General features: G+C 42.3%; 1 protein-coding gene across 1 annotated transcript; it reads right to left on the reverse strand.

Annotated features, from left to right (window-relative positions):
* Positions 1 to 58,728: 58,728 nt before the first annotated feature.
* LOC148027488 (uncharacterized) lies at positions 58,729 to 121,202 on the reverse strand. Its single transcript, XM_087689208.1, has 5 exons — positions 120,660 to 121,202; positions 72,411 to 72,522; positions 72,129 to 72,303; positions 71,843 to 72,048; positions 58,729 to 59,172 (listed from the first exon to the last, which is right to left on the reverse strand). Exons 1-5 carry the CDS (start codon positions 120,992 to 120,994, stop codon positions 59,053 to 59,055), a joined length of 948 nt encoding a protein of 315 aa, XP_087545334.1. The 5' UTR covers positions 120,995 to 121,202; the 3' UTR covers positions 58,729 to 59,052.
* Between the last annotated feature and the right edge of the window lie 16,088 nt (positions 121,203 to 137,290).

Consider the following 137,290-nt stretch of genomic DNA (forward strand, 5'->3'; position numbering starts at 1 on the left):
TGAGCAACAGTGAGTAGAGCCCCTCTAGGATACTCAAAGCCCTCTGGTGTAGTTGCATAACTAGCCCTAAGTGTCAGTAAAATTTCAAGGCAACATACCAGTACTAGAAACTGATCAAGTACAATGACATCCATACTACATCATAGAGAACAAAAATATAGAACCATGAATGAATCAATAAATCACTACTCCAATGGCAAAGAGTAGAAAATTTGATCAAGAAATATGTCGATGACGCTTCAGCATCTGCATCATAAGAATTATATGGCAATATACCACATAGCTTGAATCTTGAACGAGAAACTACATCTCCAAAGAAATATGCAAGATAATCCAAGAAAACTTGTAAAAGAAAACAATAAAGAACTGCATCTGCATCTGCATCATACTCATCCATAGCTTCAATCTATACCATATCACCCCAAAAATATTGCTTTGCATCAATCCAAACTGATATAACATATATCTCCTGACATTCACGTACATGAAAATCCTGATCTTCAAGTTGCTGCTCTACTTGCTGTTTTCCATGCTGTAGCTGCACTTTTTGGTCTGATTCCTACATTTTAAGCTGTTGCCACACTTTTTCTTGCATCAGGAACTCAAATTGTTGTTGTAGGAATTCGGGTTGCAGAAATTTGGATTTCAAGAATTTTGGTATCTGCTGTCCATGCTGTGATTCTGACATTACCAGCAGACCTAAACACTTATGAATTACTGAAATCTGCTGAAAACTTGAAAATTCTAGCAAACCTGAAAAATTATCTTGTGGGTAAAGAACTTGAGCACTTCCTGATAGAGAAAACTGCAATATATTTTTGGAAATATCATCTAACTTATCCAATATCCTCATTGCCATGCTCAAAAACTGATTATCCTGAACAATATCGACCATTTCTGCCAAAACATCAACTGCAAAGATATCCACTACGGCAGATACTTGCACAATACTATTGGCTTCAACTTCATTTCCAAACTGATTAGAATACTTAAAAACTTTAGAAATATGAGGATGGACTAAAACATTAACAACCTAATCATTATATTGATCATTCACATCTGCATTGTCCACTACAGGCTCAAATTCTTTAGTATCCTGATTTTGGGAATTTTCCTGCTGCTCAGGATCAGGGTACATAGCTCTAGAATTTTGAAATAATTTATCCAATTCAGTTCCTAAACTTTCCTGAACTTTAAACTCCTCCTTCCTTGCCAAAAAGCCTTTAGGATGCTCTCTTGAACAGTCATAAACTGCAATAAGACCAATTTGCTAATTTTCAGGAGTTTCTTGCTGAAAAACTTTAGGATAAGTAGTGCCTTGGTTCTGAATTAATTTATACTTCTCATTCCATATGCTGTCCTGAAATTCAACTTGCTCCTGCTGTTCAAGAAAACTGCCTGAATGCTGTCCTGACAGATTTTGGACTGCAAATTGAATAGTTTGTTATTCTAAAACTGCATTTCCAGCCATGTTGAGCTGCTCCTAATACCCTTGAATGATACCATCAACATTTATCTCGAACACATGTACCGTTGAATCATTTTCTTAAAAAAATAATTCTTCCACATCACTATCTACTTCATCTACCATATCAATTGTCTGTGCATACAGATCCTCAAGAATAACATCATGATTTGGAATATAAGAACAAGCCAACTAAGTATGCAAATCAGCAACAATTACATTATCCTTTTGAGAAACAACTGCTTGAAGAGCATTAAGGACCTCCGAATAATGAGAAACTTTCAAATCCATTACAGTCCTGACATGAAAAACCTCTTGTTGAAGCAATGCTTTCTCTTCCTGAAGCCAATTAATGACAGATAAAGCTTCAACTGCCGCAATTTCAGTTGCATTCCTCTCCTTTTCCAACTCAGAAGAAAGCCATTCAATCATCTCAGTTGAAGATTGAGTCACAGGACATAACTCGTGCAAATCTTCATGAAAACCACATGAATGGACTGATTTCTGCAATTCTTGACCTTCAGCCTGCTGTGGTTGACCTGTACCTTGCTAAAAATTGTTCATTTGATGTCCTAAAACTGGCTGAAAATTGATCTGCTGCTGTCCCATAGCTTGCTGTCCTGAAAATTGCTCATACAGGCAATGAACTAGAGAGTTGACAGCAGTAAAAAATGACTGAATTTCTTTAGGCTGAATATTGAAATAACCTGGAATAGTATTCAGCATGCTCGAAATATAGGTATCCTGGAAAAATACATCCTGAAATGATGGATTTTGCACTACAGGCAGTGGCATTTCAAGTATTTGTAAAACCGCTTCAGTGAAATCTGACTCCCTTGATGCATAATCTTCCTCAAAACTAGTAAGAGAACAAAGAAAATCATCCATAACAGCATCTTCATTAAGAAAAACATCAGCCTCATGCTTGTCATACATGACAGCATCATCTTCTTGAATATGCAACTGATCTTCTTGATCACCAGACTGATCATCAAACTGATCAACTTCCTTGATGATAACTTCATCACTTCTTTCTTCTTCAGTAAAATAGATTCGAGATTGATTATAACAGTTTGCAAGACTTCAAAGTATGGAAAATACCTTCAAGTTGTCAATACAAGGTGTGTGATGCTCCACTCTTCCATTGGTAAGCTCCTGTGTTGGGTTTGGGGTACTCGAGGATCTTTGGCTACTTTGGCTCTTGTCCTCTCTCACTCCCTCAACCTCAATCTTTGGCAAAACCATAGGTAAAGGGTAACAATCATCATCATCACTTGAATCTGAATCCTGATCTAAATCCAAAACATCATAATACTTCTCCTTGAGCTTCTCAACTGCTCTAAGCAATCTCTGAACCTGCTTCAAACTTGAGCAAGACTTAACCTTCTAGCCTTCATGATCATCATGCCATTCATAAGCATCATCAAGTACAGTCTCAAAAGAAGTAAGCTTTTCCCATGCTTTATCCAGCCTTGAATCTGAACTTTTCTTTGTTGAAGAGAACTTCTTGCTAATACCATTGAACTGCTTACATAGATCAAACATGCAGAAATACTTACATGACTTTCCTCTTTCACAGGACTCATGAACATATGGACAACACTTTGAAGTATGGCCATGCTCAAAATAGATTTTGCATCGCTTGTCCTTCTTCTTGGATTTACCCATAATGAAGCATAGCTACTGTTTGAAAATAACTTGCTTTTCCTTCAACCAACCTCAAAACTCTGCAGTGATAGAGTAGAAGTCTTCAGCCTGTGGTATTCAGGATATTCTTGCAATTCTAACAGTTTAGGATGCTTGAAGCACTCATTTGCAGGTAGATCTTGAAAAATGCCAAAAAAACTCCTTTGTTGACAAGACTTCTCAGTTTTATCAAACTTCCTTTCATCTTTCATGCGATTCATGTTATGCCTGTTATTGTCATCCTGCAATTCACATAACCAACCTAAAATTCCTGCAATTCAGGTATCAGACCTGCAGATTCCTGCACTTTAGGGAATTGCCTAAAAATTCCTACACTTCAGGAAACTGCCTGAAAATTCCTGCACTTTAGGAAACTGCCTGAAAATTCCTGCATTTCAAGTCAGTCCTTCAGGCCAGTCCTGAAAATTCCTTTCTTTTTGCATCTTGCCTTTCTTCCTTATCCAAGTGAACATAAATCCTATCCTTATTAATCATCTCCATTCTTGCACCAACAAATCTGAGTTTGAGGACCACTTGAAACATCCATAAATAGCATACTGGTTCCAGAATTCAAGAACAACCATGGGCAACATATAATCTTCAAGAATGCCATATAGACTTGCTGTAGACATCATAATTGACTGCATAAACACTCTGCCCTGAATATTATAGCCCCTTTATTGCCTGAATTGATATCAACCACAAATAGCACTTGATTTTCAAAAATGACATACAGACATATAGCACACAACATGATTGCTCACAGCAATATGCTATCCAAAAAATTGCAGATCTGATATTTCCTGTCTTTGAACTTCATGACCGCCTTTCTTTATGAGCATGCCGTCCTGAATAATCTACCTTGAATCCACAGCATGAGAACTTTTGAAGTGATTGAATTCTTAAGAAATAAGAACTTCAAGATGTCGTGCTTCAAATAACTTGACTGCAGGGTTTTTCTTATGTAGAGATGACCTGACACCTGCAACTTGTAAAAGTGCAAAAAAATGCCTGAAAATACAAAAACGCCTTGAATTTGTGAAAGAACTTGAAGCATTTTTCCTCAAAAACGAAACCATATCTCCCGTGTCTTCTTGGAAAAGATCATCTTTCTCTGATCAGTCATTACATAATTGCCATCACTGTCTTCATTCAAAGACTGATCCTAACAAATTCTTGCTTCAGCATTCCTGTCGGCTGAATCTCTTAGAACCTGATTCCAGATCTGCACCTAAATCAAGAAATAATTTTCTTGAACCTGGCAGGGATCGCCAAAGTGTTATGGACCATCAGGACCATAATAGGAAATGCAGGAAATTAGCATTGCAGGGAACTTCCTGACACAATTTACAGCCATTACGCATACCTAATCTTCAAGAATACCATGCCAACATGATCTATATATCGTAAACATCAATGTTGAACCACTATCCTGAAAACTATCACACAGTTTATCATCATCATATTCACTCCTGATCAAATAACTTGAAATAGACATCACGAATATTTAGGACACAAATACACAGTGTTAGAACCAGACGTAAGCAACCAGAATCTGGCACTGTCCTGAAGAATATCTCATTTCTCATCACGCAGGAATACAAAAGACACGAGCTCATGACTGTAAGGAAGGCGCCTGAATGTCAAGTAAAAACCTGAATGCTTCATATGATATCTTAGGTCACTTTCCATATGCTGGCTCTACATGTATGCTAGTATTAAGGTATAAAAGTACTAATATAGTGCAATTCGAGCCTCAACAGGGTGGGATGGTGCTTAAGTAGGTCTTGCAGGCTTAACGTCACAGGGGTGGTCACTAGCGTGGTAAGGAGGTCATTGGCTGCTCGTCTCTCTCCTAAACCGGATTGTCCTGGCCAATGGCCGTGATTGATTTGCGAGCCTGCAGCATCAAGGCTTGGCCTAAACGGTGCTGCTTGTGGTGTGGTCGCATCTCTTGACTTTGGTCGAGGGGGCGAGACTGGCTGCTTGTCTCTCTCCTAAACCGGATTGTCCTGACTAATGGCCGTGATTGATTTGCGAGCCTGCAGCATTAAGGCTTGGCCTAAACGGTGCTGCTTGTGGTGTGGTCGCATCTCTTGACTTTGGTCGAGGGGGTGAGACTAGCGTGCTTATGCTGGGGAGATCATTGATCTCATCCCCTAGGATGGGCTCAGTATCCCTTAAGTGCTCTTGGGCCTCTTTTACCCAGCCCTTCACTTTCTCTATGGCCTCTAGTTGGCGCTTCGGATGCGGGTATTCCCCTACCTTGGCACTTCCCTTTTCGGCCGTCTTAGGGACTAAAGTTTCTGTCTCTGTATCTATGACCTTCTTTCCAACAGGCAGAGTTGTAGCACTCTCAGTTTTCAGTGCAATCTTAGCTTCCGACCTCTTCTTTCTCTGCCTATGGCTCTTCTTCCCTATTGAGGCTGCATCGAGGTTGCTAGGTCCTGGCAGTGATATGCCGGCCTGCTTCGTCTGGGCATGGGTCATGACCCGCAATGGGATAGGTGTGGCCTCCCCATCAAGGTTCTTGACACCAAACAGCCCCAATGGGATAGATGGTACATTGGCTGAACTTGAAGAAGGTTTTTGCTTTGGGCAATCGACGAAGAGATGGGTGATTCCGCACTCAACGCACCTTAGATCAGATTTGTCTCTGTTCTGCTACTCCCTCTCAGGGCAACGTGATGAGACATGACCTGGGTGACCACAAGTCCAACAGATGATTGGATCCTATGTCTGCCTTCCTAGGCCTCTATCTCGTCCTCGCCCTAACACCATCACCGATACTGGTCAATAGTCCATAAGGACTGCGTTGCCCTCGTCGTCATGAGAGACGTAAGGGTATACATAAGTCTCTTCCTCATTTGGCTCTTCCATGTAGTGGAATGGAGCGTCACTCGGTGGATGGGTCACGTAGGGACCAGTTGGTCTAGGTATGCATGTAGGGTTTATGTCCATCCTAGGAATAGCCGACTTAATGTCATTGGGTGCAGGAAGGGCCAATGGGGCTCCCCTTCCCAAGAGTGGCTACGGACTTTCGAAGAGTAGCTATGGCCTTTTTTCTAGGTAAGGCTGGCTTAATGTCGTTAGGCGCAGGAAGGGCCAATGGGGCTCCCCTTTTGAAGAGTGGCTCCCCTTCCGAAGAGTGGCTACGGCCTTTTCACTAGGTAAGGCTAGCTTAATGTCATTAGGCGTACGAAGGGCCAATGGGGCTCCCCTTTCGAAGAGTGGCTACGACCTTTTCGCTAGGTAAGGCTGGCCGTATGGTTGCGAGTACAGAAGTCTTCTCAACAATCTGCAATACGTGATGTCGTGACTGAACCTGCCGCAGTTAGTGCAAGGTCTCGACCTAGGATCTTGACACTCAGCTGGCAAGTGGTTTTCGCCATAGTACACGCATTGGACGTGTAGGCACATTGGTCATCTCAACATGTCTTGCAGCTTGGCTATCTCCATCTTGACATCAACCAAGTCTTGGTTTGTCTTGGTGGCTTTCCCCTTATCTTGGGATGATGGGACTGATCGTTCACTAGAGGCTGACGCTCTCTCTGAACTTTGCGATTTGGTTTCTTCTGAGTTTGAGCTCCTGGAGCTCCGCTCTTTCAGTTGATCGTCAACTCTGATGGCTTCCTCAAAAACCCTAGCTAGCATGTCTCCTGCAAGCTCGAGTTGCCTGCCAAAGCCTTATACAGTTCCTTGTTTCGAATCCGCTGATGAATATAGTTGAAACTGCTCATTTAGTCGGTCGTTCGTCCGCAGGGATTCTCTTGAAGAGACTCCTCACATGGGTTACGTAATCACGAATGTCCTCCTTCTCTTTTTGCTTGACATTCATCAGTCGTACTAGCAGATTATTAGAGTATTTAGGCTCGGCAAATATCTTGATGAAGAGATTCTTGAGGCCATTGAAGTTGGCTCGCTCTGCGGCATCTAAGCTTGTATACCAAGTCCTACCCTTGTCACCTAAGCAGAGCCCGAACGCTTGAGAGCACTGAGTCAGGTCGTTGAGGCTATTGGCTTCGCAGACTTGCTCAAACTACTCTACAAAGTTGTATGGATCATCGTGGGGTCAGTACTTGTCGAGCTGCTTTGCGACTATTGGGATTTTAGACTGGCTCTTAGAGCCTTGGATTGCTCCTAATCCTGCCAGCAGTGATGTCGCCAATGCTGCGGCACTTTGCTCTGCTGTGATGTTGTCTAGCAGGCGCTTCATGAGAAGCTTGCTCAACGTTAAGTCTCCTTCTAGGGCTCTCTCGTGATCCGTTCAGTTTCTATCGGCTAAGTTCAGCACCCACTGCACCTCATGCAACTCCATGCTTTGCCTTTGGCTCCTAGCCTGTTGGTCTCTATTGTATTCGACTATGCTTTGCAATGCCTTGTGGGCTAGCTTTCTCTCTTCTTCTAAGTCTGCAATGATAGCATCTGTTGTCCTGCCGCGGTGCTCATACCGGGCGTGGGCATCGTAGCTACTGACCAGCTGCTGCTGAATATCCTCTAGGAAGACGCCTAAGTTGAGTTCCTCATTAGACCTGCAATCTGAGCTTTCTTCTGCCATAGTCGAGTTCTCGTGCTCCACCAAGCTATCGATCGGGTTGAGTAGGTTTGTCAAATCCGCTTTGTTGGCGCCCGCTTGCTTGGTCCTACTTCGTGTGTTGATGGTTTGTCTACCTCTTTGGGTCCTCTCCTATTGGTGGGTTCCTTGAGTGGTTTATCTGAGTGAGTTCCTTGACTTATTAAATACAATCCTCAATTTATCTCCACTGAGTGTGTGTGTTCTTTCCGGTGCACTTGTGCTCAATCAGGCTTTCAGTTTTCCTTAAGTATACTTCAAGTGCAGAAATTCAAGGTGAGTGCGGCAAACAATCTCTAAGCGTCTTACGCACTCTCTCGCTTCGTTTTGGGCTTGATAGGCCTTGTCGATCAATTCTCTGGCCGCCTTGACGGGGTTTAGGGTTTTTTTGTTACGTTGCCTTGCTCGTTTTTTGGTCCAATCAGGGTTTTATGGCTCAACGGGTTGCCTCTAGGTCTCTAGGTCTCGCAACAGCCTACTCAAGCTGCTAAGCGACTGCACCTTACGATTTTGTATATTCCGTGCGCCAAAATCAAGTTTTGAGTGTCAGGAGGACTTGCAACAGTTTGCCTGCTGTTGCAGGTCAAATTTCTAAAAATTTGAGACAAATTCACACTTGGCCCAACTGGTCCGAATTGCAGGGGCCGAGTGGGTGATTCGTACAGGCCGAGACGGTCGATTACGGTTTTTGGGCTGAGTTGGCTGAATGGCAAGGGCCGAGGGCCGATTCTCGGACTCGGCCCAGAAACGGCCGCTCAGACGGGCCGAATGCGGCGCGATGAATGCAATGCGATGACAATTTCGATCAAATCTCACGATTTAGACAAACACTCCCAGCACAAACTTCTAGATCCTAACTAGGGTGCTAAAGGAAGTGATTGGTATACCTGAGGTGAGCGGTAGGCTCTCCGATGACGAGATCGAATCAAATCTTTGTGGGGGCTCTCTCTCTCTCTCTCATTGCAATGGTTGCAAATGAGCTATACCTTGGCCTCTTGGCTCTTAACCCCCTTCCCGAGTAAGGTTTTGACGCTCCCAATCACTCACTTGCCGACATTAAGCATCCCAAGCAAGCTTTTTGCCATTTTTTGCATGATTTATGCCCTGTTTTGCCATGTTTTGCAATGGTAAACCGTACCCTTTCCCGATTTGATTTCCTAATCCTATCCTACACTAAATGCAACAAGAATCGAAAGCAACAAACTGAAATGATTTCTCCATATTTTCCAATCATCAAACAAACAAACAAACCCAAAATACCTACTTGTTTCGAAGATCAAAATACCAAAACTTCCTACCTATCTCAAGCTCCATTTCGAGGATGAATCCCTTACTTCGATGCTCGATATGAGGCACGCAAGCGCTCAAGCTTGAATCCGTTGTCCTGGTAATTGAACCAAAAATGTAGAGGGAGCTCACGCTCAACCGCCAAGACCCATGGACCTCTTATTGTTTCAAGCGTTTCAAGCGAGCTCTAATGGCTATCTCTCACCTAGCCGATCCTACGAGTGTAGTGAGCTTACCTTGATGCCAATATGAGTTACCTCCTCTCTCGTACACACCGGTAGCTCCACAATCCTAGATGCTAGCTCAAGTATCCTCAAGCCTCCTCCATCTCCAAGCTCCATCCACCATAGCCGCGCACGCGAGAAAAGAGAAGAGAAGAGAAGAGAAGAGGAGAGGAGATGGTGAAGAGCTTCACTCTCTTGATCCCTCACTCCCACACACTCACACTCTCACACTCCCTCTCTCAAGAGCACACACAAGCAAGGAGAAGAGAAGAAGAGAACTCTTGTTAGCCACACACCAAAGAATGAGCTCTCATTCACTTTTTGAACTTTATATACAAAACCCTAAATTCCCATGGGTGCCCATCCCTTTTTACATGATCGGCCATTGTGGCAAGGTCCCTTTTTCTAATTCCCTCTTCTTGCTTCATGGCCTCAACCTATATCCGTCTATTCTTTTACAAATGGGATAGGAGGGAGCCTGGCGCTCTTTTAAAAGAGTTTTTAGAGCTTTTTGAGGCACCTTTCATTTAAAATTGTGCTTTTTGCCCCAGCTTAGCTTTAGAGGCCGCATGCATGTCTTTGCTCTTTTTCCATCTTTTTTCCGCCAAGCTCCATTGCCGCGAGTAAGACAAGAGAAGAGAAGAGAAGAAGAGAGAAGAAGATGGAGAGCTTCTCCTCCTCGGTCCCTCACCCTCACACACTCACTCCCTCACACTCTCACACTCCCTCTTTCAAGCACAAGCTCAAGCAAGCAAGAAGAAGAAGAAGAAGAAGAGGAGAGCTACTTTTTGCCACACACAAGAATGAGCTTCTCATTCACTTTTCAACTTTATATACAAAACCCTAAATCCCTTTTGGGCGGTCATCCCCTTTTCCCCTTTTTTACATGGCTGGCTGTAGCCTAGGCCCTTTTTCCCCCCGGCGCTCCTTGAATTAAACCATGATGCACTTGCGCTCTTTTACAAAAGTTTTAACTTGCGCTTTTCCTTGTGCGCCTTTCTCCCTTATTTAGGACTCTTCTCCTTGTGCGTCTTTGTCTTCCGTTTCTCTTTGCCTTGGCCTTTGTCTTTGTCTTCTGCTTTAGCTTTTTCGGATTTTTCACCTTCGTTCATTTGAGGGTTAACATCATTAAATTGCATTGGGCCTCAACCTTAAGATTGACTTCCACACAAAAGCTTGTGTCTTTTTAGACCTTAGAAAGAGAAATCACTTCTCTTCTCACTTCCAGAGGATCACCTCTCTTGTTTTTCTTAGTGAGAGAATTACCTCTCTTGTCTTTCTTAATGAAAGAAAAGACCTTAAACCTTGACTTGTAAGGGAGAGGATGACCCCAAATGAATGCAATGCTCATTACACACAAGTGAACGTTCCGAGGCGTCCCCGGATGCACACATAAATACATATACACAATGCTAATGCACTTTCTCTTCTTAGAACTTAATCCATCTTCATTTATGTGTAACTCCTTGGTTCTTGTGTACACTCTTACACTTGGCAGACACTTCTTTCCCCCTTCATAACTTGTACTGCATGTACCAGATATCCCCGTCACAGTGCTCTGATCACCCCATTAAGTGATGCACTAGGAATATTGGTCTCTAAATGGTCTCATGGTCATGCTAGATCATCATCAACACTTAAAGAAAAGTGAGTCATTAATTTATTGACATGAATTTATTAAATAGAGAATGCGTAATAAGAAATCAATTTAGTGACAGTATTCATAATGAGCTTGGTCCTTTTTCAACAATAGTATGATCATCAAAGATTTCCAATCAAAGTGGTCTTGGACTTCATCCTCTTGTATGCACTGATGCGCATTCGATTAAGTGTAAGAGCCAAATGTATAACCCTTATTAGCCTTTTTGCTTCAAATTCTATGCAAGCAAGGCTAAAGATTTGATGTAATGATGATGAACATCACTTCAAAAAAACGAAAGAAATTAAAAGAGAATGAGAAAAAAAAAAACAAAAATATACATACATGCTCACCCTACATTGCACCTTAGGGTCCTCAAGTTAGAGATGCCTGGTCTTGGTTAGTTGACCCTATGTCTATAACCTCCTAGTCCCCTTTCTCTAAGCCCATAGATACTCAAAGCACATCAATGGCAAGGCATACATAGAAAGCTCTTGCAACTTACGACTCCTTGAGTTACTTGAACCTTTCTTTCTCTACAGTTTCATTCACTTGCTACAATGCTAAAGGAACAAACCTACAAATACAAAGGTAGAAAGTGCACTTCACAATGAGTAGATTTCACATTGACAAATTGTCATTTCAGAAGCCAAAACCAAGAAGCCGCACCTTTAAATATAAAGGTGCAGTCAAAACCTCTGTAAAAGAGCATTGACTCTCACTCATGCAAATTGTAAAGGTAGATGGGCAGTAAGAAGGAAGCTAGGAAGATAGGAGAACAATGGAAAAAATGGTCTAGACCATGGCCGGCCATGTAAAAAGGAGATGACCGCCCAAGGGAAAGAGGGTTTTGTATATAAAGTTTAAAAAGTGAATGAGAGCTCATTCTTTGGTGTGTGGCAAAGCGGACTCTTCTTCTTCTCTTCTTCTCTTCTCTTCTCTTGCTTGGTTACTTGTGAGTGCTTGAGGGAGGGAGTGAGAGTGAGGGAGGGAGGGAGAGAGTGTGTGAGGGTGAGAGATCTTGGAGGTGAAACTCTCCACACTAAGGGCTACTTGCTAAGCCAAAAATTCCTTAACAAGGCCCCCCGCCCTCCGCCCTCCGCCCACCCTTTCCCACCATTCGGATGATGAGGAGTAGAACTCCCGTTATCCCTTGTACCGCTGCGTCCATGTACCCACGGCAAAAAAAAAAAAAAGAACAAGAAAGAAAGCAAGCTTCGACGACAATGGCACACCCCTAACGATGCCTCCAAGCCGGAGTCAAAGGTGTACTTCATCTCCTCATTACCACCATTCTGCTCCACACGGCCCCACGCCGCCCAATCTTCTAGCTAAGTAATATCTAAGTATGCACACGCACGGCACTCACATAATACCTACACAGAACTAATTCACAGTTTGGGTCCTCAAGTGCAGGACAACACTCTCAGCTTGCTTAGAGTTCGACCTGTCTCCCAAACTAAGTCTTGTGCACAATACAGAGACTAGCACTACCCCTAGGGAGAGACCACCTGACAGGTTTTCAATTGCAGGTGTTGACGACCACAGCACAAGTGGCATTCGTTCCTCATCAACGTCCAATGCTAATTACCCACCCAGTATCCGACAAGCCGAAAAAATCGTCCTACGCAGCATCCCCAACCAACCCCAGGAAACCAGTCACCAGTGCAGGCCCCAAGCCCCTGTCCCCCGAAGTCTTCAGTGCATGCTACCACTTGCTCCCTACGCCAATGAGTGCCATGGGACTGGCACTCGTCTAGGAGGGGGGTAATGTTAACCCCAACACGAAGAGAGCGAAAGAAAGTGGAAAAGACACAGGGCAAAGGCGGAAAAAAGGTAACCCGACGGAAGGAAAAAAAGGAGAAAAGTCCAAAAGCGCAAGGACAACCGTTAAAGGCCAAGGCAACCACGAAAAGGGAAAGGCGCATAAAAAGGGCACCCTAAAATCTTGTAAAAGAGTGCCGGGCTCTCACCCGTGCGATTTGTAAATATAGAAGGGTAGTGAAAAGGAAACAAGGAAGATAAAAGGACAATGGAAAATAGGGCCTAGGCTATGACCGGCCATGTAAAAAAGGGGATGACCGCCCAAAAGGGAAGTAGGGTTTTGTATATAAAGTTGAAAAGTGAATGAAGAGCTCATTCTTTGGTGTGGCAAAACTAGTCTTCTTCTTCCTCTCTTCTTCTCTCCTTCTTGCTTGTGTATGCTCTTGAGAGAGGGAGTGTGAGAGTGTGAGGGAGTGAGTGTGTGTGAGAGTGAGGAATCAAGAGGGTGAAGCTCTTCACCATCTCCTCTCCTCTTCTCCTCTTCTCTTCTCTTCTCTTCTCTTGCGCGCGCGGCTATGGAGGATGGAGCTTGGAGATGGAGGAGGCTTGAGGATGCTTGAGCTAGCATCAAGAATCGTGGAGCTACCGGAGTGTGAGAGAGAGGAGGGTACTCGATCGAGAATCAATGTAAGTTCACTGCATTTGTAGGATCGACGGCGCGTCGGATAGGTGAGAGATAGCCATGAGAGCTTGCTTGGAACGCTTGAAACAATAAGCGGTCCGTGGGTCTTGACGGTCGAGTGAAAGCTCCCACATTTTGGTTCCGTTGCCGGGACCAACGGATCCAAGCTCGAGCACTCACGCGCCCCATATCGAGCATCGAAGTAGGGCATTCACCCTGAAACGGAGCTTGAGATAGGTAGGAAGTTGGGTGTTTTTTATCTTCAGAACAAGTAAGTGTTTTGGAACAATCTAGTTATTAATGACTGGAAAACATGGAGAAATCAGTTCAGTGTTTTGCTTTCGATTCAGGATGTGTTTAGGATAGATTAGCAGTAGGAAATCACACACGAAGAGGCACGCGAGGTCTCCAAAGAGCAAGCCATTAAGCAACGCCTCATCCCATCATTTGACCCGCGCACGACGTCCGGCCTCACTAGGCAAGAAACAACAAGGTTGTCCCATCTGGCGGACACCGAATCACCCTTCTTGAAGCAGTGGTACACTCTTCGATTAAAATGGGCAGTTGAGGGATGCCGCATCATGACCAACGCCGAACAACGCCGAGCCATCAAGACAGCCGAGTATGATCCCACATACGTCACGCCCACCTCGTATCGAGTGTTAACCACTCTTCGAGGTCGAACCATGGACGATCATATCTTAGGGCACCCCTATCTCAATCGCATCCTGACAGAAGAAGAGCTCCACATCGCAAGTCAGGTCAACTCCGGTGATTTCCTCACCGATGTCCTTACATACATCACCCACATAGGCATCCGACCCTGTGACCTGGACTACTCTGCACACTTAGAATATAACCCCAACTTCTACGATTGGCTCCTCCACAAAACAACATGAACGCCTTGGACCCACAACCTCCAATCCTGGGACGGATTTTTCTTTTCCACAAGGGGAAGGGGGCAATAAACGGAGTTAAAACTAAAAAGCAAACCAAGCATGAAAGTTAAAACTAAAAAGTGAACCAAGCATGAAAAGGCTCCAAATTAAAATGCCATGCAGAAATAAGTGATAGAAGTTTGGAAGGGAAAAATCATAGTTATGAAAGATAAAATCTGCTATGGTCATCCTACGAATTGGTTGCCAAAAATACTAAAAAGTGAATTGACTGAACGTAGAGGTGGCGACCATGGCAGGTCAAGACAAAGCTGGCAAACTCCCTTTCTCGGAGGAAGAACAGGTGCGGTACGGCCTCACGGTGGAAACTAGAGCATTCAATCAGCTGAAGTTCCGCCACATATTCAACTTGGAAGACATGGTTATTGAGGAACCAGCGGTACGGTGGATCATAGAGCAATGCCACTTACAACGGTATCTGGACGCAGTGGGCCAGAGGATAAACTATACCCTGTGCGCCGAGTTCCTACGCACCTTCAACAAAAACAGGGGCACCGTCACAGTGCGGGACGCGAAAGCCACCAGACAGGTGCAAGTTGAACTGACCCCTGAATTGATAGAAAGGGCACTGGGGCTTCCAAACAAGGTGGAGAAGAAACCGAAAAGGGACGTCTACGCCATGTTGGGAATGGACAAAGTGAAAGTCCACACCAACGACAGAGTCAACTTGGCAGACATCCCTGATCCAGAGATTCAACTGCAGGCAAAAATGATGCATACCCTATTTTCGAGTCAACGGTACAATAGCATCATGTCCAGGATCAACGTGCCTTTATTGGAAAGCATCGCGGCTTAGGCACTGGATGAGGTGAACCTCAACGGGTTCGTGAGAAGGACGATTGAGGCCTTAGCAAAGGCCCTGGCAACAGGAGGAAGGGCCGTAGCAAGAGAATCCCCCTCACCTCGATCAACCCGCAAGGCCTCATCCTCCAAGGCCTCCACCGTAGGTTTTGGAGGTGCCCTCACTGCGATCATCCACGAGGCAATAGGGCAGGGACGTGCGGGAGAGGACAAACAGGGAGATGGCGGAAAAGGTGGCGAATCGTCGTCGCAGTCCCAGCCCCAGGCAGAAGAATAGTCGGATGAAATAGAAACGGACACCGACGAGGAGGGAGAACGCCAGGCTGCACCAAAAAGGAAAGCGGAGCAATGGACCAAAGCCCTGGATGGAAAGAGAGAGGAGGAGCGAAGGAGAAAAGGGAAGGAGGAGCTCGAATGGGCCCGAAGAGAGTCGGTAAGAGAAGAGGAGGAAAGAAGAAAGAGGGCTAAGGAGGAGTTGAGGAGGAGGGAAGAAGAAGAATTGGAGCTGGTGACGTGTCGCTCCATCGAGGAACAGCGGAGGAAAGACGTGGAAGGAGCAGGCAGACCATACAAGCCTGAAGCACCCGGCCCCAGCACTGGTACGCCGGAACCTATGCCGCTGCCTCCTACAGAAGGGAAAGGAAAAGACCTAGTCAGACCCGTCTCCCCTCTCCTCGTACCACCCATGCAAGCCACTCCCCTCAAGGTGACATCCCCTACCACAGCCGCCCTGGGGCACACCCCAAAGATCGATGAAAGCAATGTGGTCACCTGGTTGCAATTCTTGGTGGAAAGAGAGTTGGCAAGGGAAGCAGCCGGGGCCACCCCAGTCTCAGGTGCCAAAAGGGCAGCGACGGCCGAGCTGGAGCCAGGGCCAGAAGTGAAAAGACAAAAAGTGGAGGAGATCGCCACCACTACGATCATGTCCCACTCCCCACCTCCAACAGGCCACTACGATGACTACGTAAAGGAGCTGATCGCTCAGTTGCAAACGGCTAGGCAAGAAAGGAGGATGGCGGTGGAGGAGCTGGCAGTGGAGCGCGAATCTCAAGCCGCCCTCCAACTAGACAGAGTGAGGCAAATAACAGAATATCAAAAGGAAATCGTTGTGCTTAGGGAGGAGGCCAGCACCAAGGAGGCGGAGGAGCTGAAAGCCCTGAAGGAGCGCGACGCTACCTGGGAGGGACGAAGGAAAATCCTAATGGAGCGTCTCACCAGGGAGAGGGAGACAAATGCCCACCTTCAGGGCAAGAATGACCAGTTATCTGCAACCAACTTGGAGGCGCAGAGTCAGCTTGAGAAAATTAGACAAGAGGTTGCAGAGCTGGATCAGTTAAGGGCAGAACATGTGCGCAGGTTGCAGGCAACGCGGGACCAACTCAACGAGCAGATCGCAGAGGAGCACCGAGAGCAGTCCCGCTTGCGCCATGAGCTTGAAGCCCAGCAACAACAATTTATGGCAATGACCCTCCAACAGGGGAAAAGCCTGGAAGACATGGAGAGGCAAGCAAAGGAATGGTCAAATCATAACGAGCAGAGAGTGCGGGACTTAGCACGCCGGCTGGCCAAGGCTGAGGGAGACAGAGTGATGGCTGAAAACCAGGCAGAGGCAGCCCAGCTCGCTATGATAGCTCAGCAGCGCACTTTTATCAACACGCTGCTCCACACCACCCACTCAGAAATAGATGAGGCCAATGATCAGTTGCAGAGAAAGCTAACCATTGTGCACAGGGCCCTCACGACAGGCCTGCACGTACCACTGCAGCTAGGAGGCCCGCCGCAGAGCCTAGAGGAACAAAGAAAATATTTGGCACAAGTAGGACTGACAACACAGGAGATGGATGACCTTGGGTTCACTGAGGAGAAAGCACAGGAGGAGGAGCAAGCGGAAGGGGGTGAGCCAGAGCTTGACCTAGGGCCTCAAGGAGAGGAATATGTCCCGCCACCCCCTCAACCCCAACAAACCGAAGTGCCACCCCATGACACATCTACCGAGCGAAGAGCAGCCCACACCACCCGAAGGAAGGAAATGGTGGAGAAGGCAAGAAGAAAACTGAAGGCCAGACCTGCCCCGAAACAGCCTGCCCCTTTCCCGCTACGCACCCAAGACTCCCTCGCCGAGTACCGCGCTGAAATGATTATCTGGGAGCAGCAGGAGTATAGCCGAGACCCCTTCGACCTACGGTTCGAGTCTCCCACCACCTTGAATAGGGTGTTGCCCATTCAATTGGTGGAGGATGTCATCGCCATGGGGGCCCGGCTCAAGACTAAATGGTTAGAAGAGCGTGAGGCCCACCCAACTGCTTGGGGGGCCGAGGACCGCGAGTTTTGGCAAGACAAAGTCCTCCAAGTACCTCGCACAGTGGAAGGCTATAATTGCCAACCCACGTGGAGGCAGCACATTTTTGACGTCAACCTGGAGGCGTGGATGGCGTTTTGCAACACCCTCCCTTCAGAAAGGAACGACCCCACCTTTATGCCGTATCCTCGAAGGGTAGGAGTGGATTTTAACCCGTCCATCCACGGCAGGTTTGACTTCCCCGTCATTTATAATGCCAATACCACTTCCCATAGGAACGCTCTTCTCTTCACCCTTCCCAACTTGTACAGCTCTATAGATAAATTCCTTAACGAATTCACCTCTTGCCCCGACCCAGCATTCATCACCACCTGTAACTACCTTAGGTTAATTAGAATCCTAATACACCAGGAACCTGCACCCCAAGAGCGCCACCTTCCACCCCTCTATTTTAACCCCAATGCCATAGACAGCACCACCATGACCCGTCTCATGATGCGTGCTACTCTTTTGCCATCCTTTTGTGGTGCACTGCTAGAAGACATGAATGACAACAAATTCACACAATGCAACCACCCCTTTCTCTCCACCACCATCCTCAAAACCCGCCTCCACACTAAGAGCTACTTGCTAAGCCGAAAATTCCTTAACAAGGCCCCCCGCCTTCCGCCCTCCGCCCACCCTTTCCCACCATTCGGATGATGAGGAGTAGAACTCCCGTTATCCCTTGTACCGCTGCCTCCATGTACCCATGGCAAAAAAAAAAAAAAGAACAAGAAAGAAAGCAAGCTTCGACGACAATGGCACACCCCTAACGATGCCTCCAAGCCGGAGTCAAAGGTGTACTTCATCTCCTCATTACCACCATTCTGCTCCACACGGCCCCACGCCGCCCAGTCTTCTAGCTAAGTAATATCTAAGTATGCGCACGCACGGCACTCACATAATACCTACACAGAACTAATTCACAGTTTGGGTCCTCAAGTGCAGGACAACACTCTCAGCTTGCTTAGAGTTCGACCTGTCTCCCAAACTAAGTCTTGTGCACAATACAGAGACTAGCACTACCCCCAGGAAGAGACCACCTGACATGTTTTCAATTGCATGTGTTGACGACCACAACACAAGTGGCATTTGTTCCTCATCGACGTCCAATGCTAATTGCCCACCCAGCATCTGACAAGCCGGAAAAATCGTCCTACGCAGCATCCCCAACCAACCCCACGAAACCAGTCACTAGTGCAGGCCCCAAGCCCCTGTCCCCCGAAGTCTTCAGTGCATGCTACCACTTGCTCCCTACGCCAATGAGTGCCATGGGACTGGCACTCGTCTATGAGGGGGGTAATGTTAACCCCAACACGAAGAGAGCGAAAGAAAGTGGAAAAGACGCAGGGCAAAGGCAGAAAAAAGGTAACCCGACGGAAGGAAAAAAAGGAGAAAAGTCCAAAAGCGCAAGGACAACCGTTAAAGGCCAAGGCAACCACAAAAAGGGAAAGGCGCATAAAAAGCGCACCCTAAAATCTTGTAAAAGAGTGACGGGCTCTCACCCGTGCGATTTGTAAATATAAAAGGGTAGTGAAAAGGAAATAAGGAAGATAAAAGGACAATGGAAAACAGGGCCTAGGCTATGACCGGCCATGTAAAAAAGGGAAAAAGGGGATGACCACCCAAAAGGGAAGTAGGGTTTTGTATATAAAGTTGAAAAGTGAATGAAGAGCTCATTCTTTGGTGTGGCAAAACTAGTCTTCTTCTTCCTCTCTTCTTCTCTCCTTCTTGCTTGTGTATGCTCTTGAGAGAGGGAGTGTGAGAGTGTGAGGGAGTGAGTGTGTGTGAGAGTGAGGAATCAAGAGGGTGAAGCTCTTCACCATCTCCTCTCCTCTTCTCCTCTCCTCTTCTCTTCTCTTCTCTTGCGTGCGCGGCTATGGAGGATGGAGCTTGGAGATGGAGGAGGCTTGAGGATGCTTGAGCTAGCATCGAGAATCGCGGAGCTACCTGAGTGTGAGAGAGAGGAGGGTACTCGATCGAGCATCAAGGTAAGTTCACTGCATTTGTAGGATCGACGGCGCGTCGGCTAGGTGAGAGATAGCCATGAGAGCTCACTTGGAACGCTTGAAATAGTAAGCGGTCCGTGGGTCTTGGCGGTCGAGCGAAAGCTCCCACACTTGTTAAGAGAGGAAGCAACTCAATTGGGCATTAAGGTAAGCTCACTACACTCGTAGAGAGAGATAGCAAGTCAACTATGTGAGAGGTGGCCATTAGTACTCGCTTGAAACGCTTGTTGACCAACAAGCGGTCCGTGGGTCTTGGCGGTTGAGCTTGAGCTCTCGCCTCTACATGGTGAAAGACCAAGTACTATAAGTGGGCAAGAGAGGGAAGAAAGGGTTAATAAGGATGCCTACCAAAAAGAAAACCCTATCTTTATAATGTATAAAAATGAATAACAAACTTACTCTTATGTATGTAAAGTTGAAAGATCTTTCTGTTATCTTCTTTTCCTTCGTGCTTTCACCATAGCTATAGCTTGAGAGTGTGAGGATTGATAAATATGTTAAAGTTGTCCCATGCCCACAACATTGGAGTACTACCTCTAATTGAAGATATTCGAGTATCTTGGGTGAAAGAAAAAACACTGTTTGAATTTTGTATATGAGAGCATCCATTTACTAGACCAAACGGTACCATCACCATTCTGTCCCACAACATGAGATCTTCTTCTTCTTGTGATTTTGGGACATCCTCCTCATATGTATTCTCTTTAGATGGGATAGATTCTTCCATTTCACTTTCATAACTATCTTCCTCAGTATCATCTTTGTCCTCTTTGGACTCTGTCTCTCTCTCTGTAGGAGCTCTGTAAGAGAAGAACATGTTCTGTGTTTCATCTTCTGCCTCTATCTCTAGCTCTACTTCAACCATGTAGCAGGGAGAGTAGTACATCAAGGCCCCTATCTCGCTATCAGAGGTAATGTTGGAATTCATTCCTGGTTCAGACAGGAAGTATTTACCCATTGACAAGGACTTTGCATCTTGAGGGAGTTGGCTTACAATGCCCACTGTTAGGGGCTGTGCCTCTGTTTTCTTGGAAAAGATCTGTTTAACAACTTCTTCTTTTGTTGATGTACCATCTGTACCTTCATTGGAGGGGTCGAATAAGACTTCAATAGAGGTAGATCCATTATCTTTCTATGACTCATACAACTTCAGCACCACTTTGTTGGGTCCTTTGCCTAGGGTCAGGATTCCTTTGAACCAATCCATCCTCGCTCTTGCTTCAAAAAGCCATGGTCTCCCTAGCAACAGAGGGTATGAGGTCCCATAAGAATTTGGTTTCACCACCAGATACGTCAACCAACAATCTCTTCCTGCCAAGGTTATCTTCACGTATGGGAGAATGCCCAAAGGCTTGATTCTGGTCTGGTCTACCAGTCTGATAAGCCACTGTGTAGATTGCATTCCTTGCAAGCCCACATCCTTCATTGTCACATCTAACATTATGTTTATTGATGAGCCTCCATCAATTAATGCATTTGCAATGAAGCACCCTTCAATCCACACGCCAGTCTCTGGGGTATCAAGATCTAGGAAGGCGTTGGCTACATCCATTTCCTTTATAGGCTCTGGAGTCTTATTGGTCTTGGTTGCTATTGAAGGAGCAATCCTTAATCCACGTCTTTGAGTCAAGATGCTTTTAAACTTCTTTCGGCAGTTGGGAGATAGCATCAACAATTGTCAAAATGTTAAATTTGGTTTAAAAGTGTCTAGGTCTTTTAGCAAGTCGTATTCTTTGATGGGATCCACGGGCTTCTCCAGCCTACTAGGAAATGGGGCTACACCCATTTTCATCTTTCCTTTTTCTTCCAACAATGGTAGCATCGGCACTTCTTCTGTGTCTAGAGGTACTTCCGTATCGGCTATCTCCTCCTGGACCTCTAGTTCTGTTTCTTGAGCTGTCTCTGGTACCTTCTGTGGCATTGTAGTGCTATGTATTATAGGGTTTTGTTCTGTATTGGTCTACCCTTTTGTTGGTAGATTGAACTTCACAGTCTTGACAAGAGGATTGTTCTCTTTTTGGACAAGTGGTTTCTTCTTCTTGGCACGCATAATAGTAGAAACTTCCAACTCCACCAGATTAGACGCAGGCTCCTGAGTCTTTTACTGGCTATTAGTGGCATTGGCCTTGACAGGGGCTGGATTGGGACAATCCTTTGCAATGTGGCCTTCTCCTTTGCATCAACTGCATAATGGCTTGTAGTCCACTGACCTTTTAGGATTTGGAAAATTTGGTGAAATGTGTCCCTTTTCTTCGCATCTGTAGCACTCCACTTCTGATCTTTGGCCAGCGCCAGACTATCTTTCTCTATAACTTTGGGATGGAAATCTTCTAGGTCCAAAGTTAGGACCAAATTCCCTAGGCTTCAATGTCCTGCATTGTCATTTTGGATTCCAGCAAGTTGAATCTTACGTGTTCATCTTTCTTTCTTCTTTCGTGTATTTCTTTCAAAGAGCAAATATCCTCTGTATGGTTTTTCCTCAAACAGTATGAACAAAAGGCTTCAAGAATGGTTGGTTTTTGAGTACATTCAGTGACTAAATGTCTCACGTGTTGGCACTTTCCGCACCATGTATTAGAACACATTACATCTCTCCCACCTCCCGTAGGAGTGGATATATTAGTGGTATTTACCTCGGGGTCTGTAACTCTTTTGTAATCACATCCATAAGCTCTTTCTTGATACTTGCAACTGAATTGGATAGGTAATCTTTCAGATTTTCACCTCTTGGAGTACTTGTAGTAGGGTTTTGGGAAGCTTCCTTGATTACTGCATACACTGGTTGGGTCCTCTGTTCTGGTTCTAATTTAGAATGCTCGTTGAGACTTGGGGTTGTTGATTCCAGTTTGTAGGGTTCCACTTTGTTGAGTCACCATTGGAGGAACTGTTTGAGGCCATTGTTGTTGTGGTTGAACCATCATTTGAGGCACTGTTGTCTGCGACAGCCATTGTGGATTAGGTGCATTGTACTGCGGCATTGTTTGCATCTGAGGGTAGGGGTAGGGAACTGTCCCTAGGACTGCATTTGGTGGGTATACCATTCCTGGCATGGGAGGAGGTAAGACTCCTCTTCCTGAGATCATTAACAACCTTGCTTCAACTTTGTCATATAGTCTTGCACCTTCTACTACAGCTTGCAAGTTACCCGGTCTTCTCAATTCCACGAACTTGCGAACTTCTGATTGTAGGCCTCTAAGGAACACTCCTTTCTGGATGCCTTCATTCAAATGATGATTGTTCTATCTCTTCACGATGGATTCCATTCGCAAGACATAAGCTTCTACTCTTTCTCCAAAGGACTGAGTTAGGTTCATGAACTCCTCTTACATCCACTCTTCAAAACCTTCACGCCTAAATTTAGTGAGGAAGGCCAAGTTCAGGTCATCCCACGTGCCAAATGTTCATGCTGCTTGTCTCTCATACAATTGAAATGCTACGCCCTTGAAAGTGGCGGGGAATGTAAAATGTGTAGTCCAAAAGGCTCACATTAAAAATTTGTTGAAAGGAAAAGAAAGGTCAAATACCTTTGTCTCATTCTCAAAATAAAGGGTTTTTAGACCTTAGCCAAGATGTGTGCGAATTCAATTTTATAATATCAAGAAAGGAAAAGGAGGAGGCTTGTCAGATGATTTGAGGAGGTGGGAGGTTGAGGTGGTTACAACCTCTCTCTTCCTTTATCTTCTCCTCTCATGCTTTATTTCTCCCTCTCTCATTTTGGCACCACACTTGCTTTCTTGTTCTTACTTCTTTCTCTTTGTGCTTCATTGCCTAATCTAATGGAGAGTGAGGAAGAGGAAGAGGGTGAGGATTGAAGAATTTCCCAAAATTTTTAAAAAAAAATTCAAAAAACTTACCTAAAAATATGTTGAACACATTTTTCTACATTTTGCAAATTTTCCTCATGAAAAATGAAATTAAATAATTTTAAAAAAATTTAAAATTTGCCAAATCATTCATAAAATGATGAAAATCCATAAAAATTCCAAAAAACACATAAAAATTGAAAAAAAAAATCCAAAAAAGAAAAAGAAAATCACATTCATATTCTTTCACATTTTGGATAAATTTTTGGAATGAAAAATATCAACATATTTTTTGGGACATAATTCTTTCATGGAAAATCTTATAAAAATGTACTTATCATTTAAAATCATTTGAAAATTCAAAAACATGATCAAAAAATTTTCAAATATTTGAAATAAAAAAGGTTTTTAGTCTTCATGGTGGGAACAATCTGCTTCTTGGTTTCTTGATAGAAAAAAAAAAATCAAACAAAAACACATAATCATCCATCATATTTCCACAAATTCTTTCCCTATAATGTTGAAAAAACAAAACAAAACAAAATAAAAACCACAAAACCAAACAAATCAAAACATACAAAACAAAATCCAAAACATCCATTTTTAAAATTTATTTTGACTACAGGGATCAAAATGCTTGATTGTTATGCATATTACGAAGCTTTCGATCGCATGTGCGTAGGTCATGTCGAATTTTTTGTAGGATGTGGTTTGCTTGGGATGGTCTGGACCAATCTAGTCGGTCTTTTCATAAATCTTTCTCCTGTCAATGGTCTCAGTGGTGGGTTTTACAGGTTTTCTCTTTTTATTCCTAGTTTTGTGTGTAAGGATTTTTGATATAGTCTGAATGGCACCTTCTTCTACGTACCCCTTTGATTGTGGTACAACATGTTTGCCTCACAGTCCATGATTATTCCCTCCTTTTAGAGACAGATCGCATTTGACATGTAGGCCTCCGCCCATTTGTTGCCCTCACATTGCCGCCTATGGATGAGAAGCTTTGTTACTCCTTCTTGGCTTCTTATAAAAACCAGTTTGGTTTGGTTTATAATTGCACCTTCTGTTTATCTACAACTAATATCAATGAAGCATTTTGCTTGCCCATTTCTACTTCATTTGTGCCTAGCGGTAACCAGTTACTTACTACTGAAGAGATTGTCACGCTCTTGAAGAAGGAAACTTCTATCCCTTTGCTTCTCAACCAGCTTATTAATAGTTCAGGGGTATCTGTTACCCATATCTCTTCTCCCGTATGGAAGCAACTATGTCAGTTCCTCCAGGACTGTGGTTTATGTTCGGGAAAATCTGTATCTAAGTATCTATCCAAGGAACTGTTCACAGCTTTGTTGAGAATGTGCAATCACATCCACCATAGCCTCTTTGTATGGGACAAACAAGGCAAAGAAACAAATTGCAAATAAAGCCTTAGACTAGGTCATGTATGCACGGTTTATTAAAACCACGGTTGTTGAATACCATGGTCTCTTTCCACCTATCTCCACCTACCAATACCACCTATTGTAAGCCTATAAAAGGCACTCATCCCCACACTCATTCAATCAATCATTATCAATCAATTGTACTTGCATTATGCCTGGACAATATTAGTTGTTCTTCCTTGTCAATGCTTTTGCCTCATTATGATTGTCTATTTGCTCATCAATGATCCTCCATGGCATGCATTCTCAGTTTTTTAACGTGGTATTAAAGCATGTTTTAAGTCAGTGAGTCATCAGCCCACAAATTGAGTCATTCCAATTTGAATTTCTAACTCCCTCCACTTTTCCATGAATCTCTCACCTACCTCCATAGCTACATTCAACGGAGGGCTTGAATCTCTCAAACCGGGCCATTTCAGCTCATACTTTCTTTTGGAGAAATCTTCCTTTGCTCTAGGAGCTCCTCCATATCACTTCAAAGCCCAACATTGTTGCCTCTTTGCTCCAGCATTGCGCCTGCAACAGCACATTGTCTAGATTGTGCCTTCTGCTGTTCGTATGTCAAATTTCGCTTGTACACATCGCGATGCTGATGAGCATCATAGGGCTTTGATATCCTACTTCCTAAGCTTCATTTCTATCAAAAAAGTTTTGGAATGATCAAGTATTCAACTTACAAGAGGTGAAAAACCAGGCTGCCCCCTAAAACCCTAATGCAGACTCCATAGCTATCAAGCTTCAAGATCTTGTTTTACTTCCTTCTCTCACTCTTGTGGCTCAAATCAAGTCACTGACTCTCTAATCTGCTCCAATACTTAGTCTTCAACAAGCATTCGAGTTATTTACCAACAAGGAGAGAAGACCTTAACAAGATTCTCAAGCATTTCAAGAAACAGTGTCCATTGACACTCATCTAGTGCTTTTAGCACTAATGTCAGTTAACACAATCAGCTTTGCTTCTAATCAAAACTTTTTTTTTTTTTTGCAACTCCAGCATCAAATCAAGGAGGGGAAGACTCAGACTTGCATCAGATCTTGAAGATTCCAACTTCAAGGGCATCATAGTCACTAAATTGCCTAGTATCTCTTGATATTAATCACCTAATTATTCTTAGCACTTGTGCTCAACTGAAACTAGAATTGTTCGGAGCTGATTTGCTATTGATCTTGCAAATCTCAAAATGGGCAAGGATTCAATGGTGTTGGATTCCATACATGGCAGAAAACTAGGATCAAATTGATCCTAATGAAGAAAGCCTTGTGGTCAATCACAAGTGGTCAAGAGAAGAAACCAAGGGAAGCTGCACTTTCAGTTGTATGGGATAAAAATAATGATAAGGCTCAAGCTATTATCAAGCTCAAACTTGATGACACCTACATTCATCATGTTGATGATTGTGAAACCTCTTACGTGGCATGGGATCGATTAGAAACCTTATTTGGAGCTCATTCCAAATCCTCAAAATACGGTTTACTAATTGAATTTTTTAGGCTCGACATGCAAAGTAATACCTCACTTGCAACTCATTTGATTTATATGGAAATCTGGTTGACACAACTTGCAGGAATCAACTTGAAGATAGATGAAGACATTTGTATTGGAGTGCTTCTCAAAAGTCTTCCACTTGAATTTGATAATGTGTCTACCACATTAATCAACATGCCAAAGCCGAAGCTTGTGGATATCAAAGCCTCTCTCTTGGAAGAGGAAAAGAAGGTCAAGAACAAAGGAGAAACAAGCATCCCAAGAGGAGACCAACAACTCCTCTATGTGAAGGGAAGAAGAGGGTAGTCTGTGACTTTTGTAAGAAACCTGGGCATATTGAGAAATTCTGCTATGCTAAGAAAAAGTCTCAAAAAGCATATCTTGCTACAATCAAAGAAGATGAAGACAACATTGAAGAAGAAGGAGAATAAGAAATCCAAGTTCAAAAGGATAAGACTCACCAGTCCCTCTTTTGTAGCTCATTTTCAGATGATAAACTGTTTTTAAAGTTCAACATGTGGACTTGCCTTATGTTCCCACCATAACCTCCTAAACTTCTCATGTAGCCTCTACACACTACAACCTCTACACACTTAGTGAGGCCTTGTAACAGCCTCTAGCTTTGTATGGTTGTTTTTGTTTCTTCCATGTCTACACTTAGCAAGGTTCTACTCACGACAGCCTTTGTATACTCAGTGTCTTTTACTATTGTGATTGAGGAGGGGTGTTGAGAAATGTGCAATCACATCCACCATAGCCTCTTTGTATGGGACAAACAAGGCAAAGAAAAAAACTGCAAATAAAGCCTTAGACTAGGTCATGTATTCATGGTTTATTAAAACTACTGTTGTTGAATACCATGGTCCCTTTCCACCTATCTCCACCTACCAATACCGCCTGTTGTAAGCCTATAAAAGACACTCATTCCCACACTTCTTCAATCAGTCATTATCAATCAGTTGTACTTGCATTATGCTTGGATAATATTAGTTATTCTTCCTTGTCAATGCTTCTGCCTCATTATGATTGTCTATTTGCTCATCAGTGATCCTCCATAGCATGCATTCTCAGTTTTTTAACAAGCTTCTGTGAAGATTCTAGAGGGTGCTAAGTTCAATTGGGTAGGCTTTCTACTATCCAAAATGGATCAACATTTTCAATGAGTTCAGAAGGGTTAACTCAGTAATGTCTCCTATGGTACTTTCTTACAAAAAATTATCACTTTTGCACCTCCTCCTGGTGGTGTACCAGTGCCCGATCCTGCTCCTTTGCTGATGCAGCCTCCACCTTTAGTCCCTTCTTCTCCATCCATGCAACCTAATTCAGAAGATGAAGAGTCCCTTGTTGTTTTTTTTTCAACAGGAGCACCTTCATACGAAGGGTCCTTCTAGTCCTCTTGTACTAGATTCCCCTATAGAAGCATCTGCTCCTCCTGTTTCTGGTAGTGCCCTTCCTTCATTCCTCTCCTGTACTAATTTATTTGTAGCACAAAGGGAAGGACAACTAGATTCACATATCCCTTCATCTTTACAAACCATATTATCTTGACCCATGCTTCTCCAGATGGTTTCAAGTGTCCAGTCTACTCTTGAAACCTCCCTCACTTCTTGTCTTCAGACACTGTACACAAGTGTTTACACTTCCATGCAAGACAAGGTGGATTCCCTAACCAGTCAATTGAGTAAGGCACTGGAGGATCTGTCTTCAGAAAGGGCTACACTCAGTGATATCCATAAATAAATGACTATTGCCACAACCTTTGGATTCAAAGAAGGCAACCATTCACGAGATGGAATCTAAGGTTGCTGAATTGGGGGAGGAGAATGCATCTCTGATGCTTGAGAAAAATTCTGCCCTTGAGGTAATGGTCACTTTGGCTAGTAAACTTGGTACTAGTGAGCGTCAATTGTAGCACTCTCAGGAAACCGTAGAGTCCCAAAAGAAACTTATTGAAGAACTTCACCAAAAGGTGGATGTTCTTTCTATTCCTTCTCCAGCTCCTATATCTTCTGTTTTGTCTTCCAAAGCAGAGCTTGAACAATTGCAACATAAAGCTAAACTGTGTGATGGGTTTTTTGCTAAAGTGCATCGCCTTCAACAGCATACGGATTGTATGCAACAAGATTTTATCCGTTACATTGAATTGGTGTCGCCACCTCCATCCTTTTGGATCAAATATAATCAGCAGAGGTTTGCCTTGTATATTTCTTTAAATAATGTGGATTTGGAACCTCCAGAGGATGGGTGGTCAAATTTGTGGTTTGTAGACTTACTAACAGTTGTATTAGATAGATTCATGGATGAGCTGGTTTCCAATGAGTCCAATTGTTATCTTTCATGTATCTTTCAAGCCATTTGCAAATCCCTGATGAGGAGGACTTGAATGTTTATGTGGGGAATGTGATCTTGTAAGCTATCATGTATGTGCATTCAATTGAGCTTCTACTAGCAGAGAGTTTGAAGACTTATCATGAGCAGACATCTTGGTGTAAAGGACATGCTTGGCACCCACCTTTGGAGGTTGATGCTTTGGAACCTCGTAATCTCAGGAGTGTATTTCATAAATCCGATATCGAGCCATTAAAAACTCAGTTGTTGAGATTTATTGTTGATCATCCGTTATTTACTGAGTCCTTTTTCCAAGATCTTAATTTTCGTTGTTCTTTTTATCCTTTGGATCCTATTGATCCCCTTTCTTATTCTCTTATGGCGTATTGTTTCCCTTTATATGTTTCCCTTCTTTCCTCTAGTCCTGATACCATTCAGCTTTTATCTTTTACCCCATTCTAGATCTCCTCATATCCATGTTTTTACCATTTGTCCTTTTATTACCGATCCCACATTATCTCCTATCCCTTCTCAACCTCCACCTACTGCTCCTCCTATTCCTTTTGTTTTCTCAATGGATTCCCTTCAAACCTTTTTGTTGAATTCTCCATCTTTTCTACCTTTCTTATCTCTTCATTTACCCTCATTCTATGACTTATCTTATCCCCATTTATAATGTTCTCCTCTTATTCCATTACCCTCTCCCTCATATTATATAAACCTTCCTCCCCAATCAGTGTTGGATACTCCTAGATATGATAGTGACATACTCCGTCGAAGACAATGGACGATGCATGATTCTGACTGGTATTTAATGGCCTCTTATTCCAGGGTCCTGGGATATGTCTGCAATGTGTTCCAACTCTTACCTTCATTTTGCCAGAGTGCATGTTACTTCTGAGGATACCACTATCCGTCTTGCAGCTCATTTTTGTTGATATCTTTATTTTATGCATCAGTAGTCAAATCTGATTACTCAAAAGAGTATCCTCCCATTGATCATAAATCCAAATGTGGATGTGACTGTTGCTCAAATGGATGTTTTGTACTACTTTGCACATGCCTTCCCTACCAGGTTCATTATCTTACTGGAAAATATGTGTTGCTTACAATTCCTCCAGAATGTGCCTCAGCATTTTGTTGATGAGACTAAAGCTCTAGAGTGCCTCAAGCTTAGTATGCAATTTAAGAAGAGATATCTTCATCCTACTTAGCAGTGGATCTTTCATGATTGTATCATCTTTTTCTTAATGGAAAATTCTTTTTGCTCTCCAATTTTTGGGGATCCGTGCCATTCAGACTATATTTGTATATCAGTATTTTTTGTGTTGGGTGATGTGTTTTTTTTGTTTTTGATCGTGTGGAGCTAATGAAGATGAAGCTGTGAATATTGATGATGTTAGTTATAACATGGTTGTAGTTGAAGACTTGGATGCCGAACTTTTATATCCTTTAATAGTTTGAGTTATTTTGGTTTTATGATGTTGAAATGGTTCTTGGTGTTATTGGTTTTCCTTTCATATGTGTTTTAGATACAGGTTCTATGAAGCTGATATATTTGGGAAGTGATAGTAGTCCGTGGCTTGTGATGGATTGAAGATTCTTTTTAACAGATATTAGAGATTTTATTCTCCTTTTGTTTCTAAGGCCACGAGGACTCTTCCTTTTTAAGTGCGGGGATATGTTGAGTGTGGAAATGATTTGTTTTTTGGGTTGATTTTTTGTTGCTTTTGTTACTGAATGGTTGTTTTTTGTGATTGATTGTTTGAATTTGAAGATGTTTTGAAATGTTTAAAATGGTTTGAGTATGTTTGAAGGGTTTATGTTGGTTTTTGATGAGGATATGTTGTTTTAAAGGGCTCTATGATTCTGTCTATTTGGTTATGTAAGGTATGATTTTCTTCTATTTTGTTCTATTTTGTTTCTATTTTGGTAGTTGAGATGGTTGAATGGATGTTTTGAGAGATGTTTGAGGTTGTGTTAAAACGCTTAGGAAAGATTGAATTGGTTTTGGTTTGGTTTGTGTGGTTTTTATGGTATTTGTTGGTCTTCTATAAGGTTCTGTAGCTTCTGTAGTTCTATTCTTCTTTGTTGTCTTGTTGTTCTATGGTCTCTATTGTTTGTTTTTGTTGAGTGTTATGTTGGATATATGGATATTTTGGGAAGTGTTCTTGTCTTAGAAAATTGAAGTGAAGAAGTAGTTGATGAAGATTCACATAAGGTTATAGAAGAACAATGACAAAAGCCAGATCTCACAAGACATTATGATGTCTATGGTACCTCTTCGCATTTGAAACACCTTTTGGGAGATGTATCGAGGACCTAAGAAGGATTATTGTGAGTGATTATTGAGCATTTAGTGAGGTTTTGATGTACTATTGTGAGAGTAATCATATGCAAGGGATAGCTAATCCTATGCAAAACAATGTATCTTTCTATGAGAGATTGTGAGAGAAAACTATGAAGACAATGAAGGTGAGTACTATGTGATTATTTCCATTCAAACTGGTGTTTCTTTTGTGTTCTTTTTGTCTATCAATGAAAAATATGAAGAGAATGATGAATTTTATTGAAGATAAAACTATGGGAGAATAATTTCTATGATCTTGCATGAAGATTTCTTATTCCTGGTGTTGTTTTCTTTGTTGTGATCACATAAAGAATGAAACAAAAGCTTGTTGATATTACAAGATAGATTTTCTTGTAGTAGAAACCCCTTTTCCTTGGTGTCTCTCTTGGGGCTCTAGAAGGAGAAGAGAAGAGGAGAGGAGAAGGAAGGAGGGGAGAAGAAGAAGAAGAACACAAAGAAGTGGAAGGAGAAAGAAGGAGGAGAGAGGAAGAAGTAAAAGGAGAAGAGAAGAGAAGAAGTAAGGAGGAGAGAGGAAGAAGTGAAAGAAGAAGAGAAGAGAAGAGAAGAGAAGAAGGGAGAGAGAGAAGAGAAGGGAAAGAAGGAAAGAGCAAGAATAGAGGGGGTGAGAGGAGACAAAAAGGAGAGTAGAAGAGGTGTAGAGAAAAAGAAGAGAAGGAGGAAAGTAGAAGAGGTGAGGAGAAGATGAAGAGAAGGAAGGGAGTAGTGGGAAGGAAGAGTAAAGAAAGAGGCAAGTGAGAACAAAGAAGGGCATCCCCGAATCACAAGAGGAGTATCACTCTGAGATATTTTCGACACAAGTCCTTTCTACCTAGTGAGATCGCGATCCCACAAGGAATCGCCAATCCATCTAGAGCTCAAGACCGTGGGGCTAGTGCCATGGGCACCTTCTTGCAATGGCCCCCAAGAGGAGATATTTTGGAGTAAGGAGTGCACGAGCTACGAATGCGGTCACAAACGTGGTCGACACATCACCTCACACGGCATAAGATCATGTTCCTTCATAAATTAATGCTTGTTCAATACATGGTTAGAAATGTAGAAATATGACATGTAAGAATTATTAAGTCCAAATTATATAATTCGAAGCTAAGGTAAATTGTATAATATCACATTGAACAATTATCTTAAGATCCTTATAAACAAATAGTTGCATCAAGAATAAGTTCTTTCACATTTATAAATCATGTTTAAAATTATGGAAAAATAAAAGTAGCATTAAGCTTAATTTCTTTACAGTTATAAATCATGGAGAGGTTAAAGTTTCATTGATAATAATTTCCTTTTGCATGAAAATATTAGAAATATAAAAAGCTACATTCTCTTTGCACTTATGAAGCTCTTAAATATCTTAAAATTTTTATCTTAGTATTTATAAATATAGGAAAAAATAGCTTTAGCTTGTATTAAGTGAATTAAGAAGGTTAAAATTAGATGATCAAGATTGTCGATTAGGGGTACTTCATGAGGGAGAAGAATCCCACTATAAATTCCAAATTTTTTTTCCCTAATTTAGGATAACCTCTAGATTCTTGATGGGATCAACCACTAATCCTTGACTCGAATTATGAATGAAAGATCATATTCAAAGGCCTATGATAATTAAGCAAAATGACCAAAAAGAGGAAGGTCAATCAAAGGTTACAATCAAAGGTTAAGAAAAAGGAAAGCTATAAAATCAAAGCCAAAGGAAAATTAAAAAAGCCTAAGAGTTAGAAGAGAATCAAGTCAAAAAAGAGTTGCCTCAAATTTAAGATCTCGTTCAATTGGCTCTTTATTTGTTAGGGATATTTCTTGAAATAAATTGCTTGTGCTTGTAGCAATACATACAAAGTTGGCTCAATGCACTTAGGAAATTGATTGAATAATGGGAAATCCTAATACATTAAGTTTGCAACAAGATAAAAAGGAAAGTGCACTAGACCTCCCCCAAGGCTAGTTGTTGGTCTCTTTTCAAGGGGGAAATAGATTACTACATGTGGGAGAGTTTTTGGACGAATCCCGATAGTGAGAGGTTACTTCATAGAGGAAGTCCTTGGGCAAGAGAAGTTTAGGATGCTAGGGGGGCTTTGGCTGGTAAACTCTTGGACTCTTAGGAATTGCCCAAATTTTTATGTGACTCAGGATGGGTTTCTTGAGGCCCTAGGTTTAGTTAGGGGTGAAAACCTAGGATAAATAATGGCCTTTGCGCCATTCTCTTGTATGGATGGAAGGTGAATACTTGTTTAAGGTATTTTATTAAATAAAAAAGTTATCTTTTGAAGGGTTTTTTTCATTATTTGTGTGTTGTTATTTTTAAATTACGTAAATAAAAACTGTGATTTAGAGGACTATTTAAGGAAGCTTATTTTGTGTATATAACTTAAATGTGTTAGGTAAGTAGACAACTAAAACTACCCAATCGAGGGAAGTGGGAGGACCTGATCCCTGACAAATTCATCCTAAGGCAGGATGGTCTCGATAAGCTGAGAACTTCTCACAAATTCGTTACATTAGTATGAGAAATTGACATTCAAACCAACTAGGACCCTTGACTCCATATTGTTTTAGGGAAACGGAGTGAGACTTTACCTTATAGATAGAGGGGTTAATGTTTCATACTCCTCATTTCTCACTCTCCTTGAACCAAGTGTGATATGAGTCAAGCAATCTAGCACAAGTAGTTGCTCGAGGACCAATGCTAGTTAAATCCAAATAGGAGACTCTAGTTTAATATAAAAACCAAAAATTCAAGTCGATTCTCGTGGAAACAACCAAGACCTTCTGTTAGGAAGTAAACTCGAGATAGTCTAGATAGTAAATCTCAAGTTATTCGAAAGAGCACCGAATAACATTCTCTAGGAAGAACCGTCTCAAAAGATTACTAAATCGTACTACCAACGATGCCTCAAAGTAAGCACGTCCCATGTGGTATTAGAGCAAAAAGAATAAAGCTAATGTATAGGAAGTTTTGTTTGTAACCTTGTTAAAAGAGCATTCGGTGCAAGAATGACCTACTCTAATAAATTAGTGGAATCTTTCTCAGACTCATGAATATTGGCAAAAAATATTGGTATTTCAAGCAATGTTCACCTAAACAATGTATCCCCTTGACTTTGGTTGGCGAGATCGCTTCATGAGGATCTTGGAGTGTATATACAATCCTTTGCCACTGTATCAAGAGCATCGATAGGGGTCTATTAGTTCATCAATGTCGATTGACTTGCCTATCTTGAAAACAACCTTAAGAGAATCAAATGGATGGATGACCTTAAACTAGTCAAGCTATTTATCTTCGAAGAATCATGCCTAAATCCAATCCTCAACATAGCTGGAGAACGAGTTGGTTAGAACCGTTATCTCTATGACCAAGTGCTCCAAATTCTCTTGGTTGAGTGTGTTGCCATTTTAGGGTGCTCGCGCTACCACAATTATTGTAAATCCTCAAAGGTACAATATCTTGAAAATATTTGATGAACCCCCAACTTACAAAACCATTGATGTATCTAAATTTCAAAATTAGAATTGTTGTAATCCAAAAAATTTCCTTAGCTTGATTTCAACTATCTACTCAATGTAATAAAGAGATCTTGACTATAGCCTTGTTGCAAACTGTGAATAATAAAAGAGCCTCAAATTTTTGCAAGATTGTGTACTTCATACTAATCATACGCTATAAATTTAAGATTCATAGGCTCAAGTGTTGAAAAAAAAAGACCTTAAAGAGAGATGAGTATTGTAAGCACCCAAGACGTGCAACTAACCTTGTGAATGTTAACAAAACTAGGATATTGCACCTTCCATGTCTATGCTTACCCCGACCAAAGCACAAGAGAAGACATTTCTTCTCAAGAAAATCGAATCACCTGATTTTGATGTTAAAGGAAGGATATTGAATTGGAAGAGGAAATTTGGATTGAATTGTTGGAGGATTACTTCACTGATGTGGGAACAACTTCTCCAAATTAGGCAATGGTAGCTGAGCTAAAGTCAACAAGCAAAGCCCAACTTTGGTGAAAGTAATGGTGCAAGGACTAAGGGGTTGTAGAAGTGACCATTACTTGTTGGTACAAGTTGAAGGAATCTATACATGCACGCTACATCCCACCAACCTACCGCACACTCAAAATGAATGAATTCTTTAGTTTGAAGCAATCTGGATTAACCTTGGAGGCTTATTATTCCATATTTATCTCCCTTCTAAAGCATGCCCCACCCATGGACATCACACACAACAGATGTCAAAGTTTTGTCACATGAGCTAAACTCTATGTTGGATACTCATCTTGAAGTAATGCGTCCACCTGACCTACAAGATGCATTAATTCAAGCACAAAGTTCTCCATACAAAGGGACACAATGATATATCAAGAGGATCCAAGGACAATACCAAGCTAGGTAACGGAAGAAATCCAATACAAGTGCAATTAGAAACTTCATACCTATTGTGTTGGCAATAAGGAGTTACCAAGATATTTCCATTGCAATGAGCCTGGCCACTATTAAAAACAATGTCTAAAGTTTGGGCAACCAATCCGCCAAGGACAATTTCGTGGCCAGAATCAAGCAGTATCAGTCATCGAAGGGAAGGTTTCAAAAATAAACTTCAAGGGAAGGAAAAAAGACATGGAAGAAGGAGCAGATCCCACCTTAAAAGCAGACATGGAAAGAGCAATGATACATGCTACTCTCAACAAGAAGAGCCCCAACCATCAGTTCTCAATCATTCTGGCACCAGCAACCTACCAAGGTAAAACCTTTTAAATTTTGATTAATTGTGGAAGCACCCACTTATTTATCTCACCAACGTGTGCAACAAACTAGGAGAGTGGATTTTAACTTAGGAGGCAATCTTTCCAACATGGGGTTCAGAGTCATGAATTTAGGAGCTTACGAGTGCTTGTTAGGAATGGATTGGCTAATTCTCGATTATGCTCACATTCGTTGTGGGAAAGGTCAAATCACATTCGTGGATCAAAAAGGAAAATTAGTAACCACCCAAGGTGAAGTTGGGAACCCTAGAATTTAGTTAGCAAAAGCTTCTCAGAACATGAAGGGGCTAAGAAAGGGATTGCCTATCTACCTAATCAAACTTAATAAGGTTGAGTAAGAGAGGGAATCCAATAAAGAGCCATCCTAGCTAAAAGAATATGCATATGTATTCCCTAAAGAGCTAGCAAAGCTTCCTCCACCAAGAGAAGTTGATCATGAGATTAAGCTACCACTAGGTGTTGCACCGATAGCAAAGCAACCCTATTGTATGTCCATTCCAGAAGCATGTATGTGAAGACACTTAAGAATACCAAGGCACTTTTTCCCTCTTTAGGAGATTTCTTTCCCCCCGACTTGTATGCATGACTATTCACTTTAGGGAATACTTAGTCTTGTAAATCTTCTTCTTACACACCTCTCAATACACTTTTGAGTTGTGCTCTCTCAAGCTTCCTCTTCTCCTCGTTATTTACTTGCATTCTTGAAATGTCGAATCCAAGAGCAATTGCTAAAAGAGATGTCTTGGGTTAGAAGAAACTAGCCAAAGAAACCATTGCCACATCACTAGCCAAGTGGCCTATTGAGTCATCACATGAGCTATTTGGACCACCTACTAAGGTGAGTCATACCCTTGGAAGTGTGACCACCTTGGAAATCTTTATAAAGAGCTCAAACCAAATAAAGCCACGGAAATTAAGGAGATGACAAATCCAACTTTGGCTCAATGAAGAAAAGTATCTATACTAAGAGTATTTCCAAGCATCAACCTAGGAGATCCTGATGGTAGAAGAGAAACCAGAAACAATGAAAGCACCCATAAAGGAAAAAAAGGAGTAACAAGAAACCATGAAGATGTGAAGAAAAAATTGGTTGAGATCACAACTAACAAGAGAATTCCAAGCCCAACATTTTAAGGAACTAGAAGACATCTACCAAGTGCACAAGAAACTAAAGGTAGCCTTCACTAGGCTACAAAACACCATTGGTAAATCCTTAGTAGGTGTACCTAGGAATGTGGAAGAGAAAGCACACGAGACCCAAGGTGAGCAGAGTCACCAATGGACTAGCATGATGGGGAGCCCCAAGATCACAAAAAGTGAGAGCCAAATGTAGAAACTCCTATGTACACTCAAGAGTAGTACAATATGATGATGAAAATCATAAAAGTACAAGAAATTCTAGTAAGAGTAGACCTCCCAACACTAAAAGAATAAGGAAAAGACCTTAAATAAACAATACAAAAGCTCTAAGAATGACACAAATCTAGCACTACTATAATGTTCAATTGATCCAACCCATATGCACCATTGATCCAACACTAAGGAGGATCAAACCCATATCCATCACTATATCCTCATTGAAACAAAAGAAAACATTGGTAATAAATTGCTAGAATAGTAAAATGGAGTAGTTTCTATGAAAAGGCAGGGAAGAATGAAAAGCCAATGTGAGCAAGAAGCCCAAGGAAGCATGGAAGATGCAATTGAAGTAGTGCTATGTTACCTTAGATATAGATGAGCAAGTCTACTTTGCTTTCTCCTACACTCCATAGTAGAGGGATGAAGTAACTTTTTATCCACGCCCCATGTGGCATGGTCCTCAATATGATCCGAAGGAACATAGGAGGTACAAATTTCCTAAGATCCCAATGTGAATGCCATGAAGCCTAAGGAAATATATGTATTCAAGCCAATAGATCAAAAAAGGATCGCTTTTCTACCCTCACCATGAGATTCAATAACTACCAAACTATTCCAACATCATATGTAAGGCCTCTCATTAAATTGCTCGTGCAAAAACCCACACTATATGAAGACAAGCACTACCATTATTCTTTGATCTCAATGCCATGATTAACTCATTTGCATTGGCATACATCCATCTCCAAGAATTTGTCCTTCTGACTTATTGATTCGAACCATTAGAGGATATGGTGGACAATAGATTCTCCCACTATCCATCATATCCAAAGTCATCTACCACATTATAGGATTCACTAAGCTAATTGATGGTTTCCTATCATAGACCTTGCGTCCAATTCTTGAGTCATAAAATCATGCTAATTGATGGTTTCCTATCATAGACCTTGCGTCCAATTCTTGAGTCATAAAATCATTCCAAAAGAAAAGGAAAAGACAAAAGAAAAGAAAAATAAAACCAAAAGAGAGTGAAAGCTCCATTGTTAAATAGGTGCACCCACAACATTGTACCTAGGGGTCCTCAAGCTAGAGACACTATTCACTTGCCTAGCTAGCTCCATATCTAGCCTCCTAGCCCACTTTTCCTAATGCATGGATTTAAAGCACATCAAGGACAAGATGCTTGCTTGATATGCATGTCATCCTAAATTTTATTGCACCCATCCACATGTTCCACTAGCTAGGTCCTCAAGTGGGAAAAACACCCAAGGAGATTCAGCATCTTAGCATTATACCCATCTTGCAATTACACTTACACTTTCATCACCTCTACTACACAATAAAGTAAGCACACACTTAGGGAGAGCATAATATTTTTTGTAGGTACATGTGAAGAAGAACCATGGAAGCTACCAACTTCAATATCCCTTCTATTCCTCATCAATAGCTACTATCCTACACATTGTCCTTTCATCTATCGAGTTCATTGCACCTCTAGGACTTAGATCTCTAGTACACCCTACTACATCAATGGAACATGTCATTGACATTGGCACTTGGTTGTAGCAAGGGGGATAGATGGTAACCCAAAGCGCATACAAGCTATAGAAGGAAAGTCTAAGCTTGAGATGAAGAACAAGAAAGGTCAATCAAAGGTGCCACAAATATCTTTTACAAAGTGATGTAATTTTTTTTCCTTCATCGCATTTTTCTATAGGCACATCTCTTTCCATATGGTGAATTTGTAAAATTTCCTATTGATTACTTGTAGATTTTAGAACATTCTATTCTTTTAACACAAAGTGAGAGGTGAGCTCACTCCTGTACAATTCATAATAGTGATGTGAGTCAAACTAAAAGACTTGCAATGGATGTGGAGGTTGTTTGCAACTCTATTTGCTTTAACATGAATTATGTCCACAATGTCCAAAGTGGAATGTAAAAAGAAGTACTGGTCATAAGAGAAATAGGCTCAAGGGTGTTCAATGCCTATAAGGAAACCCTAATGTATACACTTTCTAAAAGTGAATAGAGGACTCGTTCTTATGTGTGCATACTTTGAGTGTCATTATTCTCTATCTTCCTATCTACAAGCTTCAATCTTGCATCGCTTGAGAGTAAGAGAGAATGAGAGCAAGTGAGAGAAAGAATGAGGAACTCATGGGGGTGGAACTCTATCTTCACTCTTGACTTCCATCTCTTCCCCACTTGTTGATTCTATAGCTTGTGAGGGTAAGAGGTTTAGTGAGAGGGAGTGTGTCATGGAAACTATGAGAAAGAGCTGGTTGGGAAGATCTCTTTTTCATCCTCTTCTTCTTCTCCATCTTCTCTACCTTTTTCACTTGGCTTAGAGCACTAGCAACTTAGTGTTGGAATGAGTTGAGGCAAAAGCTTGAAGGGCATCACTTTGGTCATGAGACAATTAACAAACTACTATTTATTTTTGGACCACAACATGGGAGAGAGCTAACTAGATGGGTCTACTACAAAGCCATGGACTTATTTGCTTTATTGATTTCATGGAGAGTGAGAGGAGAGGCCATGGTCACTTCAAAGATAGAGTAGTCAACTATGTGAGAGGTGGTTTGATTCATTGGAAAATTCAAATCTTTTGAAAGAATAAGAATCCATTGATGTCCCATTTCCAAGCTTAAGTGAGACAATTTTGAGAGTCATGGTGTTAATGTCATAGCAAGCGATTACATCATCAATCTATGGGAGACTTGTGCATGCAAACTTTGAGAGCTATTGCTTCTCTATCCTCTTCTCCTTCTTGCTTCCACCATAGCTTGAGAGATAGAGAGGGAGAGAGAGAGTAAGAGTGAATGAGAGAGATTGAAATATTCTTTCACTCTTCATTCTCTTGCTCATATTCTTCTCCTTCTTCCTCCATTCTAGCTCATGTGAAGAGTGTGAAGCCATTATCATTCCTTGATTTGAGAGAGAGAGAGAGAGAGAGAGACAGAGAGACAGAGAGAGAGAAAGAGAGAGAGAATAAGAGAATGAGAAAGCCTAGGAGAATATTACCTTCTCTTATTCCTTCTATTTTCCTTCTTCCTCCTCCTCTTCTTGGATTGTCTTGGTGGCAATGAATGGTTTGAACAAAAAAGGGCAAAGGTGAATAAGGGTCAACGACACTTGAATCCTGCCACCATTGGAGCTCCTGTCAATAGATAGGACTATCATGGTGGGAAGGTAAGGTTTTGTGAGTCTACTACACCCGACTTTGAGATTTCTATCCTTCCCTTGCATCTTGAGATAGAATGGAGAGAGCATGATCGATTCTAGCTATCTAAGAGGTATCTTCAACTAAAGAGAGTGGAAGTTCTTAAAAGAATAATTTTTTTACCTAATTTTATTATTGCATTAAGCTCACATGAGACCTGACATGATTTCTAAGGTAAAAGAGACTTCTCATTGCATTTAGCTACCACCTTGCCACTCTAGTAAAATGATCTTGCCAAAATCTCATTTGTGTCATTGCGTCAATTAATGGAGAAATCCACATCACATATTTTAGCACCTCCAATCAAGAAACCATAAGATGAGACAGCAAGACATACTATGAAATAGACACTCCTCCCTATTTTTAGCATCAAGAGATATTAGATCCAATAAATAAGCCATACAATGCATAGTAATGGTGGCTAAGCAGATATCCTTACCATCGCAGACCTATCCATACAATAAAATTAGGTACACCCCACTATTCACCATGATGCAAGCAAATGCATAGTCCTAAGAGTATGAACAACATGTGTCACACACACACACACACACACTCTCTCTCTCTCTCTCTCTCTCTCTCTCTCTCTCTCTCTCTCTCTCTCTCTCTCTCTCTCTCTCTCTCTCTCTCTCTCTCTCTCTCTCTCTCTCTCTCTCTCTCTCTCTCTCTCTCTCTCTCTCTCTCTCTCTCTCTCTCTCTCTCTCTCTCTCATGATGCATGCAAATGCATTAGTCCTGATAGTAGGAAATATATGTCACACACACACACACACACACACACACACACACACAAGCAAAGAGCTCCAAATGGCTCTTAGACAAAGTCAAGAAGATACTTCCATAAAGTTCTCATACATATTGGAAGTGCTTTATCACAACCAAATGAATGTGTACATGAACCAAACCAAATCTTCTAATTTGAATTGGATATCAAGACATCACTATGGTAGGTCATGTCATATGACTTTGGCAAGACATGGAGGGATAACTCATTTAGTTACTCAACAAGTTGGAGCTATTAAATTTTGATAGTAATGGTTTGTTCATTGGTCCATGGACTCTTGGGGTTGTTGGGAAATTTCAATCATCCAAAGACTAAATAACAAACAGGTAGGGACATTGACTTCTAGGTGTTTGTATGATAGGCATTCTTGCCTGTGGGTGCATGGACCGGATAGAGGGATGATTAAAGAAAGTGGTGAATGAAATGTTACATCAGTTTTAACTATTTACCTCTTCTACTCACCCACCCCCACTTCCTCCCTCCTATTTGCACATTCTAATATTTACTTCTCTCACACTCAAAAGCCTTTTTTAACAAAGAGAAATTTAGGGTACATTTCTAACCTTCCCTTCTCTTTGCTATTACGTTTTTTAAAAATTTTGGTATGCATCTAAGAGCAATCAATAATTTGAGTACCATGCTAAACTGTAATTTTTGGATATTTGGAAAAAGAGAGAGCTCAATTGTTCTTTCAAAGCTGATGTTACAATGTAAATATGTTTTGTGTCCTGCTTATGTGTGTGAATAGCAAGTATATGCTTTCGTTTTTATGCATCTATCATCTGAAGGCCTAAAGTCTTCCTCTCATGTAAGCTGAGTCTTCATCAAGATTTTTTAACTTGTGTGCTCCTCATGTGTACAAATAGAATTTAGCATTTACACCCCTACACTACACCATTTCATAAACATCAATTTGTGGAAAGCTCAAGAATTCATTTTCTATCTGACAGCTCTAACAACTAATTGATTATAAGATACTTTGTTAAGTAGCATATATTTAACGTAATATTCTTTAAAGATTTGTAACATTTGTATTGGTAAGTAGGGATATTTTGTACTTGTTTCTATTTTTGAGTAGTGTATTTTATTTTTGGAGCAACTAGGATTTGGATGATACAAGATCTTGAAAATGTTGACTTCATTTCGTACCAATGATTTTTGAAATCTCTAGATTTGATTGCAAATTAAGTTCTAGCTTTTTAAGTTGCCTAGAACAAATCAAAACCATGCTTTTTAATGACCTAGAATTGATTAGTGTGTATATATTGGGGATAAAGGCGCTTGTGTCTAGCCGCTCATGTGTTATACTGATAGTATCCACAAACCTATATATTGCAAGTGGTAGGCACCCATCATTGTCACTTCGTTCTTTATTCTTTTAGTGGCATTTGAATAAGGCAAGGCAGGCCACACATTGTGATTGTTGATGTTCCCCCTCTCTCTCTCTCTCTCTCTCTCTCTCTCTCTCTCTCTCTCTCCCCTTCCACCATAGCTCTTGCTTTCACTCGTGTGCTTCCATTCTAGGCTTACTCTTGTCAAGATTGTGGGAGAGAAGGAAGGAGTCTCACTTGTAGCTTTCTTGCTTGCACAATGGGGGAATACACACAAGGGTGGAGGCTGAAAACAGTTTTCCTCTTCTTAGTTGTGTAAGCCAAATGAACTCAAATACAAAGAAATAGAAGAACCCTATATATGGGTCTCAAACCAAACTCAACTAACTAAGGTGCCATACTAACTGAGCCACGAACTAGAGTAGATAAGGATAGCTGTCGTCTAGCTATTATTCATGGGCGGTGTACCAACCGCATCTGCAACTGACACGTCGGTGACATAAATGCACAACGGTCACCCTGGCATATCACGAGTAAAGCTCGATATCTCAACACTCCCCCTCGAGCTCAATCCCAATTCCTGTACACCAAGCAGGTCTCTGAACTTGCGCAGCTTCTCTGCGCCCAATGCCTTCGTGAATATGTCAGCTACCTGATCCTCTGTGCTGACATAAACTAGATCAATAAGACCTAGTAAAACCCTCTCTCGCACATAGTGATAATGCACCTCAATGTGCTTTGTTCTAGCATGATAGACTGGGTTATTTTCCAAGTGTATACTACTCATGTTGTCACAATAAATGACAACTGGCCCATCTGTAGGCTCATGCATATCATAAAGTAGCTTATGCAACCAAGCTACCTCACATGCAGCCATTGCTGCACCCCTGTACTCGGCCTCTGTGCTCGACAAGGCAACTGTAGGCTGTTTCTTGCTGCTCCAAGTGACTGCAGCACTCCCAAAAGAGAATACATATCCACTCGTAGATCGTCTATCAGAAATGCTACCAGCCCAATCAGCATCAGTGTATCCATACAACTGTATCTGAACCCCAGTCTCATAAAATAGTCCATACTGCAATGTGGACTTCACATACCTGAGTATGCGTCTAGCCGCATCCAAATGCGGTTTCCTTGGAGCCTGCATAAACTGACTTACCAACCCAACAGCATAGCTCAAATCTGGCCTGGTAATAGTCATATAAATCAAGCTTCCTACTATGCATCTGTACATAGTAGAGTCTTCCAGAAGCTCACCTGCATCTGCGCTCAGCTTCACATTCTGCTCCAAAGGAACTGAAATAGGCTTACAGCCTGTCATCCCATATTTGGACAGCATGTCCAATCCATACTGCCTCTGCAAGAGCTGTATCCCACTTGGTGATCTAATCACCTCAATGCCCAAGAAATAACGCAGCTCTCCCAAATCCTTCATCTCAAACTTCTGCTTCAATAGCATTTTCACATGAAGGATATCTTCATCACTGTCACCTGTCATAATCAAATCATCAACATAAATGACAAGTAGCATAGTACCTTTCTCTGTTTTTCTCACATAAAGTGAGAAATCTGCCTTGGAAATCTGAAAGCCAATAGTGACAAGATACTGTCCTATCTTGTCAGACCATGCTCTAGGTGCTTGCTTCAAGCCATACAAGGCTTTCTTCAACCTGCAAACAAACTCAGGATGAACATCATGCACATAACCTGGTGGCTGCTCCATATAGACCTCTTCTTGCAAATCACCATGCAAGAAGGCATTCTTTACATCCATCTGATGTAAAGACCATCCCTTTGATGCAGCCATAGCAATGACTGCTCTTACGGTTGCCATCCTTGCAACCGGACTGAATGTTTCTTCATAGTCAATGCCATATGTTTGTGCATACCCCTTGACTACTAATCTTGCCTTGTATCTGTTCACAGAACCATCTGCATTGTGCTTCACCTTATAAACCCACTTACAGCCAATTGCATTCTTACCTTTAGGCAAAGTTACCAATTCCCATGTAGCATTTGCTTCCAAGGCATCCATTTCTTCATCCATGGCTTTCTCCCATTTTTCTTTTCCCATGGCTTGCTCAAAAGAAGTGGGTTCTGGTTCCTGTATCACCTTGACCATATATGCATAGTGAATGGCTGTAAATCCATCATATTTCAGCCTATCCACAGGATAACTAACTCTGGTAGACCTGCGCAAAGTGGGTTCACTCCCAGGTGCTCTCAAAACATCCCTGGTCTTCCTTACTCCAGGTGTAACAATAGAAGGAATACCCAACTCATCATCAATGCTCTGTTCTGAGCCACTGGATTCACCATCCACGTAAGAGTGACCTGCATTCACATCAAACATGGGCTGATCAACCTTCTCTTTTCCTTTTCGTGATACCTGCATACCACTATCTGCATTACTTTGAGAAGATTCTCCTGATCTCAATCTGCCTGTCCATGGTGAAGAATGTGAACCACTGCTAGAGGACGCTCCAGGTCCACTAATATTTTGTGACTGCTGTTGTGAATTCTGTGCAGCATTACCATTTTGTGCATCTACATCATCAATCACATTTACTGGTTTATACCAGCTACTCATCTCATCAAAAACAACATCTCTGCTCACTGTAAACTTACGAGTAGAAGGGTTATAGCATCTATACCCTTTTTGCTGCAGAGAGTAACCAATAAAGATGCACTTCTCAGCTTTTGGATCCAACTTGGATCTCAACTCATCTGGCACATGTACATAGGCAATGCAACCAAAAATTTTCAGATGAGAAATATCTGGTTTCCTACCAGTATACCTCTCCTCTGGAGTCATTCCATGTATTGCTGCAGTGGGAGTCATGTTCATTATGTAGACTGTTGTAGCAACTGCTTCAGCCCAATAAAAATCTGGCAGGTCTTTTTCATTGAGCATGGCACGAGACACCTCTCCAATATGTCTGTTTTTTCTTTCTGCAATTCCATTTTGCTGTGGGGTATGACTGCATGAATATTGCTGTTTTATGCCATGCTCCTACAAGAACCTTGCAAACTCATTTGAGAGGTACTCTCCCCCTCCATCTGACCTTAGGCATTTTATTTGCAGACCTGTTTCTTTTTCAACCATAGCTTTAAGAGTTTTGAAATGCCCAAAAACTTCACTTTTCTTTTTCATAAAATACACCCAAACTTTTCTGCTATAGTCATCAATAAAAGTAACAAAATAACGACAGCCTCCTAGAGATGCAGCTTTAGTAGTCCACACATCAGAGTGGATCAATTCCAATGGCTTCTTACTCTCTTGAACATGTCTAGGAAATGGTTTCCTTGCCTGTTTTCCAAACTGACATGCTTCACATACCTTATGCATTTCTGCAACCTTGAATCTAGGCAATCCTGCAATAATATTTTGGGCCTGCATTGATTTAAGTCGCTGTACATTAACATGACCAATGCATTTATGCCAGATATCAATATCTGCAACTACACCGGTCCCATGTGCAAACATTGCTGCACTCAATTCAGACATGTCTGCATCCAATGTAAACATTCTGCCCTTCTTCTTTCCTTTTGCTATCAAGCGACCTTTATTTTTCATATCCTCAACAAAGCATCCATGAGGATTAAATCTGACCTGCAAGCCCTGTTCAACCATTTGACCAACAGAAACCAGATTCTTGGTGATATTGGGGACATGAAATACATCGAACAGGTATTTCTTTTTCCCATCCTGCATAGACAAAGGAATTTTTCCAATCTGCACAATCGGATGTGCAGTATCATCACCAGTCTCCACAAATCCTGGTTTTTCCATTTTCCTTGCATCCTCCATCCATTCTGCATGACCTATCATGTGGTTTGATGCACCTGAGTCAACATACCACACATCGTTGCTTTCTTCTGCATTTGTCACAGAATTGTTCATGTGCTGCACCATAAACAAATGCTCATTTCTGTCATCACCCTGTCTACTAGAAGATGCATAATTTCCTTGTTGCAGTTTTCCATTCATGATGTCATTCTGTTTTTTATAGCAGTTTTTAGCCATATGACCCATTTTACCACAATAGTAGCATTCAACATTACTGTTTGCATTTTGACCTCTTTGCCATCCACCACGACCTCTTTGGCTCCCCCTGCCTCTAGAGTTACCACGTCCTCCTCCATAGGACTGGTTTTCTTGAGTTTGCTGCATATTCTGATTTCTACCACGGCCTCCAAATCGGCCTCCTCTACCTCTGCCTCTACCTATTCCAGCATTTGAGTAGAAGACAGCTTCTTTTGAAGTTCCTCCTGAAAACGATGCACCACCATTTCTCTGCTCCTCAGAAATTAGAAGAGCAATCAACTCCTCAAAATCAGGAAATCTTTCACGGACGGAAATGGATGTCCGAAACTGTGCATAATCCTTTCCTAGACCATTCAAGGTCACAGAAACTAAATCATCATCTTCCACTGGCGACCCAATGGAAGCAAGTGCATCTGCAATCTTCTTCACCTTCATGTGGTAGTCATTGATGCTCATACTTTCTCTTTGCACGTTATGCAACTCTTGCTTGAGCTGCATTTTCCTGGCTTGCGTATTTGTGCTATACATTTTTGACAGAGTATCCCATGCCTCCTTTGGAGTACTTGCATCCTGAATATGCACAATCATAGAGTCTGAAATACTGATAGACATCCAGTACATAACTTTCCTGGCTCTCTCATGCCATGCTTTGAATGCCTGCATTTGCTGTTGATTGGGAACATCAGGAAGAACTGGTTCTTCTTCATTTCCTGCAACAAATTCCCAATATCCTTTTCCCATAAGGAAATTCGTCATTCTAAACTTCCATGCTTGGAAGTTGTTCTTGTCAAGCTTTTCAGTGACAATCTGTGAAAGTGAATCAGACGCCATTACAGAACACTGCAAAAATTTCTGTCACTACAAAAAACACAGCTTCACCCTCACAAGGGCAAATCTGCAAAACTGGCGAAAGTGGTATTTGACCACACAGTCACTTCCTAGTGACGGTTTTGCATCAACAGGCAACAGGGATGATTCTGTAACTCCCAATGTCTCTGTGCACAAGCATACGATGCAATTTCTACAGAAACTTTTCACCGACTTGTAGAACAGTAGCTGCACAGCATAAAACTGGGCCTTTTCCTGAGTGCGTGCAGAACACTTTCGCCTCCAAAACAGGCCCCGAAATGGCCTCAAATCAAAAAAACAGGGTCGCCCAGGGCTAAAGCCCTGTCCCGCAGCATATACTGCCCACTTGCTTCACCGCGAAGGGTGTCTCAACCTGAGACAATGCACTCCTGCAATTTCCGGCTGTGCTACCTGCAGAGATCTGCTCCCAAAACAGAAAATGAAAGCAACACTGCTCCTCTTACCAGATCACCGCGAGCTTGGCTTGCTTTCTTGAGCTCCTTACCATGAACAAGGCTCTGATACCATGTCAAGATTGTGGAAGAGAAGGAAGGAGTCTCACTTGTAGCTTTCTTGCTTGCACAATGGGGGAATACACACAAGGGTGGAGGCTGAAAACAATTTTCCTCTTCTTAGTTGTGTAAGCCAAATGAACTCAATTACAAAGAAATAGAAGAACCCTATATATGGGTCTCAAACCAAACTCAACTAACTAAGGTGCCATACTAACTGAGCCACGAACTAGAGTAGATAAGGATAGCTGTCGTCTAGCTATTATCCATGGGCGGTGTACCAACCGCATCTGCAACTGACACATCGGTGACATAAATGCACAACGGTCACCCTGGCATATCACGAGTGGAGCTCGATATCTCAACAACTCTGACATTGAAGAGCCATTGCATTGTCTCAACTTGCATTCAAATATTGACAGGATTTCACAGTCATTGGCAACCATAGCTTCAACCTTCAAGGTATAAGTTGATCTCCCATTGCTCCAAAACTTACCAGGGTCCCTTGAGGGTTGTTTCAGGGCTTCATTTGGCCTGCTTGAGCACCTTAGAGCGCCTTTGGAGCTCCACCATCACCAGCATAAGTAACAACAAAGGGGACTGCCATCAATGTGATTGCACCTACAACTCCCCCTCCTATCTCTAATCTCACTGGCCATTTTCCCACAGTCCTAGACACTCATTTCAAGGCTTACAACCATTTTTCACAACCCTTGGCACTAATTCTTGGCATTTTGCACCGCATTCGAATCCCTCTTCACTCCTATTTACGGTTATTAATAGCAAACATGATGTTATAGGTTTGTAACATAGCCTCTTTTAGAGTTTGGAGCTCATGCATGTATTCATTGATGCCCCTATGCAATCACACTAATGCTGGGATATTATGGTAACGTCTTGTAATGCTATTAGCTTAGTTTGAGCTTGCATTTAGCTCAGTTTATCAAAGATTTTTATTGCTGGAATATTTCAAGGCAATATAAGCATTTGACAATTAAAGCTTATGCCTATTGCTACTTGACGTACTAGGGTTATCTATTGGATGTACCGATATCTATGATGAATGCCACATGCTTGGTGCTCATAATATGTTATTGATCTGATTTTGAAGCTGTATTACATTGACATTGGCTATCATTCACTATAATGGATGCTACTTGGATGCTTCATTGAGTGCTACTATTCAAAGCTTTGCAGACACCTTGGGTCACATACTTCCGAATGTATGCTATATTGATCTTGGATGTATGGATGCTAGACATCCCCATGATGTTTTAAGCTTTGCTTGCTCCTTTGGCATTCAACTTCTATTTTAGCGGGAGCTATTTGGCTTTATGTATTGAACCACATTCAACACTTAGATGCACTATAGAGCATTTGGTTTATGTAGTTGATCTTGAGCTTGTTACGGTGAGATAGTGGGACTTAGTGTGACGTATACATGCTCTCTTCATGCTATATGTATACAGATGATGCCTAAAGGGCTGATCTGACTTTTGCTTTGGGCTAGCATATATCTCTATCATGCTATTGTTAGTGATGTATTCACCTTACATGGCTATGTATTGAGCTTTTGTTATCGTTGCTTAGTCAATTGTGCCTTTGTTGGCAGGTCTCTTCCGTTATCTATGAGACCTACTATATGCATGATGGTTATGCCTATGGGATGTATCTTAGTCTGACACATTGACCTTTGATAGTTCCCGATGTTAGTTGCATATTCACTCGTTGCTAGTTGCACTTCTTCCCTAGCAGAAGAAGTTTGCATTTTATCAATGATAGCTCATACTTGGCTTTGATTTGTTATCGTTGTACTCTATTTTCAGCATGCTCTAATTGCAATTTATTGCATTGTTTATGAAAGCAGTCACCTCCTCTTGATAGTCTTTTGCTTACAGTTTGTGGATAGCTCATTACTTTGGTAGTATGTCTTGTCTCTTGCTTGATTTGGCAGTAGTTTTGTGGCTGATTTGCGATAAATTACTGAAACATGTTTTGTCCTTTTGTGCACTTGCTTGGTCCCATTATGTGGGTTCTCATGACAATGCTATTGTCAATATTGAAAAACTTAACGGGACCAACTACAGCTACTAAAAAAATACGAATATGACAAGTTTTAGTGTAAAAATTGCAAGTTAGACCACTAAAAAATGAGGGTGCCAAGCCCAAAGGCATTATGGCCAAGGATTAGGCTAAGGTAATGGATGAGCTATGCAATTCCATAATCATTTTATCACTCTAAGTAGGTTCACTACAATGTTATAACTAAAAATTAGACTGCATATGAGCTTTAGACACATATTAAGAATTTTTATGACAAGTAGAATCCTACATCTCAAATGTATTGGCTGAAATAGTTGATGGACCCTTGCATGAAGAAAGGGACTTTTATATATGCACATTTAAATGAGTTTCCCTCCATCATCAGCCATCTAGCTTTGTAGGAGATTGAGTTCAAGGGTCCTTTGCATCCTTTATTTTTTGTTGGTATTTTACTTGAGTCGTGGAACACTTTCCGTACGGCTCTATGTGCTAATACCTCAAAGGATGGGTTAAAATTGCAGGACATTGAGAGTGCCCTCTTGATAGAAGAGGTGAATAAAAAGAATGTAGATGCTTCTTGTACGTCACATGCATTGACTATGAGCGGTCGACAAGACGGAAATGGCCGTGGTAGAGACTCCCTAAGGTCTTAGTCTAGGACACATGGATGGTCTCATAGTAAGTCCCGTGGCCGTAGGTCTGATCTTACTTGACATTATTGTGGAAAAGCAGGTCATATTTGGCCACAATGCCATAAAATGTGTGAAGAAAAGTGCAAGGAAAAGGGAAAGGGTAAAGTATAGGACAAGAATGATGATCGGAGCATTGTGCTGCTAGCAAGTCTAGCATCAAGATTGAGGACATTAATAATCCTTATGTGTGTGATGATTTCATATTGGCAGCCTCTTCCATGGATGCTTCACAGCTCACCGATGATTTATAAGGATATACTTAGTGTTGGTTAATAGATTCAAGGGCTATCTTTCATGTGACCCTTCATATAGAGCGGTTTCACTCCTATGGTAGTATGGCTGGATCTATCTATTTGGGTAATGACCTGGCATTGGAGATAGTTAGTATTTGTGATATCCACTAGCTATAGTTTAGTGCAGGTAGCATGTTCACTCTTCATGATGTAGGTCATGTAGTGGCTCTCATGAAGAGCCTTATCTCTACTGGCACCTTGGATGATGTAGGTTATTTTGTCTCTTTTAGTGATTCCTCCTAGAAGATTACCTGTGTGAATCTTATTATGGCATGTGGTGCCAAGTTTCATACCCTCTATCCCTTGGTTGTATCTGGTCAGTTGACTATGTTTTGGCAGTGGTGGCTTTGCACATCCCTATGTATCTCTTTGGTATCATCACCTTGGTCACATGTCTTTGAGAGAAATGAAAATACTTACCACTTTGCAATATCTTCCGCCCTTAGACTATAATTATTTTGAGCCACAAAGTACTTTGTCACCTTCATTGATGATTACTCATATCAGGTCTAGGGTTACCCTATTAAGCAAAATTATGATGTCTTATCTACCTTTCAACGTTGGCTTGCTCTTGTTGAGAACCAGTCTGGGTATAAGCTCCAATGCCTAAGGTCCAATAATGGGGGTGAGTAGGTCTCAAAAGCTTTTGACTAGTTTTGCAATGAGTAGGGTATTAAGCATCAGCTGACCACCCCTTACACGCCCCCCGAATGGTATCTGTTGAATGCATGAATAGGATGATTCATGAGAGAGTCCATAGCCAGGTAGACTCACCATTGCACTTCTAGGCTAAGGGAGTTACTATTGTTGTACACTTAATTACTAGGTCCCCTTGCACTGCCATTGATTGCTAGGTTGCAAAGGAAGTATGGACCGGGAAACCTCCATCATATGCTCATTTGCACACCTTTGGTTATGAGGCATCATGCAATGTTCCCAAGGACAAGTGCAATAAGCTAGATCCTATGTCTATGGAATGCATCTTTCTTGGTTATGGGGATGCAAGTGAGATGGGCTATTGCCTACGAGATTTATAGGCTCACACGGTTATCCACACCCATGATATCGTTTTCCATGAGGAAAAGATGGATAAGCAGCCTAAGCATGTAGTTGAGGTACGCAGGGTGATCTTTTAGGAGGAGCCTTCTGCTCCCATACAACCACCTAGATAGCCTACAACACTTGATGCTCCAGTTGCCAAAGACTATTGTGTAAAATCAACCTATTTTGAGACGCTCTACTAGAGCTAGACGTCAGCCTACACTAGCTTTATGCTCTCCATAGATTATGTTATAGTGAGAGATGTGGGTGAGTCTCTCTCTTATGATGAGGTCATGCACAAAGATGTTAGTCACTCATGGGACAAGACTATGTAGTCAAAGTTTGACTCCTTAGAGGCTAACCATATGTGGGATTTGGTTCCTTTGCCTAGTGGCAAGAAGGCGTTACCATACAAGTGGATATACAAGTTGAAAAGTATCTCAAGATGCCCCAAGCCCGCTTATAAGGCCATATTGGTAGCTAAGGGTTTCAAGTAGGAACATGGTGTTGACTTCAATGAAATCTTTTCTCCTATGGTCAAAATGACGACCCTACGTTTAGTGCTTGTATTGGTTGCTCTGGACCTTTATCAGATGGATATCAAGTTAGCTTTTCTATATGGGACTTGCATTATGAGATTTATATGTAGCAACCTTAAGGGCTCTGAGAAAAAAGACAAGGAGTATGCAAGTTGAGAAATATCCTTTATTGCCTTAACTAGACACCTAGGGAATGGCACCACAAGCTTGATGCATTTATTCATTCACAGGGATATAGTTGTAGTATTATGGATCTATGTTTATACATAAAGAAGACTCATGATGGCAACCTTATGATTTTGGTACTCTATGGATGATATGCTTATTGTTGGGAGAGCTCATAATGAGTTGGATGCCTTGAAGACTCAGCTCAAGAAGAGCTTTGAGATGAAGTACATGGGATAGGCCTCACGTATTCTTGGGATGTGCATTGCATGCAATCTCTCGAAGGGGCTCCTTTATATGTCATAGAAGGAGTATATCAAAAATTTCCTTGAGTGGTTTCATATGCAGGATGGTAAGCATATTGGTTGTCCTCTACCTTCTCATGTGAAGGTTAGTCGCGCCGATTGTCCATAATTAGATGAGCAAAAGGCCAAGATGGCCAAGACACCTTATGCATCTGTAGTGGGCAGTTTGATGTATGCCATGATAGCCACTCGTCCCAACATAGCATTTACAGTGGGAGTTGTGGCACGCTGCATGGCTACACCTGGAAGATGGCATTGGAATGTTGTAAAGGGTATCATGAGGTACTTGAAGTCATGGGGTACACTGGCTCTAATTATGTGGGGTACCTGAACTATGTGTATATATTATGGTGGCCAAGATACACAAGTCGTGAGGTACACTGGCTCTGATTATGCAAGACATGTAGATAGTAGGAAGTCCATCTCTGGCTATATCTTCACCTTTGCTAAAGGTTTTGTTTCTTGGATATCCAGGGTGGAAAAATGTATGGCTTTCTCTACTACCAAGACCGAGTATGTTGTCGACAGTGAGACTTGCAAGGAGGCTCTCTGATTAGGCCAACCTTGGTATTACATACTGACGTGGTCCTTACACTGCATTCCAATTCTATGCGTGCTATTCAGTTGGCCAAGAATCAGGTCTTTCATGTGAAGACAAAGCACATTGAGGTGTGTTACCACTTTATCTGAGAGGTCATTGAGGACAAGTCCATTGAGCTTGTATAGATCTCAATTAATCAAAATCCTACAAATCTGCTCACCAAAAGTCTCTCAACGGAGCATTTTGCCTTCCTCCTTAGGAAGTTAATGAGAGTTGAAAGAGATGATATCTTTCCTTATCCTGTTATACTTTATGTATACTTATACTTTATCACTTCTTTCTCGTTCTCTCCTCACTAGATGCACATTCTCCTTTAAGTGGAAGATGGTGATAAAGGCGCATGTACCTAGCTACTTGTATATTAGTTACATTGACAATACCCACACACGTACATTGCAGGAGGTGGTGGGCGCCCATCACTGTCGCTTCATTCTTTATTCTTTCAGTGACATTTGAATAAGAAAAGGCCAATCACACATGGTAACTATTGGAGTTCCCACATCTCTCTCTCTCTCTCTCTCTCTCTCTCTCTCTCTCTCTCTCTCTCTCTCTCTCTCTCTCTCTCTCTCTCTCTCTCTCTCTCTCTCTCTCTCTCTCTCTCCACGATAGCTCTTCCTTCCTCTCGCGTGCTTCCACCTTGGGCTCACTCCCTTCAATATATGCACCAAAGAACTTTTTTTTTTTTTATTTGTTACTAGATCAAAACATTGGTGAGAAGAACAAACATTAATTCAATGCAAGTGACCAAAAAACAAACAAATGAGTTGTTACACCAATTATTCTTCTTCCTAGATGCACATGCACTAAAGTATGAATATAGCTTTAAAGTTAAAGGCATTTTGGTTTTTCCTTGAAGTTATATCTTTGCAAATGCTTAATGTATTATGCAACGCACTTTGATAGTTGCAAATTTATCCATTTGTAGGAGTGTAGTCCAAGTTTCACATTTAACTATATTGCTTTCACATTTGACTATGTTGCTCTATATCATATCTTATATGATTTCCATGATACATGTTCATCCTCAATATCATTGGATCTTTCTTATACAAACCAGAGTATAGTAAATTATCAAATTCATAAAATAAGCATGTATTTTTGAAAATTCATGTAGCAAGTAAGAGATATGAATACAATACAAATTGAATATCTTATTTTGTACAAGCAATAAGAGAGATGGATACAACAATTGAATTGAATATATTATTGCATAACTCCATTAATATCGTGCTTTTCAATATTGGAGCAAATATTTATTATTAAAATCATTGTCTTTGATACTTCAACATCCACACTTTAGTTTAATTAATACAATGATACAAAGTTATGGCGTATGGAATTATTTACATCTAATGAGTAGCTTCTGCAAATAAAATTTGTAAAAATTGTAATACTTTGTGTAGCAATAGGTTTTTAAAAATATATGAAATTTGGGAGTTTTGAAAACCCGATCTTGTATTTTTATTGTTTTCAAAATATCAATCATTCTCCCATTATTTTTAGAGAATCTCCATAAGAAAAACATACAAATTACCCATTAAGCTTGAAATTTTATTCATAATAAACACTTGCTTAGTTTTATATTTCCCTTATAGCGGTAATTTGTTGTATTAATACTCACAAGCATTGTATAATGCCCCCAATAGTGGTAATTTGTGGTAGTCTTAATATTCGAGCATCATTGTATTTCTTCTCTTCTTCTTTGAGGTATGAGTTGGTAGCAATGTAGCCACTCCATTAATTAGCTTTGTAAGTTCTTTTGTGGCAATCTGTCTACTATAATGAGGTTACCTTACCTTTAACAATGCTTATTACTTCCCCCCTTGAATCACCTAAAAAGTGGAGGCAAGGAATCGAAAATAGTTGTGACTAACTTTTTTTAAATTGATGCTATCAATGTTGAGAAGTTCAAAGTTGTGGACCTTTGTAAAATGGTTTGGTATAGATGCATCAAGCTCATGTACTAAATACATGACAAAAGGTTCATTGTTCATCGCATGCATAGGCTTTCAAAAACCCCATGCGATGTGGGATGTATGGCATAACCTTAGGTTCATTTTTCATCACATGCATAGGCTTTCAAGTACCCCATGCCATGTGGGAAGTGTGGCATAAACTTAGGTGGAGTAATTGACCACTCCATGGTGATATTATTTCTCCATTGATGAGTGTGTTGTAGAAGGTGCACCAACATATACCTATATGGCTTGAGAGGAAGGAGGCCTCTAGGCTCACACAAGGGGAAAAAGAAGTCAACTATATTCACAACTCCAACTCCAAAGATGGGGCATGAGGAAACCTATATGTGCAATTAAGCAATGGCCTAATTCCATTGTACACTGATCATCTCCGAGATAACATGTTTCATTATGGCACATGTTTTGCATCTCCTTTGACTTTTCATCACTTTAAGAACCCTTAGCTCATGCATCAATTCAAGAAGTAATAACCAAATAGTGCAACCTCAATATTAATGCAAAATTATGCCAACTAATTGAAGTCTACAAGTGCTTGATCTATAAGATTCATGCATGACAATGTTATGTTAAAAGTTGGTTCTTCGTGGTGTGGGTCAATATGACACAACAAAGGTGCTAACTTTTGGAGACATGGACCCTATCTCATTGTGCTATTGCAAAATCAAATGCCTAAAGACAAACAAAAAGAAAAAAGTGTGATGAGCAATTCATTAGTATGCTTAGAGCATGACAAACAAATGGATTACTATCATCAAGGTCAAACAAGTGTATCTTTTTGGGATAAACTAATCCAAATTGCAATTACACAACATTACAAAGCCAAATTGCATGCACATTGTCCCAAAAGAACACTGAAGGCTAAACGCATTGTGTCCACATGATTACCACACAAAGGTTATGTGATAAGCATGTTTATGACATTACAACACCATATAGGTGCAACATTTTAAACAAACATGCCTTATCACAATATAGTGACCCAACAAGATGGGGAGATATTGATAATTCATAAAAACTACATAAAACAAATGCAAAATTTTGTAAGTAATTTATTATTAAACTTAAGAAATGAAATGCTATCAAATAGAATACTATGTCATCAACATTACACCACACAAGCACAAACTAATAACTCTTTTGACCCTGCAAGCTAAGCAAACATCACAATGCCAAAACCCATACAAATCACAATAAACAAACAAAAGGATGTCAACCCTTGATATGGACTATGGAATGAAAATTCTACATGGAAGCATGCTTATGGTCCGAGTCAATCAACATAATGGACATGTAAACCTTTAGAGACACTACCTCTACAAGCTTGTGCTAACCTCATGAGATTATAAACATTATGACACTTGGATCATCTTAACACGAATGCTTAGGAAACAAATTGCATAATCATAAATAGGTTTTTCATTTAACTCATCACAACGTGATACAAGTACAATTCATTGTTGGACTTGTTAAGAAAACCTCCACCCTATTATAAGGACCTTTGACAAAATAAGAAGATGCTTGCTTGCATTGTTTTTATTGGATCTCGTTTTTTTCTTTTTCACTACATTTTTTGGAGTAAAAGATTTGATGTCTTGGCATACAATTAGACCAAAGATAGCCAAAAACCTCACACCAACTCATGAATAGCTTAAATCAACATCTGCATGTATTTTAAGGGAGGCCACCCTCATTATTAAAAAATTAAGGTGTGAAAATTCAATGGTGGGGCAAAACCATTCCTCTCTTTCATAAACATTCCTCTTTCATGATACTAAATTGCTCATAGCATGCTCCCAAATTAACTCAATTCAAGGGCACTATATTAAAATGGTGTTTGAGAGAGATGCAAGTATTATTTAGACAAAAAATACCCACACTAAGAGTTCTTTCTCTTTGCCTCATGTCATATTTGTTGGTAGGTACCCAATGTTGATACTGGGAGACAACTTATCAATTATCCTTCCTATGTTCAATGACTTGGATTATGGTTCTACACAATCGGAGCTAGATACCCCAACCTATTTGAAGAAGACACCTCCCTCAAACTAGTCATTAAGTCCCACCACTTGGGTCAATTCCTAGACAATATTTAAAGGCTCCGCACATCACTACTATAGGCAAACACTACCGAGAGGGGGACATTAACCACTCTTTGTAAGTGAGGCAAGCATTTGTCACATCTTACTAATTTCTTCCACAAAATGACTATATTTGCAACACCTACATAGAGAGGTGTGAGTCTAAAGAGTTAAGTGATTACAACATCACCAACTACAAATACAAGAGTACTAGATACAAATGCTACACCAAAGAGACAAGGGAGATCCGTCAACGATGCGAGTAGCACCCAACAGAGCTGAGGGATCGACCAAGATGCTACCCCCATACTCTTTCGTCACGGATGTATGACACTCTACCCACCAATCTTAATTGGGTGGAACTAGCTATTGGTATATTATTCAGCCACACAACTAGACATGTATTGCTTCATGCCCATGTTGTATCCCTACATGGGCATTATTTTGTCTTGTACATTACCTTCGCTTCTTTTCGCAGCATATCACTTATCATCGTTTAGCAAGTCACACTTTGGTATCTAGTGATGATTAGCATTGTGTATGGTTTTGTCTCATAGGCCGATTTTGGCCTCTCTCTCTCTCTCTCTCTCTCTCTCTCTCTCTCTCTCCACCACCACCACCACCAAAAAGAACTATAAAATGTTAAAATGAAGAATGTCACAAAGAGGAAACCACCACTAAAAAGAAAGATACATCTTTGTTAAGGTGATGAATGGTGACGTTTCACAATATATACAAAATGCATGCCAAACTGTAAACCAATGACATCATTAACAAAGTATAATGAAGATCTAAAAAACAAAGAGCAAGAACGTCACCATCACCACTATTTCATAATGAATTTTGGACTTGAACTCAGAAAACCCCTAGTTTCCATATATCAAAGCTGTTGCATCGTGACATAGGAGTTGAAAAAGTGAAAAATTCACATAAAAGAAATTTTAATACCTCCAAACAGTCTTCCATAGGCTTTTTAAGATGACAACAGCACTAGCTCATCGTAAATGAGGAGACCATCCAGTTAACCAGATGTGCTAAAATTGCTATGCACTTCAACAATACAAGGCTTGTAAAACAATGAAAGAAAGGAACTGGTAAGTCATTGTCTTGAAGTAGCCCTCATAAATTATCTGGTCCACCAGAAAATGCAAGCATAACCTGGCCCTAGGGGCTACAGACAGGAACTGTTAAATCATTTGGTTGAAGTAGCCCTCTTCTAAATTGTTAAGCCCACCAGAAAATGCAAACATGGCCTTGCACTAGGGGCTAAAGCATTAACATGTCTGTGAATAGATACTTGAAATTGAAAGTAAAAATTACAGAATCAGTGTTGGTTGTTCTTATCCCTGCCAGTTAAGGGCACCTACCCCAGAAACACCAAGATCTTGTCTGTATTTTCACCTCAAGTTTGTTTGGATTACAAGGCAAGGGAGGTCATATCCTCTCAGGATGGAAATTCCAGGCAAGAAGGAGATTTTGTCCCAGATTCTCCTTACAAGCTAGTTTGTGGGAAAAGAGGAAAGTAAAAGGGTATCACAAACCTTGGACAAGTATTACTATCTACACAGAAAATTACTTTGGAAAGTTGACCACTCAAAAAGCAGTATCAGCTTTTTATAAAATGAGCAGACAAATGCTTGGCCATACCAAACCCGTTGAATGTGTCACATCCAAATAGCTGCTGAAGCTTGACATCACACAGAATCCGCCTTCTGTCAGCAGGATCCTGTCATAATAGTGCAGTATGTATTTAGCAAGCAGAAATTGAAGCTGCCTGCCTTTCTACATGTAAATACAGAAAAACCAAAATACACCAAATCTTTCACCAAGAACATTCAGGAGAAACCCAAAAAATCATCACCACCTTACAGACACACAGCAGGCCCACTCACCCTTTTTTTTTTGGTTGGTGTGCCAAGGGATGGGGGGGAGGGGGGGGGGGGGGGGGGGGGTTTTGGTGTTTGTGTTTGTGTTTTTGTTTGGGGATTTTGTTGATACACAGAGAAAGATGCCTGGAAAGATATGGATAGCATCCTGAGCAGATGGTCTTCACAGTATAATGGCATAAAATCCACATAACATTGGAAGAAAATAATCCTACAAGTTTTGCCAGAAAAACGACTTTGATGCATACCTTTTTACAAGCAACTCCAGAATAAGGGACAAAGGGAATGTGACATCATAAATAAACACTTGAGGTATCCAGTTTAAGACCAAATCACCAATACTCTTGCAACTCTTTCTGCCATAACTAGCATACCAAATATGTAGCAACCAAGTTCCACAAAGCACAAATCATGCATTACAGTAATATCATAGGCATTGTTGACTCATCATAGCTTCATGCGGCCAAATACACAGCAACCAAGAGCCCCAAAGCACAAATCATGCATTACAGCAACATCATAGGCATTGTTGACACATCATAGCTTCATGCGAACATATCCTTAAACTCAAGCAAAACCAGCACATAATCATTATAACATGGGGCCAAGTTTTTGATCAAAGGGGATCATGTGGAGTCTCAACGTCCAACTCCACCACATTGGCACCACGAATCCAATCTTTGGCCCCTATCAGATCATTTAAACTTACTTGGTATAATTTCTCCATGATGGAACCCTCATCGAATTCACTTCAACCGGAGGTTTCCCCTTCCAAGGTCCCTTCAAGGTCTTCCCACTCTGAGACCAGCCTTCCTCCTCGGATAGGATGGTTAATAACCTGATTAAGCACTAATTACAGCAAGCATAAAATTCACGTAAACTAAAAATGTAAACTTTACCACTTGAATCTTGGAACACCATATTGGCCCAAAAACTCGCACCCCTTGCCATATTTCTCTCTCTTATATTGCAAATGGAAGGAGTACAACTGAGATCCTCTGATCTCCTCCGCTAATCCAAGTGCCTCTTGCTGTCAAAACTGACCAGCAACCCTCCAAAAAAATTTGCCCCTTGGTTTGCTTGGGGATTGGGCTTCACCCTACTCCTTGAAACACAAATTCAACCCCAAATCTTATATTGACTGGCTGACCTCTTGAATCTCCCTAAAATTTCTCAATTTCAACTACAAGAATTCAAGTCCTAGACCCTCAATTTTTTTTAAGCACGCATATCGAGATAGCTGTCAGTACCCTAATTTTTGCTGTAAATTAGGGTTTATAGAAGAGATTGATTGAAATCTCTTCCTTTTGATGGCTCAAACTGTTATCCTATGAAACTCTCAATGCACACTTAAGCTTTCTTTTTAAATCTGAATATCATGGGAATTGCCCCACAAAAAGAAAAGTTAACCTTAATTAAGGTTTTCAAAACCTTATCCTTAAGTGCATTTGTGTGGTTCAAGTAGAATGATGAGATGGAGGATAGCATAGCTTTGTACACGAGCGGAGCATGTGTGGACAAAGGTCAGCAATCAACATTACCAGATGAGCCATGTGGCCGACATGTTTGATGCATACAAGAACCATGTTCAGGTCAGCGTATTGAGCATGTGCACATGGAGGTTGTCCCCAAGTAACCAAACCGGAGTGGAAGGATGTGTTGACTAGTCGACGAATAGGGCAGCATGCAAGCTAGATAACATGTTGCTAGTAACTGACTATAGCCCCACATATTGGTGAGCAGCCAACACAGCAAACACACAATAGATGTGGATGATGTCACATGAGATAAGGTTTATTCACCAGATGCGGTACAAATGGTGCATGTCAAACAAGATGCACAAACTAAAGAGCACAAATGTTGATGACTTCTGCTACATGTGGAACAAGCCCGCAAGGCGCAAAACTCCTCTTTTTCTTCTACAAGCATAGTGGGACAGCAAATGTGCACTTCTCAAGGTTGATGGCGTTGCGTACATAGGTAGTGGCTCCAATGGGAGGACTTCCGGTACACACACTTGTTCTCATCCTTAGGCACTTATCCTAGTCAGTGCAAGGGATTGGTCTGCTAGTTTTGTGCTTGACTTGGGTTTAAAACTCTCTTTATCCTTTCCTTTCTGTCACTTAATCGGTCGCTACCCCTATATTACTTATGTACTTTCAAAACATTTCCAAAGAACAAAAATCCATTGATTCCATCCACCTTTGTAGGACTTGGTAGGCCCTTGGGCAGCCGTCGAGCACCCTTGGTCTGATGCCCTAGTCTCTCTAGGGTGGTCACTTGGGCTCCCTTGGTAAGATAACCATCGCCTCTGTAGTCTTGGTAGACCACTGGGCAGCCGACATGCACCCTTTGTCCGATGCCCTATCTGCTTTGGAGTGGGACGCCTTGGGGTGAATCAAAATTTAGGCTGGTCTACTTTTCTCACCCTATTTTGGGCATGAGAGGGGCTGTTGTGCTAAGAATTGCTCGTAACCACTTAAACAACCCCAAAACATGCTTATTTTATACTTATTTTAGCCAAAACCCTAAAACAGGGAGTGGATCGAGAGAGTTAAGTGGGAGAGGATCTAAAATCCTAATTTTCTATAAATTGGCAACCAACCCTCCCCTCTTCCCCCAATCTCGTTTTTGCAGGTTTCAAGTGTTATCAGCTTGCTGCCCACACCCCGTTCGCAGAGGACATCTCAGCCCTTGCTGTCCATCACTATTCCCTACAGTCTCGTGCCTGTTTCCAACCTTCCACACCCTGATTGCTGTTGTTTCTGCCTGGCGACTGACTCTTGATCATCTGCACTGCTGTCATACAGCCTGCCACATCAACAAACTACTGCATTTGCAGGCCCCAGCTGCCGCCCTGACAGTTTTCTCTCTCCTATAGGCTGTCCTACCTACGTGTTTAGTCTTTCTCTCACCTGCTACCTGCGTTTTTAGTCTTTCTTTCTCCTGCAAGCTGTCTTGTCTGCGTTTTTAGTCTTTCTCTCTCCTCATTGTTGTCTGCATCAGATCAAGCTTTTCACTGCTGTGTTTGCTAGTGTTCGACATCCGGAGGCCGCCTTGCTGCGATTCAAGACCCGTTCAGAGTACGACATAAGCGAAACAGGAATGGGAACGCCACATCATCAAGGAGATACGAGGGATGCATGTCGTATAATATCCTTTAAGGCACGTGTATTAGAAACATTATTTATCAAATTCATTATAAATAATGGAGGCAAGGCCAAATGTTTTTTTAGAACCTTTTAAGATTGTTAGAAACATGGGAAAAACACCTTAATCTAATTGAGCTATGGAGGATTATAACAAAACATTGTCAAAGTAAAATGGACATGAGACTTAACTAAGAAATGAAATGTACTAATCAAGATTCCATTTAGGAGAAGAAGATACAAAATGATGTAGACTCACTCTCACATTCTCACTAGTGTGTTGAGACTGACACACTCAATTTCATTCTCAAGTTTGTTACAAATGAAGGATCGGTGGCCCCTTTATAGGCTAAGGCAAGTGGATGGGTAGATGACCTATGACATCGTAGATCACTTCAACTTTTATTCTCATCTAAGCAAAGGTCCATTCTCATGAGCCTAGTTGAAGGGCCTAATTCTAACACCCTCCCTAGCCCAAATATCAGGCAAAGGAAAAGTATAGTAAAATATGATGATTACTTAATCAAGATAATACATACATAGAATATACGAGGACTAGGTGATACTCACTCTGACTAAACAAGATAACATCTGGAACTTCAAATCAATAAGTCCAGTATTACAAGGCAAGTTCCTTCTAGTACACCCATGAAGACCAAGATTACAAAAAAGGACTTCTGGAACTTAAAACAGCAAGTCCATGAATACTAGAAAAACTACTTCTAGAAATTCAAAAAACAAGAAATCTAGGATTACAAGATAAAATACTTACAAAACTTAACAAGTCCAAGATTACAAGAGCAGATACCATCATAAAAACCTAGCCTCTAATGTTGATGTAGATCAAAATGCATAGTCAAGATCAACATATGCTACAATTTCTCCTTCTTTGCCTTCTACCATGTTTGTTGTTGTAGACTCCTTTGGTGCTCTACAAATCTTTGTTCCATGGCCCAATCTTCCACAATTTTTGCAAGGATATCTTGTGAAGCAAAACTCTAACTTGGAGTTTGTCTTCTTGCAATATTAGCATTGGTCCAGCTTTCTCATTTTGACAACAAGGACTAGCTCTCATACATAGGGTATCAATCCCATGCTTTTTTCTTCTTCAAGGAGAGAGTTTATCATACTCTCTAAGCTTGGAACTGGTTCTTGTGCTTTCAAGATTTTGACTCTTTAGTCAAAGCTAAATGGCATACACTTCAATATCAATGCTACAACATCAACGTCTTTGACTGGTTCTCCAACATTGGAAAGTTGAATCTTCAAGCTTTTCATTTTGTTAACTAGAGAGGCAACAGTTTCTCCATCTTTCATTTTTAAACCATAAAGATCAATCTTAAGACTAGTAATGGAATGTTTACCTTTGGTTGCAAATGTAGTCTCCAATGTATGCAATGCTTCAAATGCAATCTTTGCCCTATCTACATGATGGACAAGCTCATCTACAAGACTAGTCACAATGATTCCTAGCACGTGTTCATCTTTCTACTTTTTGCTAAGGGATCACTTGAGCTCGTTGGGATAAAGGCCCTCGTGCCTTTTAATGTGCTCGGGTGTGAACATACCCTTAGCACTTGTACTTTCATATATATATATATCTCTAAAAACCTAAAGTGGTACACTCACCATTGTACCCAAAAAGATCGTGCTCACTCTCACTCTCTGTGCCTCTCTCTGCTGCTAACAACCACTAACTATCTCAATCCTCGCGCTCCCAGCCACTACAAACTGGTATCAGAGCGCGCAAGGAGTGCACACTTCTCGAGACATCAAAAGTGAGCCAGCTGATATAGGCGAGCTCTCGGCGGGTAGCAGATCAATAGCTGACGAGAGGATTGACTGTCAAACGTAGACCAGGTGGCGTGCGACAGGATACGTTTCCTGTAGGTGACGGCTGGCAGTCGGGCAACGGCTGTTGGTGCGTGGCGACGGACGGGACCAACGGGGCGTGCCAAGGACGGAACGGGGCAACCACCGTGCAAACGTGACCAACATGACCAAGCCAACACAACCACCGTGCACGACGAACGCGACCAACGGGACGTGCCAAGGACGGGACCAACGGGGCTCACGGGTGCCAACTGACGGGTCAACGGACCCATCACCCGTCATCCATTTCTTTTTTTTTTTAACCTTTTTTGAATATCCTCTTCCTCTACAAAGGGTTCATGCGTGGAGGCACAGTTTTAAATTTTCGTGCAATCTAAGCCCAGAAATTTGGGGCTTTTACTGTATTCGTGAAATTCTGTTCAACTGAGTCAGATTGGTTGACATTGGTGCACATTTGGACCCAAGAAATTTGGGACTTTTGCAAAATTTTGTGAAATTTTGCTAATTTTGCCCGTTTTATGCTTTTAGGAACATGGCAATTGGGACAGATTGGTCAATAAAATTTGGGGTTTTGCTGAAATTGTGCTCTATTTTGGCAAAATTGGCCTATTCTATGCATGTCAGAGAAAGCTCAAATGTATGGTTAATCCTTTGAGCACAAAATTTTGGAGCTTTTGACCATGCCTGTTAATCTTTATGCCCGTGGGTACATGTACAACAGAAATTACAACTAACATTTGGGACTTCTCATGTAATGTAATTTATCTGCCCTTGGAACAGCTGTAATCAGTTGTGCAATGCTGTAGCACATGGTTTGGTGCTTCTGAAAATTTACTTACTGATCTGAAATTTCTGCTTCTACATGGTCATTTATTGTTGGTTGGTACGTGTTTGTACCTTGGTCACTTGTGTGACAGTTTGGGCCGGCATTTGCTGAATTTTTTGTCACATTTGGGCTGAAAATCATGGCTGGCAGCAGTGACAGCAGTAATCTCATGCACATAAAGAAGCTTGAAGGAGCACATAACTTTGCTGTCTGGCAAAAACAGAGCTACAATATCCTATTGCAAAAGAAGCAGGCAAAGCCAATTAAGACAAAAGGGGCAAAACCCGCAGATATGGAATAGGACGATTGGGATGAGTTAAATGAGCTTGCATACTCAACCAACCAGCTATCCATTTTTTATGCCTTGCTGTTTAACATTGAAGGTTTGGATTCTGCATATGCTATTTGGACTCGACTGGAAGAACTGTATGCACAAAAGAGTGCCGCTAGCAAAGTGTATTGACTGAAAAAGCTTATGGATTTGCATATGAAAGAGGGTACAGCAATGTCTACACACTTGAGTGAGTTTAACTCCATTTTCAGCCAGCTGGTTGCCTTGAAGTTCTTGATTGACGAAGAATTTAAGGCTACGTTCTTGCTTTGCACTCTTCCAGAGAGTTGGGATACGTTCAGGACTGCTATGAGCAATTCTAATGTGATTCTTTTGTATGCTGATGTAGGTAGTGCTCTACTCATGGAAAAAATGAATCGGCAGAACAATGCATCCAGTAAGTCTTCTAGTGCTTTGCATACTAGGGGCAGATCACAGCAGAAAGGCAAATCTGATAGCAAGGAACCCCAAAGCACTACCTTTGGTCATGTGAGGCGGCATGTCTCGTGTGGAGAGGAGTATGTTGCATCCTTCACCGCATAGCACCCAACCTTGGACGTATCTCTTGGGGAGCTTCTTGCTAGCAGGCGGTCAACCAAGGCCGTCACCTTCTGTATGAGGCCGGGATGCAGAATACGATATTCATTATCGAGGCAGGGTCGTGCGCAGTGGTGGGTTTAAAGGCTCTACCCATCCGCCAGGTACTGGAGCCCACAGCAGACCGCTCTGAGGTATGGGAAATCATAGGGAGTCTTACTGGTTGGCATATTTGGAAGGCGCGGTGTCAGGTGGCTTTCGGCGGAGAGAGACTTTCAGTACAGGCAACCTTACCAGAGCTCTAGACCTCCATCATGCGCTCCCTTCAAGGCCAATGGGATCAAGTGAAGGGTGAGTCAAGAGCTCATCAGGAGCTCCGATGTCATTTCATGCGCACTTGGGGCGGGCCAGGACCTGTTCTTCGTGATGCAAGCAGGCAACCCCAGATGGCGATACACCCCCCCTCCACGGCTTCTTGTCCCTGTCCCCCCCAGACCGCCTTGAGAGGCTTGTATATATAATGTATCAGTGACTTTTCATCAGCTCCAGCTTGTCTATTGAGCATGAGTACTCTGTTGTAATCAGTTTTTTTGAGTAATATAATCAGCCACATTTTACTTGAAAAAAAAAATAGAAGAAAGAGAAAGGAAAGGGCAAGAAAACAAATGATAGCAAGGAAGAGAAGAAAGAGGATTAACCTAAGAAGAGCAGTGTCAAAATTGAAGAGGTGAATGTAGTCACTCATGACACTGACAGTGGGAATGACGTACTCTTTGTCTCTTCACACTTTGGTGCACATGCTTTACTTGCAGATACAGATGATGACATGCATACCTGGATTCTCGATTCAGGTGCTTCCTTTCATGTCACCCCTCATCATGAGTGGTTCTCTGTCTATACAGGGGGTCGACATGGTGTTGTCCATCTTGGGGACAACTATGCATGTGACATTGCAGGTGTTGGCAAAGTGCAGTTACAGTTTCAGCATGGTTCTGTCTTCACACTTCAGCATGTACGGCATATACCTTAGCTCAAGAAAAGCTTGATTAGCACAGGGTAGCTAGATGACGATGGATTTCATACCACCTTTGGTGATGGGAAATGGAAGATCTGTAAGGAATCTAGGGTTATTGCCAGAGGTTGCAAGAGTGATACTTTGTATCCACTTCATGTATCTACTGTGCATGACCATGTTGCTGCAATGACCGAGCAGCCAAGTGTTTCTTTATGGCATGGCCGGTTGGGACACATGGGTCAAACTGAAATGAAAGTGCTTTTTCGTTTAGGTTACTTGCCTAGTCTTTGTTATGTTGATTTTGAGCATTGTGATCATTGTGTTTATGGTAAACATGCACAGACCTCTCATAAAAAGTCTCTTTCGCTGAAATTTTCTCCTTTAGAGTTAGTACATTCGATGTATGTCAAATGCATGGATTATCTTTAGGGGGGGGAGAAATATTTTGTCACCTTTGTCGATGATACTACACGAAAGGTATGGGTTTATCCTATTCGTAGCAAGGATGAAGTGCTTGACAAGTTTAAAAAATTCTTGGCATTGATTGAAAATCAAACTGAAAAGACACTCAAGTGGCTTCGCTCTGACAATGGTGGGGAATATGTGTCCAAGGCCTTTCACGCATTTTGTGACAGCAAAGGAATCAAGAGGGAGATCACTGCCCCTCATAATCCACCCCAAAATGGAGTTGTAGAGCATATGAATCAAACCCTACAGGATAAGGTCCGTACGATGCTGTCTCATGCTGCATTACTCCATGGTTTTTGGGCAAAGGCTGTTATGACAGCCGTACACTTGATTAATCAGTCACTAAACATGTCTTTGGGGAAAGCTAGGAGGAGGAGAGAGCACTCCAGCAGGACCTAGCACCCATGCAAAGATTATTACACTAGACACCAAGGGATCCCATCCTCCACGCACATGAGGTGCACGCACAAGCAGCCATCGTCGGCCTTCTGAGCGCAGAAGGGGGACACAATGTGCAAGGAGTTTTTTCAGGCACACCAGCCCCGCACCTCAGGAGTGTAGATACGCAACCTTCAGGATCAATATGGGAGGATTCGCTCTAGCCCAGACGAGGTGATGGAGACGCCTTTTCCAGCAAGAGACAGTCTCGGCCAGAGGACAGCGTTGCACACAGCAGGCCTGGGATCACATCCCGTCCCTCGTCATAGAGGAGATGGGACGCTCCCTCCTAGACCCCTTCAAAGAGAAGGAATTAGAGGAGCCTTTCCACACACACGACGGGTAAAAATGCCTGGGAGAAGATGGCCTCTCTAAGGCCTTCTTCACCACCTACTGGGAGGTAGTGAAGGACCCCTTACTACTAGCTTTCCATGAGATTTTCAGTTCAAGTCGGATGCCAAGGAGTCTATCGGCAGGTCTTATCAGTCTCCTTCCCAAAGGGGGAGACCGGTTGGAGCTATCCCAGTGGAGACCGATCACCCTCTTGCCAGTTGTCTATAAGACACTGGCAAAGATGATTGGTAGGCAACTCCACCCCGTGCTTCCAGACATCATTCATGACACACAGACAGGCTCTGTCCAAGATAGGAGCATCCTAGACAATGTCTTTACCTTCTTTGAGGCGACAGAGTGGGCCCAGCACAATGGTCAAGGATTGGCTGTACTACTGGATTTTGAGAAAGCTTATGACAAGGTGGACTGGGACTTCTTGGAGGGCACCATGGAGAGGCTTCCCCCAGGCATGGATCCATGGGGTCTCCGCACTTTACAGATCGGCTATCAGCAAGGTTCTAATAGGTGGCAGGAGAGGGGAGAAGTTTCGGCTGGATAGATTGGTATGGCAAGGTTGCCCACTGGCTCCGTATATGTTCCTACTCTTTGCAGAGGCAATGTCTCACTTCCTCTAATCACGTGTGAGTCGGTTATGTGGCCTCCGACTTCCGGTGAGAGGGGAGATGAAACTCTTAGACTCAGAGTATGCAAATGATATAGCACTTTACAAAGAGGACGATGAGCTAATGCTCGAGAGAGTGAGACTAGCTCTCGGGGTGTTTTGTATTGCAACGGGGCGAAAATCAACTGGCGGAAGTCGATTCATTTCCTTACAGACCCAGACTCTAGTACGGAGTGGGGTGTCCACTTGGGATTTCGATGGGTGTGCAAAGGGCAAACCGTCCGTTACCTAGGGTTCTAGGTGGGGACTCGACATCACCCTTGCCCAGCAGTTTCTTCCAATTCTCAACTCTATTCAGAGGAAAATGACCTATTGGAGTATTGCTCGCCTCTCCCTAGTGGGCCGAGCCCTGGTGGTCAACCAGGTCCTCCTAGCGACGGCTTGGTACATCGCCTCATATTGGTACTTCTCCTCGTCCTGTGTTGCTCAACTTCGCTGCCTACTGCAGAATTTCCTCTGGACCGAGTCGGATAGTTCCAAGGACTCTCACGCCAAGGTGGCGTGGGCGACCATCATCTGGCATCGGCCAGAGGGAGGGCTTGGGATCATTGACCCAAAGTATCAAAGTGTGGCCCTTTTGGGCAAGCTTGTAGTCCGCAGTCTCACACCACGAGGGCAAACTTGGAAAGGTCCTACTGTAGGAGGGTCTTCAAGAGTGCAAACAGGCTTGGCAGAGATTGGAGACCGTCCTTGAGATGGATCTTCACAATGGCCCAAATCACGCCCCCCAAATCCCCCTTCCTACGTAGCTTACTTCGTGTGTGGCATGGCCTCCGTAAGGCCCTAATTCAGAGTCCCCCCAAGTTGCCAGGAAGAGTCAGACCACCAGTCAGTGATCTGGAACCCCCAGGTCAGAGATCAGGAGGGGGTACAGATCGCCGAGCGCCTCCACATCCAGTGGGCTGGTTGGGAGGGCTCGGCCCGCACGATCAAGACCTGGCGGGAGGTGTATAGGTTGGTGGACGAGGTGTTGCAGCGGGCATCAGGTTTCCAAAGAGGAGTCGAATTGAGGAGAAGGAGATCGACGCAGCAATACCTCAAGAGTGGCTTAGCCCCCCGGTACGAGAGATGGTAGAGCTCGAGGAGGTATGGGCCGTTTTCACCGACAGGTGTCCCCCTACAGGTGGCAGGTAGAGTGGGCGGCGCCCCGCATGGGACTTTCTTCACCGTTCTGGAGGGGGGAAGCCTGGCCCTTGACAAAGGGTAGCAGGATCAGGGGATGGCTGTCCTTTCATGGAGGAGGATTCGGGTGATGGGCCTTCAAGGAAAGACATGGCATCTGGACCCCTATGTTTTCTCGAAGGAGCTCCGGGAGTGACCCCTCTAGATTTAGAAGGGCAGACCGCTTGATGAGCTGAAGTGGGATCCAGGAGAGTGGCTATGGCCGGTCACTGCGGTCGCCAAGAAGCCACCGAGGTTCCTAGAGTACACAGTCAGGATTGGCAGACACATGTTGATGCAGGAGGACATGGACTAGGCGTCGTCACGTAGCTGGGCGGAGCACAGCATCACGGATGCTTTCTGACGGACTATCTGGCGCCACCTATGGGATAGCTGGAGGCCGAGGAGGGTATCGTATTTCGTCTGGCTGGTGGCACATGGAGGCATGGCAGTAGGAAGTTGGTTAGCCCAGATGCAGAAGGATGGAGAATGTAAACGCTGCACAAAGTAGTTTCTGGAAACTCCAAAGCATTGCCTTTGGTCGTGTAAAGCGGCGCAACTAATGTGGAGAGAAGCACACCGCATCCTCCACCGCATAGCACCCAGCGCTAGATGTATCTCATGGGAAGCTTTCTGTTGGCAAGCAGTCAATCAGGGTCATCACCTTCTGTATGAGGCTAGGATGCAGGACACGATCTTCCTTATTGAGGCCAGGTCGTGCACAATAGTCGGCTTGGAGGCTCTACCCATCCGCCAAGTACTGGAGCCCAGAGCAGGCCGCTCTAAGGTATGGGAGATCATTGGGAGTCTTACTGGATGGCATATCTGGAAGGCGCGATGTCAGGAGGTCTTTGGCAGGGAGAATTTTTCAATACAGTCCACTTTAGCAAAGCTCTAGACCTCCATCATCCACTCCCTCTGCGGTTGATGGGATCACGTGTAGGGCGAGTCTCGAGCTCGGCAAGAGCTCCAATCTCATTTCATGCGCACTTGGGGCGGCTAGGACCTGTTTTTCGTGATGCACGCAAGCAGTCCCAGATGGCGATACACCCCCCCTCCATGGCTTCTTGCCCCCATCCCCCTAGACCACCTTGACAAGCTTGTATACTTGATATATCTACAACTCTGATCAGCTCCAGCTAGTCTATTGAGCATGAACACTTCCTTGTACTCGGTTTTTTCTGAAGTAATATAATTAGCCACACTTTATTTGCCAAAAAAAAAAAGGTGCTTCCATACAATTGATTCAACATGGCCAAAATTAATCCTATCAAGATGGACAAATAAATACTTGAGCAATCCAACCATTGATGCTTTGTAACATCCTTCCTTGAAAAACAGTCACACTAATCATCCTTGTTGAGTTAATAATGTGGCGATCAACCCAAGTAGCTGTTAGGGAATTTCAATATTGTAAGCATCTTTTTCTCAAGAGAAAGAGAAATACACCCTCAAAGTAAGTCTGACTGTTCAAGGAGTAATTAAGGTAAACCAGGAAAATCATGGAGTCTAAATACTGGAAAAGACATGACTCATGAGACCAGGAAATGTGCAAATCTTGTCTATATTCTACTGAACAACATTGACTACCCTAAAATGTGCCAAAATAGCTATCACTACAACCTGCAAAACATTATCAAGTACCAGTCATTAAACAAACAACATTTATAAAACGACAGATGGTAAATCTTGTGTACTTCTCCTTCTCTCAAAAACAAAATCCAACATTCCATTAACCTGTAGCTGATTTTGCTTGATGTACTCCCACATGCGTCGTACCACCTCTGACCTTGAAAGCTCACTTTCTCCAGTACCAAAGAAATTGACAAGAGCATCAGAAAGGGGAAGTGGTGCAGTGAAGCCAGAGCCTCTTGCTTTCCCTCCTTCATGATTTTCTTTCTTGTCTGGTTTGGGCTTCTTTGGCTTTGGCTCACCTTCAACTCCTACACACCAATCTACTGTCATCTAATACAGCAGCAGCAATAAATGTCAAAATATAGTGCACTACATTGTGGCTAGCTACCTTCACCGTCCTCAAGAGGCCAAATATGTTTGGATAGCAGCTTATTCATTTTGAACATGTCGGTTGACTCGATACCCAGCACAGCCCGAAGAGCATCATCACATATAATTTTGCGCCTATTTTCTGGGTCTTGTAAATTTTTCTCCCGTATATACACCCAGATAGACTTCACAACCTGATCAAATATCATACAGACTGTAGTACCCAAACTCTTCTAGGAAAAAAAGGACAACAGTTGACAAATTTGACTAAAAAACACATATCTTTATCCTTCCACATTACCTGAGTTCTCGGCATTTCCTTTACTCCAAGGAGAGCTTGTAACTCTGGAGAAAGACCACACAACTTATTCAAACCACCTCCACCAGCTCGTCTCTTTTTCTCCTTCTGTAGGCTGCAAACCATAGATTACATCATCTACTTTGAAGGTTAACAAAAAAAAAGATGTCCTAACTCTCACCAGAATGTTCAACGTTAATGTCACCAGAATGTGAAATGTGAATGAACAATGAACTATTTAACAATCTGATGACAACAAGCCACACACATGTAAGTTTGAATCACTTTAGTGAACGCACAAATGACATCAGTTTTGAAGCATTGGCTAGTCTTAAAAACAGAATGGCCAACACATCAAACACCACAAGTTTGTAACAGATAAGCAGCAAAGAAGCAGCCTGCAATATGTCTTGATTACTGCTGTACTGTAAGCGATAAAATTGAGTGAACAGGGATGTAGAAGACTTGGAGACTAGAAGCAGACAAGACACTGAAATTAGCAGCTGGAGAAAAACAGTGGATTGTTCTGTCAACAGACATCTGTCATGAGTCAAGACGGATAACCCCACATTAACATATGGCACTTTATTCTACATTGTGAATAAGCTAGTTGACAAGCCATTCAAAAAACACAATATTTCATCCTTCTATAACTTATCTGTAGAATCAATTTAATCCTTTAAAGGTATCACAATATAAAGTCTCGGCTGAGATAGACAAATCAATAAGCTGGACACCTTGACAGCTTCCAATTCAGGTGGTATAGGAGTTTGAGAAAAGCTCGGGTATAAGCCCGTTTGACTCTATAGCCGGGATGTCAGTAGGATGTCCAATTTCTTATGGTTCATTGACGTGGGTATAGCTTGTGTTGTGTCAGTTAGCCTGCCTTATTTAGTCTGTCATCCTGTCATCTCTTGGTTGTGAGCCCTAATCAAAGTCTACAAAGAACATCAGAGCTCTAACTATGTCTTCTTTCATTTTAATGTGCATTTCCAGTGTTTGTTAGGCATTTCATAGCTTGTGCTGCCTTGCCAGATGCTGTCCAGCCCCAGACTGCTGCGATTTTCCTTGGACCTGCCACATCATCACTTTTCGCTGCATTAAAGGCAGCTATACTGCATTTACTGCAGCTGGCCAAATTTGGCAGGCCGGTCAGATCAGCGGTCTGCCAGCATCATACATTGAATTCAAAACTTGAACTTTGTGGAATTGTCATGAAATTCAAATGCCAACCCATTGTTGGCCAGGTGTGGAGCAATTGTGCGATTAATTTAATGGGAAAATGAATGAGAAAATGAAAGAATTAATCAAAGCACAACAATATTGATCATGAATGAGAAGTAATGAATTAATGAGAGAGAGAGAGAGAGCACAATGGTCTAGGCAATCACACTACTTGTACAAATAAGGCACAAAGTGTCTTCAAAAAATTAAAAATGAAACCCTAACAGCTTAACTGTCATAGGAAACCCTAAAATAAACCCTTACTCTAGTGTCACTTAGTGCTAGGACACTAGGGACAACAACTACATTTAATGACAGCTTAAATGCATAGGAAGCTCGGATCATGGATCAAACGGCATCAACACATAGCCCACAAAACAGCCTACAAACCGCCCATAGTACGGGGGAGTTTCGAAAACGGGAAAAACCGGAGTTTCGAAGTTTTGGTCAAATTTTGAAAAAGGGTAAACGGCATTTCAGATTGTACACTAAAAAAAATACAGTATTATGTGGGTATGTAAATATATCAATGCCTACAACAACATGTACCCAATTTTCATACAAAACTTTGAGTCTTTATGTCATATGATTGAAATCATGATTCATTACACATTTTACGACTCATGACTCACGACTCACGAGTGAAGATTAAGGAATCGAGAGTGAGGACTCAATGGTTGAAACTTAAGACAACTTAACACAATTAAGACTGAATTTTCAAAACTTAAGGCAACAAAATGAATTAGAATTTATGACTCGTGAATAATCTATGATCTGAAGAGCAGTGAAGACTGACATCAAGAACAATGAGACAAGAATCAAGATGCATAAGTGGGATTAAGATACAATGATACATGTAACTATGTCATATAAATAATCTGTCAAAATTCCAAAGTCCAGTGAGGCTATAAGTATCAACATCAATGAACAACTGGCAACTCTAGTCTAGACTCTGCACTGCTAAACTAACACATGCATATCACGAGTCATGACTCATGACTCATTCGGACTCTGAGGATTTGTGCACCATCTACTTGTCCGACTCCGAGGACCCTGATCAAGAAGTTCATGAAGTAGCCTCAGTCTCATCCTCAGACTCTGACTCTAACTCTGCCTGTCATGCACGACCACGTGTGGCCCTCACTCTAACCTCCTTTGTGCACGAGTCTCATGTACCGGTGCCAATAGCTCCTCATTGAGCATGGAGTAGATATCCCGCTCCTCCTGTGGTATCTGCAGAATGTCACGTACCTTCTCTATATCAATCTTGTCAACATTCACCCGTAAAGGTGAACAAGACAAAGATATATCATATGAGAGAAGATTCAATATGTTAAATGTTCATACATATCACAATTTACAATCCAACTTCCAAGTAAATTAGCAATGTCAAGTGTCAAGGACTCAAGGTTGAAAAGTTAATTATACATAATACGAGATAGCCCCACCAGCCAAAGTAAAAACATATCCACTGGTAGATTTCCTAATGTCAAGATCTCCTGCCATGTCTAAATAACAACATCCCTACAACTCTAGTGTACCCTTTCCATAGCATATACACTTTTCTGGTGTACCTTTCAAGTATCTGAAGATACATTTCACTACTTCCCAATGTGGCTTGCCAGGGTTAGATATAAATCTGCTAACAACTCCCACTGCATGAGCAATGTCAGGGCAAGTTGCAACCATGGCATACATCAAAGATCCACAAGCTGATGCATAAGGTATACCCTTAATGGCACTAGCAGTTGCATCATCCTTAGGGCAATCGGCTTTGCTAAGCTTTGTATGTGGCGGTAAAGGCACACCAAGAGGCTTAGCATCAATCATATTAAACATATCAAGTACTTTGCTGATGTACTTGTCCTGTGAGAGAAACAACAAATGCTACCTCCATCTCTTTTAATGCGCATGCCCAAAATGTGTTCGGCTGCCCCCGAATCTTTCATAGAGAAGGCTGAACTGAGTTGTCATTTAAGAGCATTCAAAGTACTCTTATGTTGTCATGCAATCAACATGTCATCCACATATAAAACCAGCATAATAAGGCTGCCATCATCAGCCTTTTTAGTGTATAAGGAGTGATTTGCATGACTGCGTTTAAATCATGGCTAAGCATAAAGGTATCAAATTTTTTGTACCATTGTCTAGGTGCTTGTTTCAGCTCATATAAGCTGCATTTCAGCTTACAAACCAAATGCAATTTTCCTGGAATAGCAAATCCTTCTGGCTATTTCATGTACTGCTCTTCATCCAAGCCACCATGAAAAAAAGTAGTCTTCACATCCATCTCATCCAACTCTAAATCCAAGGATGCAGTGAAAGCAAACAAAACATGGAGCGTAGTCATCTTCACCACTGGTGAAAAGACCTCTTGGAAGTCTATGCCTTCCTTTTGTGTATAGCCCTTAGCAACCAACCGTGCCTTGTGCTTGGGCTTGCCATCAATACATTTCACTTTGTCAACCCATTTGTAGGAATAGCTTTCCTATCCTTGGGAAAAGGACAAGCTCCCATGTGTTATTTGCATATAGAGTCTTCATCTCTTCTTGCATAGCAAGCTCCCGCTTTCTCTTATTTTCACACGACTGTGCCTCTTTAAATGTCAGAGACTCACCCTCATCAGTCAACAAAATGCAATCCAAAGATGGCTGAAACCTCTGTGGCTGCCTTCTGACACATGTAGACCATCTTACCCAATGATTTGCATTATCAAGCAATGGGCCTACATCCTAAGGAATGTGCACACCATCACCAAGTGGCTGATTTTCAGCATTTTCTTGCTGCTGTAATCTGTTTTCAGCATGTTCTTCTTGCTGTCCTATTTCATCCTGTGCATCTATTTGTTGTCCATGATCTTCTGGTTGTAGCACAATAGGTTGCTGCTCATTTTCAGCATCAAAAGGAATAGAATTTTCAGCTAATGGCTGCTGAATGGCTGCCTGTTCATGCTGAAATTTGACCTTCTTTTTATCAAGATCACCATGTGTAGCATTTTTCAAGAACTTTGCCTCATTAAATACTACATCTCGGCTGCGTATTATCTTCCTACCCAAAGGAAGCCAAACTCTATAACCCATCTCTCCCTCATCTCCATATCCCATGAAGATGCCATTGATGGATTTCATGTCTAGTTTGGTCCTCTGTTCTACAGGTACATGCACAAAGGCATCACAGCCAAAGATACGCAAATGGTCATATGAAGCAAGTTTGCTAGACCAAACCTCTTAAGGAATGCCATTTTTCAATGCACGATTGGGAGAGCGATTGCATACATGAACTGCAGTTTTAAGAGCCTCTCCCCAAAACTATTGCGGGAGATTAGTTGTGGACAGCATACATTTGACTCTCTCACAAAGTGTGCGGTTAAATCTTTCAGCCACACCATTTGATGCACCCCCATTATCTGTTCTTAGGGCTTTCAACTTAAGCCCTTTTTGTGTGGTAACAAAAGCATGAAATTTTTTAAAAGAATCCAACACTTCCTTTTTGCTCTTAAGTACATACACCCATGACTTTCTACTGAAATCATCAATGAAAGTAACAAAGTACCATGCACCCCCATACGAATTAATAAGCACAGTGCACACATCAAAGTGTACTAAGTCAAGAGCATTAGACTTCTTAATGACACCAAAGTAATAAGGAGACTTCACATGTTTTCCATATAAGCAATCATTAAAAAATTCAAGACCATAGCCTTTTACATCAAATCTCCCTAAAGAGGAGAGAACTTGAAGGTCTTTCTAGCTCATATGACCAAGTCTTTTGTGCCAAAACTCCATCTGTAAATGGACTTCAGCCATAGCCAAGAACTTGCCAAGTAATGCTTTACAATGCAAGTAATATAAAATCCCCCTTTTGCTGCCTTTAACAATCAGCATAGAGCCCTTATGGACCTTCCAAGATCCACCACCAAATGTAGTAAAGTACCCTTTAGCATCAAGCTGCCCAACTGATTACTAGTAGTCTCTTCTTTATGCCAAGTACAAATCTGACATCCTGCAAAATCAGCTCTTGGCCATTTTCAAGAGCCAAGTGAATGGTGCCAACACCCTCTATCTCACATGCATAGTTATTACCCAAGTAAACCTTGCCTAGGCAACCTGCAGTGTATTCAGAAAATGACTCCAAAGAGGGGGTAGCATGAAAAGAAGCACCGCTATCCACTATCCATGATTGTGACAGCCCATCATGAGCTGAAAGTAAGGCATCAATTACCTCCTTTTTGGTGATGTGCATATCACCTGTTGCTGTCATAATATTTGTATCATTAGATGAGGCTACAACAAGTATCTCTTCGGTGTCAAGAAGCTCTTCAATGACCACACTGGATACAACATTTGCCTTTGCAACTTCTTTTGAGGAAGAGCTGTCATCATCTTTCTTATCATCTTTCTTTTTCTTACCCTGCTGTTTCTTTCTTTCTTGCTCTTTCTTGAAATACCGGTAATTGGGCTTTTTATGTCCTTTACGCCCACACTGATGGCATGTGACATCCTGCTGTTTACCCTTGCTTTTGCTTCTACTTTTACCTTTACTAGTTGCATTACCCTCTTTTCAGACCTGCCTCTTACATGGTAAGCTGAGCCACTGCTTTCACCACTAGACTTTCTTTTGATTTCTTCATCGAGGATTAAACCTCTAACACCATCAAAAGTCAAAGCGGGATTGTTGCTAAGTGACACAACCAAAGATTCCCAACTACCAAGCAAAGTCATCAATAAGAAAATAGCTTTCAATTTATCGTCAAAAGCCGTCAAACCAGAGTCCTGCAATGACTCAAAACCCCTGTGAAAGTACTCAAATGCTCAGATGCTAGCTTAGACTCATCCAACTCCATGTTCACAAGTTTACACATAAGATGACTTGATTCACAAGAGTTGTATTTTCATAAGTGTTCTTAAGCTTTTTCCATATAGCATAACATGTATCAAGATGCTTGATGTCTGTAAGTACATCATCAGACACTGCCATCTTATTGTATGCAATGGCCTTAGTCTCCAAGAGAGCATCTTCACAGTCCTTGAGAAACAAAATACCTTGCATCCTATCCTTCCACAAGTCAAAGCCAGTGCCAATACCTTGCATCCTATCCTTCCACAAGTCAAAGCCAGTGCCATCAAACCACATCTGTCATAGCTGCAGGCTTAGTCTCCAAGAGAGCATTTTCACAGTCCTTGAGAAACAAAATGCCTTGCATCTTATCCTTCCACAAGTCAAAGCCAGTGCCATCAAACCTCTTGATTTCAAAGAGGGATTTTGCGTCATTGTTGCTAGAAGCATTTGCAGCCATTTTTCAGCACTACACCAGAAATTCAATGCTGCAATTTATGACAGCAAAAATGAGCTGAATATTCAGCTGATTTCAGCCCAATTTTTCAGCAAATAATAGCAAGATTCAGTCCAAGTACATGTACAGCAGTAGAATGAATGACTTTCAGCAGTATGACTGCAATTTCAGCATACAATAAACCCGTACATCACTACCAGATAACTCCCACTTCAGCAATATCACCAAAAAATACATCTGCACCAATCCCAGATCTGCAAATGATCACTAAGACTATTGCAACATGAATAATCAGCGATACATCAACTCAATGGGAGCTGCCCAACATGTGTACTGCATACATATGTGCTTGTATCAACTTGTGATACCCCAAAACACCAAGAATTCTCTGCAATTTCTCCAAAATCGCACAAGCGGGAGATAAAAATTCTCAAATCACTCTACTTATGGCAACAAGATTGCTTCAGAAATATTCCCAAAGTGCATTTCACGCATTAACTTTGGCAAAATCCACAAATTTCAATAAAAACCCCAAAATTTCACTGACCAATCTGCCTCGATTGCATTAATACAAATTCCCGAAAGCATAAAACGGGCAAATTTAGTAAAATTTCACAAAATTTTGCAAAAGCCCCAAATTTTTGGGCATAAACCTGCACAAAATTAAGCTCTATGCCTCCAGCGCGTGAACCCTTGTTAAGAGAAAGAGGGTAACTTTGAAATTAAAGAAATTTGTTATTTCTTTTTATTAAAAAGAAACTGACGAAGTCACGAAAAAGGGGGGTCGGTTGACCCTTCCTCGACGGCTATCATCGCCTGGTCGTCACCTCTGCTGACACCTGGTTCCAATCGTCATGCTACGGAGTCACCTGCCAACACCTCGTCGTTTCTTGGTCCCAATCGTCACACTGGACATGAACTCCAATCGTCTGCCCCGTACCACCTATTACAAGCAGCCGCCTGTCGACCGGCCCACTGCCGTCCCTGCCGTCATGCTGGACCTGCCACCTGGTCGCCCAACTATCGCCTGGATTGTTCACCGCCTGGACTGTTCATCACCACGCAACAAGTCGCCTGCACACGCTGCAATGTCACCTGCGACTTGACTGTCGCCTGTGAGCTACCAACTACTCGTATCCTTTTGGTGGTCTCGAGAAGCGCACGAAGCCTTAAGCTCTGATACCATTTTGAAGGGGGTGAGAGTGAGCAATGGCATGTAGGGTCAAGGCATTAGTTGAAGGCTAGAGATGAGCTCAGAGTTAGAGAAAGAGTAAACACAGAAAAATAGATGTACCGATGTGATGGTACACAAAGAATAAAAAGAATGTATTTATGTGTTAGGGTACATTAAGGGTGTGTTCACACCCGTAAGTCTATTTACACAGAGACGAAGGGACTTTACACCCAACACAAACCAGTTTCAGCCATTTGCTGCAGATGACAGCAGCCAAAGGCGCTAGGGGATCAAGCGTCAACAACACAAGGATCATCAAAATCAAGCCACAGCATCTTGTGGCTGACGACAGCAGTTTTGGGCTTCCCTGGTAGTAGGCAGCAGCTACAAGGGCAGATTTGACAGGTTGCAGGTAAAATTCAGCCATTTCTCACAACGAATTTCTGAGCTCTCTCTCTCTCTCTCTCTCTCTCTCTCTCTCTCTCTCTCACACCTATTCCAGCCCATTCTCAAAAGATCTCAGCTTATCTCAGTCATTTGGAGTAGATCTCAACCAAATTTGGTGGGTACGAGGAGAAATTCTGCTGTAAACCCTAATTACAGCAATAATTAGGGTTTAGCAGCCACCTTGGAACCTATGCCAATAGTAGAAAGCATTGCACACTAAATTTAGCACCCGAAATTAGTGGAATTGTCATAAAACTCAGATGCCAACCCATTCAGTGTAAATTTGGGGCAGCATTTGGCCAATTGGGGTCCAATTAGAGTAAAGTTTTGAGTGGAGTTCAAAGGGCAATTGGCCCAATTTGTGTGTTGATTGCACCTACAGCAAGGGGCTTTTGGATCAGCCAAGGAGATTGTGGAATCTCAGCTTGTATCCAATCCATTAGTCAATAAAGTTAAAGAAATGATTAAAAAAAGTGCCAATTTTGGGGCCAACAAGGTGTCTACTATCCAAGAATTTTAAGGTATTGTACACTTTCAATTTATGTTTATTTAGTGATTGCTGTAATTAAGTGCTTGATCAAGAATTACCACCCTATCCAAGAAGGAAGGATGGTTTTGCCGTTTGTATGGTCAAATCACTCAGAGCAGGCCTTCTATTCATGGTCTTACATAGCTAGGTATCCACATTGTTTTTACTATCAAGACAGGCAACAGCCAACAAAACTGTCAGAAGTGGAGCAGCGGTGAAAGCATAAACATGTGCTGAAATAAACTGCTGAAACACAAGACAAAAAGAGAAAAGAAAGAACACGATACAGATGAGAACTCAGATGTATACACGGGAAATGGAATCCATATATCTGAACACGAGACAGTCGCATACAACAGTGAGTCACTGGCTGCGTGGGCACTGGCACTGGCTCCTCTCTCCACAGAGTCTGCAGATGGTGAAGATGAAGTGACTGACTGAGAAGGAGCCACTGAGTATAAATAGGCTGAAAAAGTGGGGAGCAATAATGCTGGTCGGACAGCATTAATGCTGGCTGATTGGTGCATAAAAATGCTCCACTGGCATAAAATGCCACACCAGAAAAATACCTAAAATACCTAATAAAAATGCCCAGCCCAGATCAAGCTCAGACTCACACATGAGCTGACAAATACTCTGCTAACACCCTCTCTCAGATCATGAGTGATCTGATACAATACAATAGTACAATGAAAAGGGATCATAAACTATACAACAGAGAACCACCAAGTAGAACCATGGATACCCAAGCACTGGGTGATCAAGCCACCACCAAGGTGCCTCGGAGAGAACCTAATGTCGATGTCGATCGTACCAAACACCTGAAAATAGAGAAGATCATAGCATGTCTCTGTGTCCATCATCAATGTCTCGCAGTAGCATACAAGACCAGCCTGTCAAAAATGCCTCTGAACATATGTGACCATGGAGTCCCCGCCTTTGGCCAGACCGCCAAAGTGTCCCCTCATGTGAGCTCTAGACGAAAGCCTCCCGCTCTCTGTCAGATAACCAGCTCAGCATGAACCTGGATGTCAATCCCAGCTCCAGGATTTGATTCCACCAGACTGAAGTCGATGCGTCAGGGATGTCCCTCTCTGGAACCTGTGCATCTGTATAAAAATATAGATGAGGCGCGGCTGCCCCATCTGAACACCCGCTCACACTCCCTCTCTGGCACAAGAGAGTCGTGAGGGATGACCGCATCACCACCACTAGAAAGCAGCCGAGGAAGGGGCCACCAAGCCCTTCCCGCGATCCAAAGAAAAGGATTCCTTCCGCGCCTTGGACTTCACCTTGGTCGGAGGATCGGAGTCGGAGTAACGGTAGAGTCAACATCCCGCTTCGTCTTCTGCTCCTTCTTCCTGGAAGCCGCTAACTTCTTGCAGTCCTTCCGCAAATGTCCCTTCTTGCCACAGTGGTAACACTGGGCCTTCGACTTCTTCTTCCCGTCACCCCTCTCTGAAGCTACATAAGCCTCACCTCCATAATTTGCCGGAAGCCGCCCCTGTAATCTCAAGGATGCCTCATGCTCAAGCAGCATCGAGGTCATATGTGTAAAACTGACAGGAGTCGATGATGTCTGCGCCCGCAAAGCATTGGCCACTCCATCAAACTCCGGGGGGAGCTTGTAGAGGACCGTCCCGACAAGATGCACCTCGGGAAGAGCAGATTGCATGTGCCGAAGCTGGTCCTGTACCTGCGTAACACGAAGAAGAAAAGACTGAATAGTATCTTTCGGCTCAAACTTCATCTGCTGGAGCTGGCCATAAAGTGTGACGGCCCGCATGGTGGAAGGTGCCTCGTACATCTGCTGCAACTTCTGCCATACTTCAGGAGATGTCCTACAGGAGGTAACCGCCGGTAAGACCGCTTTAGAAATACACCGAAGCAACGCCGAGCAAGCACGGGCATCGTCCGAGTCCCATGTGAGCACCGCTTCCTCATGGTTGTCCTCATCAAAGTCTTCAGGAAGAGGTAAAGGACGGAGAGGTCGAGCAATAGCTCCACAGACGATGTACCATAGCCGCTTCTGCACAAACCAAGCTTTCATGACAGCACTCCATGTGAGATAATCAGGTCCACGTAACTTATCATCAGTGGAAGTGCACGGAGGAGCCATATGGAGAGGATAAGAAGAGAAGTAGAGAAGAGATGGAATTTAGAGAGGAAACACAGCCAAAACACAAGCACAGACTACAGAAAAAGAGAGTTCACATGCAATAGAACCCAAAATCTGATCAATAGAAGACAAAATCTGCTACAGAAAGACAAAAAATCAGTCAAAAACTGCCAAAAACAAAGAAAACGGCCTGAAGTAACAGTCACCCAGCCACGAGAGATGCTGAATCAGCAAAACGCAGGCTGTAAACTGGAGAAAAACAGGTAGAAAGCTGTCGCCAGCAGCTGCAGATGAAAAACGCAGGCAGCAGAGGGTGCGTAGGCAGCAGGCGATGGCAAAACTGCAAAAAACGCAGGCTGAAAACAGCCCCAAAACAGGTCGCCTGGCTGTGACAGTAGTCGTCTGATCAACAGGGGTACAAAACAGTCCTGAAATCAGCAAGAAAACACAGCAGAAACACAAATCCTGAAAACTGATACCATGTCAGAAGTGGAGCAGCGGTGAAAGCATAAACATGTGCTGAAATAAACTGCTGAAACACAAGACAAAAAGAGAAAAGAAAGAACACGATACAGATGAGAACTCAGATGTATACACGGGAAATGGAATCCATATATCTGAACACGAGACAGTCGCATACAACAGTGAGTCACTGGCTGCGTGGGCACTGGCACTGGCTCCTCTCTCCACAGAGTCTGCAGATGGTGAAGATGAAGTGACTGACTGAGGAGGAGCCACTGAGTATAAATAGGCTGAAAAAGTGGGGAGCAATAATGCTGGTCGGACAGCATTAATGCTGGCCGACTGGTGCATAAAAATGCTCCACTGGCATAAAATGCCACACCAGAAAAATACCTAAAATACCTAATAAAAATGCCCAGCCCAGATCAAGCTCAGACTCACACATGAGCTGATAAATACTCTGCTAACAAAACAACCCCCCAAGATGCCGAATTGTTGTCCTAGCCCGAAATCTGTCCCAAATCGCATCCTCGTTGGGGTGGATGTTTCCTATCCAGTTCCTGTTGCATTCCTTGTCAAGAATGGAACACGGAACGCCATGTGACCCAAAATGACTTACTAGTAGATTGTTGGTCTACTTGCCGAATCGTGCACCTACTCCGGCTCCCGCTTGTGTCTCACCTACGTATCTCCCCCAGTCAACTATATGTCTCCCGCCCGCCGATGCTCCTGTTTGCACGCACCTGCCCACAAGGTACACACACCATGCTACCCCCCTTTTCACTAACAACACTATTGTGCAGACAACCGCCAACAACGTAGCTTCTCCCACTTCCCTCTTCCCCCACTTCACTTCTCCATTCTTCTCCTCTTCTCTCGTCCTCACCCTCTCTCTTCTCCCTTCCCTTTGACCGTAGTAGCCAACCCTTTGCTTTTTTTTTCCGCTTTCGTACTTGAAATATCTTCATCTTCCCATTCCGCTTGTCGTGCCAGTGGTCAAGAAAGAGGTAAATGTTGACTACCCATTAGTAATGGAGGATCTCAACCATGGACTTGCAAGATGTGCCCATAAAAGTGAACTAGTGGCGCAAACAAGGTAAACTATCAAACCGAGCATTTCTATTTAAAACTTTCATTGATTTAATTTTTCCATGTTTCTTAAATATTAGAATATAGAATATCAATGGCTGCTTGTTTTCTCTTATGCATAATTAGGTTTGACCTCATCTCCTACGAGTGAAACTCAAAGATGTGGTTCTATCTTAATGTGACCTTGGAGAAGCAAAGGTACCTTCGTGAATGCGTAGCAGGTCAAGAACCTTGTCCTGCATCTTAACCGCAAAATGTTGCAATTAACCCTGCAACTTTTGTGACACCACCTCCATCAAAAGTATCTGGAGCACGATCAATATTAGAAAGTGTTACCTCCACACCTACTACAAGCTTTGCATCGGCCATAGCATCAACAAGGCTACATGTTGCATGTAGACAAAGCACATTTGATACTAGTTGGATCCAAAGAAGAAGGAAGAGATGGACAAATCAATGGCTGGTTTTTTCTATCATGACCACATTCGATTTCGTGCAGCCATATCAAAGTATTTTGAATTGATGTGCAAGAAGATTGATGAGTATGGTCCTTCATATATGCCTCCATCATCAAAGACCTTACGCACCACTTTGCTCGACAAGGAGAAGCACCTTGTTAAACAAGCAACAGTGACTAGAAAGAGTCTGTGGGGTAAAAGTAGAGTTTCCTTGATTGTTAATGGTTGGAGTGATACATAGAAGCGATCATTCATGACATGGTCCCTTATTTCCATGGGGAGATGTATTGCATATCTTCACATGATGCATCAGAGACAGAAAGTCCACAAACGTACTTACATTGAAATGGGTTACATGAATTGAGCTTATTTGGCCTAGAACATGTTGTGGGATTTTTGTTGCCGATGGAGAGCCTCTAAACAGGGCAACAGGTGCCATCATCTAGGGGTACTATCTGCATATCACAATTTCATATTGTATGGCTCATTCCTTGAACAATCTACTAAATGATATTGGTAACTGTTAGCAGTCATGTGTGTTTTGTGTCATAGGGACATGAGATTTTGAGATGCTCTAATCTTGTTGATAACAGTTGATTAAGATATTAATCAAATGTGCAAGGCTCTTTAGCACATGTGATACACATTGTTGGGTGTAACGGCCCTTTACACTCTCCTATGTATATATTACTTCACATGCGTGAACTCACCCTTGCAGGTGTAAGTATAAATACATTCTCATTCTTTGTGTGTACCACACTGGTACACACCTATCCGTCGACTCACTCTCACACACTCTCACTATTCAGCATTGTTCAGTTCAGTACTATTGAGCACCTCAACTATTGTGCATGCCCTCTCTCTCTACTTCTGCTTCTACTCTACAAACTAGTATCAAAGCATCATGGTGCAAGGCAGCAATCACTACAGATAGTATAGTCGTCGTCAATGGGAGTAGGTAACAGACAGTCGACAAGTGCAGTTTGTAATCGCAGGCAACCGGACTATGACAGTCATCAGGTCCAAGCGACACGCAGGCAAGTAGCGCAGGTGTCAAACAGGGCCAGTGACTAGTCGAACGGCAGATCGAAGGGAGGTCAGTCAAGACCTGCTTGTGACCAGGAACAAGGCGACAACCGTTGTGGGGCTCCAAGTTACCGCGACTAACTGCTCGCTACGAACGACAGGTCCCAGCGGGATCTCAAGTCACGTGGCCACACGGACTGATGTCCATCAGACAAGCAGGTCAACGGCCCTATTTTCTTTTAAAAATCAAAAATTTTGGGTTCATTTTATTTCCCCTCCTTTGGGTGTTCGCGCGAGCAAGTACAGAACATGAATCTATGCAAATTTGCGCCTCAAAATTTGGGGCTTTTCCCAAATTTGGTGTTGGACACAGGTTTCAATGATTCCTAATCCATAAATTGCAAACATTGAGTGCACAGGTCTCAGAAATTTTGAAGATTTTCAGATGCAAGTGAAATTTTTGCTTGGTTGAGCCAATTTCTTGGAAATTTGTGCACTCTTGAACCCTAAAAATTGGGGCTTTTCAAGAATTTGTGAAATTTCTGCAACATTAGCTCATACTTGATGCTCAAGAAGATGTATTGATGCAATTGCAGCAGATTCATTGCAAAAATTTTGGGGCTTTTCACATTCGTGATGTAATTTTTGTCGATTTAAGACTGGACAGTGAAATTTGCAGCAGATTCACTGCTAAGTGGGAGTTTTTTTAGATTTGAAAGCTTCAAATGTTGAAAAAGGGCAGCTTCTCTTGGTATATGTATTGCTGAATACTCACTATGCAGTGAAACAGTGGTAAATACACCATTTGGGTCATTGCATTTGAGCATTATGGTGATGTATTACTAAAGTGGGAGATGTCTTTAGTGCAAATGTATCAGTTTTGATTCATGTATATGCTGTAATCAGTACTTGAGACTGAAATTGCAGCTAAACATCTGCTTCTTGGACACCTTGGAAGTACAAGAGTGTGTCTTCCTATTACAATTCAAGAACCTTGCTATTGGCTGAAAGCATTCAGCCCCTTATTGCAATTGTGTATTGCTGAAGATGGCTAGCAATGCATCTACATCTGACACAAAGAATCCCTTTGAGATTCGTAAATTCGATGGCAATGGTTTTGATCTTTGGAAAGATCTTATGCAGGGTATACTCTTTCTAAAGAATTGTGATAATGCTTTAGAAAAACATAAGCCTGTTGCTTTGTCAGATGAGGATTGGGCCAAAATGAATAAAAAGGCCATTACTTACATTAAAATGGATGTCACAGACGATATCTTGGTTGATGTAAAGGGGCTTGATACTGCCTGTGTAGTTTGGGAGAAACTCAAGGCTATTTATGAGAATACAACTCCTATCAATCACGTACATCTCATGCGCAAGTTGATCAACTTGAAGCTTGATGAGTCTAAGCTTGCCTCAGAGCATTTAAATGCTTTCATTGGTATTTTGAGTCAGTTACAAGATGCACATTTGCCAGCTTTTGAACCTAAATTGATGGCTATCTTCTTGCTCATGACCTTGCCCCGATTCATAGAAGCATTGGTTGTGTCATTGAGCAATAACCCCAACTTGACATTTGATGGTGTGCGTGGTTCTATTCTAAATGAAGAGATTAGACACAAGGCAAGTGGGAAAAACAGAGGATCAGCCTACAATGTAAGAGAAAGAACTGAAAAAAGATCTAATACTACAAATAAAAACAAAAATCGCAACAAAAGCAAGGAAAAACACCAAGATGTACCTTGTTATCAATGTGGTCGCAACAAGCATAAAAAGCCCGATTGCAAATACTTTAAACAGGGAACAAGAACGCAATAAGCAAGCTAATGCAAAAGGCAAAAAGAATGAACAAGATAGCAGCTCTACCCCTAAACAGTCAGAAAAAGTAAATGTGGTATCTAGTGTTGTTATTGAGGAAATAGAAGACGATAAAGATGCTGATTAGTTGGTTGCATTTTCAGATCCGCTTGCTATGACAATGAACATGTATATCACTAAAACAAATGTGATAGATGCTTTGCTGTCAGCTCATGATACTTTGTCACAATTGTGGATTGTTGATAGCAGTGCTTCATTTCATATAACTCCATCTCTGGAGTGTTTTTTCACTTATGCAGAAGGTAATCTTGGAAAAGTCTACCTTGGAAACAATCATGCATGTGATATTGAAGGAATGGGCACCATACACCTGGCTCTAGAAAATGGTCAAGAATTGATTATTCATTATGTTAGGTATGTACTTGGCATCAAGAAGAGCTTACTTTCTGTTGTGCAGCTAGACAGCAAAGGTTACTTCACTACTTTTGGTGGTGGAATGTGGAAAATACAGAAAGAGTCTATGCTAATCACTAGAGATGGTAAAAAGAAGACTCTATATTATCTCTACTGCAAGGCACTTCTTGGAGAGTTTGTTGCAGTTGTTGAAGTACAGTCACACATGGAGTTACGGCACAAGCGTCTTGGACACATGAGTCAAAAGGGTTTGCAAGTATTTTCTTCACTTGGAAGAGTTGATGTGAAAAACTCAAAGCTTGAATTTTGTGATGATTGTGTTCTTGGTAAACATGTAAAGAGTCCACACTCTCATGGAGCCTCTAGGAAGGCATGTATCTTCGATTTAGTCCATTCTGATGTATGCACCATGCCAATTAAAAACCCATAGTGGTTTCCGTTATTTTGTGTCTTTTATTAATGACCGTTCTACAACGCTATGGATTTACTTGCTTAAGCAAGAAAATGAAGCATTGGATGCTTTTAAAAGATTTTATGCTTTGGTTAGTACTCAAAAGGGCTTAAAATTAAAATGCATAAGAACAGATAATGGGGGAGAATATGTATCTGAAGAATTCAATAAGTTTTGTGCTGTCAATGGGATTAAACGAGAGCTTACAGTTCCTTACAATCCATCATCTAATGGTGTGGCTGGGCAATTGAATCGCACGTTATGTGAGAAGATTCGGTGCATGCTGTTCACAGCTAATCTCTCAGAATCATTTTGGGGGGAGGCACTTAAAACTATGATACATATTTGCAACTAATCTCCACATCGTACACTTGAAAGCGGCATCTCTAAAGAGGTTTAGTCTGGCAAACCTACTTCATATGACCACTTAAGGGTCTTTGGCTGGGAATGTTATGTACATGTACGTGTTGATAGTAGAACCAAACTTGACATGAAATCTCATAGGGGCATCTTGATGGATTATGGCGATGAAGGTGAAATGGGCTATAGAGTTTGGATTCCAAGCATGAAAAATGTGCTACGTAGTCGGGATGTGATATTCAATGAGTCAAAGCTGCTGACAAATGTCACATCTAATGACTCAGACAAAAAGAAAGCTAAATTTCAGCATGATCAGTTATTTGAGTAGCCATCAGCCACTGAAAATTCAGCTCCTTTTGATGCTGATTATGACAATCAGCATATCATTATTGAGCCAAATGAAAAAGGGCAGCAAGGGGATGCTGAACATCAGCTTGAGCACCAAAATCAGCATGCTAAAAATGAATTACAACAGCCTGAAATTGTATTACAGCAACCTGAACATGCAGTTTAGAAGCCAAACAATGAGGTCATTGACATTCCCTTGGATGTGGATCCATTACTTGATAACACAAATCATTGGGTAAGAAGGTCTACACATGTCAGACGACCTATACAAAGATTTTATCCTTCCTTGGTCTGCATTTTGCTCGCAGATGAAGATGAGCCTCTTACATATAAAGAGGCCTTATCATGTGAATTGATACAGCGCTCTAGCTATCACATCTAAGTACGGGTGTTTTGGTGGGCAGTCCAAAATCCTTGACCAAACGACCAAGCCAAACTGCTTCTTTTGAAGCTTCAGTGGTTGAAATATATTCAGCCTCAATGATAGAGAGTGCTACTATTTTTTGTAATCTAGAGCACCAAGAAACCGCCCCACCCGTCAAGGTAAAGATATACCCGCTAGTAGACTTGTGAGTATCCAAGTCACCTGCCGTATCTACATCACAATACCCCTGCAGATCCAACGTACCCTTGCCATAGCAAATACATTTTCTTTGTGTGCCCTTAAGGTTCCGTAAGATACATTTCACTGCTTCCCAACGCGCTTTGCCAAGATTTGACATGAACCTGCTTACAACTCCCACTGCATAAGCAATGTCACGTCTAGTAGCAACCATAGCATACATGGGTGAACCACAAGCTGAAGCATAAGGGACACCCTTCATGGTATTGGCTACCTTATCATCTTTCAAGCAATCTGCTTTGCTAAGCTTAAGATAGGATGGAAGAGGTACACCAAGAGGCTTAGCATCAACCATAGACAAACAATCAAGAACTTTGCTGATTTACTTTTCTTGTGAGAGAAATAAGAGTTGTTGCTCTCTATCTCGTATTACACGCATGCCCAAAATATTATCAGCTACACACAAATCCTTCATAGAAAAGGCTGAATTCAGTTGCCTTTTCAATGCATTAATCTGGCTTTTATGCTTACCAGCAATAAGCATATCATACACATAAAGCACAAGTATAATAAGGCTTCCATCATCAGCCTTCTTAATATATAAGCAATGATCTGCACTACTCCTTTAAAAACCATGTGAGAGCATGATTTTATAGACCCATTTGTTAGGAATGGCTTTTCTATCCTTGGGCAATGTGACCAAATCCCAAGTATCATTCTGATACAATGACTTCATTTCTTCCTGCATAGCTAGCTCCCACTTTTTCTTTAACTCACATGATAAGGCCTCTTTCTACATAAGAGGCTCACCTTCATCTATGAGCAAAATGCAGTCCATAGAAGAGTCAAATCTTTTTATAGGTCTTCTGACACGTGTAGACCTTCTTACACAATGATCTGTGTTATCAAGTAATGGATCCATATCCATTGGAATGTCGATGATCTCATTATTTGGCTGCTGAACTGCATGTTCAGGTTGCTGTAATACAATTTTAGGCTGCTGTAACTCATTGCTGTAATTCATTTTCAGCATGCTGATTTAGGTGCTCAAGCTAATGTTCAGCCTCCCCTTGCTGCCCATTTTCATCCGGCTCAATAATGATACACTGATTGTCATAATCAGCATCAAAAGGAGCTGAATTTTCAATGGCTAATAGTTGCTCAAGTAACTGATCATGCTGAAATTTAACTTTCTTTTTGTCTAAGTCATTTGATGTGACATTTTTCAACAGCTTTGACTCATTGAATATCACATCCTGACTGCATAGCACCCTTTTTATGCTTGGAATCCAAACTCGATAGCCCATTTCACCTTCATCTCCATAACCTATGAAGATGCATCTATGAGATTTCATGTCCAGTTTGGTTCTGCTATCAACAAGTACATGTATATAGCATTCGCAGCCAAAAACTCTTAAGTGGTCATATGAAGCAAGTTTGCCAGACCAAACTTCTTCAGGGATACCACTTTCAAGTGCACAATGTGGAGATCAGTTGCAAATATGCACCGCGGTTTTAAGTATCTATCCCCAAAACGATTGTGACAGATTAGCTGTGGACAGCATGCATCGAATCTTCTCACCTAACATGCGATTCATTCGCTTAGCCACACCATTAGAAGACGGATTGTAAGGAGCTATAAGCTCTCGTTTAATCCCATTGTCATCACAAAACTTATTGAATTCTTTAAATACATACTCTCCCCCATTATCTGTTCTTATGCATTTTAACTTTAGGCCTTTTTTAGTATTAACCAATGCATAAAACCTTTTAAAAACATCCAATGCCTCACTTTTCTGCTTAAGCAAGTAGACCCATAGCTTCCTAGAATGGTCATCAATAAAAGACACAAAATAATGAAAACCACTATGAGTTTTTATTGGCATGGTGCAAACATCAAAATGGACTAAATCCAAGATACATGCTTTCCTAGAGACTCCATGAGAGTAGGGACTCTTTACATGTTTACCAAAAATACAATCATCGCAAAAGTCAAGCTTTGAGCTTTTCATATCAACTCTTCCAAGTGAAAAGAGTGTCTGCAAAGCCCTCTGGCTCATATGTCCGAGACGCTTGTGCCATAAGTTATAACTCCATGTGTGACTGTACTTCAGCAACTGCAACAAACTTTCCAAGAAGTGCCTTGCACTAGAGATGATACAAAGGCCCCTTTTTACCACCTCTAGTGACTAGCATAGATCCTTTCTCTATTTTCCACATACTATCACCAAAAGTAGTGAGGTAACCTTTGTTGTCTAGTTGCCCAACAGAAAGCAAGCTCTTCTTGATACCAAGAACATACCTAACATCGTGAAGAATCAATTCCTAACCATTTTCTAGAGCCACGTGTATGGTGTCCATTCCTTCAATATCACATGCATGATTATTACCAAGGTAGACTATTTCAAGATTACCTTTTGCATAAGTAGAAAAACGCTCCAAAGATGGAGTTACATGAAAATAAGCACCTTTGTTAACAATCCACAATTGTAACAAACCATCATGAGCTGACAACAAAGCATCTATCACATCTGTTTTAGTAATATACATGTCCTCCACTATCATAGCAAGCGGATTTGAAAATGCAACCAGCAAATCAGCATCTTTATCATCTTCTATTTCCTCAATAACAACACTAGATACCACATTTGCTTTTTCTATCTCTTTAGAGGTAGAGCTACCATCCTTGTCATTCTTCTTGCCTTTTGCATTAGCCTGCTTCTTATGTTCTTGTTTCTTTTTAAAGTACCTGCTATTGGGCTTTTTATGCTCGTTGTGACCACATTGATAACAAGTTACATCTTGTTGTTTTTCCTTGCTTTTGCTGCAATTTTTGTTTTTATTTGCAGCATTATACATTTTTTCACGTCTTCCTCTTACATTGTAGGCTGATCCACTGTTTTCCCCACTTGCCTTACATCTAATCTCTTCCTTCAAAATAGAACCACGCACACCATCAAATGTCAAGTTGGGGTTATTGCTCAATGACACAACCAATGCTTCTCATGAATCAGGCAAGATCATGAGCAAGAAGATAGCCCTCAATTTAGGTTCAAAAGCTGGCAAACCTGCATCCTATAACTGACTCAAAATACCAGTGAAAGCATTCAAATGCTTTGAGGCAGATTTGGACTCATCAAGCTTCAAGTTGACCAACTTTCGCATGAGATTGTTAGAGATCAACGCCAATACGGTACGGGACTGCACAGTCCAGTCGCACTGTGCAGTCGGCTGCACAATCGGACTGTGCAGTTGGACTGCCACGTGGCAGTCCGACTGCCTGCAGTCCAGTCGGCTGCATTTAATGCAGTCGACTTGCCCTAGTTTTCGCCCAGTTTCCTGGCTATAAATAGCAGAGGATTTCAGCAGTCTCCTACACTTCTCTGCTCGCAGATTACAGACCGGTGGCACGCGTAGATTCCGTCTCTGTTTGCAGATTTCAGACAGGAGACAGTACAGACTGCAGCGGACTTCGAGATGAACAGCAGGTTGCATCGTCGAGGTGGAGACACGCAGTCCAGCGCACTGCGCCCGTGTATATTTCTGCATATCTTTGTATTCAGCACACTTTATACAGCAGATCTTCATCTTCCACTGTCTCTTTCTCTCTCTTCTCTCTCTGCGTTCTCTCTCTCTCAGTCCTACGCTTCCATAGCTGCACTCTAACATGGTATCAGAGCAGTGTTATAGGGCTGACTGAGCGCAGAACCAACCTGAAGAGGAGTTTCTATCGCGACACAAATTTGCGTTTTCAGCGTTTGAGGGCAGACAGGAGGGCTGCGCCTCGGAACAAGGCTGAAGCGAGCGTGGGCGCGAAGGAAAGGAGTCCAGGTGGTGGATTTGCTACTGTTTACTGCTGTTTGACGCAGAGGAAGTTTGAGTTTTCAGCTTACAAGTGCAGGTTTTGCTTTTTCATCGCCTCCGGCAGGTGAAGAAGTTTCAGGACGCGGAAGAGCCTTAGCAGGCTAAGTTTTCACAGTCAGAGGGGGCTGCTTTTGCGTTTGTGAAGGCATTACAGGTGAAGATGTCTACAGAGATTGTCTTGGAGTTCCAGACGATTATGGACCGGAAGGTGCCTGTCTTACCGGCTCTTCCCGCAGATCAGAAGCTCGAAGGCGACAACTACCGCATCTGGCGCATCATGATGTTGGCCATCCTTGAGTCCTATGATTTGGCGGAGCTTGTACAGGAGGAGATCGACCGGCCCTCGATAAGAGATGAGTCCAAACTCTCTTCCGAGGCTCGTGCGGAGTTGGCCAAGGCTCAGTCTCACTGGGACAAACTGAATGCCAGGATTCGTTCCTTTCTTTTTCTATCTTGTACTACAGCCGTGATAGCTCACATCGAGCACTTGACGGTGGCTCGGGAGATATGGCTGGAGCTTGATCAGATGTACAACCGGATGACCCTTATGAAGCGGGTTTCTTTGGAGGTTCACATGCGGACCCTGTCCGTAAATAAGTCTTCTTCGCTACAGGAGCACATCAACAAGCTAAGACAGCTTCAGATGCAGGTTCAGAATGGAGGGAAGCCGATTTCCTCCGAAGACATGGCGATCACACTATTGTCCCAGTTGCCGCCACGATTCGGTACATTCTACTCCGCCCTTATTGCTTCGGGGCGGGAGTCTACTCTTTGGTAGGAAGAGTTGGTTCCTATGGTCTTGGACCAAGAGGAACAACTAAAGGGACAGAATGCTTCCAAGTCAGAGGCACTAACAGGTCAAGCCTCTCAGAAGAAGGGGAAGGACCAAAAGAAGAAGAAGGGGGATAACAAGTCAAAGAAGAACAAGGACAAGGACAAGGACAAGGACAAAGAATCCACATGTCATATTTATGGAAAGACTGGCCATTGGAAGAAGGATTGCCCTGACAAAGATAAGAAAGACACTAGCAAGAAGGACACAAAGGATTCTGGAGCGGTGGCTGCACCCTCATCAACTGCATTTCTTCATCTAGCTGTCATTGAGGACTCTTCACCGAATGCTTCTGATGTTGCGATAACGGCTCCCCAGGCTCGAGAGTGGATCGTTGATAGTGGTGCCTCCAGGCACATGACTCCTTCATCAGATGGTGTTGCCCGGTTGCGACCCTTGCATGGGCACATTCTCATTGTAGATAGCTCTTCTGTGTCTATTGCAGGACGGGGTAAGATGCAGCTTATTCCAGATGGACGTGGTGGTACCCATACCTCAGAGGTCTTGCATGTACCAGGATTAGGGTATCATCTCCTGTCACTTCATAAGATTTGCTCCCTTGGACTTTTGGTGGAGTTTGACAGTAACTCGGTGCGAGTCCTTGATCGTGGGTCAAGGAAGGTTCTATCATCCGGATATGAGGAGAACGGCATCTATAAATTGAAGTCTTCCACCGCCCTCTCTACTCTTCTTCTTACCTCTCAGACACAGTCAGAGTTATGGCATGCTCGGTTTGGTCACCTCAACTATGCTTATCTTCAGAGGGCATCACGTGGACAGCTTGTTCGAGGGTTGCCCGATATAGTGGTGAGCCAGCAGCCATGTGTCTCCTGCATTCGTGGGAAGCAGCATAGGGATGCCATTCCCCACACAGCTTCGCGGCGGTCTACTTCACCGATGGAGCTTGTATCTACGGATCTATGTGGCCCTATGAGGAACGAGTCCTTGCGTGGGAGCTCGTACTTCATGTTGATCGTAGATGATTATAGAAGGATGACATGGGCCTATTTCTTGGCATTAAAGTCAGAAGCTTTCTCCCACTTCAAGGATTGGCTTCTCTTTGAGGAGAACCGATCGGGCCGAAAGTTGAAGACCTTGCGATCCGACAAGGGTGGTGAATTTGTTTCTAATGAGTTTGCTCGGTTTTGTGCAGATAAAGGTATTCACCAGGAGTTTGCTAATACCAACACTCCTCAAGAAAATGGCATTCTTGAACGGAAAAACCGTTGTGTGATCAAGATGGCGCGCACCATGATGCAGCACCGACAGACCCCTCAGGTTTTGTGGGCCGAGGCTGTGGCTACTGCAGTCCACATCCTTAATCGATTCCCTACTTCAGCCGTTGATGGGATGACCCCTTTTAAGGCTTACTTTGGGACTAAGCCCGATGTTTCTTACTTTAGGGTCTTTGGGTGTGATGCCTATGTTCACATTCCCAAGGCTCACCGTGATAAATTTGAAGCAGCTTCCCGAAGACATGTATTTGTTGGCTACAGCTCTCAGTCCCAAGGCTATCGATTGTATGATCCCGTCAAGCGGGATGTGTACACTAGCCGCGATGTGCGGTTTGTGGAGGTTCCGGCCATATCAACGGGTGAGGAGCATCCCGTTCTTGAAGATCCAGGGGAGAGTTGGGCTCCTGCTACAATTCCACTGGAGCCCATGCCTTTTGATTATGATTTTGGTTCTGACACAGAGTCTACTGTTCCACCGGTCCCCCCTAAGGAGTTACTACCGGTGGATATTCCAGAGTCTTCAGCTGATGGAGAGAGATGAGAGGAGGTTCAGCCTCCTCCTCGATGGGCCCGTGACACACTCCCTGATTCAGGGATCGAGGGGGTTCCTGAGGAGTGGGGACCGCAGGATGGTCCGCGGCGGTCACGGCGGCACCAGGCACATTCTACGGAGCTTATTTGCTCTAACTATTGTTTGATGACCCGTGTTATGCAGGATCGAGAGCCCACCTCCGTGAAGGAGGCTTTACAGTCCGCACCATGGAAGAAAGCTATGGAAGCCGAGTTGGAGGCTATTGAGAGGAATGGCACTTGGTCACTCGTGCCATGCCCCCCGAATAAGAAGGTGATTGGCGTCAAATGGGTCTTCAAGACCAAGTACCTTAGCGATGGTTCTTTGGACAAGCACAAGGCTCGCCTTGTTGCTAAAGGTTTTGCATAGCGCCTAGGGATTGATTGTCATGATACTTTTGCCCCCACTGCTCGTATGGCGACTATTCGAGCTGTTCTTGCGTTGGCTGGCCATAGGAGATGGCCTGTCTACCAATTGGATATGAAGTCGGCCTTCCTCAATGGTGATTTGAAGGAGGAGATCTATGTCGAGCAGCCTCCTGGCTTTGGATCTTCAGATGGGAAAGTCTACAGGTTGAAGAAGGCCTTGTATGGCCTCAAGCAGGCTCCGCGTGCATGGAACGAGAAGATTGATTCGTTCCTACAGTCTCAGTTAGGATATCGGCGTTCTAAGGCCGATCCGCAGCTTTATGTTCACACTTCCGAGGATGGTTGTGTGCTTTTTGTGTTGTATGTTGATGATTTGATTGTCACAGGTGATCATGCACAACACGCCCAAGAGACGAAGTCAGCTTTACATTGGACGTTCGAGATGACGGACTTGGGTATACTCCATTTCTTTTTGGGCCATGAGATTTATCAGTCTGAGAGGGGGATCTTCATCTCTCAGCAGAGATATGTACAGGAGCTCTTGGTGTCTTTTCCGATGGAGGATTGTCGGACCCTTTCTACTCCTATGGATCCGAACTGGAAGGCCACTTCCCATTCAGCTTCTCCCCTGGCGGATGCCTCCCGCTATCGTCAGTTGATTGGATCCTTGATTTGGCTTCTCGACACTCGTGTTGATCTTTGTTTTGCTGTTGGGCTCTTGGCAGGGTTTATGAGTGAACCTAAGACGGTGCACTGGCAGGCTGCTCAGAGGATACTTCGGTATTTGAGGGGGACGTCTGATTTAGGGATTCATTATCCCGCAGGGACAGATGGTTCAGATCTTGTACTTGCAGGTTTGGAGCGACTCGGATTGGGCCGGTGATGTGGACCACAGGCGGTCTACTACAGGTTACTGTTTTACCTTGGGCGCAGGTGTTATCTCATGGAGTAGCAAGAAGCAGCCCACGGTAGCCCTTTCGTCTACTGAGGCGGAGTATCGGGCCGCGTCTTCCACCACATGTGAGGCTGTGTGGCTTCGGAGATTGTTGGAGGAGCTTGGCTGCCCCCAGACTCGTCCTACTTTGCTGCAATGTGACAATGAGAGTTGCATTGCCTTGGCACGGAATCCTGTTTTTCATGCCCGGACGAAGCACATAGAGATTCAGTACCACTTCATCAAAGAGAAGCTTCTGGATGAGACCATCACTGTGAAGTACTGCAAGACGGAGGACAATCTTGCAGATTTGTTTACGAAGGCACTTCCCCAGGCTCTACTTCGGAGGCATTCCAAATCCCTCAGGCTTCTACTCCGCCCAGGCTCTGAGAGGGGGTGTTAGAGATCAGCGCCTGTACGGTACGGGACTGCCATGTGGCAGTCCGACTGCCTGCAGTCCAGTAGGCTGCATTTAATGCAATGCAGCCGACTTGCCCCGGTTTTCGCCCAGTTTCCTGGCTATAAATAGCCGAGGATTTCAGCAGTCTCCTACACTTCTCTGCTCGCAGATTACAGACCGGCGGCACGCGCAGATTCCGTCTCTCTTCGCAGATTTCAGACAGGAGACAGTACAGACTGCAGCGGACTTCGAGGTGAACAGCAGGTTGCATCGTCAAGGTGGAGACACGCAGTTCAACACACTACGCCCGTGTATATTTCTGCATATCTTTGTATTCAGCACACTTTATACAGCAGATCTTCATCTTCCACTGTCTCTTTCTCTCTCTTCTCTCTCTGCGTTCTCTCTCTCTCAGTCCTACGCTTCCGCACCGCTGCACTCTGACAGAGATGTACCTAATTGACAAGAGTTGTATTCTCATAAGTAGCCTTAAGTTTCTCCCACTACATAGGCAGTATCAAGCCCCTTTATATCAACCAAGATATCATCTGTGACAACCATTTTAATGTAAGTAATGGCCTTTTTATTTATTTTAGCCCAATCCTCATCTGACAAAGCAACAGGCTTTATGTTCTTCTAAAACATCATCACAATCCTTTAGAAAGAGTATACCCTGCATACGATCTTTCCAAAGATCAAAACCATTTCCATCCAATTTACGAATCTCAAAGAGATTCTTTGTGTCAGATGTAGATGCACTGCCGGCCATCTTCAGCAATACACAATTGCAATAAAGGGCTGAATGCTTTCAGCCAATAGCAAGGTTTCTGAATTGTAACAGCAAGTACACACTCTTGTACTTCCAAAGTGTCCAAGAAGCAGATGTTTAGCTGCAAATTTCAGTCTCAAGTACTGATTACAGCATATGCACAAATCAAAACTCATACATTTACATTAAGGATAGCTCCCACTTCAATAATACATCACCAAAATTCCCAAATGCAATGACCCAAATGCTGTATTTACCACTATTTCACTGAATAATGAGTATTCAGCAATACATGTACCAAGAGAAGCTGCCCTTTTTCAATGTTTGAAGCATCCAAAACTCTAAAGACTCCCACTCAGCAGTGAATCTGCTGCAAATTTCAATGTCCAGTCTCAAAACGACTCAAAAAAACATCACCAATGTGAAAAGCCCCAAAATTTCTGCAATGAATCTGCTCCAATTGCATAAATACATCTTCCCAACCATCAAGTGCGGGCTAATGTTGCAGAAATTTCACGATTTCTGCAAAAGCCCCAAATTTCGAGGTCCAGCAATGCACAATTTCCAAGAAATTAGCTCATCCAAGCAAAAATTTCACTTGCATTTGAGCATCCCCAAAAATTTATGAGGCCTGTGCACTCAATGTCTGCAATTTATGGTCTAGAGGTCACTGCAATATGTGTCACGCACCACATTTGGGAAAAGCCCCAAATTTTAAGAGAGTTTTGCACAGATTTGCACTCTGTGCTTGTATGTGTAAACACCCGATAGAGAGGGGAAAATAAGATAAAGTAAATTAAAGAGAAAAAATGGCTCATTGACCTTCTGCCTCTGCCTGTCATTCGTGTGGCCGAACACCCTGTCGCCCATCACGCGGCAGTTGCCTCCAGCCCCGTCGCGCAGCAACGTCACCTCCAACCCCATCACGCAGCAACGTCATGCAGCAGTTGCCTGTTTAGTCCATCTGACGCCATCTGACACCCGTTATGCCTGCACCCGACCTGTCCCCTGCGCTGTCGGTCCGTCTGACGTCATCTAACGCCCGTTATGCCTGCACCCGACCTATCACCTGCACGTTATGCCCGACCAATCAGTCAAACTGATGCCTGCTCGTCTACTCCTCAACGGCTTGCATGAGCCATTGGCTCTGATATGAGTTTGCCGAGGCAAAGCGGAAGCAGATAGAGAAAGAGAGCTGAGAGCAGGCACAGTAATCGAGGAGTTCGATAACTCATAGCTGAACAGTGTTTGACAGTGATAGAGTGAGAGTGAGTCGTCAAATAGCTGTCTACCAATGTGGTACACACAAAGAATAAAAGAATGTATTTATACTTAGGGTATGGTACATTTACACCCGTTAAGGTGGATTCACATGTGCAAAGTAATATATACACGGGATACACCAAAGAGCGTGTAAGGGCCTTTACACCCAACAAATAGTTCCATTAATTGGCTTTGGCTCTTACACTCTCCACCACAACTTTGACTATGAAAAATACCTTATCTTCATTCTCATCTCTCTATTGATGGCCACTCTATCTCGTAATCAACCTTGAAACTCCAACAATAAGCCATTATATAGATCTCAAAATGCCTTGCTATTTTATCATAGTGCCTAACACTTTCTTGCTTTCTTAAATTAAGTTGGCAAAGCTTTTTGCTTTGATTATCTCATTAATGAACATTGTAATATGATTTTATAACATGAGCAATGATGAAGAATCTCCATGATACAAGAAAGTCATCGGGACAAAGTGGATTTTTAGGACCAAGCTAAAAGCTTATGGGACTTTAGACAAGTACAAGGCTCGCCTTGTCGTGCAAGGGTTTCAACAGAAGCATGGTATTGATTATGAAGAGACCTTCGCCCCTACTGCGCGGTTGACTTCCTCTCGGTTGCTACTCACGCTAGCCGCTCACCACGGTTGGCCAATATATCAAATGGATGTCAAGAGTGCCTTCCTGAACGATTTCTTGGAAAAGGAAGTCTATGTGGAGCAGCCACTGGGCTTTCCTTCAAGAAAACCTAGGGATACAGTATTCCACTTGCATAAAGCTCTTTATGGGCTAAAGCAAGAACCACGGTCTTGGTTCCATAGGATGGATGAGTTCTTGCAAACTCGCAGATACCATTCTACCCCTTATGACCCGAACTTATATGTTCGATCTACTACAAAGGGGGTTAGCTATATCCTACTATACGTTGATGACTTACTCATCACAAGCTCAGATTCTGCTGCCATAGCGGAAATCAAGACTAAGCTTAAAGCTACATTTGAGATGACAGACCTTGGTTTATTGTCCTATTTCTTGGGAATGGAGATAGTTCGTTCTAGGGGCTGTATTTTTGTGTCAGCAAAAGTACGCACTTCAGCTTGTGGAACAATACACTCCGGATATCAGACATGGCCAGTGGTCACGCTTCTAGATCCTATTGTCCACTTGTCAAAGGATACCCTAGGACAGTCCTTCGATGAGCATACCCATCGTTCTATTGTAGGAAAACTTCTTTGGTTAATTCACACTAGGCCAAATTTAGCTTACTCAGTTAGCATACTCAGTCAGTATTTCACAGCACCTAGGATGTCACATTGGATTGCATGTCTTTGTGTGTTGCATTATTTACGGTGTACTTGTTCTTATGGCTTGACATATGGTTTTGGTTTATGTTTGCAGGGGTGCACTGATTCTGATTGGCCAAGAGATCCTGACACCCGGCGTTCCCATTACGGCTATCTCTTTACCTTGGGCACGACTCCCATTTCTTGGTCCAACCATAAGCAAGGGACAATGGCGGCCTCGACAACCGAGGCTAAGTATCGGGCTCTCTTCGATGGCACCACCTAGGCCATCTATCTGAGGGGTTACTGGCGGCGCTTCACTTTCCATGTGACTCTCCCACAGTTATCTACTGCGACAACCAGAGTGCCACTGCCCTTGCGAGCAATCCGATCATCACACCACGGACATAGCATGTGAGAGTCCACTTTCACTTTTCCAGAGAGCAGGTTGAGCTAGGCACTATTCATCTAAAGTTTATGCCATCATCGGATAATTTTGCAGATATCTTGACCAAAGCGGTCAACCACCCTCTTCTTCAATACCTCCTACCCAGGATCGGCTTGGTTACACCCTCCCCTACTCCTTCAGCTTGACGGGGAGAGGGTGCTTCCCTCTTGCTTTCCCTTCCATTTTGAGAGGGGGCGGCTTCTACTCTTGATAGTAACAGTGATTATGCTTACAGTTTTTTTTAGACATTACATTCATTTATTCTTTTGTATTGTATTATGGACATTTGTAACTTCATCCGCACTGTCGGGATGACATGATTGTAAAAGGGCACTTAGACAAGTGAACAATTCCCCTGTGAGGAAATTGTCCCAGTGGCACCATTGCATAGCATATTGCATGAGTATGATATCTTCCATCTCCCTTTGCATTACCCCATGCATTGACATTCTGTTCATGTGAGCTCAATTTTATCTTCCGTCGGATCTTCAGTAGTCTCACTTAACCACGACCCCAACTTATTACATGTCCATCTGTGCGCATTTATCCCTTTTCGGTCGTTTCGAGTGGTAGACTCTAGGATCCACCATATTCGAGGCATTGCACATAGCAGTCTCCAAGGGAGTCTTTCCCAGCTTGCTTGCTTGCTTTGCTTGTCTTGCTTGCTTGACATATTTGCTATGCGCACACCTGAGCCATTTTCTTCGTCACCGACACCCAGTAATGGTAGGGAAAGTATGCTTGTTTTATGAAGGTCTTGGGTCTGACCATCCTTTATCACTCTCCCGTTTGGGACACGGATACTCAATAGGACACAACCTGATTTGAAACTCTCACTTAATGCTTAATCTATCAAACCTAGAAAGCCCTCCAAAAAAAAAGTCCATAGCTGATTCAATCCGCCTTTGCAGGGCTTGGTAGGCCACTAGGTAACCGATGTGCACCCTTTGTCCGATGCCCTGTCCTCTCTGGGGTGATCACTTAGGCTCCCTTGGTAAGATAACCATCGCCTATGTAGTCTTAGTAGGCCACTCGACAGTCGACGCGCACCCTTTGTTCGATGCTCTGGCTGCTTTGGGGTGGGACGCCTTGCGGTAAAAGATAAACAAAGAAAGAGCTTCACTTGCCTCTATTCTCGTGGCACCATTGTTGGGCCTAAGAGGGGGTATTGAGCTAAAAATACATTAGCTTACTTAAACAGCCCCAAAACATGCTCAGTTAACGAATAAACCTTGTTTATTTAAAAGAAACACGATCCTAGAGAGTTTTTGTATCCCATAAGCACAAGCCCACTTGGGAGGGCCCAAACTTTCTATAAATACGTATGCTGCCCTTCATTCAGCCCTCAATCTCGTTTTTTGCAGATTTCAAGTGTTTCAGCTTGCTGTCCACACCCTGTTTGCGGAGGACATCTCAACCAAAGCTGTCCACTGCTGTCTCCATCAGTTGGCGCCTGATTTCCAACTCTCTTCACGCAATTTGGAGCTGATTCCAGCTAGGCGACTGCTATTCCTGTGCAGACCTGCTGCCGTACAACCTACCACATCATCACAGCCATGCGTTTGCTTCCTGCAAGCTGTCGCCCAGCTGTTGCAAGTGTTGACTGGCAGTTTTCTCTCTCCTCCAGCAGTCGCTAGCTGCTACAAGCTGTCCCCAGGCTGTTCTGCCTACATTTGGCAGTTTTCTCTCTCCTACAAGGTATCTTGCCTGCGTTTTTAGTCTTTCTCTCTCTTGGAGTTTGCGTTTTTAGTATTTCTCTCCTGCAAGCTGTCCTGCCTGCGTTTTTAGTATTTCTCTCTCCTGCAATCTGCATTTTTATTCTTCCTCTCGTTCTTTGTATTTCTCTCTTGCAGGCTATCCTGTCCGCGTTTTTAGTCTTTCTCTCTCCTCATTGTTGTCTGCCTCAAATCCAACTTCTCACTGCCATGTTTGCTAGTGTTCGATATCTAGAGGTTGCCTTGCTGCGATTCGGAATCCGTTCAAAGTACAATACACTCTCCAGCTCATTACTCCTACCTTGATCCTTGAGATACAAGAGTTTGAGGTACAGTATTCATTCACTGCATAGTGTGTTTGCTACATGAGCATCGTATATTCAATAGTCATATCACCTCATTCATTCACTGTGTTCATTGTATCTGAGTTACCCTAACCCTAACTATGTTCTTTTATCAGTCTATGCTTTGTTGTACTATAGCTGTTTATGTTTCTTTGTTAGGGTATTTCTTTACACTCTTTGGGTAAAGAAGGGAGTACGGGCACCTATATAGAGGGTGCCATTGATGGCATATGGAGGCTAGCAGAACGAGCCTTTTGTGAGACGTGGAGAGAATAGGAAGAGGGTTCCAAAACAAACGGGCTAGGTAACTTCCAGTCTTCACAATCCACGCAATAATCTCGATGTCGTTCAGAGTGCGGAGATTCTCCTCATCTGTATCATCAAAGCCATGAAGCTAGTTATAAGACATCTTCAAAATTCTGCAAGACACCCACAAGAAATCTGCATTTTAGTGGTAAACAGTCCCGAAACAAGAGAAAACAGCTACAGGATCAGAAGAAAGTCGATGTAGAGGGTCCACCTATAGGAGAAATATTGTCGCCTACACAAAGACCATTTGTGTTTGCTAAGGAGAGAAATCACCTAACGAAGGAACACTGCATATGCTGCAAAAGACTATCGCTTAACAAGGGAAGCTTGTCACCTCCAGCAGAAGAGGGAGTGGGCAGCAAAATGGGTACCTAGCACAAGAAAGACTAACAGCTTCCAGCAAAAAACTGAGTTTTCAGCAAAAGGTTGATGTGGCAAGGACACCTGGCAGTCTAGGATGGTCTCTTGTACAAGAACTCAGCTTTGTGTTTATCTTAAGACTCCGATACCATGTAAAAGAGTGCAATAGAAGAAAGAACATGAACACAAAGACAAAGGAACACAAAGAGACTACAAGAAAAGAAGAAAGAAATCTGCACTGAACAATGAAAGAATGTTGAATATAGAAAGGCTGATCAGTCCCTGCACTTAGCCCGCAATGTAAGTGAGGGTACCAAATCACATTGATGATGATGGCAGCACCAGAGACAGAGTCGCAGTGTGCACCTACCAAGGACTGAGAAAGATGAGTGAATGATCTGGCAACTGAGTGGGTGGCTATAAATGGCCAAATACCCCCAAATCTGACCAACCTGAAATCTGGGGTCAAAATCTGGCCGACCAACATTTAATGCTGGTAAAATGCCAACAAATCTCAGAAAAAATCCTGGAAAAGATAGACAATGTCTAACAAGTGAGGCAAATTGACGAATACTGAAAACTGCTCGAGAAATGCACACAAAATCCTTACTAGAGAAGAAAATGCACTAGAAGGCAGTAAATTGAGTGCTCTAGAATGAGCTACCTCCTCACTCAAAAAAAGTAAAAGACAAGTCAAAGCTCCTAAAGTCCAAGTCTAACTCAAACTAAGGCTCACAGGCATGAGATGACAAGGCATGACAATCATGACAGCTAACAAGTTCCTCACTATCGTCTCATAATTGGATTAGAGGCTTGGCTCACCCATTTCCAACTTGAGTTTTCTAGATGATCTATTCAAGGTCTCTCCGTTTCCATTGCCCTTTAGTGGCCTTCCGTTTGATCAAATTTTTATATAGAGAGGGGGTCTTTCTCATTAGCTGGCTTTCTTCATCAACAACTACATTGGCATTGACACTCTTCTTGCCACCCTTGGATTTGCATCTCCTTTGGCCTTCCGCCACATCTAGGATTGAGAGGGAATGTTAGCAATCATGTGTGTCTTATCTACTTATCTCCTACCTATGAGCCTCAGTCTGAGTCAACGAGGACATTAGGAGCTCTAACATTGTCTTTGTCTGTCATTTTTTGTGTTTTAGACACTTTAGATGGAGGACACTTTAGATGTGGGGGGGGAGGGGGGGAGGGGGGGTTTTCCCCAAGAAGCGTGGTCGGGCAAGCCACCTTCATATGCTCATCTGAAAGTGTTTGGCTGTGAGGCTTTTGTGCACATTCGTAAAGAAAAACGCAGCAAACTTGAGACAAAGTCCTGTAAATGCATTTTCCTAGGATATGGTGACGAGGGTGAAATGGGGTATAAATTGTGGGATCCCGATAAAAGGAAAATAGTACGCAGCAATGACGTTATCCTGTGGGAAGATCGCATGCACAAACAGCCCGAAAAGACTGAGGAGGTCCGTAGGGTTATATTCCAGAAAGAAATACCTTTTGGACAGCAAAATGTGCCTGCCGTACAGCAGCAAATACCTGCTGTAAATGAACCTGTAAATGCAGAAAATGATGCTGGAAATGATCAGCCAGCTATTGCCCATGAAAATGAGCCATTACATGTGCGGGAACAGCCAGGACAGCAAGCTGTTAATGCTGATTTGCACGCTGAAACCCAGGACAGCATGCTGAAAATGGAAATTTGCAAGAACAGCCAGCAAACAATGACCATTGGGTTAGAAGATCGTCTAGGGCTACTAGACAACCTGACAAATTTGTTCCTGGTGCAATTAATGTGGCTGAGTATGTCATGTTGACAGACTGTGGTGAACCGTCTTGCTTCAAGGAAGCAATGGACAGACAGGACAACAAGAAATGGTATAAAGCCATGCTGTCAGAAATGGAAACTCTTGACAAAAATGGCACTTGGGACTTGGTGCAGTTGCCTAAAGGGCAAAAAACCCTTCCATGCAAATGGGTTTACAAAATGAAGGTCACTTCCGGTTCCTCACCAAAGTACAAAGCAAGATTGGTTGCAAAGGGGTACAAGCAGGAGCATGGAATTGATTTTGATGAGATTTTCTCTCCTGTAGTCAAGATGACTACATTGAGAACCATTTTGGGCTTGGTTGCAGTTGAGGATATGGAGCTCATACAGATGGATGTAAAGACTGCGTTTTTACATGGTGATCTGCATGAAGACATATATATGCAGCAGCCTGAAGGGTTTGTTGAACAAGGGAAAGAACAAATGGTATGTAAACTCTAAAGGAGTTTGTATGGGCTGAAACAAGCACCAAGAGAATGGTATCATAAGTTTGATACATTCATGCAATCCCAAGGCTTTCATAGAAGTCAAGTGGATCACTGCTTGTACACCAAGAAGGCAGCAGATGGCAGCCTAATTATCTTGGTTTTGTATGTCGATGACTGTCACAACTCTATAGAAACAGAATTTGTATCCTTTTTCATTAATTTGTCTATATAATGATTTATTAAATTTATTTTCTTTGCACTAATTAGATATAAAGAAAAGTGCATTGGAGCTGGCCACTGATGAGTGGTCACAGGTTATGGTGGACCCACGCGGTGGGTTAGAGAAAAGATAGTTCACACTTCCACCTATATGGCCTGATTGGGCGCCTGTGACCAGAACTCATGCATATCAGGGTTAGACTCGCACGCAGAAAAGATTGATGCCTTGAAGTGTGGGCTAGATCCACCAGAACAGACAGTTACAATCAACAAGATGGCATGATCATGAAATGCTTGTATAATGTGCATGTGTGGCCTGAAAGCTTGAAATGCACACTTCTTTGCATAGGAAAGTCACATGAAGATTCTGATACCGTTTTTGCGATGTACACGGAAAAAGCTTTCATATGACACCCATATTGGGGGGGTCCCTAAATTTTAGGAGATCCCTAAATTTTAGGAGCCTCGAATTAGCCTAAAAATGCTAGTCCTAAAAAATAGGGATGCCATTCTAAAAATAGTAAGTTCTGTACTCTGACTGTGCTTACTAAATTTGGTTGTTTCTATTCTTGACAGTACTCAGCCCAAAAAGGAAGGCCATAGAGAAGAGACAAGTGTCAAGACACTTGTCACACAAGTTTCCAAGTGTCCCACCACTTGTCACATCTCATGACATGTGGCTCGACACTTGTCTTGTGCTACTCCACTTTCCCCTTTTGAACGAGCTCTTATTTATAAGAGAGGGAAGAGCTAGTACAAAAGGGGAAAGTGGAGTAGCACAAGACAAGTGTCCAGCCACATGTCATGAGATGTGACAAGTGGTGGGACACTTGGAAACTTGTGTGACAAGTGTCTTGACACTTGTCTCTTCTCTATGGCCTTCCTTTTTGGGCTGAGTACTGTCAAGAATAGAAACAACCAAATTTAGTAAGCACAGTCAGAGTACAGAACTTACTATTTTTAGAATGACATCCCTATTTTTTAGGACTAGCATTTTTAGGCTAATTCGAGGCTCCTAAAATTTAGGAATCTCCTAAAATTTAGGGACCCCTCCAATATGGGTGTCATATGAAAGCTTTTTCCGTGTACATCGCAAAAACGATATCAGAATCTTCATGTGACTTTCCTATGCAAAGAAATATGCATTTCAAGCTTTCAGCCCACACATGCACATTATACAAGCATTTCATGATCATGCCATCTTGTTGATTGTAACTGTCTGTTCTGGTGGATCTAGCCCACACTTCAAGGCATCAATCTTTTCTGTGTGCGAGTCTAATCCTGATATGCGTGAGTTCTCGTCACAGGCGCCCAATCGGGCCATATAGGTGGAAGTGTGAACTATCTTTTCTCTAACCCACCGTGTGGGTCCACCATAACCTGTGACCACTCATCAGTGGCCAGCTCCAATGCACTTTTCTTTATATCTAATTAGTGCAAAGGAAATAAATTTAATAAATCATTATATAGACAAATTAATGAAAAAGGATACAAATTCTGTTTCTATAGAGTTGTGACAGCCCTCTAGCTTTTATTTAGCTGTACTCAGCTGAAAAGCTTCTTGATATGGCTGAAGAATGTTTGGGTAATCCTTCATGAATTTTTCATCTACCCACTGTGCATCTGTTGTGGGTAGATATTCGCTTATTTTCGAGATTTAATATAAAAGAGAATGAACACTTAAAGCTGAAAATGAAAATTACTTACAAAATTACAGCCATGAAAATGTAAAAGTAATGGAGACAAGATTGAGGGTTGAAGATGGGCAAACACCACCCCCCCGAAGGAATGTATTTCTGCTCAACCCAAGTCCCTTAGGGAAGAGCTCAGTTACAATCAACCTGAGAGTGAGGAGAAGTAATTCTCACTCTCACAAGATCATGCAAAGATGTACAAACACACATGCATTATCTATTATGCAATGATAAGAACTGATTTCTTTACAGTATGAGAGAAGAAAGAGGGGAAATCAGCCTTTCTCCATCGTTGAACAGTAGTACATGGATAGGGCTTGCTTCTTGTTGCTAAAATGGAAGAAAGAGCTTGAGAAGAAGGTGCTGTAATGAATTTACAGGCTTGCTATCCTGTAAAACAGCAGTGATCGAAGAGGGAATATGGAGGAATTTGATAATGGAGAAGTGGGGGATGATGATGGGGATAAATGGGCCAGTTTTTGGCTATCTGTGGGTGCTGTACATGAGTTTACAGCAAAGAAAAATGATGCTGAATGAAGAAAAACGAGCTCTTATTTATAGGAGAGGAAAGAGCTAGTACAAAGGGGGAAAGTGGAGTAGCACAAGACAAGTGTCCAGCCACATGTCATGAGATGTGACAAGTGGTGGGACACTTGGAAACTTGTGTGACAAGTCTCTTGACACTTGTCTCTTCTCTATGGCCTTGCTTTTTGGGCTAAATACTGTCAAGAATAGAAACAACCAAATTTAGTAAGCACGGTCAGAGTACAGAACTTACTATTTTTAGAATGGCATCCCTATTTTTTAGGACTAGCATTTTTAGGCTAATTCGAGGCTCCTAAAATTTAGGGACCTCCTAAAATTTAGGGACCCCCCCCCCCAATATGGGTGTCATATGAAAGCTTTTTCCGTGTACATCGCAAAAACGATATCAGAATCTTCATGTGACTTTCCTATGCAAAGAAATGTGCATTTCAAGCTTTCAGCCCACACATGCACATTATACAAGCATTTCATGATCATGCCATCTTGTTGATTATAATTGTCTGTTCTGGTGGATCTAGCCCACACTTCAAGGCATCAATCTTTTCTGTGTGCGAGTCTAACCCTGATATGCGTGAGTTCTCGTCGCAGGCGCCCAATCGAGCCATATAGGTGGAAGTGTGAACTATCTTTTCTCTAACCCACCGCGTGGGTCCACCATAACCTGTGACCACTCATCAGTGGCCAGCTCCAATGCACTTTTCTTTATATCTAATTAGTGCAAAGGAAATAAATTTAATAAATCATTATATAGACAAATTAATGAAAAAGGATACAAATTCTGTTTCTATAGAGTTGTGACAATGACATGCTGATTGCTGGCAGGGATACTCATGCCTTGGATTCATTGAAGCACAGTCTTCATGGCAGCTTTGACATGAAGGATCTAGGTGATGCAAATCACATTCTTGGCATGCGAATACTCGGAGATAGATCTAAAGGTTTACTCTATCTATCTCAGTAGGAGTATATCTCCAAAGTTTTGCAACGTTTCAATATGGAGGGGGGGAAAACAATTGGGGTTTCATTGCCTCCATATGTGAAACTCGGTGCAGAGGACAGCCCTACATCTGATGATGAGAAGGCTAAAATGGCCAAGATACCATATGCTTCAGCTGTTGGCAGTTTGATGTGTGCTATGGTTGCTACACGTCCTGACATTGCTTTTGCAATGGGAGTGGTTAGCAGATACATGGCAACCCCTGGCAAGAAGCATTGGGATGCAGTGAAAGGTATTATGAGATACCTCAAAGGCACAAAGGAGTTGTGCATCTGCTTTGGAAAGCAGAAGGCATCTGTTGTTGGCTTTACGGATGCAGACTATACTGGTCATGTGGACTGCAGGAAGTCCACTTCTGGGTATGTAGTTACTTTCACACGAGGAGCGGTCTCTTGGATCTCCAGGCTACAAAAGTGTGTTGCATTGTCTACTACAGAGGCAGAGTATGTAGCTGCCACTGAGGCATGCAAGGAGGCTTTATGGCTTTCACGTCTGGTGGAAGAGCTTGGCATCACAGAGTTACCTGTTCTCCATTGTGATAGTCAGAGTGCTATCATGCTAGCACGGAATCCTGTCTTTCATGCAAAGACAAAGCACATACAGCGTGAAATATCACTTCATTAGAGATGTACTTGACAACAAGAGCATTGAGCTTGTCAAAGTGCATACAGATGATAATCCTACACACCTTCTCACGAAGGGTCTTCCAACAGAGCGGTTTACTCATTGCCGACAGATGATGGGAGTTGGATAGATATATTTATTTCAGCTTTGTACATACTTAGACTTAGCTGATTCTTTTCTCCTCTTAAGGCACATTGCCTTTAGGTGGGAGGTTGTTGGGAATAAAGGGCCATCGTGCCTTTTATATGTGCACGGGTGTGAACACACGCTTAGCACATTGTACTTTCATACATATATGTATCTAAAACCTAAAGTGGTACTCTCATCATTGTACCGAAAAACGTGTTCACTCTCTACTCTGCTGACTCGCACTCTCTCTCTCTCTCTCTCTCTCTCTCTCTCTCTCTCTCTCTCTCTCAGAGCGTAAGGCTTGTCTACCTCTATCTCCGAGCCTCATCGATTCCTTCAGCTATCCATAGATAGGACCCACTCAGTTCCACATGGATACCAGAGTGCCTTGGCTCTAGCAAGGAACCATGTGTTTCATTCTTGCACGAAGCACATAGAGATTCACTATCATTATGTACGAGAGCACATCATGGATTCCAAGTTAGTGGTGGCCTACTATCCCACAATAGATAATGCGGTAGATCTCTTCACGCAGTCTTTGCCCAAGGTTCCTATGCTTCATCACATGAGATTTTTGGGTCTTTAAACACTCCCAAGATCTAAGAGCATGTGTTAGCCTATCTTATTTAGTCTGTCAACCTGTCATCTCCGTGCAAATCTCTCTCCTCGTTCTGTTGTCTTTTCTCCTCTCCTCTCTCTGTGTTCTTGATTCTCTTCCATTACACACTCACAATTTCTTGTGTGCAAGTTGGATCCTAAGCGAACTTTTCACTCGTGTCAAAGCCAAGTTTCGATCCTAGGATATGTGGGTTATTGGACCTCCACGATATGCCCACAATGCTGGTCACAACCTTTAGGTCACTAAGTGACTTAGTGTGGATGCACTAGGGGCACTTTAGCGTTAGGCAATTGAGCTCTATACATAAGACTTAAGGACCATTTGTGTAGATTCACACTGTGATCACTACGCTGGGATTCTATGCCCAATGGCCATCGCATCTATACACTAGGATTGTGTGGGTTGCTGGTATAGGATACTTAATAGAGCAGCAACGGAAGAAGGAAAAGAACACTCAAGCAAGATGACAATAAAGGCAACAATATAAACTTTAGCTAAATGATGAAAAAAGATGATATGACAAACTTGCCCATGCAAGCCAAGAGAGGGATGTTTGGGGCTGATTATGTGAGTATGCATAGCGAAAAGGAAACATGAACACAAAGACAAAGGAATACAAAGAGACTGCCCAAAAAAAAAAAAAAGGAAATCTACACTGAATAGAAGACAAATGTTGAATACAGGAGAACTGATCAGTCCTGCACACAGCCCACAGAGTCAATGAGGGCACCAAATTAGGCCGATGATGACGACGGAGTCAAAGTGTGCACTTGCCAAAGGAGAAGGAAGATACTGCCAAGTGAGTGGGGGAGGCTATATATAGCCAACTACCCCTAAATTTGGCCGACCTGCACCTATAAATAACCCAACAAGCATTTAATGTTGTTTCGACCAGCAATAAATGCCCGAAAAATGTCTGGTGACATGACAAAAATGCCAAGGTGGCTGGATACTGTCTTGGAGATGAAGACAACCTAGGAAATGCAAAAACTGCTCAAGGAAAGCACATGAAACAACTAGACAACTTCCATTCCCAAGTGTCTCTACGACATCTTTGACCATCAGATCGGCATTAGGTACCATTCAACGCCACTTCTCTAGTGTCACCAACTGACACTTATGGCCAAATGAATGACCTAGGTTAACAACTGGCACCAAATACCACCAAGTACCTGTGCAGCATAAATTATAGCAACTTTTACCTTTGACATCCAGTGATTTCCTCAGGTCCCAAACTCGTAAATTTACTCTAACCCTACTTACACCTCACATGTGCAACATTTACTTAACCATGTGATTAAAAATTAATCCATATATTAAGTAAGGTTTCAAAAATGCATATCCTCATGACATGGGGGATGAAAACGAATATGTGAAATTTACGGTGCACGAGCGAAAACAGGTGTAGCAATATAAAACTACCTTAGAGAACCCTCCACAAGAGGAGAAATGAAGCCTACGAAGCTCGCTCTTCTACCAACCTGCTACTAAAATAGCTCTTGTAGAATAATCCTCAATACAAATGGCTTGCTCAATGAAGACAACCCAAATACCAAGGCTAGTAAGGCCATAAATTGAGAGGAAAAGAAAGCCCAAGTCTAAAACATAAAGGGCCTATGCAAGGAAACAAAGGCAAAGTGCCAACACCACTAATAGGCACAAATACAATGTCCCCAACAGTGACTAAACCCTCAAAAGGGCACAGATCTTACAACAAATCACCTCGTAGATTCATATGACTAGGAGCTCCACTATCAACTAGCCAAGGCCTCTCAGAAGACAAGGCAACCACTAAAGAAAGCTCCTCCAACTCAACAATATGAAGGAACACTAACTCATGGGTAACAACTAGAGTACAGGAAAAAGGCTCGGATGTTTTAGCTTCTTCCTTAGTAGGTGCACACTCAGATGGTCGCTCTAAAGAGAGATACTTCCTCCATAAAAACAAGAGACACTCCTAAAGTCCTTATCTAACTCAGACTGAGGCTCACAAGTAGGAGACGACAAAGCATGACATTCATGACTACTAACAGATTAAATGTAGAGGCAACCATTCAAAGACTGAGAAAGGATCATTCCAACCAAGTTAACAGTTTCGCAAGAAATTCAACATAGATTTAAAAACCCAATCTCTCAAGTGGAAGTTTTGCAATGTCATTTCAAATGGGTTGTTGTCACAGTGTTTGTTTATCAATCCATAGACTCCAATTCGAATGTTGCTTTGTTCCTATTACTAGATGACCATGTGGACATAGGAATTAAACTCAAGTCCTTTTGGTCACCATGCATTCAACCTTCCAAGTGAGTGCGACCATGCAAAATGTAGGAGCTAAACCAAAGATCCCCTAGTCATCACCCTATTCAACTTAACCAACTAAGCTATACCTATTTGGTCTACCTCCCCTCCCCTCCCCTCCCCTCTGTCAGAGTACAGCGATGCGGAAGCATGGGACCAAGACTGAGAGAGAGAGAACGCAGAGAGAAGAGAGAAGAGAGAAAGAGACAGTGGAAGATAAAGATCTGCTGTATAAAGTGTGCTGTATACAAAGATATGCAGATATGTACACGGGCGCAGTGCGCGGGACTGCGTGTCTCCACCTCGACGATGCAACCTGTTGTTCACCTCGAAGTCCGCTGCAGTCTGCACGATCTCCAGCCTGAAATCTGCAATCAGAAGTGTAATCTGCACGAATCTCCAGCCTGGAACTTGCAATCAGAAGTGTGGGAAACAGTGCAGAACACCGGCTATAAATAGCCAGAAAATATGCGTCCAGAATAGACAGGTCGGCTGCATTAAATGCAGCCGACTGGTGCAGTACAGTCGGACTGCCACGTGGCAGTCCGACCAGTCCAACTGGTACGGCCAAGATCTAACAGACATCGCTAACACCCCCCTCAGAGCCTGGACGGGGCAGAAGCCTGAGGGATCTGGCATGTCTCCGAAGTAGAGCCTGGGGAAGAGCCTTCGTAAACAAATCTGCAAGATTGTCCTCCGTCTTGCAGTACTCCACAGCGATGGTCTCATCTAGAAGCTTCTCTCTATGTGCTTCATCCGGGCATGGAAAACAGGATTCCGTGCCAAGGCAATGCAACTCTCATTGTCGCATTGCAGCAAAGTAGGACGAGTCTGGGGGCAGCCAAGCTCCTCCAACAATCTCCCAAGCCACACAGCCTCAAATGTGGTGGAAGACACGGCCTGATACTCCACCTCAGTAGACGAAAGGGCTACCGCAGGCTGCTTCTTGCTACTCCATGAGATAACACCTGCACCCAAGGTAAAACAATAACCTGTAGTAGACCGCCTGTGGTCCACATCACCAGCCCAATCTGAGTCGCTCCAACCTGCAAGTACAAGATCTGAACCACCTGTGCCTGCTGGATAATGAATCCCTAAGTCAGATGTCCCCCTCAAATACCAAAGTATCCTCTGGGCAGCCTACCAATGCACTGTCTGAGGTTCACTCATGAACCCCGCCAAGAGACCAACAGCAAAACAAAGATCAACACGAGTGTTGAGGAGCCAAATCAATGATCCAATCAACTGACGATAGCGGGAAGCATCCGCCAAGGGAGAATCTGAATGTGAAGTGGCCTTCCAGTTCGGATCCATAGGAGTAGAAATGGTCCGACAATCCTCCATCGCAAAAGAAACCAAGAGCTCCTGTATATATCTCTGCTGAGAGATGAAAATCCCCCTCTGAGACTGATAAATCTCATGGCCCAAGAAGTGGAGGAGACCCAAGTCCGTCATCTCGAACGCCTAATGTAAAGCTGCCTTCGTCTCTTTGACCTTCTGTGCATGATCACCTGTGACAATCAAATCGTCAACATACAACACAAAAAGCACACAACCAGCCTCGGAAGTGTGTACATAGAGCTGCGGATCGGCCTTGGAACGCCGATATCCCAACCGTGACTGAAGGAACGAATCAATCTTCTCGTTCCATGCACGCAGAGCCTGCTTGAGGCCATACAAGGCCTTCTTCAACCTGTAGACTTGCCCATCTGAAGATCCAAAGCCAGGAGGCTACTCGACATAGATCTCCTCCTTCAAATCACCATTGAGGAAGGCCGACTTCACATCCAACTGGTAAACAGGCCATCTTCTATGACCAGCCAAGGCAAGAACAGGTCGAATAGTCGCCATACGAGCAGTGGGGGCAAAAGTGTCATGACAATCAATCCCTGGGCGCTGTGCAAAACCTTTAGCAACAAGGCGAGCCTTGTGCTTGTCCAAAGAACCATCGCTAAGATACTTGGCCTTGAAGACCCATTTGACGCCAATCACCTTCTTATTCGAGGGGCGAGGCACGAGATACCAAGTGCCATTCCTCTCAATAGCTCCAACTCAGCTTCCATAGCTTTCTTCCATGGTGCGGACTATAAAGCCTCCTTCACGGAGGTGGGCTCTCGATTCTGCATAACACGGGTCATCAAACAATAGTTAGAGCAAACAAGCTCTGTAGAATGTGCCTGGTGTCTCCGTGACCGCCGCGGACCATCCTGCGGTCCCCACTCCTCAGGGACCCCCTCGATCCCTGAATCACGGAGTGTGTCACAGGTCCAACAAGGAGGAGGCCGGACCTCTCCTCGTCTCTCTCCATCAGCTGAAGACTCTGGGATATCCACAGGTAGTAACTCCTCGGGGGTGACTGGTGAAACAGTAGACTCTGTATCGGAAACAGAATCAGAATCAAAAGGCGCGGGCTCCAAAGGAACTGTCTCGAGAGCCCAACTCTCCCTTGGATCTCCAAGAACGGGATGCTCCTCACCCGCTGCTATGGCCGGAACCTCCACGAACTGCACATCTCGACTGGTGTACACATCCCGCTTGACGGGATCATACAAACGATAGCCTTGGGTCTAAGAGCTGTAGCCAACAAATACCTGTCTTCGGAAAGCTGCTTCAATTTTATCACGATGAGCCTTGGGAATGTGAACATAAGCATCACACCGAAAAACCCTAAAATAAGAAACATCGGGCTTAGTCCCAAAGTAAGCCTCAAAAGGTGTCATCCCATCAACGGCCAAAGTGGGGGATCGGTTAAGGATGTGGACTGCAGTAGCCACAGCCTCGGCCCACAGAAATTGAGGTGTCTGTCGGTGCTCCATCATGGTGTGCGCCATCTCGATCACACTTCGGTTCTTCCGTTCAAGAATGCCATTTTCTTGAGGAGTGTTGGCGTTAGCAAACTCCTGGTGAATACCTTTATCTGCACAAAAACGAGCAAACTCATTAGAAACAAATTCACCACCCTTGTCGGATCGCAAGGTCTTCAATCGCCGGCCCAATCGGTTCTCCTCAAAGAGAAGCTAATCCTTGAAGTGGGAGAAAGCCTCCGACTTCAACACCAAGAAATAGGCCCAAGTCATCCTGCTGTAGTCATCTACGATCAACATGAAGTACGCGAGCTTCCTCTCAAGGACTCGTTCCTCATAGGGCCACAAAGATCCGTAGATACAAGCTCCATCGGTGAAGTAGACCGCTGCGAAGCTTTGTTGGGAATCGCATCCCTATGCTGCTTCCCACGAATGCAGGAGACGCATGGCTGTTGGCTCACCACTATGTCCGGCAACCCTCGAACAAGCTATCCATGTGATGCCCTCCGAAGATAATCATAGTTAAGGTGACCAAACCGAGCATGCCATAGCTCTGACTGTGTCTGAGAGGTAAGAAGAAGAGTAGGGAGAGCGGTAGAAGACGTCAATTTGTAGATGTTCTCCTCATATCCTGATGAGAGAACCTTCCTTGACCCACGATCAAGGACTCGCATCGAATCACTGTCAAACTCCACCAAAAGTCCAAGTGAACAAATCTTATGGACCGAAAGTAGATGATACCCCAAACCTAGCACATGCAAGACCTCTGAGGTATGGGTACCACCACGTCTATCTGAAATAAGCTGCATCTCACCCCGTCCTGCAATAGACACAGAAGAGCTATCTCCGATGAGAATCTGCCCATGCAAAGGTCGCAACTAGTCAACACCAACTGATGGAGTCATGTGCCGGGAGGCACCACTGTCAACGATCCACTCTCGAGCCCGGGGAGTTGTCATCGCAGCATCAGAAGCCTTCGGTGTAGAGTCCTCAATGACTGCTAGATGAAGAAACGCAGCTGATGAGGGTGCAGCCACTGCTCCAGAATCCTTCGGGTCCTTCTTGTTGGTGTCCTTCTTGTCTTTGTCGGGGCAATCCTTCTTCCAATGGCCGGTCTTACCACAAATATGGCATGTGGATTCTTTGTCCTTGTCCTTCTTTGACTTATTGTCCTCCTTCTTCTTCTTTTGGTCCTTCCCCTTCTTCTGAGAGACTTGACCTGTCAAGGCTTCTGACTTGGAAGCATGCTGTCCCTTCAGTTGTTCCTCTTGGTCCAAGACCATAGGAACCAGCTCTTCCCAACGAAGAGTAGACTCACGCCCCGAAGCAATAAGGGCAAAGTAAAAAGCACCAAATCGTAGCGGCAACTAGGACAAGAGTGTGATCGCCATGTCTTCAGAGGAAATCGGCTTCCCCGCATTCTGAACCTGCATCTGAAGCTGTCTAAGCTTGTTTATGTGCTCCCGCAACGAAGAAGACTTGTTCACGGACAAGGTCCGCATCTGCACCTCCAAAGAAACCCGCTTCATAAGGGTCATCCGGTTATACATCTCATCAAGCTCCAGCCATATCTCCCAAGCCACCGTCAAGTGCTTGATGTGGACTATCACGGCTGTAGTACAAGACTGGAAAAGAAATGAACAAATCCGGGCATTCAGTTTGTCCCAATGAGACTGTGCCTTGGCCAACTCCGCAAGAGCATCAGAAGAGAGTTTAGACTCATCTCTTACCGAGGGCCAGTCGATCTCCTGTACAAGCTCCGCCAAATCGTAGGACTCAAGGATGGCCAACATCATCACGCGCCAGATGCGGTAATTGTCGCCATCGAGCTTTTGATCTGCGGGAAGAGCCGGTAAGACAGGCACCTTCCGATCCATCATCGTCTGGAACTCCAAGTCAATCTCTGTAGACATCTTCATATGTAATGCCTTCATAAACGCAAAAGCAGCCCCCTCTGACTGTGAAAACGCAGCCTGCTAGGGCTCTTTCTTCCGCGTCCCGTACCTTCATCACCCGCCGGAGGCGATGAAAAAGCAAAACCTACACTTGAAAGCTGAAAACTCAGCCTTCCTCCTCTTCAAACAGCAGCAAACAACAGCAAATTTACCAACTGGACTCCTTTCCCGCGCGCCCACGCTCGCTTCAACCTTGTTCCGATGCGCAACCCTCCCGCTCGCCCTCGAACGCTGGAAATGCAGCCTTGTGTCACGATGGAATCTCCTCTTCAGATAGGTTCTTCACTCAGTCAACCCTTCTTCACTGCTCTGATACCATGTCAGAGTGCAGCGATGCGGAAGCGTGGGACCAAGACTGAGAGAGAGAGAGAACGCAAAGAGAGGAGAGAGAAAGAGACAGTGGAAGATGAAGATCTGCTGTGTAAAGTGTGCTGTATACAAAGATATGCAGAAATGTACACGGGCGCAGTGCGCGGGACTACGTGTCTCCACCTCGACGATGCAACCTGCTGTTCACCTCGAAGTCTGCTGCAGTCTGCACGATCTCCAGCCTAAAATCTGCAATCAGAAGTGTAATCTGCACGAATCTCCAGCCTGAAACCTGAGATCAGAAGTGTGGGAAACAGTGCAGAACACCGGCTATAAATAGCCAGAAAATATGCGCCCAGAATAGACAGGTCGGTCGGCTGCATTAAATGCAGCCGACTGGTGCAGTACAGTCGGACTGCCACGTGGCAGTCCGACTGGTCAGTCCGACCAGTCCAACTGGTACGGCCAGGATCTGACAGACATCGCTAACACCCTCCCCTCCCTCCCCTTCCCCCCCCTCTCTCTCTCTCTCTCTCTCTCATATTCATTCCACTAGTTTGTCGGAGTGAAAGCTATAATTCATGTTGAGCAAGAGATATCGTATAAGATTAAGGCTTCCTCTTTGAGGTCAATACCCTCCTCCGTACAGCATTTGCTGTTCATTCCATCTCTTATACCATTAGATGTTTTGGGTCGTTATTAGTCAATGTAATAGAAACTGGAAATAAGAATATCAAGTAATCAAATAATGAATTGGAATGTCTCAATGTAACAATGCTCAGGTGCTGTCAGTATTATAGTAACATCTTCATGGGGATATTAGTCTTCAGTGATATACAAGACAACATATTTGCATCTCTATACAAGCTGACAAACCCCTCTCTCACACACAATATCAATCAATCAATCAAATGAAGTGGCTGCCCTAATTGTAAGCCACTCAATTAGTAGCCCACATACCCAGGTTCAAATCTATCAACTAGCACCAAGACTTGGGTGCCTCATCCCTCTTCAACTACAAAATGTTCACCAAGCTATACACATGCAGCTTGCATCTAGTACCAAATCTGAAACACTTGTGCAACACTTCATACAACAACGACAACTGTGCCAGCAGGCAGAGAATGCAGCAACTCTGCCCTTGGGCATCATCAGGCACAATAAGTGCAAGCCAAAGCTACCAGCAAAGAACAGCTGCTGGCAATCCTTCGCACCCCATGAATGCCGGACTCTGCACTTTGATTTTCCTTTTGTTTGTTACGCAAGAGCTTGCATTTCAGAACGTTTTAACTCTCCAACCAGGATCAATTTTACCTCTCTTTCTTGGCCCTGTCAATTTTGGCTTGAAAGCGTTTAGAATCAGGTTCGGGCTGGTCATATTCCTCATATATCTCTTCTTCTATGTACTCTTCCTCTTTGGCTTGTCTCTCCTCTTCTTCGGCGTCAAATTCTTTGACGGCCTGCTCCTGCTGTTTGCGCTGCAAGTAGAGGTCCACCTGTTCTCGGAGGAAGACCTTCTTGTCGCTGAGGTCGACGGCAAGGTCAAGCTCCAACTGCCGGCGGATGGCGGAGGTGGTGGTGGTGGTAAGGTCAGCGGCATCCAGGACCTGGGTGAGCCTGCGCACGATGTCCTCTTCAGAAACCATCATCTTCTGCTGGAGTGACGCAAGCAAGGCTGTGACAGGAGGGGCGGCGGGGGAGGCAGGGCACAGGTTGCTGTACTAGGTTCTTCTCTCCATGGCTGACTCTCTCTCTCTCTCTCTCTCTCTCTCAGACTCTCAGAGACACTCTCTCTCTGACCTCAGAAACAGAAGACAGACGAAAGAGTGCTTTAAAAAGCTTGCACCAGAGAACGACCAAAACTAAAGCAAAGTCCGTTTTCCAATGTCACGAACTATCGTTATTACTTTTTTCTTATTATTTTACTACATTATCATTTATTGACATTTCATTTTCATGTGATTTGCTTTCTGAGCTTTTGAAAATTCGAACTATATAAAGTTATCTGCCTAATTATTATTAATTAAAATAAAATGCACCCCTTTCTTAACTTTGTACTTCTCCATAGACCTTGGAATGTCTAGGTGGAGATGCAATCCAAAGGAGAGCGGTCAACGACATTACGCTTCATAAGAGTGCTCACATATTCCCGATTTGTAGTGTTGATTCTCCAGTTGAATATGAAAAACCTTGTTCTACAATTGGATTGGCACTTAATTTTCAAGGTCCAAATTCAAGCATCTTACTACTATATTATTTTAGCTATAGGTTCGGAAAGCCCTGAACTTCCAGAGGGCTTCCCGAACCTACCCCTTTTCCAAACCTCCATCCCCTTCCCCTCCTTTTTTTCTCAAGTGTAATATCTAAATTTTCAAGAGTAGTACTTTGTAAAACTCTTGTTTTTCTACAAAAATCTATAATTCAAAACCTTTTCAATTTTTTATTATATCAATACATTAATAAATATTAAGAGAGTTTATTATTATGATTTTTATTTACAAAACCATATACTATTTTTAAAGTATGCTCTAAAAAGTCTTTTTCATGGTAATAATCATAGGAGAGTTTTTTTTTTTTTTTCAAAGTCAGTTGGTTTACTTATTTGACTATTTTGGGCCAAAGCCCACTAATCCCAAGCAAACAACCCAAGATAATGCTCCCCCTTAAGGTGAAAATCTCCCCTCTTGCCCCCCCCCCCCCCCAAACACACACACACACCCACCACGATCACATGTAACATACACAATGCCGCTCACAAGGTCACTCGTGAGTTTTTTACACCTAAAGTAAGATTTCCAACATAGGGTTCTTGTTTTGTTATTGGTGCCAAGCCTTTCTTTTTTTGGCACCCTCACACAATTGGCCCATCTAAGCTATATACTTTTGTAAACCATGGTATTCCTTAACCTCACACCTATTCTAATTGCATGTTTTGCTTGATCCTCAACTAGCATTTTTATTTTCCAATCATGATTCTAGGATCCTATAGCGAAAAGCATGTTTTCATGCTTTCATAATGCAACACATAACATGTTGTATACTACTGCAACAAGTGGCATTAAATGCCACTATGTTTCCATTAAGGAACTAAAGAAGTGCACTACCATGTAGTGGTCTTCTCTTCCAACCTGCATCCAAGCAAACAAGAGGAGTGCAAACAATGCTAGATGCAACAATGGAATGAACAGGGGCAAGACCGAGAAGGGCAATGGCATGGAAGTTGATTGTGCTTCTATGTTGGGAGAGGAGCAAGTTGATATGGAGGTTATGGAATGAGAGTTGCACAAGAGCATGAAGCTGCATAATGAACCTTGTAGAGGGTCTGCAAAGCAGATGAAAAGAAGGTTTACTAGGCTGATGCCACCTTCTCACTACCAAACTTGGAAGCAATTGGGCAACTTTTGTATATACCAGCAAATAAAAGTGGCATCGTCCATGCTCAAAAAATATATTGTATCCTACGAAACATGCATAAGGAAACTCTAGGGATGCTAGAGATTTATTGCACTAATAAGATCGAAATCATCACTAAAGTATGATTTGCTTTCTGCCTTGATGCATGTTACATATGCAAAGACTCTGGTCATTTCCTCGAGACATGCCCACACAATAATCTAGAGGCAAAGGGTACAAGCCAAGCGAAGAAAGGCAATCTACAACGGGCAACAAGGATGGAAGACCAAGGAGTTCAAATCAACATTGGTGAACCTGTGCCAATTGTTGGATCAATGGATAAGAAAAAGGATGATGATTGTGGCAAACAACAACAAAGCACAAGAGCTTCAAGCAATAAGCTACCTTTTAGCTTTGATAATTGGCAGCAAAGTAATGGCATTGTGCATATGATGGATGGGGCTAGCAATCAAAAGAATATGCAACCAAACAAGAATAAAACACGACCAAATTTTGGTAAGGATCGTGAATCACTTAAGAAGCTTGCATGCATCCCGCTTGTGGATCATAACTACCATGCAAGGTTGGGAGAGTACTGAATTGATTTCAATTATTATGGAGAATAAAACAAGGAGGAGGATTACAATTATATCATAGAAAGTTCATGGTTTCTATAGTGATAAAAGAATGAGGGCATCTAAAGCTTTACTGTTAAAGCACAAGCTTGACTTTATGGCTCTACAATGAGAAGTTAAAATTGGAGATGAAGTTTGTCAGTGTTGGCAATAGCAAGCCACGATCAACACGTGGAAGTAACACTAAAAGGAAACGAAGACACCCTACTATATGCATGAAAAGAGTTGAAAACAATAATAGAATGGATGAATGGTAAAGGGCTACCTATTGCAATGAAAGGATGCATTCATAGGGAGCAATTTCTTGTGGTCTCAATGTATCCTCCCATTTCCAAAGAAAGGGCGAGCCTCAAAGATTGGTTTGGGAGACATCTTGATTAGAGGCACACACTATTGATTGGGGATTTGAAAATGACGGTGATAGCGAAGGATTGCTCCATACAATTCTGACCAGATGATTGAGGAGGAAAGGATGGAATGGAGAAGATTGGTTGAGGAGCACAGCCTACTTGCTCCACATAGTTCTAACTAGATGATTGAGGATGAATGGATGGAATAGAGAAGATTGGTTGAGAAGCACAACCCACTTGATGGGGTGGGGATGAACAACACTCAAAATAGGTGTTTTGCTTGGCACTAGTAGACACCTAGGGAAACCTAGAGAGCAGCCAAATTGGATAGATGTCATTTTAATGTTTCAAGGTGGTGGTCTAGGCCTAAAGCCAAAGCTCTCATGGAGATCATGGGCTGTAATCATTGCACCCTAGGCATGTTACACTATTGATGATTAAGTCCATAAAGGGACATGTTATGCCCTCCCCTTAGCTAAATTTATCATTTTTGTATGAGAAGACCTATTGTAGCACTATCAAGAAAATCTAGCTATACAAACATTTGATAAGGAGGCTAACCCTCAAGTTAAGTAGGAGCAATGTATGAAAGAAGCTTTTACCTTTTCCAATGTGTATGGAAAAAATACAGCACATAGGAGAAGGAAATCCTTTGAGGCAAACAAGAAATTCAAAGAATGCTTACTAGAGTGTCTTACTATCAATCTTAGAGGTGTTATCATGTAGATGATATTGGAAAGCACAAAAGTCTTTGCGAAGACACAAGAAAATGCCAAAGTGGAAGGTGCCAAAATCCAATTAAGATCCAAGCAGGATGTCTATGTTTAGGCCCCCAATAAATTCTATTTTGATGCTCTTAAGAGAAAGCAAAAGAAAGAAACCTTAGTATGTATTGAGGATGAGGGCTAGGACATCCTTATATTAGATGACGATATAATGATATTGACAAGTTTGTTTCAAAAATTGTAAGTTGCTAGTTTGAGGATGGTGAGGAAGTTAGGAGTAACATAGAGGTTTTACTATCAATAGTACAATCCAACTCATTAGAAAGTGAGAAGGCTCTACTACTTGATAGACCCTTCACAAAGCCCAAGCTAGAGTTTATTGTGAGGAAAATGAAGAAAGGAAAAAGCCCCAAGACCTAATGGAGTGCCAATGGAAATTTATTAGTGTTTTTGGGATGTCTTAACAACTAATTTGTGCAGATTGTTTAATTATTTCAAGAGACTAGGAGAGATCTCTAGTGAAGTTGACAAAGGACTAGTAAAGATGATTTCAAAAGTAGTGAATAGATCTAAAGGCTCTGATTGGGGACTCCTTAGTATGCTAAACACAACATATAAGATTATAGCTAAAGCTATGGACCAAAGAATTAAATTCTTGTTGTAAGAACTCATTCATCCATATCAGTAAAATTTTGTACAAGGCCGTAAGATCCAATACTTGATCTTGAACCTCATTACAATGATTGACTAGGCATTAGTCAATGAGGAAGGGAGATATGTATATATACTCATTAACATGGATTTCAATAACGCCTAAATAGAATCTCTTAGGCCTTCATGATACGGATATTGGAAAGGATGAGATTTGGTGGAGGACTCTATGCAATGGTCAAATCCCTATTCTATAATGCTTCCACTAAGGTCTCTATTAATGGCCATCTATCAGAAAGTTTGAAGCTACAATGCTCAATTAGGCAAGGATGCCCACTTGCACCCCTACTCTTTGCAATGGCCAAACAACCCCTTATATGTGCTATTTTATGACAAGATGTAGCAAGGATTAATCAAAGGCTTAAAATGTCCCATTAGAGAACACTTTGTTCCACAAATGTTTGCAGATGTCAATTCTAATCTAGCGGCAATGGAGAAGGAGTCTATCAAGGTCCTTCAATTGGTCTATGAAGACCTTTCATGTGCTTTAGGTTCCAAGGTTAGCCCTAGCAAACATGAACTCATTTGTATTGAATGGGAATGATCCCTGAAACTAGATCACCAAGGCTGGTTTTAAGTGGATCAAGCCTAGCATATTAATCTAATACCTCAAGTGTCCTATCGGGACAAGAGTCACATTGAGTCAAAATTTTGAGTGGCTATACACTAAAGCTAAAGCCAAATTTAGCAAATGGGCTAGGCAAACATGGGGTATTCTAATAAAGTTAAGGATGATTTACAGCATTCTAATGTCATATACACTATATGTGGGATCTATGATTTTGCAAAGCCTAATTGGAAGAAGATTGAGAATCTGATGTGCAACTACTTGTGGAGTTACAAGGACAATAAGAAAAACATTTCATTTAGTTAGGTGTAAGTTACCACAACTAAGTAGGATGGTGGGCTAGGCCTCTGGTCTTTGATAGCTAAGGTAGGTTGATTGATTTTTGCCCTATTGAGAATATTAGAAGATAAGTACTCACGGGGGATAATAACTAGGTGCATGATAGAAGACTATCCCACTTCTCCTTGGTTTAGTGACCCTTTGATTTGGGAAGAAAAACTGTGCACCTTGAAAGTAAAGTTGATAAATAAAGGATCATATGCTATCAAAATGTTGGTGAAAAGTTGGAGGAGGGTGTTGGAGCATGCTTAGTAGTGTGGTGATAGTAGAGGAAATCCCTTATTGTTGTACTCTATGTGGGTTTCACAGAGTGCTTACGATAATGATGCCATTTCAGTTTTAGATAGGCCTATGCTTGTGAGTCAAATTGTAAGTAAGGGAATTAAGAGAAGGATAGATTTTTTGGACACATGTGACTTGAATGGAAAGAGGAAGTAGATTGTAAATTAATATTGTCTTATTAATGAAGGAGCTACTTGGACATAGAAGATTCTTGTTAGAAGAAGAGTGCAGTGGTCTATTGTAATCACTATGAGGAAATCTCCTTTGTTGTACTATTGGTCTTTTATGAAAGCTAAAGAACTAATTTCCAAATTATTCAAAGTGGACATGGATGTGAAGATTACAAAGGGTTTGGCAAGCAATGCCATCCGATAAGATAAACAGTCTACCATGGCAGGTGATGCTCTAGAAAATGCCCACCGAGAAAGTTATTAGCAAGTTCAAGACTATAAGGCCCATGTGCTTACTTTGTGGAAAATGACTAAGATGTATTTCATCTTTTTGGGAGTGCCTGTGTCCTAAGAGAATTTGGATGCCTTTGCAAAAAGGCTAGAGAAACGTGGATTTCATTCCATTATCCAGTGCAAACATGTCCTATTAGGGGATTAAGGCAATATGAGAGCCAGAGAATTTGGGATGGCATTGGGGGAGTGCTATTTAAAAGTGTGTGGACCATTAGAAATGCTAGATGGAGAGGCAAAGCTTGATGTAGCATAAGGGGTATTGATGATACACCTAATAAATGTCACCAAAAGAAGCAAGATAGTTCTTTAGGATGATTAAGGGTAGAATGCCCTATTATAAGATTACTACAAGAGTGTTAGCCTAAGGTCACTCTACTTTCTAGGAAGGGTTTTACCCTTTCGGGTGATATAGATATCTATTTTCTTTATCATTAATATAATTGACCTCATTATTTGTAAAAGGGTAGAAGGCTAAGGTATTAGTGTTAGGGGTGTCGCATTGTGGGGGGGAGGGGAGAGAGGAGGCATCATCTTAGTTGAGAAGACTACCGAGAGAATCTGTACGTTTTCCCTTGCTCACATGGTTAGATGCACATATACCAACAAGACTTAACTAATGTCTATAAGGTTAATGTTGAGCCACTGCCTCACACTAACTCAAGGCCAACATATGGAACTAGACAAAACAACCTATTGCTTCAAGGTCCCTCAATGGCAACCTACCTCTCACCTAGGCTACCCTATTCTTTGTCCCAGTTGTTGCCTCCACCACTCTTATTCGTGATACTAAAGCTTTGAGAAAGCTCAAGAATGAATGCACAAACTCACCAATGCTCCCATCCCTATTATTCTAGTCTAGTTCAATAAGGAGGAGTTTCAATGGTCTTTGATCCACGTGGTGAGTTCCAATGGCCACCTTTTACTTCATGAATCTACTTGATCTACAATAATCCACTTCTATAAGCAAATAAGAGAAGAGGAGGAGAAAAGAGTATACTCAAGAGAGCAAGGGGGAATTCCTCACACTCTCAAGCTCCAAAATGCACTGGTGCAAGTAAGAAACTCACTCTTCCACAAGCTCTGGCTATGGAGGGTAGAGAAGAGAGGATGAGATATAGATAAAGATAGCCACAATTATATTAAATGAGTTTCACCTTTATATACAATATTAGTTAGACTTTTGTCTTTTATCGAGCCCTTGGCCATTCATGCTAGTTCCAATACTTGATTCTCAACCTAGGCCTTCATGGTATTTCATGGGATCTCAAATTTTGCATGAGAGAAAGCCTAAGAACTCAACTTTTGCAAATAATATTTCCTACAATTTTGTAGGGCAAAGTGATTAAAATTAATTAGATAAAAGTAGTTACCCATGTTTGTGACTCTTATTTCTCTCTCTAACTTTCTCTTTCTCACACTTCATTGACTTCATTGTGACTCATATTTGGTGCTCTTTACTTTGTGATGACTTTTACACAACTTTTAACGAGCCCAGTTCCTTTCTTTTTCCCCTCCTTGCCATGTAAATTGGTAATATTACCCTCATGCTAAATTGTGATGGTACCTTGACATTCATTCTTGAGTTGAAAGAGGCCTTTAAGAAAAGGGTGGTTCATGATAGAGTATATGCATAGTGCTTGATAGGGGCATAGAATGTGAAATGTACATGTAGTGCAATGCTCTCTAGGTGCATGATTGCCCTTCTTAGGTGGTTATATAGGCATTCATACGATTGGGAGATGAGTCTAAAATAGAAGGCTCAATGCTTTGTAAATATGTTGCACACATAAGAATCAAATCAATGCAATGGCTATTGTGTAAGTGCATTGGATTTAGGGGGTCTAGCCTACTAAGCAAGTCGGGGCACATCCTACCCTTGATGCACCTAGAAAGATTATTGGGGAGGAACTAGTAGATAGTCATGGAGTTGAACAAGCACACGACGATGTAGATTGGTGGCTAAGTGCTATTTAAAGATGACATCAATGGCATAGTAATAGAAGGTGATGGTGTAGCTAAGGATAGTAGTAAAAGGAATTCAAGGCACTGTCGGCCATAAAGGCTATATAATGAGCAAAGAGGAAGAGATGAGGGTTCGGCACACTCATAGGGTTCAATGCAACCATAATTTCAAGTCACTCCATATATACAACTCCACACACACATAGAGTTAACTCCATTGTTGTGTTGCAATTGCAACCATGGTTATCTAGCTTATGCCTTGTATTTTTGAGTGGTTAATCCGTTGAATGTATCCCTTGGTCTAAGTCTTGCTATTTCTTGTTGCTGTCTCCTGGAGAGACCATGGCACCTTGTATTGACTGTGCAAATTGAACTATTGGAATATATGAGTGTTCTGCTTCCTGTCATTTTGTCTCTAATGTCTATTTTGATACGGTCCATTTGATACACTATGAGTGATACATTTGCAATGGTAGCGTATCTTTGTGTTGAGTCTAAGTATGTTAGGACTTTGAAGTCCTATAGAGTTGTGCAGTCCGATTGCACTTGGTGATCACAACTTTGACTTGGACTCGATTATACATGGTGACCACACCAATCTTTCTCATGTGCATAGGTCTGCATGCACATGCACTTTTAGAGTCCACCAAAGGATGTATAGATAGTGCTTACATCATGGTCTAGGCATGAGTAGTGGCATCGAGTACTGTCTCTTCAGAGTACTTCATTCCTCACTAATGACAAACTCCTAGCAGAGAAGTCCACTCCACATCCCACAAACATTGCTTGTGCTTTGTTCCTAAATCTAGGGATGTGCCCTTAGGTCCACCAATCATTCTTGTGATACCCCTGAAGCTAGCATGACTGATTTTTAGTTTAGCAAAATTGGTTGTGGTTTTATCCATTCTGCCTTGTGGTATCCCAATCCAAACTTGGTTGGTTGCCCAAGCACATGTTCCATTTCCCATGTTTTTTGGATCATTAGCTGAGGACCCAAATGCTTTTATTTGACAATTGGAGGTAGCGTATACTACCAATTTTCCTACCTAGGTAGGTCACACCATAAGGTAGCTGTATTTGAGTCATTGATGCAAAAAAAGGTGACGGCTTGGCTCACAACAAAAAATAATTGGGCAACATTTGATGATGCCAAGATAGCTTTCTACTCATAGTTTTAGCCAAATTGCGAATTGATGCCTAGAAGTTGGAGAGACTTCGCAATCTCATTCAAGGAGATGCTACAGTCTAGAGCTATACGGCTCAATTCAAGGTCCTACAAGGAAGAATGTCTCCAAACACACAATCTATTGGTGAAATGTTGCACTCACTATATGTGCAAGGGCTTAATTAGAATATCGATAAAGCTTTGGCTTTGGAAGATTTGTGTAGTCATAATCTAGGGTATATTTATTAATGAGTTGTCCATGTTGAAATATATATTGCTAAGGAGAAGTAAAAAAAAGAGAAGAAAGCAGATAAGTCTACTAACAAAAGCCATAATTAGGAATCCAATGACTTGGATTTGGATTTGTATCTAGAGGAAGAGAGTAGCAATGAGAAAGAGGACTCTAAGGATGAGGGATGCTGAAAGCCTACAAAGTCTAAGAGGAAGGACAAGGGCACTAACTCCTAGAGGGCACTCATAAACCTACAACCAAAATCCTATGGTGTACCAAGTGTAATAATCCGACTCATCTAGTGATGACCAATTGCAGTCTTAATTAGCGATGATGTGGTATTTGCCATATGGCTACTCAAAATATGGAGGTTTGCCCTTGGAGTTAGATGGGACACATTGGGGCAAGGCAAGGCATGAGAGAACCACAACCTACTAATTGAAATACCATTGGACCATCTACAGTACTAGCACTAGCAATCGCTTACACCCAGTAGTATTATTTATCTCCCAGTATGGGCCATAGAAGAGGACGAGGAAGGAATTGAGGAGGCCAAGGAGGAAATTACCACCTCTCATAAAAATAATGTTTCTTTTACATGTAGGAAGGACACTGGGGATCGTAGTACTTGGAAGCCCAAGCATATGATGCTTAGAAGAGGCAAAGTCAGGATCAAAATTCCTTACCTTCTGCTATCAATATAGTGGAAATCAAAGAGCTACTTGAGCCAAAAGTGAATGTGGTCACTTGGTTGGGCAAAAAGCTCAAAGGAATAACAGAGAAGCCTATAGGAATTTCGTGAGTAAAACAAGAGAAAGTCTAAGTGGTTGAGTGGACAACAAAGGAATCAGTGGCAAGGAGGGATTCACAACCAATTCCTATACTAGATTCAACACTTACAAGTGTGGAAGGGATCGTAAGAGCATTCACAATGATGTAGAATCCATAATCGACTCTTGATCTAAAGACAACACTTGCAAGAGTGGAAGGGACAGTAGGAGCATTGGTGACGATGGATAATCTATAGCCAACTCATGGTCTAGAGGCAATACCCACGAGGGTGGAAGGTCAACACAAAAAGTGGCGTCCTAATCTTCTTCACAAGTGGTTCCAACTAATTTGAAAATATAGAGTGCATGGGGACCAGTCTCTATCACTTGTCCTTTGGGGGATTTGCTAAATTTGGTCCCAACATTCAAGGACCATTTGTTAAAAATGATTCAATTGGATCGCTTGTACTATTGGAACCAGAAGAGGTGGCCCTGACTATAACTGCATCGGAGGAGGAAGTCTACAAGGTGTAGCATGAACTAATTCCACCAAGAACATTGTCAAACCCCTATTCTGGTGATTTCTCTTTGAATCAAGGGTCGAGTAATTAACAATGTTTGGCTTGATAGTGGCTCGAGAGTCAACATTATCACAATGGCCACTTGTCAGGATTTTGAGCTAATGAATTGGGGACCAGCCCCTTACACGGCAAATTGGCAGAGTGCGGCATGTTGGAATTATATGTTGTCTTGATGGAAGTAGCAAGTGTTCCATTTTTTATTTATTTGGTGGTGTTGAACATGGAGCATGTATGTGAAGATTACCGCCTCTTGCTCGGATGGCCCTGGTTGCGACAATAGTCATAAATAGAATTGTGATCAATTGACAATTCATCGAGGTCATAGTAAAATCAAGATATTTTTAAGCAGATTCTTGCCTCCATCAACAGCTTGTAGACCATTGGTAGTTGAGATAGTCAACATGGTGGATGGGTTGGATGATCCTTGGATCTGCATTTCCTACTTTATCCAGCTGTAGAGCTAGTATCAACACGCAATGAGATTTCTGAAGGTACAAAAATCCTTGTTTTAGACTCCGAAGTAGAAGTGGCTCAAGCTATAGCTATTGCCAAATTGGATGTAGTAGAAGTATCGAGTCATGAAAAAGACTTTGAAACACAAACAAAAAAGGTGACTAGGGTCATGGAGGATGCACTTTCCATTGTTTATCTTGGTCATAAGGATACTAAGCCAGTGAAGATCAATGCTCACCTATAGCCTAGTTATGAGAGCAGCTCATTGTCCTCTTAATAGAATTTAAGAATATATTTGTATGGGATTATGTGAAAATGGAAGGATTAGATCCTAGGTTCTATAAGTATCAAATCTTGCTCAAACCAGATGTTGTTCTAGTCCACATGTAGAGGTATAGCATGAATCCACACATGGTCAATTTGGTTAAGGAAGAGCAAGATCAACTCCTTGAAGTCAGATTTATTACTCCAGTAGATCGGGAAAAATGGATTTTGTCATTGTCTTGAAGATAAACAAGAAATTACAGATGCGTGTGGATGACAAGAAATTGAATGCTATCACTATGACATCATCTTAGATGGGATAACTAGCCATGAAATGTATTCTTTTCTAGATGGCTTCAATGGATATAATGAGGTTTGGCTTGCTCTTGAAGATCACCCAAGATTGGCTTCATTGTGGCATGGGGAGTATTTATATGTGCTGTGATATGGTTTGGCTTGAAAATGCACCTAGTCTCTTTCCAATAAGACATGCAAGAAATATTCGAGCCCTACTTAACCGACTTCATGAGAATATTTCTATATGACTTTAGTATCTTTGGCACAATACTTATTCACTTGCATCATCTTCAGCTATGCTTTATGAAAGGTGAGAAGGATCGAAGCTTGCTTGGAAGAGCTATGGCGCTCCGAAAGAGCAAGAAAGAGAGAGAGACAAAAGGGGAACTCCAACAGTCATAATGTGTGATTGGGCCTTCCTTTATTCAAACTATCACTAAAAGAATAAAGAATAAAGTGACGGTGATGAGTGGCCGCCACCTGCAGTGTGCAGTGGCGGGTACTGTCAGTGTAGTAATACATGGGCGGCTAGGTGGAGGCGCCTTTATCCCCAACAACCTCCCACTTTAAGGAAAATCTACCCCAGTGAGGAGTGAAAAGAAAAAAGAAAAAAGATAGTACAATATACACATGTACAATAGGATGAGGAAAAACATCATCTCATCTAACACCCATCAATCTCCTGAGGAAGGCAAAGCGCTCAATAGTGAGGCTTTTCGTGAGCAGATCTGTAGGATTTTTGTTAGTCGAGATCTTGACAAGGTCAATAGACCTATCCTCCATGACCTCATGTATGAAGTGATACCTCACCTCAATGTGTTTCGTATTCGCATGGATTCTTGGCTAGTTGAATAGCACTCGTAGAATCTGAATGCAACATAGGTATAGCATCAATCCCAAGGTCATGAACCAAATGGCCCAACCATATGGCTTCCTTGCGGGCAACTTATGGATGTATGCAGGGGGCTTGCTTTGAAACGATTACTCGTCCATCCTATAACAAGCTAACATTGATAAATGCAAAGATCCACATTCTAGTGGAGCTTTGATAAACTCAGTGCTCTAACAAAAAAATCTATGATGCATGCATTATCATTATTTTTGAAGATTAACCATTTGCATTAGTTATCACCTAACTTTTGATCAAAGAGCTAAGGCAGATAGTTGATGAAGACCCTCTTACTCTACTTGACCACAAATTGCCTTGTCTAAAAAGGAATAGAAGGAAGGAGGCCAAGGACATTTGGAAGAGTAGCAATAAGTCCCCAATTAATCTAGCTATAGCCACCCTAGTAGAACAACCGACGATAATAGCAACCACCCCAAAACTCCTCCATTAGTGCCACAACCTTCCTCAACACACCCTTTCAACCATAAGTCAATCCTAGACATGTGTCAACTCTTGACTACTATCTGTACATACATCCTCTAATTGAGCTTCCATCCCACAACAACCCCATTGATGAAGGTCTTTTACCTACTTGTGAGGAACTTCAGGCCTCAAGGTTTCAGACTAGTGTCCTTCTCATCTTGATTTTGAGATGCCTCCCAAACTACATATAGTAATCCCCCTTTTCCTCATTGATTGCTTAATTAAAACTAGTAGTAAAATAGCACATTTAACTTGACTTGATATGCAAGCCCACCTCAAAAATTTTCAAGATGCTAAGAAATGGCATGTGAAAAATATGACCAAGCCCACAAACATACATGGTGAGAAACTCATCTAGCATTATCTCCTGCTTATTTCTAGTGACATAGTGAGGTATCTCTATCAGCTCAGCCATCGACATGGCCAACCCAACTTTCTTTTCTTACCCCCAATGCTATAATCTCCCAAGATTCCAAGCACTTTGCCTATAATTTCAAGTCTACCTACCTTTTCCATTGGAACTCATTAATCTCATCATTCTAAGCCTCTGTTTAGGAATTTTCCAATTGCCTAATGCCATATATAAACTATCATAGATTCTCCCCTTCTCCTCAAACCCATTGTACCCCACACAAGGAATGCCTCCCTCCCCTCTTTTTTGTTACAAAACATGTTTTGGGCAACAGGATAATATGAGCTATGGAGGAAAGAAGAAGAATAAGTGAAGGAGCATGATGACACAAAATATATTTTGATTGATTTGATAGTGAAGTAAGTACATTGTTTTATAGCTTTTTAGATATGCCACTCTTCCCTCTCTTTGCTTATGGGACAAACTGCATACATTTATGTGTGACTTCTTTGATTGCTACATCATCCATACTTATCCATCCACATCTCTTAGACCTAGTCCCCATACGCATCAAATATGCTAACACCCTGGTCAATCATTGCCAATTGCCACTATCATCAAGGATGTGATTACAAAATAAGATTGCCCTCTTGAGTCCCCTATCATACTCATAAGCATGTGGTATGACTAGGATGTAAGCAAATGACATTAAATTTGATTTGGGAGTTTGTCCCCTTGGTTACATCATTGGTGCCAATTGTGGACATTACAATTTTGTTTTGTCATTTTTGGCTCTTAGTCTTGGTTGATCTTCTTCTCCTTGTCTTTGGCTCTAGTCTTAATCTTCTTGATTCCTTTCTTGGATTCGGTATTCTTTGATGGTCTTCATGGTGACCTTCTTGTACCTAAGTGACTTTCTTCTTGTATTCATTTTTGAAAGGCAAATATACAATGTATTTTGAACTTCTTTTCTATACAATGTATTTTGAAAATATAATGGTTTGGCTCATTGGCTCCATGGATTACATCTAGGCATACATCACTTTTTGGAGTATCACAAAATTTTTTGGGGATTGACTTTGTAGTTGATCATGTTGGGATACATGAGATTTGGGATTTTGTTGAACATTGGCTTGGCATTGATTTTGACATAAATATTTTGCAAAAAGCTGCATGCATATGAGCTTTTTGGAGAGGTCTTACTGAGGTATTTTTTCCATGGAAGTGTCTAGCTTCAACATAAAAGAGTGAAAAATTACAAAGGACTAGTTCAATTTTGCAAAGATAAATATCCTACATAAAGTTGGTATTTTATAAATAAATGGTAAACCAGTTTTGCATGCAACTACAACTTGCAAAGTATTTAGATCAATTCAAGACATTAGCCCACAGTGAATACAGTTTTACTTTAACTAATTCGTAGGCTAGGTCAATGTGAACAAGGCTTAAAAGAAACCGGTTTGAGAAATGTAGTGTGAAAGGGAGTAAATTTGAGAGAGTTTTCAACCTTAATGGTTAAGGTTTTAATAAGGAAGATAAACTTTACATAAGAAGGAATGAAATCGTGGGTGAGACATGAAGAAACAATGCATATTGCGTGAGGTTGTGAGGCTATTTTGGACGTCACCGAGTAGACTAAGAACATATGAAGAGGGGTGAATTTAGTAGTAAAAGAGGATATTGGGGCAACAATATCCATTTTCTATAGCATTTGAGTGAGTTGGGAATTCAATGTGGCTTGTTATGCTATTATCTCTTAGAACTACTAGGAGATGATGTGTTAGTTTGGCATTCTTACATAGATTCCTTACCCTTTGTTAAGATGGCATTGTTAAACTCGTCTTCAATTTGGATTTGGGCATTGCTGAGGCACTACTCATAGATCAAGCACAATCTCTCTTCTGAGGAGCCTGTCTCTTTGTGAGGTTTCTCATCAAAGGAGGCAAAATTTACTCTTTCCATGTTAGTTCTTCTTGTTCCTTTAGATACTCCCTTTTTTTCCCCTTTTCAATTCACAAAGATTTCAATGCTAGCTCATTGCATTTCTTATCTAGCATCATGGTAGAGAGAGGGAAAATTTTCATGCCCATTGGCCTCCCATTCAAGCAACTTCTCCTTATCTTGCCCTCCTTTCTTAACCTCTTTTTTCTTGTACCTTTGTTCGTACTCTTACTCTTGTTTTGGAGATATTTGTATTTGCCTTTGTTGGCCATTCTTGCATTTGGTGCGGGCCTCAAGGTTTTCATGTGGTCTATTAGTTGGCACCTTTGAAAGTCTTCTTCTCAGGATCATTGATTGGATGATAAGAATAAGGGCCTTGCTTTGCATGTTGTTGATGGGAATATAACCTTAATTAACTGTTGGGTCATAGGCTTGACATAGGAGACAAGAAAGTAGGTGAACTTTGGATAATTGATATTGTTGTTGAAATTCTCTAGATAGGTCCCTAAGTAGCTTGCCTCTTTTGCATATGAGCATAGCATCAACAAAATTTGTTGCTCTTATTCATTGCATGGATCCTAGGCTTGGCTCTGACTATGAACCTTAGCTTTTGAGGATGTACTGTCAATCTCGACTTGAATATCCACCGCTTTATGCATTTAAGTTATTGCTTAAGACTAGTTTTGAGGTGAAAAAAACTTGAGAAAAATTTAGTAAAAATCCTATCTATTTTGACCTTAGACTCCGACTAAAAATATAACGAGCTCCAATCTTGAAAAGTTGACCAAGTTGGTGAGAATTTGGCATGGAGTTTTTCATCTTGTTCATGCCATTTTGTGATAAGGTCTTTGTCACTTCCTTTAGGCACAAAGGCCATGACATTTAGAAAATTTGAAGTGACATCAACTCAATGACCTAGTGGTATTGACAACTTTATTTCTAAGAGGTTTGCAAATATTTTACATAATTTATCATGTAATCTCTCAAAAAAGGAGATAGAAAATGGAAACTATAAATATGAAAAAGAAGCATTTACTTGATCAACTTGGTGAATGCAATGGTTGAGGTGGAGGTGAGAGTGTTACTAAA

Source organism: Lygodium microphyllum, chromosome 12 (assembly GCF_053477565.2).
Source record: "Lygodium microphyllum isolate KBCC chromosome 12, Lygodium_microphyllum_v1.1.10, whole genome shotgun sequence".
Classification (NCBI taxonomy): Eukaryota; Viridiplantae; Streptophyta; class Polypodiopsida; order Schizaeales; family Lygodiaceae; genus Lygodium; species Lygodium microphyllum.

Bases quoted from the DNA above. Each gene is read 5' to 3' on its own strand.
- LOC148027488 (XM_087689208.1), bottom strand. From the start codon at position 120,994: ATGATGGTTTCTGAAGAGGACATCGTGCGCAGGCTCACCCAGGTCCTG. The intron at 72,304-72,410 runs GTAATGTGGAAG...ATATTTGATCAG, and splicing joins AGGAAATGCCGAGAACTCAG to GTTGTGAAGTCTATCTGGGT. The intron at 72,049-72,128 runs GTAGCTAGCCAC...ATTGGTGTGTAG, and splicing joins GCCTCTTGAGGACGGTGAAG to GAGTTGAAGGTGAGCCAAAG.